At 46.3% G+C, this 121896-nt stretch overlaps 4 protein-coding genes and 1 non-coding gene across 17 annotated transcripts; 3 read left to right on the forward strand and 2 right to left on the reverse strand.

The window, feature by feature from the left end:
• The first annotated feature begins 22571 nt into the window (after window positions 1-22571).
• EIF4H (eukaryotic translation initiation factor 4H) lies at window positions 22572-50912 on the forward strand. Of its 3 annotated transcripts, XM_066274569.1 has the most exons (7): window positions 22744-22899; window positions 40761-40948; window positions 43187-43251; window positions 43336-43432; window positions 43722-43781; window positions 47760-47897; window positions 48990-50912. In XM_066274569.1, the coding sequence occupies exons 1-7, from the start codon at window positions 22841-22843 to the stop codon at window positions 49127-49129; spliced, it is 747 nt and encodes a 248-aa protein (XP_066130666.1). In that variant the 5' UTR covers window positions 22744-22840; the 3' UTR covers window positions 49130-50912. The 3 variants fall into 3 exon arrangements, with proteins under 3 accessions (XP_066130667.1, XP_066130666.1, XP_066130668.1); XM_066274570.1 differs by lacking the exon at window positions 40761-40948 and having other exon boundaries at window positions 22572-22899; XM_066274571.1 differs by lacking the exon at window positions 43722-43781.
• A 7124-nt stretch (window positions 50913-58036) lies between these two features.
• On the forward strand, window positions 58037-75483 carry LAT2 (linker for activation of T cells family member 2). 11 transcript variants are annotated; one of them, XM_066274574.1, is made up of 15 exons: window positions 58037-58193; window positions 58484-58643; window positions 62600-62722; window positions 62980-63100; window positions 63577-63616; window positions 66704-66780; window positions 66961-67021; window positions 67280-67317; window positions 67718-67753; window positions 67835-67865; window positions 68407-68462; window positions 69609-69674; window positions 69994-70065; window positions 70736-70856; window positions 72967-75483. In XM_066274574.1, the coding sequence occupies exons 4-14, from the start codon at window positions 63001-63003 to the stop codon at window positions 70837-70839; spliced, it is 681 nt and encodes a 226-aa protein (XP_066130671.1). In that variant the 5' UTR covers window positions 58037-58193; window positions 58484-58643; window positions 62600-62722; window positions 62980-63000; the 3' UTR covers window positions 70840-70856; window positions 72967-75483. The 11 variants fall into 11 exon arrangements, with proteins under 11 accessions (XP_066130671.1, XP_066130672.1, XP_066130670.1 ...); XM_066274575.1 differs by lacking the exon at window positions 58484-58643; XM_066274576.1 differs by lacking the exons at window positions 58037-58193; window positions 58484-58643 and adding an exon at window positions 59021-59044.
• Window positions 75484-76113: 630 nt separating this feature from the next.
• Window positions 76114-100213, reverse strand: RFC2 (replication factor C subunit 2). The gene is made up of 11 exons (XM_066274572.1): window positions 100081-100213; window positions 97409-97478; window positions 94534-94575; window positions 94102-94208; window positions 89044-89145; window positions 87743-87843; window positions 82180-82337; window positions 81870-81935; window positions 79926-80006; window positions 78285-78398; window positions 76114-76282 (listed from the first exon to the last, which is right to left on the reverse strand). The coding sequence occupies exons 1-11, from the start codon at window positions 100185-100187 to the stop codon at window positions 76172-76174; spliced, it is 1059 nt and encodes a 352-aa protein (XP_066130669.1). The 5' UTR covers window positions 100188-100213; the 3' UTR covers window positions 76114-76171.
• LOC136337004 (U6 spliceosomal RNA) lies at window positions 90739-90844 on the forward strand. The gene has a single exon (XR_010731727.1). It is a non-coding gene; the product is annotated as a U6 spliceosomal RNA (small nuclear RNA).
• A 7247-nt stretch (window positions 100214-107460) lies between the features above and the next one.
• Window positions 107461-107872, reverse strand: LOC136336440 (cytochrome c oxidase subunit 6C). The gene has a single exon (XM_066278117.1). The coding sequence runs from the start codon at window positions 107820-107822 to the stop codon at window positions 107595-107597; it is 228 nt and encodes a 75-aa protein (XP_066134214.1). The 5' UTR covers window positions 107823-107872; the 3' UTR covers window positions 107461-107594.
• Window positions 107873-121896: the final 14024 nt, after the last annotated feature.

A 121896-nucleotide genomic window follows, 5' to 3' on the forward strand; every position in this document is an offset into this window, starting at 1 on the left:
TATATATATATATATAGTGTATGTCTGTTTGTATATTTTATACACACACACACAGTCATCCTGTACTATTCTGTACTTTTTTCTGGCAACCCTAGTGCAGGGCCTCATCTCCTGTCACTCCTGGTTACTGACTCTCATTGACACCTAAGGGAAGACACATTATCAACTCACTGGCTGTCATCTACAATTTTTTATCCCTTGTTTCTTTCTGGACTCCTGAGATTTCCCTTTCTTCCCTTGGCACCAGCTGTGCATTTAAAATAAAAAATTTATATTTTATCACACATCTTAAAGAGTTTTAATAGGAGAAATTTCTGGTTATCTTAGCCTGCCAAATCAGAAACATATGGGGAGGTTTTTTAGAGTATGTTTCAAAGTCCCTCTTCCCCTGCCAAAATTCTAATACAATCCCCTGAGGAGTATACAAAATCTGTGTGGAGTTGGGCCAAAAATGCAATGGACGTGGGGATCATTGCTATGTAATTTGAAAAACAACACATAACCCACTTCCCAGTGTTCTGATTCAGTTTCTGGTGTTTTAGACTTTTGTACACCAAGTGCCTAGTACAGTTCCATGGCCCATTAAAGATACTGAGTAAATGTACACTGAAGGAAGGGATGAATGAATGATTATTGGTACATGCTCTGTGATCAGTGTAAAATAACGAGAACACCTATTGCGCAGGCCTGATATGCGATCAAACCAGACAGTACCTGACACGACCCAACACATAGTAACTGCTCGACAAAGGTCCACTTTTCCTACTTTTCCTTACCCTATAACAGGGAAGAGGAGCTCGCCAGCTTTCCATAGGTTTGGCAGGCTCAGGTCAGACTAATTCCAGGCTATGAACAACCTGCATTCCAGCCTGGGTCCAGGTCTCTGACCACCCTGATGAAGGTCAAGTGGGAAGCGTGTGGGTTGGCCTAGATTCCATTCCATGGATTTGGACCAACAGGTGCTTGAAGAATGGACCAGTCAGCATGGAAGGCAGGCCCGAGGGGGTGTGTCAGGATTCTGTATCAGGCCCCACCTATTCTTCTGTTTGGGGCATGGTAGGGATGTAAAGGACCAGAAACACGTTGAGTCAGCCCCCGGGATGGCCTCTTTTGCCCCATAGTCTTAGCTTTCTTTCTCCATCCCCTCCCCTCTTCTCCATTCTGTCCTCAGCCCCTTCCTACCCCTGACTCTGCAGAGAGCTCCTCGTCTAGCACAGCTGCCTACCCCAGGGGCTCCAGCTCACCCTCTCTCCGGGTCTCCAGGCTGTTGCAGGGGGGCACAAAAGCTCTTCAGAAGGCCACGTGCCAGGTAGAGACTCCCCCTTTCCCCACATTCTGTACTCCGTGATTCTATGTCCAGAGTGTCACCTTGGACTCCACCCTCCCTTTTCCTGCTTAGTCACCAAGTATCTTGGATGGAGTCCATCTCTGGATATCTCCACAGTCAGGCCTCAGCCAGCCACCCTCTCCACCACGGACTGAGGTCAGCTACCAGCACTGCCATCTGGATTATCACACTTCTTAACTCACCTCCGGCCTCTAACCCAGGGATGGAGGCCCCCGAACTTGACCAGGGCCTCAGATCTGCTTTGTCTGCCCTCCAGCAGTGGTTTGCTTTGCTCTTTTTTTTAAAATGGGCCAACACTATAAACTAGAAGATTTCACATTAAAAAAAGAAGAAAAATTCTGGATGCATTTGAGAAATTTGCTAGGCCCAGATACAACCCAGCCCCTTGGAGCTGTCCCCAAGTAGCAGCTGTTCCCTTCCGAGGGGACTCCCTGATGAACACAGACCCAGACCTGTTGGCCTTGCCCCTAAAGACCTTTGAGATTAAGGCTCCTTTCTCTCCAGTTCATTATCATCCTCACTGTTCCCAACTAAAACGCCAAAGTTGACCCTGCCATTCAGCAGTTTGTCTAAGTCCCACGGAGGAAATCAGCCTTTCACCTGGCATTCAAGGCCTTTCCCCACCCCACCCTTGCCCCTCTCTGGCCTCGCCCCAGGACTCTTGCCCCCTGCGAGCACAGTAGCTTACTGCCTCACAAGCCTTCTCACATCTCCAAACACATCCGGTTTTCCCAAACCTTTCTTACATATAAATTGGGCTTTTGATCCTTCTTAGTTTACATAAGAACGATTGTAAGGGAGGGGGTTGGGGGAGGGGAGGGGCACAAAGATCATGGCTTTTCAGCATTTGCCATATTCCCCCCTTAATCTATAGACAGACAGCAAATATTTACGTATGGTGTTCCCACTATAAAGACTGCTGTCTTAGGGACAAAGGCTGATAAACTATTTCAGCAGTTCCTCCTTCTTCAAAGACTTATATGTAAACATAGAGCTCCATGTTTCATAGGACATACTCAAGCTCACTCCATGCTCCCTGGAGCTTTAGCACAAGGGAATGCCCCCCCCCTTTTTTTTCTTTTTTTTTAGTATTTTTTCTTTTATTTATTTATTTTTTGTATATTTCTGAGGATGGGGAAGGGGAGGCAGTCAGACAGACTCCTGCATGCGCCTGACTGGGATCCACCTGGCATGCCTACCGGGGGGAATGCTCTGCCCATCTGGGATGTTGCTCTGTTACAACCGGAGCCATTCTAGCGACTGGGGCGGAGGCCATGGGGCCATCCTTAGTGCCCAGGGTGGATTTGCACCGGTGGAGCCTTGGCTGCGGGCGGGAGGAGAGAGACGAAGAGGAAGGAGAGGGGGAGGAGTGGAGAGGTAGATGGGCGCTTCTCCTGTGTGCTCTGGCCAGGAATCGAACCCGGGAATCCTGCACACCAGGCCAATGACTCCGACGGGTCTACCATATCATGCTTTTTACTTAAAAAAAAAATTTACATTTCTTTTGAATGCTGATGAACAGGAGACACCAAATCTTTTTCGCCTGCAAACTACTACCTTCTTTATTAGATCTAGCTAATAACACTGTTCTGTATTTTTTCCAAATAGCTCCAGATATATGGAAAAGATTTATAGAGGCGGAAGGGGATCCTCAAACCCCTCAGCGAGATCTTCTGAGAATGGCTTTTAAGATCCCTAGAGGCAGAAAAAGCCCAATAGAGATCAGGGGAACTACCAGCTTTTAGGATACACCCTTAAAGGCTCCAACACCCCAAAGGGGTCTCATAGGATGCCATCTGGGTCCTGCTTCAATAGTGGAAAGGAAGGTCATTGAGCTAAAGCCTGCCAGGCTTACACGCCTCTGCTGTGAGGAAACAGGGACACTGGAAGGTGGGCTTCCCCCTCACTCCTCTAAGGGAGGGTTCAGTCTCTTCCAGCCCTGCTCCAGCCACCTATGACCTAACCTTGCCCAGAAAGCTGGGGTTTGCCACTGAAGGCTGAAGGTGCCCAGGGCCGTTGGCCCCATCTACGACACTGTGGACGAGCCTAGGGTATTTCTTCCAAGAAGCAGGTAAACTGATCTCATTCGCACAAGGGCCACTTAACTATGTTTTGCCTGAATAGTCAGGTTTTTTTCTTCCCTCAAAGATCTCTGTTGTGGGTGTTGATAGTCCTATTTTCTGCTGCTTTGCTTAATTTATAGTGTTTCCTTTATCCCTCCTACCTCAATGCCCCACTCATATTTCAGGCTGGGACCTACTCCTAATTTAGAGCTCTCTTTCCTCCTTTTGCCAACTTGTATTATGAATTTACCTTTGCCACCCAGCTTAGTGTATCCCAAGGTTCTCTTTACCAGGCCACAGTCACAGAGCTCCAGGGAAAAGCAACCTGGTCTCAACTCTCCAGGCAGAGGAGAACAGAAGCTCCATTATCCACGCATGCTACAGATGGCTTTTCCAGTCTACCTGAATCATTACCAGCTAGAAGCAGCTGTCATTGGGACTTGGACATGAGCTGCAAAGTATAGAATGGTGACAACAATTCCAGTGCCATGTGGACTTTTCCGGTGGGGAACTTTCCTGGACTCCTGCTCCCTGTGACAGCTCCTAACAGACTGAACTGTGGTTGGGTTGCATTTTTCAGGGATTTGGCATGGTGATGGGGCCAACTTGGACTTGGGGAACATGTTAAGGACACTACTCTTTTAGGGATTCTTGCTGTATTGGCCAAGAGTTTGCTTAAAGGCTTTTAATCACTGTAAAAAAAATAGAGGACTGGATGAAGAAGATGGGGCACATATACACCATGGTATATTATTCAGCTAGGAGAAATGGTGACATCGGATCACTTATAGCAGAATGGTGGAGTCTTGGTAGTATTGTGCGGGGTGAAATAAGCGAATCAGAAAAAAACAGGAACTGCAGGATGCCATACATTGGTGGGACATAAAAGCGAGACTAAGAGGCATGGACAGGAGTGTGGTGGCTATGGGGGGTGGGGGGAGGGAAGGAGGGAGAGGGGGAGGGGGAGGGGTACAGAGAGAACTGGATGGAGGGTGGCGGAGGATGATCTCTCTTCGGGTGATGGGTATGCAACAGAACTAAATGACAAGATAACCTGGAAATGTTTTCTTTGAATGTATGTACCCTGATTTATTGATGTCACCCCATTAAAATAAAAATTTATTTATAAAAAAAAAAGAACGATTGTACAGAGCTATATACACCAAAGTGTGTACACTTATGTACATGTAAGAAACATCCAAGCCTGTAGAGAATTTTTATTAGAGTTTATCTGAAGCAAACAACATATGTCAGGGAGCAAGATTTCAAATGCTCCAGAGAATAACCGTTTTTGCAGTTTCCTTCATGCATTTGAAATTAAGAAGGGCAGTAAGGAAGATTACATGAGGATGGGAGAAAGCAAGGTGGAGGGTAATCACTCTTTAGAAGGAAGGGTGTGTTAACCCAGATGCACAGAAACAACGGGCAGGGCTTGCTCAAGGCAAAGGTAGCCTTTTGCAAAGAAGTTATGTGCCTGGGTGTGACTACCTATCACAACCTGCCCGGTTTAGGAACCCCAGTCAGGACACATACAAGAATCAAACAATGAATGCATAGATAAGAACAGATAGATGATTAATGTTCCTCTCTCTCTGTCTGTCTACAATCAATCAATAAAAGTTGAAATAGTAGGTTAACAAGTCCCTATGCCCACCAACTACATGCAATAATTGTTACCATTTGCTTATGTGTGTACAGGGTTGGTTGGTTGGTTTTGCTGAACCATTTGAAACTAATTTGTAAACATTAAAATATTTCCTTTCTTGAATACATGAATATTTCAGCATGCATCTCCTAAAAGTACATTCTCTTCAAAACCACAATACCATAATCAGACTCAAGGAGATTAACAATTAATGATAATTCCCAGGATTATCTAATATCTAGACATAGTTTCCCCAATTGTCCCAGAAAAGTATTTTATAGCTGTTTCGTTGGTCACCTCAGGATCCAGTCAAGGATGGAGGCTACCCTGCCTGCTGCGTCACTGTCCCCAGCAATCTTTTATCCCTCACTTTTTTAAGCAACCAGTCCAGTTGTCTCATATAAAGTCCCACCTTCTGGATTTGTCTCATTTCCTTGAGTTGTCATTTAACTCGTTCCTCTATCCCCTGTATTTCCTGTAACTGGGAAGAGAAGTTAATGTAAAGATCTGACTGGGGCCTGACCAGGTGGTGGCGCAGTGGATAGAGCATCGGACTGGGATGCGGAAGGACCCAGGTTCGAGACCCTGAGGTCCCAGCTTGAGCGCGGGCTCATCTGGCTTGAGCAAAAAGCTCACCAGCTTGGACCCAAGGTTGCTGGCTCCAGCGAGGGGTTACTCGGTGGACCCGCGGTCAAGGCACATATGAGAAAGCAATCAATGAACAACTAAGAAGTCGCAACGCGCAACGAAAAACTAATGATTGATGCTTCTCATTTCTCTCCATTCCTGTCTGTCCCTGTCTATCTCTGCCTCTGTAAAAAAAAAAAAAAAAAGATCTGACTGGGCTCAGGTTAAATGTTTAGACAGTAGCTCACGGGTGGTACAGTATACATAGGGGAAAGGAGTATGATTTAGTCTCCATGTTTAGGCTGATCATCTGGAACTGGCAGACATCACAGGGAAAAAGAGAAGGCTGCATATAGGGGTCAAAGCTGCTCAATGTGGCATGGGCTACCCTGTGAGATGGTGAGCTCCTCATCGCTAGAGGTGGCTGGAGGACCACCAAGCAAACTCATGAGGTGTCTCTTGCATTGGTTAGTGTCACACTCCCCACACCCACTCCAGCTGGATACTTTAAGGAGTGTTTTTGGTTGTTACAATGACTGCAAATGTTAACGGACAGTGGATACTCATGGCCCTGCAACATATGGGACAGTCCCATAAAAAGAACTAAGAACTTCCAGATGAGCAGCTTGTTTAGAAAATGGCTTTCGATCTTCTTTCAGCAATGAAAATATTTTTCACACAAGAGCTTCACAGACCCAGAATACAGAAGAGAATCACAGTGCTTAAATGCAGGGTGGCTCCCACCATGGCCCCTCTCCAGAACCCTAAGGCACCAAAGAACACGTGTGGCCCAAGATCCAGACACTTCTGAAACTCCCTGCCTCTATCACAGGAGTGGGACATTCATTCCAGTCCCCACAGTTGTCACCCTCAGGCTCTAGTCACCTGCAGGAAAACGCTGACCCTCTCAGGCTCAGGTGAGGGGACAGCAGTGCCCACCTGTCTTACAAGGACTGCAGGAAGTATGACCCAGCCAGTGCCTGGATTATGACAGGGGCTCTATGTTAATTAAAGTCAAATCCAAATTTCATTTAGTCTCTTGAATTAGAAATATTCACATGGTAGAAGATTCAAAAGGTGCAAAGAATTGATACTGCAGCTGTCTCCAGCAGATGGAGGTATATTCTCTGCCAGCACACACTGGTTTTTTTGTTTGTTTGTTTTTTGTTTTTTTGTATCTTTTCGAAGTTGGAAACGGGGAGGCAGTCAGACAGACTCCCTTATGTGCCCAACCAGGATCCACCCAGCATGCCCACCAGGGGGCGATGCTCTGCCCATCTGGGCCATTGCTCTGTTGCAACCAGGGCCATTCTAGTGCCTGAGGCGGAGGCCATGGGACCATCCTCAGCGCCCGGGCCAACCTTGCTCCAATGAAGCCTTGGCTGCAGGAGGGGAAGAGAGAGACAGAGAGGAAGGAGAGGGGGAAGGGTGGAGAAGCAGATGGGCGCTTCTCCTGTGTGCCCTGGCTGGGAATCGAACCCAGGACTTCTGCACACCAGGCTGATGCTCTACCACTGAGCCAACCAGCCAGGGCCCAGCACACACTGGTTTTAAATAGGCACATACTCCTCTGTTCCTTGCTTCTTTCCACCTAGAAATCGCAGAGATCACTTCATCCCAGTAATGTACATGAAAAGGTGTCAGACTCTTCTTTTTGTAACCGCTTTTTATTAATTTTTTAAATAGCCAATCACTTAAAATAATTTTTTTCCATTGATTTGAAAGAGAAGCATCAATTCATTTGACTCAGGTAGGTGTTTCATTTAGTTGTGTATTCATTGATTGCTTCTCCTATGTGCCCTGACCGGACGTTGAACCCACGACCTCAGTGCACAGGGATGAGGCTTTCTCCACTGAGAAAAGAGGTTACAGGCCCACACTCCGCCAGGGCCTGTAACCTCTTTTGAAAGTGTACTACAGATACATTAAAGTGCACATAAGGGAAACACTAATTGAATTCTCACCAAATGAACACACCCATGTGAACAGCACCCAGATGAAGACACAGAAGAATCCAGGCCCCCAACACCAGCATCATGTTACCCCAATAGTAACCACTATCCTGACTTCTAACATTGTTTAGTTTTGCCTGCTTTCGTATTTTTATTATATTTTTAAAAGACTCAGAGCATGTTCTCTTTTGTGTTTGGCTTCTTTTACTCAGCACTGTCTCTGTGAAATTCATCCACATGGTGTATAGTTGTAGCTGATTCATTCTCACTTCTGTGAGCTACTCCAAAGAAAGAATACATGACTATTTATCCATTCTACTGTTGATGGGTGTCTGGACGGGTTCCAAGGTTTAGTTATAATCAATAGTGCTGCTGTGAACATTCTTGTATACATCTTTTTTTGTTTGTTTTTTTGTTTTTGTTTTTGTTTTGTTTTGTTTTTGTTTTTTTACAGAGACAGAGTCAGAGAGAGGGACAGACAGAGAGGAACAGAGAGACGAGAAGCATCAATCATTAGTTTTTCATTGCACATTGCGACTTCTTAGTTGTTCATTGATTGCCTTCTCACACGTGCCTTGACCACAGGCCTTCAGCAGACTGAGTAACCCCTTGTTGGAGCCAGCGACCCCAGGCTCAAGCTGGTGAGCTTTTTGCTCAAGCCAGATGAGCCCGCGCTCAAGCCGGAGACCTCAGGGTCTCGAACCTGGGTCCTTTCACATCCCAGTCCAATGCTCTATCCACTGCGCCACCACCTGGTCAGGCTATACATCTTTTGATGAACAAAATTCTGTTTGGTTTTCTGATAAACAGGTACCTACCAGTACATGCCTCATTTGATTTTAGGGCTGCACAGTTAACTGTTGCATGAATAAAATATAATTTATAGATATTTAAATTGCTTCCAACTTTAACCTTGTACAATCATTTTCCATGAGTATGAATATAGTAAAAGTGGAATTGTTCTGTATAAGATGTGTTCCATTACTAAAGTGAAATTTAAAACTACTCTGCAAACTAACCTTTTCTCCCAGTCTTTGTCAATATAGGCATTCTTAGCTTTTTTTTTTTCTTTTTTCCGAAGCTGGAAAAAGGGAGGCAGTCAGACAGACTCCCGCATGCACCCGACCGGGATCCACCGGCATGCCCACCAGGGGGCGATGTTCTGCCCCTCTGGGGCGTTGCTCTGTTGCATCCAGAGCCATTCTAGCGCCTGAGGCAGAGGCCACAGAGCCATCCCCAGCGCCCGGGCCATCTTTGCTCCAATGGAGCCTCGGCTGCAGGAGGGGAAGAGAGAGACAGAGAGGAAGGAGAGGGGGAGGAGTGGAGAAGCAGATAGGCGCTTCTCCTGTGTGCCCTGGCCGGGAATCGAACCCGGGACTCCTGCACGCCAGGCCGACGCTCTACCACTGAGCCAACCAGCCAGGGCTGGCACTCTTAGCATTTTGGGCAATCTCTACTGTATGAATTAGTCCGAAGAATTGAATCCATTAAATGGCGGTGCAGTCACAGAGAATGTTTGTTTGTTTTTCAGGGACAGAGAGTGAGTCAGAGAGAGGAATAGATAGGGACAGACAGGAATGGAGAGAGATGAGAAGCATTAATCATCAGTTTTTCGTTGCGACACCTCAGTTGTTCACTGACTGCTTTCTCATATGTGCCTTGACCACGGGCCTTCAGCAGACCGAGTAACTCCTTGCTCGAGCCAGCGACCTTGGGTCCAAGCTGGTGAGCTTTTTGCTCAAGCCAGATGAGCCCGCACTCGAGCTGGCAACCTCGGGGTCTCGAACCTGAGTCCTTCGCATTTTAGTCCGACGCTCTATCCACTGCGCCACCGCCTGGTCAGGCACAGAGAATGTATTTTTAAAAGTCCCCACATATTTCCCATTGGGAAGAGCAGTACTTCCCCTATTGGGGATTACTGTTGGAACCAACGCAAGAATTGCCTCATCAGAATTCTTGAGTTACATTACACCTCTGTTGGAATATTTCCAGTGACAGAGATCTCACTCTGCCAGAACTCACAGGCAGCCCCTCCAGTTTCAGGCAGCTTTGATCGCTGTCCAGTCCTTCCTCTTCCTGTATCTTCCAGTTGTTATCCAAGTTCACGTCTCTCAATATGGAAATGGTTAATCTAACCCCCTTTCAGCTTCAGCTTTCTCTTCTGGCTAAAAATCCACAGGTCTTCCTAATTTACATATAGGACATGGTTTCCAGACCTTTCAACATAATGGAAAGAAGCATCACTTTATTTATCTAACTCTAAAACTACTGCTCAGAGCTGATATTTCTCCCTTGTTAGTCCAGGAGCACTCACTATACTTGATTTAGCTTTTATTAGTTAAAACTCTTGTGGTCACTCATGATACAAACCAACCCAAACTGGCTTAAGAAAAACAAAGCAAAACCCAAATCAAATCCAGTGACTTACATAGCAGTCCCAGTTTAGCAATCCCAGCAAGGGAGGGTTTGCCTCCCTACAAATGTGCATCAATCCAGGGAAGGCTGATTGACCTGCTGGGTCATGGGCACACTGCTTAGACCAATCACTATCCCCGGGAAGATGGGTACTATGATTGCCTAAGCCTGAAGCCTATGTCCTTGCATGGTAGATGGGTGAATGTATGAGAAATAGTGATGATGGCAAGATGAAAATCAGTGAGTGTCTACTACTTTACTTTAAAGAGGGATAGCAGTTGCTTTTTGGAAACCAGAACTCACTACATCTCAGAATGGGAGAAAACTTTATGGATAACTACAAATTCCACAGCAGCATAGTTTAAAGCCAGGTTCCACTTATCTTGAAATAATGCTACTAGGTTTTTCAAAATTCCATTTATTTGGCAAACGTGTTGCACACCAATATGCCAGGCTTCAGTCGATGGGTGGGATAGAAATGAGTACCATGTTGCCCTCGGACTGAAGGACCCACAGCACAGTGGGGAGGCAGACATGCCAACAGGCAGTTGTGAAATCAATGCTGTGAGAAGCTTCCCAGAGGAGGTGGCACTTGAAATAAGCGCAGGGAAGGAGTGGGTTTTTGCCTGGTGGATGTGTGAGAGAAGTGAGGAAGGAGAGGGAGAGCATTCTGGGAACACTGAGTGCAAAGACAGATGTGAGCAAGGCCTTGGATTGTCTCAGAACCATCATGAGTCCAGCACCGTAGGAAGATGCAGTGTGGCGGAGGCTGGGGGCGGGGCTGGTAGAATAGGCAGGACCAGATGGTGACTTCCCACAAAGCGTGGTGACACCTATAGCCCAAGTCACCAAGTTCTCTGGTTTCTACAATACAGCCACCATTCCAGCAACTGTTCCACAAGGACTCCTGCCTCTCCCTCCCTCCACCATTGCCCTCCTATGAATGTAGGTCTCCACGACACCTTATCAAAGGAGGCGCCTTCCCGCTGGTATTCCAGAGAAGGTGGGAACATCCCAGCCTGAAACATTTGCACTGTCAGCAATGAAGAAATGTCCAAACCTGTAGGGAATTTTTATGAGTTTAAGCCAAACTGAGACACATGCCTCAGTCTGAGCATATGCAAAACCTCAAATGCTCCCTTAATGGTGATCTGAAAAAGATCATCAGATAGAGAACAGATTGACAACTCTGAGAGGGGGAGGAGGTTGTAGGGCTGGGTCAAAAAGGTGAAGGGATTAAGCAAAAAACAAAACCAAAAACAAGACAAAAAGCCCTCACAGACACAGACAACAGCACGGTGCTGACCACGGGGAAGGGAGGGTGGGGGGAGAAAGAAGAGGGTAGAGGGATAAACGGTGATGGAGGGGACTTGACTTGGGGTGGTGAGCACACAACAGCAATTGTGCATCATAGAGTTGTACACCTGAAACCTATGTAATTGTATTAACCCCAATAAGTTCAATTTGAAAAAAGAGAATTACTCTGGCATTTCAAAGGGAGGTTAACCTAGATGCACAAGAACAACGGACAAGCATTCCTTAAAAACCTTTTACTAAAGGCCCTGGCTGGTTGGCTCAGTGGAAGAATATCGGCCCGGTGTGTGGATGTCCTAGGTTTGATTCCTGGTCCGGGCACACAGGAGAAGCGCCCATCTGCTTCTCCACCCTGCCCCTCTCCCTTCTATCTCTCTCTTCCCTTCCCGCAGCCAAGGCTCCATTGGAGCAAGTTGGCTTGGGCACTGAGGACGGCTCCATGGCCTCTGCCTCAGGCCCTAGAATGGCTCTGGTTGCAACAGAGCAACAGCCCAGAAAGGCAGAGCATCAATCCTTAGTGGGCATGCCAGGTGGATCCCAGTTGGGTGCATGCAGGAGTCTGTCTCTCTACCTCCCTGCTTCTTTCTCACTAAAGAAAAATACAAAAACAAAAAACAGAAGTTACAGGCCTGGGGCAGTGACCACCTACCATGACCTGCCCAGTTTGGAATTTATGATCAGATCACCCTGTGAGGTTACTTTCGGTTAGATTTGACACAGCATCCCTTTGTCCTTTTTTTTTTTTTTTTAAGACAGAGAGAGGAAGGGAGAAACACTGATTTGTTGTTCCACTTATTTGTGTACTCATTGGTTGAATCTTGTATGTGCCCTGACCAGGGATCGGATCTGCAACCTTGGTGTATCAGGATGATGTTTTAACCATCTGAGTTTCCTGGCTAAGAGTATCATAAAAATAACCCCTTTTTCATCCACAGCACTGACGTGTGTCCTTTTATCTAGGATCATATCAGGAGCAATGCCTGATGTTTACGCATAAGATTCTGCCCAGGAGCAAATTCTAGCTCCCACTCCTGGTGCCCTCAGAAAGCTGGTGGATGAGTTTCTTAGTGCTGTCACCCATTCTTCTGTGAGGTTCATGAGTTTAGGGCAGATCCCTCATTGTAGCTCCATTATATTCTCTTTTACTATCCAGACCCCTGTCCTCAGATACTGGTTTCGGTTTGCCCAAACCTCAAACCTTTCCTTAGCGCCCTGCAGCCTGCAGAGAATGAACAAGATTATCCTTGGCCTCCAGGCACTGTCTGGCATGTCAAAAGAAATCCAGGTGGTCTGACCAGTGGTGGTGCAGTGGAGAAAGTGTCAATCCAGAATACTGGGCTCATTGGTTCAAAGCCCTGAAGTTCCCAGCTCTGACCGTGGGCTCGTCAGTGCAGGGTCACTAGCTTGAGTGAGGCATCATCCACAAGATCCCAAAAGCTCGCTCACCAGCTTGAGCCCAAAGGTCGTTGGCATGAAAAGCCCAAGGTCACTGGCTTGAACAAGAGGACACTGGCTCAGCCCTGGTCAAGGCACATACAAGAAGCAATCAGTGAACAACTAAAGTGAAAGCAACTACAAGTTAATGCTTCTCATCCTCTCTCCCTTCCTGTCTCTCTCTCAATAAACAAAGAAGTCCAGGTGGCCCTTGAGGAAGGGTGTTCCACAGCAGTTGCCCTTGGGAAGGAGAACTGGTGGCCTGAAACCCAGGTTGTTTCAATATATACATAGACAATATCTCATATACATATGTATACAGATGCGTTAGAATAAAATATGTTAGAGTGTTTTGAGAGTATAGAAATTGGGCTTTTCAGGAGAGCTTACATCTGAGATTGGTTTTGAAAGAGAATTGTATAAAATGTACCCATCAGGAAAGTGGGTTGGGGTAATAGAGAGGGCTTGCTAGGAAGGGGTTACAGCATGGACAAGGCCCACAGGCTTGGGAAAGCGGGCTGTTTGTGGAATCATGAGATGTTTGAGGCTGTAGCTCAGGTGACTGAGGCACACCAAGGAGCTGTAGCCCCTTGGGTAGGAGCACCCTACTGGAAGGCTTTCCAGGAAGAGTCTGAGGGTCAGGAAAGGGCTGAGGACAGAATGGGGGACAAAGAAAAAGTAAGAATCCCAGGTTTAAAGGGCAAAGAAGCCAGGCCATTGGGCACCTGACTCTCACTCAAGGTGTCGCCAATCCTTCACAACTCTGTGCCACGCCCCTGACAGATGAATAGGTAAGATCTAATATAGACTCCTGAACTCCCACCCCTGTCAGGGCCAGTCCTCCAGGCTGACTGGCCCAATTAATTCATCAAGCACTGGTGGGTCCAAATGCACAGAATGGAATCTAGGCCAGCCCACATGCTTCCCACTTGACCTCCATAAGGTCGTCAGAGACCCGGACCTAGACTGGAATGCAAGTTGTCCACGCCCTGCAATTAGTCTGACCTGGAGCCTGCCAAGACTGCAGGGCTACGGCCAGCTCCTCCTTTCTCTCTAAAGCTGCACTGTCCAACATGGGAGCCGCTAGCCACAGGTGGCTATTTATCAATAAATTTCAGTGTCGATTAATTAAAATTGAATAAAATTTAATAATTAGTTCCACAGCCATATTAGGTAACTTTTTTTTTTTTTTTTTTTCATTTTTCTGAAGCTGGAAACAGGGAGAGACAGTCAGACAGACTCCCGCATGCGCCCGACCGGGATCCACCCGGCACGCCCACCAGGGGCGACGCTCTGCCCACCAGGGGGCGATGCTCTGCCCATCCTGGGCATCGCCATGTTGCGACCAGAGCCACTCTAGCGCCTGGGGCAGAGGCCAAGGAGCCATCCCCAGCGCCCGGGCCATCTTTGCTCCAATGGAGCCTTGGCTGCGGGAGGGGAAGAGAGAGACAGAGAGGAAAGCGCGGCGGAGGGGTGGAGAAGCAAATGGGCGCTTCTCCTGTGTGCCCTGGCTGGGAATCGAACCCGGGTCCTCCGCACGCTATTAGGTAACTTTTAAGTATTAAATAGCTCAGGTATTTCTGACTTGGCAAATTAAATAACCCCCCAATTTTTTCTCATCACACATTCTCTAAAATGGCCAATGGAACAAAACAAATTATTTAAAATGCACAGCTGGGTTCCTATGAAAGAGAAATGAGATGCCAGAAACAAGAGGGGACCGACTCCCACAGATGACAGCTAAGGAGCTCGCCTGCACCTGCCCTGGAAGGAGAATGGGAGAGTAGCAGAAGCTTGTTCTTAAAGCCCAAGTGGGTGCAGGGGATCGCCTTCGGGTACACCTAAGGTCAGAGCAAACTTGAGATCTCTGCATGAAACTGGACCTTTGAAAAAGCCACACTCAGCAAAAGGGCAAACTTGAGAAATTGTGCCCATCTACAAGGAGGTGACAAGCAAACTTGTCTATATCAGCCTGAGAATCCAAAACCTCCAACCCAACACGGTATGATTTGGGATGTCAATTTCCTGGACAGACAGCCGATACATTGGGGCCCAGTCCAGCGGTACTCCAGTGTATGAGCAAAGGGGGGAAACCCTGAAGCCGTGCGCCCAGGATCCAAGGCTGCAGCAGATTCGGGGAGGTAAAAAATAATTAAGAATCAGCCACACTAAGGATGAGCACACGGTAAGAAATGTCCAAATTCCTGAGGGCACAATCCACCAGAATTGAAACTCTGGGAGATGCAGGCAGATCTCCAGAATACACAACAATCTGAAAGAGAACACAAAATCATTTTTAAAAATGAAGGAGTCACGAGAAGCGGGCATTATGGAGGCTTCTGGGGGTACTGCAATATTCTGTGTACTGGTTACAAAGGTTGGTTCAGTTTTTGACAACTGAGGTGTACACCTATAATTTACCAACTTTTCAGGTTGTATGTTGTTAATAAAATAAGTTAATAAATGATTAAATAAAAATATTAGGGATTAGAACTCTACAGAGTAAGACTTTAGAAGGGGAAGGTTTGTAGAATTAAATATAACTTTTAAAAATGAAAAAATCGCCTGACCAGGCAGTGGCACAGTGGATAGAGCGTTGGACTGGGATGTGGAGGACACAGGTTCGAGACGCCAAAGGTCACCAGCTTGAGAACGGGCTCATCTGGCTTGAGCAAAGCTCACCGGCTTGGACCCAAGGTCGCTGGCTCGAGTAAGGGATTACTCAGTCTGCTGTAGCCCCACGGTCAAGGCACATGTGAGAAAGCAATCAATGAACAACTAAGGTGTCGCAACGAAAAACTGATGATTGATGCTTCTCATCTCTCTCCGTTCCTATCTGTCTGTCCCTGTCTGTCCCTCTCTCTGTCTCTGTAAATAATAATAAAAAAATAAAATGAAATGAAAAAATCACTCAATGAAACACATTTTTAAAAAAGAAATGAGTTACTTATCAGGTAAAATATTCCTGAAATTAAAATTAGTGAACTTGGAGACATATCTGAGGAATACATTATCTGTGGCCAGAATGCACAATAAGCTAAAATGATAAGAAAAAATATAGAAGTTAGAAGACATAGAAGTAACTATCAGTCGATACTACTTGCTTCTCCCCTCCTCTCTCTGTAAAATCAATAAATAAAATAAAATAAAATAAAAATTTTAAATGTCCAGAATCAGCCCTGGCTAGTGGCTCAGTGAATAGAACTTCAGCCTGGCATATGGACAGACCTGGTTGGATTCCCGGTCAGAGTACACAGGAGAAGTGACCATCTGCTTCTCTCCCCCTTTGCTCCCCCTCCAATAGCCAATGACTCAATGGTTTGGCCCCAGGCACCAAGGATAGCTCTGTTGGTCCAAGTGCATCAGCCTCAGGTGCTAAAGATAGCTTGATACTCAAGCACTGGCCCAAGATGGGGTTATTGGGTAGATCTGGGTCGAGGTGTGTACATGAGTCTACCTCACTATCTCCCCTCTCTCACCTAAAAAAAAAAAAAGTCCAGAATTGACAAAAGACTCAAGAAGCACAAACCCACCTATGCTTAGAAACAGTAAGTCTACATTTAGAACCATCATAATGAAAGTGCAGAACTAAGGCAAAAATGTTTAAAGCTACCAGAGGAAAAACATGCTGATTATCTAACAATAAGATTGACAATAGTCAGGAACCATAGCAACAACAGAAGACAAAAAAGACAATGAAATAACATCATCAAATTCTATAGGAAAATAATTCTCGACCATAAAATCAATACCCAGCTTAATCATCCTTTAATAATGAAAGTAAAAAAAAAAAATCTTTTCAGAAAAGAATGAGAGAATTTATCTCTCATTAAGCCTTTCCAAAAGAACTGTAAAGTACACACTCCAGGAAGAAAGCACCGGAATTCGGAACGAAGCAGTAGGCTGCAAGATGTGAAGACAGCAAAGACATTAAAATGTATGTGGACAAATCTAACAAGCTTGGACTTTTAAAAAGCTTACTTTTAGTACTGAAAATAAAATAGTGGAGATCAATAACTTGCAAGATGTTGCATTTATTTTTTCAGGTCTGCACTAACAAAGTGCCACAAATGGGGTGGCCTAAAACCACAGAAATTAGTCTCTCAAAGTTCTGGAGGTCAGAAATCAAGGTATCACCAGGGCTGCTTCCTTTGGGAGGTTCTGGGGGAGAATCCATACCGTTCCCCTCTTCTAGCTTCTGGTAGCTGCTGGCGGCACTCCTTGGCTTATAGCGGCATCATGCCCATTTCCGCCTCCATCTATACATATCTTTTGTGGGCCACTATTAGACCTACTACAGATGGCAAGAGAGTTATTGCTTGGGATTAATTTTAAACTTTTTATATCTGCATGCTGAAAACTGAACTACAACTTCTAAATTCTAACATATTTGAAATAGAATTATAAGAAAAGCTGGGGTAAAAATAAAAATTTTGATCAATTTAATAGAAGATAAAAATCAAAGGAAGGCAGTAAAAAAATAGCAAAGTATATAGAAAGCACAGAACAGGATGATATAAATAATCCAAAATTATCAGTAATCACAATAAATGGACTAACTTGCCAATTAAAAGGTAAACATAATAAGATATAATCATATGCTATTAATTATATTTAATCACAGGCTATTCATGCTCATCTAAATACATAGATTCAGAAAAGCTAAATGTAAAGCGATAAGGGTAAAGATACACTAGGCAAAAAAAAGCTGTTGTGCATGTGTGTCCCATACATTATGAACATATTTAGATGAACTTTAAGGTAAAAATAAAAAAACACTAATAGGAATAAAGAGCCTCACTATATAATGTTGAAAGGATCAGCTGACCAAGATAAAATAACTTAAACTTGTATGCATGTAACAACAGATTCTCCAAATATACAATGCAGATATTACAGAATTACAAGGATAAACTGACAAATATAATAAAATGTATTTTATTATATTCTCCCACTAATTGAGAGTTAGATCAAGCAGACAAAAATTAGTGTGACTCCACATTCAACAATTTAGAGAATACACATGGAACATTTTGAAAAAACTCACCATCTACTAAGTCAGAAACAAGCCTTAATCAACACCAAAATCTTAGTATTATACATACCATGTTCTCTGATGACAATACAATAAGAAATCAATAAGAGAACACAAGTCTCCACAGAGTTGCAACTTTAAAATATTTTGAGTTATTTACTGGTCAAAGAAATAAATACACCACAAAACTTGTGGGATGTGCAAAGAAATACTAGGGAAAAATTTATAACCTTCAATGCATATGCTAGAAATAAAAACCAAAAGTCAGTGAACTGGGCAGCCAACTCAGAGTTAGAGGGCAATAAATAAATAAATAAATAAATCCAAAGAAACAATAAAATAGAGAACAAAGAAACAAGAGAGAGGGTCCATAAACCCAAAAGTTTTTTTTTTTTTTTAGTAAACAAAGACAGTCAGAGAGAGGGACAGATAGGGATAGACAGACAGCAAGAGAGACAAATGAGAAGCATCAATTCTTCGTTGTAGCATCTTAGTTGTTCACTGATTGCTTTCTGATATGTGCCTTGATGGTGGGGGAGCTATGGCAGAGCGAGTGACCTCTTGCTCAACCAGTGACCTTGGGCTCAAGCCAGCAACCTTGGGCTTCAAGCCAGTGACCCCCCTGATCAAGCTGGCGACATTGGAGTTTTGAACCTGGGTCCACCGCATCTCAGTCCAATGCTCTATCCACTGTGCCACGCCCTGGTCAGACAAAAAGTTCTTTCCAAAAAAACTTTTATTGATTTTTCGAGAAGAGAGAAACATCAGTTTGTTGCTCCATTTATTTATGCATTCATTGGTTGATTCTTGTATGTGTGCTGACTGGACGGAACCCGCAACTTTTGCGTACTAGGACGACATTCTAACCAATTAAACCACCCAGCCAGAGCTAAAAAGTGGTTCTTTTAAGAACCTAATAAATATTCTGAAAAGAGAGAGAAAATGAGAACAAAAACTAATGGAAAGAAAAAGGACCATATTATAGATATAGATATAATATACTGTGGCATTAAATTTAAAATCTTAGTTGGAACAGCCTGACCAGGCAGTGGTGCAATGGACTGAGCATTGGCCTGGGACGTAAAGGACCCAGGTTCGAAACCCTGAGGTTGTCAACTTGAGCGCGGGTTCATCCGGTTTGAGCGCAGGCTCACCAACTTAAGCATGGGGTCATTGGCTTGAGCGTGAGGTCACAGACATGACCCCATGGTTGCTGGCTTGAGCCCATGGTAGCTGGCTTGAGCAAGGAGTCACTGGCTCAGCTGGAGCCCCTACCCCCATCCAGTCAAGGCACATGAGAAAATGATCAATGAATAACTAAGGTGCTGCAAAGAGCTAATGCTTCTCATCTCTCCCTTCCTATCTGTCTCTCTCTCAAAAACAAACAAACAAAAAAAAACCCACCAAAAATAAAAACCTTTGGTAAGCTATCTTATATAACTTACCAAAATGCATTCAAGAATAGAAAACCTAAATAAACCTATAGCCATTTTTTAAATGGGTAACTTAATATCCAACCACCAATTGGTCATACTGGGGGAATGTATAAATATTGAATAAAACATCTATTCTTTAGTGATTAAAGGGGTGGAATGTAAGTCAATAGGGAGTGGTAAGGGGGCCCTGGAGGTTCAGCACAGCCTGGGGGAATTAATACTCAGCTTTAGTGCCTGGTGCCATGAAGAAATGAAGGTCCGGGGTCACCAGATCCTCCCAATTTGGAAGACAAGAAATCGAGACATTGATGTGAATTATGTTCCAGTTCTTCGAAAGACTAAAAATGGAGACTCTTTTGTAGGAGAGTGAAATTTGATTTGTGTTCCCTCACCCTTTTCCCGTTTGTGACTTTTGCTCAGGCCACAAGGTATAGATTTTCAGCAGGAGCCCTGGGGAATACAGGCTGCTCTTCTGACGTCAGGCCACAATGAGGGCTCCTTCCTACTCAGGAAAATGGAAACGTTTGAGAGAGCAATGGCATGCCCTGGTTTTGATTAGAAGAAACATAATGACTGCTGTGTGGAAAATAGATCAAAGTGGCAGAGTTGAAGCATCCTTCTTCAAATATTTCCTCTTCTTATTTGAGATCTTCTTGAGCAATTTTTTTTAGTTATTTTGCAAAATTTGCACATTTTAGTGTTAGTGTTTTGGTTAGGAAAAAAAAGCATATTCAGTACTTTTTTTTCCTTCTTTATTTTCATCGTGTACAGATGAAGATTACATGTGTCAACTTCAATTATTTTTCACATTCATATTCATTTGGAAAGTCTCTGACCTAGCGTAAATCATGCCTGTAACAGAAGCTTTACAGGAGCTCAATACAGATGCTTATTAAGGTTCACACAGCAGTGAATCTGTCCAGTTTGTAAAGTATCGATGTGTTTTTGCATGTAAATTGAACATTTAAGTCATTTTATCTCAACATAAAAATGATTCATAGTTCAGATTGTTTTAGATAAGTTAACAGTATTATACCAACAAAACACCAACATTTCAGAACTTAAAAATAGCATATATACTGAAAGCTGGTATCACAATGACTATTATTCCTATCTTACAAAGGACTGACAAAAACAACTTGCTGAGGTCACATAGCTATTAAGTGGCTTGGCCAGGATTTAAACACAGGCAGGTTCACCACTACACTAAAGGCTTCTCAGAAAAAGTAGTATCTGAGTAGGGCCTTCAAGGAGGGTTGCTTTCTCTCACATCCAGGACTCATGTGAACTGGTAAAGGGTATCCAACTCTGGGAAGGAGTTAGGGAACAAATTAGAATGAAGGCTCATGAGGACAACATCAACAGAGGTTGGACATCTAACTTTGCCATGGAGGCAGTCATCTCGTTTATGGAACTTTGTAGCGCAAGCCTCAACCCTCTGAATCCAGGGTGGGAAGTGGGCTGTGTGCTGGCGAGCAGCGGAAGGAAAAAGGGCCTATGCTCTAGGTCTAGGAGTATGGCCCAAGAGGTGCTTGCGAGGTAGAAACAGGGATTGAACCAAGAGGAAGGGAATGATCCATGGACGGTCTGGTGCTGAGAACCGTGACCATAGGGCTTCCTTGAATTCTTCCCTCCTTTCATTTCATTAATGATAAATTATCCCTTCTCTTTAAGAGCTCAGTGGGAGATGACACAGGGGACCCTCTCAACATGGTTCCTGTCCTCCAGATCTCACCTAGCGGTGACTTTGAACTGGGACACTTCGAAAAATAATGTAAGGCCACTGAATAATAAGTATTAAGGTCACAATAAAACTGGGATAAATATTAAGGTTTTCATTTAGTCAAATGCATTTAAGTGCACTTTAAAATAATAGAGTTGAGGGAAAGAGATATGGAAGGGGAGGTTCAAATTTAAACTGTGCAGAAAGAAGAAACCATTGATTCTTCTCTGAGCCATGTGCTATATTCAAAGCTCTGGGACCCTGGGCAAGTTATTTTTCTCTTTCTAGGTATTTCACATCTATAAGTTATAGGAGAGATTTGGAAATTATACACACAAAACACCCATAATGCCACCAGACACATAGTAGGTAGGTGCTCAATATAGATTATTGAGGACAGAAATTTTACAAAAATTTTCTCAATCTTTTTTTTTTAGATTCTTTTTATTCACTTTTTTTTTATTAGAGAAAGGAAAGAGATAGAACGGGGGAGGAGCAGGAAGCATCAACTCCCATTTGTGCCTTGACCAGGCAAGCCGGGGGTTTTGAACTGGTGACCTCAGCATTCCAGGTCGATGCTTTATCCACTGTACCACCACAGGTCAGGCTCACTCAATCTTTATAACACTGAGGAGGTATATGATATCCTCCCCTTGAGACCTTATAAAGGTTTAGTAACTTGCTTGAGGTCACACAGCTAGTTTAAAGGCAGAACCCCGTTTACTTTGGGTCTATTTAACAGTAAAGTGGTCTTATTAATTGAAAAAAAAGGAAAAAGAGACAAAAAAAATAGTCAATCCCAGTGCTGGAATAAACAGCAGAAAACGTTTAAGTTTAAAAGCATTTTTAAACTTTTATACCTACTTACTATACTTCAGTACTTATTGGTATACGCAAAAATTCTGAGATTCTTTTAAATTTGCCTAGAAACATTAGGGTTTGGAGTATCTGATATTACCACAATCTCAGAAGTGTGATTCTCAACGCATATCCATCCTTTGCCATTGCTAGATGAATTCACGTGAGGGCTGAACTCTTCTCTAGCATATGCCTTCTACAAAAGCAACACGCATCGACTCTTGCTAGTAAAACGATTACCTACACTCTAATCTCACCACCCGACCCCTATCCCAACCTCAAAACTGAGGCCTAGAGTAGACCCTGGACGGCGATTCATATCTACATCTCCATCGCCTCACAAGCTCGGATCCTAAACCCAATCTCACCCCTTCAAAGCCCTTCGCCCCAGTGAATTCTCTGCGAGTGCCCAGCTCTGGAGTCTCCAACCTGGAGGAGGTGGCTGCTTGGCGTTAGCCGATGACCCTATGGCGGGGAAGAGGTGTCGAAGTGGAGTCAAACTGAGCAGGACTCCGGGTTCCCGCCAATTCTGGAGTACGAAAAAGCTAGGCGAAAACAAAGCACTGCGGGCCTGGCACGGGATCCAAGGGTAGCGGGGAAAGTAGCCATCAGGGCGCGCAGATGGAGCCACCCAGAGGTTCCCGAGTGAGGGCAGAGATCGCACCACGGGCGGGGCGGGACGGGGCGGGGCGGGAGCAGTAGGCTGCTGCGAGTGAAGCCGCAGGGATAGCACACAATGGGCCCGGGGGCGAGGCCAGGCGCGAGGCAAAGGCGCCGCCGCAACACGCGGGCTGCAGAGCACACCAAGCCAGAAGCCGCCCGTCCGCCCAGGCCGGGCGCGACGCGGCGTACGTGCGCGCGCGTGCGCGTGCGTGCATGCGATTTGCGATCAGGCGGCTCTGCGGACAGCCCCGACGGCGGGGCGGGGGGGAGTTATATTGCGGGGTCCTTCTTCGCTCACCCTGGTTCCTCTCGGAGCGGAGACGGCAAATGGCGGATTTCGATACCTACGACGATCGAGCCTACAGCAGCTTCGGCGGCGGCAGAGGGTGAGGGGACCGTGCGCAGACCCTGGCCGGGTGTAGGGGGCGGGCGGAGTCAGGGACTCCAGGGCGGCGGCCTTCCCGTGTTCACCCGGGGCGGTGAGAGGTAGGGTACGTGCTGGGCCGGTGAAGGCCTGGGAGAGGCGCCTGGAGGGTTGGGGCCTGGAAATGGCGCGCTCGGGGAGGGGGCGGTTAAGCTCCCGGGGTCTTGATCGCAGGGCGGGTCCCTAGCTCTGCCGACGACGACGTGTCGTCTTCCCCTTTCCTTGGCCGCAAGGCCACGCTGTAGCTGCACTGGGCACCCGGGAAGAGGGAGCACCGGCTTCCAACCCCATCCCCCAGTACGGCGGAGCCAGCATGGGGCTCTGCTGCAGCGCTGGGCCGGGACCGCAGCCTGCCCCGCTCAGGTCCCGGTCCCCTCCTCGGCCCTCGTGTTTACCTTCGCTGCAGGCGTCCTGACCCCCTTCTTCAGGAGGCCAGCCGACTGGGTAAGGTTCGGAGGCCAAGAATGGGACGATCCCCTTCCCTTACGTGTGAGGCAGGGATTTGGCGACTGGAGCCCGGGAATGGTCTGATTCAAGTCGGGAAGGGGGAGACCAATCAAAACGAACACATCGGAGCATTTTTTATTCTTTCTCGGGCCAGAGTGCCTTATTGACAGGTGCTACGTGGTTGCCGGCAGAAAATACGACTTCTCCCTAGTTTTTCGTTTTGACCTAGAGAAGGATGAATCACATTGAGCCTTGTTCCGATTCTGAACATATACATACAGACTATACAATTGAGACGTCCTGTTTAAAAGAAAAATCCCTGACTAGTGAACAAAAAACTTATGGTGTTTAATTCCAGCAACCCACACTGAATTATTTTTTTAAAAACAAGTTACCCATACAGGATTTAGAAGGTAGACTATAAACATCTTGCTGTTTGTCAAGGACACACTTGGCCTTTGTGTGCTTTTACAGAAAGGATTACTTTCCCAGGATAACACCACAATAGTACCTACTGAGGTGTCCAGTCTCCTGGGTTTCAATCCCAACAGTATCTTTGTTTGGTGAAGAATGATCTTTTAATGCCTTGGTTTGGGAATGGCTCAGAGGTTTGTTTGGGTTTGGGAGTGTACCCAATATCATTCATTACACTATAACGTGGAAGTGGAGCCACCTGTTATTTCAAAGAACATTTTATTTGCTAATAAAAAAGAAATAGATGTTGGGTGACATGTGAAGTTGTTGCCTTCGGGGTAGGTTTTTAGACATCAGATTTGTACTTGAAATTTAATAACTAGGATTTTTTTTTTCTACTTTCATTTAAAAGTACCCAGGGAAACTACTCTTAAACAGAGTGGTATAAGGCAGATCCAAGGAGTTAGTTGCTTTGGCCTGCAATAAGTCATATTTTACTGAGCCTGGGGATTTTTTTTTTTTTAATTCTTTCTGCCTGTTCACAAATGTGCCGACCCCTCTGGCCACTTGAGGTGTTCAAGTTAGACTTTTAGTGGATGTCTATTTTGACAGTTGGAAGTGACTTGAATAATACAAAGTGATCAAAAGTAAAATTCTGTTAAGATATAATTTATATTATGTATCAAAAGACAGATGAAAATGTTAGCCAGTTGCTCAGATGTACTCCAGAAACTGATGAGAGAGAACAGGAGCTAACATTTGTACCTCCCTGTGTTTCAACTGCCAGTCCACACAAAAGAGTTAACCCCTCTGATGTTATAGGTCAGGGGTCCCCAAACTATGGCCTGCGGGCCGCATGCGGCCCCCTGAGGCCATTTATCCGGCCCCGCCGCACTTCCGGAAGGGGCACCTCTTTCATTGGTGGTCAGTGAGAGGAGCATAGTTCCCATTGAAATACTGGTCAGTTTGTTGATTTAAATTTACTTTATTTTAAATATTGTATTTGTTCCTGTTTTGTTTTTTCACTTTAAAATAAGATATGTGCAGTATGCATAGGGATTTGTTCACAGTTTTTTTTATAGTCCGGCCCTCCAACGGTCTGAGGGACAGTGAACTGGCCTCCTGTGTAAAAGGTTTGGGGACCACTGTTATAGGTTATAGACCCAGTCATCTTAGTCGAAGTTGATTATGCTCAGGGTGATTTCTGCCTTAGCGATCCCCAAAATCATTCTCCTATTTTCATTGGTTTCCAAGTATAAAAAGGTTGAAAACCATTGCTCTATACTACCTATGCTTTCTAATAAAAAGTCAGTGTACTGTTAAGTACCTTCTACATTTTTCCTTGACGTCATATTCATGTAAAAGTACATAGGAAATATTGCTCAGATTCTTAAAAATCCATTGGTGAATTTGTATGTTCATTTAGATCGTGTATTGAGTGGACCCAGAAACTTCAAAGACCAGACTTGTAATGTTGTGGTCTGTGCAGAAGCTTTCCTTTTCCCAGAGAGTCAGTGTTATTTAATTTCATCAATGTTAATTCAGTCTTACCTGTTATTGGGATCTCTGAAATTTAGCAAGATGTTAGGATAGTTGACCAGATATTCTTTGATGGAAATTTCAATTGTTTGAAGTATGTTCACACCAACACATGTCTCTGTGCTGTTTGCCTATGTTCAGATAACAGTGCTTAAGCGTTAATAGAAGATTATATCACCTATTAAAAGCTAGTCATAGGCCCTGCCAGTTGGCTCAGTGGTAGAGTGTCGGCCTGGCGTGCAGGAGTCCTGGGTTCGATTCCTGGCCAGGGCACACAGGAGAAGTGACCATCTGCTTCTCCATCCCTCCCCCTCTCCTTCCTCTCTGTCTCTCTCTTCCTCTCCCACAGCCAAGGCTCCATTGGAGCAAAGTTGGCTCGGGTGCTGAGGATAGTTCTGTGGCCTCTGCCTCAGGCGCTAGAACGGCTCTGGTTGCAACAGAACGATGCCCCACATGGGCAGAGCATCGCCCCCTGGTGGGCGTGCCGGGTGGATCCCGGTCGGGCGCATGCGGGAGTCTGTCTGACTGCCTCCCAGTTTCCAACTTCAGAAAAATCCAAAAAAAAAAAAAAAGCTAGTCATATATTGCTTTGGTACTTTTGTAAGGCACCTTCCCTTTAGTCTATAACACCTTGGCTAGATAAGATGCCGCAATTCTAAACCAGTTGGGTCAAGGTGAGAATAATACAAGTTTGAAATGTATGGTTATATTCTAAAAACTTAGTTTTTATAATTATACGTTCCCTGTAAGTTGATTTTATAGTCATAAGTAGTTTTCAGGAAGCAATATTGAACAACTGCTATGTTTTCCCAGCCTATAGAAAGGCATGTCCCCAGCAGCCAAGGAGAGAACCAGAGGCTACCTTGTTGCTCAAAAAGCAAGTCAAAACAAAATTCCAAATTGTCAAGAGTTGATTGTACCAGATCTTGAATGTATTTTGTTTTTGCAGTTTTCTGAACTATGGTTCTGAGGTTATAGTTTTTCATTTGTCATTGGGGAGTAATACCGATTTTACATTTCTGACTGCAGTAAAGCATTCTGAGTTTTTGTAACCTAAAACCATCCATCTTGAGAATTGGGATGAAACTTGGAGTTAGCAAGAATAGAGAGGTTGCTGAAGTAGTAATTGCTAAAAATTGATAAAACTACCAAACCTAAGTAATATTCTTTATTAGGTTTTAGTTAAGGAGGTTAGAATTTGAATCTTGTAGGTAAGCTTAGTATCTCTGTCTAAACTTCAAAGCATATTTAACTTAAAACTGGAAAGAAAGCAGTATATAAAAACAGCTATTTCTACTGATAACAGAATCTATATAGGTATTGAAAAGCTTATTTTAAAATTCTGTTTACCAGCCTTGGCCCAGTAGCTCAATTGGTTAGAGCATCATCCCGACATGCCAAGGTTACAGATTCAATACTCAGTCAGGGCACCTAAAGAATCAACCAATAAATGCATAAATAAGTGGAACAATAAATTGATTTCTCTCTCCCTTCCCCTCCCCCCCCCTCTATTCTATTCTCTAAAAAGTAATAATAAAACATTTTTAAAAATTTGTTTACCTATCAAATGGCAAGTTGTTTGGGTTTATTGACATCCTTCTCTCCATTTTGCAGTCTCCCAATGCCTGATTCCAAGTTATCCATCCCCTATGAAAAGTTTTACCTAAATATTTGGTTTTACCAAGAGGGCTCTAGGAGACACTTCAGGCAAAAGCGCTAGCTTCAGAATCATGCAGACCAGAGCATGAGTGTCAGCTCAACCAGGTATTAGCAGTATGATCTAGAACAAGTCCTTTACTTCTCTGATCCTCATTTTCCCCACGTGTAAGATAAAAACTCCTCTACAGGGCTGTTGGGAGTACTAAATGAGATTTGTCTAAAGTGTGCGGCACAGTATCTAGTTTATAAAAAATGTTTAATAATTGGTAGTTCTTGCTTTATAATTTTTTAATTAAAGTATTTTCCTCTGCAATTAGTAAAGTTAGGGAAAGTTCTGTTAACTGGAGTGAATTTTTACTTAACTGGCTATATTTCTAAATCCAAGTAAAAAATCTGTTCATTTAGGGTACCATAAGTATTATAAATGAGTATTAAGTAATTTGTTATTGGTTACAGAATTTATGCTTGGAATGTTTAATATAAATACCTCTGAGATTTCTAAAAACTTTCTTAGTATATTTTTTAAGTTTATATTTTTTGCCATGACTAGATGGCTGGTTGGTTGGAGCATTGTCCTGATATGCAAAGATTGTAGGTTTGATCCTTGGTCAGAGCACATACAAGAACGGGTCATTGTTTCTGTCTTTCTAAAAAAAAATCAATAAGTTAACAAACAATTTTTTTTAATTGACCTTAGGATCCTGGGCAGACTTGACACGACATAATTCAAGTCTTCCCAGAAGCTTAGAACATCCAAAGCAGTATGTTTGAGGGGATGTGTCAGTCCATGATCAGATTCCATCTTTCAGTTTCCAGCTTCTCCTAAGAAATGGAAGGGAGGAGAGCCTGCCCTGCCTCTTGGTCTTTTCATTCATGTTGTCTTAAAATTGAATGTCCTAGGTTCTTGGAAGTTTTCCCATGTTTCTTCTTGATGTGGCCCTTTGGATGTACTCCAGCATGTTGATATGCCAGTGACAATATGGCGCCTCCAGTTAAGTGTTGTACTCCAGTAGAGGGTGGATGGAGGGAGACTCTGGTCTCCCTTGTTCTGCACATACTCTTCTGTAATTAATCAGTTGCATTTTTGGAACTTTTTGAATATCTGGCTTAATAGAAGACAGTGGTTTCACTTACCTGCTTCTGAGATAGGTTTTAGTTGACATAGGTATATGAACAAAGATATACTCTTCACCCATACACAGATAAGCAGTTGGAAAAGGGAGTATTTTAATACTCAGGTAATTGTGGATATTCTTATTTGGTACTGTACCAAAACTCAACAAGTGGTAGTTCCCACAGAAGTTAGTTGTGTGTATATAACCTGAAATTACTGCTCACAAAAATTAGGGGATATTTTATAGGTTCGTATTCATTTTTGAAATATCCCCTAATTTTTGTGAGCAGTATATATCTATAGATTTTTCATACTGTTACATTAAAAATCATTCAATCAGTCTTGTATGTTTTGAATGACATGATACAAAATGGTCCTTTGGGAAATAATAGTCGACTGAGTATGCAGATCTTCTCAAATGTTGACACATTCCATTATATAGTAATCATGTTTATTATTACTATCAATTTCATCTGAAAGAAATCCAAGTTTTTTGGGAATCTATCACACTTGTATTGATGAATACAGGTTTTCTAAAGTTTGGGGGTTTTCTTGTTTTTTACTTGAAAGCGTGCGTTTTACCATTGGCAACAGGTACCGTTATATGTAGTTGTTTTCCTTGAAATGACAGGTTCTCTTTATTTTCAAGAAAATGTCTGCCAAATACCTAAGTCTGAATAACCAGTTTGTCAATTTTTTAAAGTAAAAATGATGTTGCATACTTGATTGTTGGTGGCACAGTGGCTAGAGTGTCGACCTGGAACACCACCAAAGGCAAGGCTTGAGCCCCAGGGTGCCAGTTTTGTTCCCGCCAGAGCACGTGTGAGAAGCAATCAGTGCGCAACTTAGTAGAACGAGTTGATGCTTCTCATCTCTCTTCTCTTTCTCTCTCTTCCCCTCTTCCTCCTTCTCAAAAAAAAAGATGTTTCATGAAAAGAATAGCTAGTTCAGCTTGTAACTCACATCAGTGGTCCCTAACCTTTTTTGGGCCACGGACCGGTTTAATGTCAGAAAATATTTTCGCCCTAGCCGGTTGGCTCAGCGGTAGAGCGTCGGCCTAGCGTGCGGAGGACCCGGGTTCGATTCCCGGCCAGGGCACACAGGAGAAGCGCCCATTTGCTTCTCCACCCCTCCGCCGCGCTTTCCTCTCTGTCTCTCTCTTCCCCTCCCGCAGCCAAGGCTCCATTGGAGCAAAAGATGGCCCGGGCGCTGGGGATGGCTCTGTGGCCTCTACCTCAGGCGCTAGAGTGGCTCTGGTCGCAACATGGCGATGCCCAGGATGGGCAGAGCATCGCCCCCTGGTGGGCAGAGCGTCGCCCCTGGTGGGCGTGCCGGGTGGATCCCGGTCGGGCGCATGCGGGAGTCTGTCTGACTGTCTCTCCCGTTTCCAGCTTCAGAAAAAGTGAAAAAAAAAAAAAAAGAAAGAAAATATTTTCACAGACCAGCCTTTAGGGTGGGACAGATAAATGTATCACGTGACCGAGACAAGCGTCAAGAGTAAGTCTTAGACGGATGTAACAGAGGGAATCTGGTCATTTTTTAAAAATAAAGCATTGTTCAGACTTAAATATAAATAAAACGGAAATAAGGTGAGTTATTTATTCTTTCTCTAGGGACCAGTACCAAATTGGCCCACGGACTGGGACTGGTACCGGTCCGCGGCCCAGGGGTGGAGACCACTGACTTACATGAATGTGTGCTTTTCCTGGAGCTAACCATCCTGTAAACAACAGGTGCTTTGTCCCCATTTCGTAACATGAGATATTAAAAATTGGTCATAATTTAATAAAATTAATGTTTTACTGCTTGTTTTATCAAGCACATTCTTTATTGAAGCTGGCTTTTCCCCCCTTTAATACTCAAGTGAAGCATGAGTAATCATTCAATTTGTTGCTCCCTTGATTTGTGCTAAGGCCAATTGTAAGATCAGTGTAGGTCTCGGATAAAGAGGGAAGACTTAACAAGGATTCAACAGCTAGTAAGCCTAAGGCACTATTAAATAGGAAGGTGTGGCTCTGGAGGACAGAGCTGGAACCAAAGAAAGTACATTTTCATGCTTTGTAGAGATTGAGGATAATAAAGAATTGCAACCTGAGATAATCCGTTAATGGAAAAACCTCAGTGTGGTCTAGGTTGGGTTGACATTTACTAGTTGCTCATTTTACCTAACAGTTAAAATTAATCTGAACATTTTCAATCATAAACAGAAGTAAAGACTAATACATTGAACCTTCATGCAGCCCTTACCCAGTATGTGTGGTTTTATATACATATAAAGTAAAATTTACCATTTAAGTGTGTTCGTTGTCTCTAATGTTCACAGTGATTACAGTGGTGTGTAATAGTTACCACTCTATTTCTAGAATTTGTACATCATTCCAGACAGAAACTACTTGTTAAGCTAAGCTACTCTCCATTTTTCAGTCAGCTTAATAAACATTTTGGCTATTTCTATTTCATCTGTTTTCACTGTTGGGGGGAGAGGATAGAATATTTTAAAGCCAATCCCAGCCATCCTATTCTATCTTAAAATACTTGGGACATTTGACTATATGTATCTAATTGAGAAGAGTCTTTTTAACTACTAATTTTTCTGTTATCCAGTCCGTGTTTGTTTTTTCCCCTATTTCAAAGATTACTTCATATAGTTACTTTGTTTGAACCTACAAAATACAGTATATTTGATTATAGAGAACTTAAACAAAAGCAGTCTAATCTAATGATCCACTTCATGTATCTATTACCCACTTTTTTAAAAATGACCATTCATTTTAGCTATGCCTCTTCTGGATTATTTTAAAGCAAACATTAGTGATATTTCATTTGGAAGTACTTCAGTATGAGTTTCAAAAGTAAAACCTTTTAAAAATAGGACTACTATATCAACACATCTGAAAACGTAATATAATAGTAAATATTAAGTTTTTAAAATATTAAGTATAATATATTAAAATATTTTAATATTAAATATTAAAAACTATAAATAGTAACCCAGTAAATATTGAGATTTCTCTGATTAGCTCATATATTTTGATGTGCAGCTGATTTAGAGTCAGGACCATACAAAGTTTATACATTGCTTTGGTCGTTCTGCCATTTAAATATCTTAATTAATAGGCTCCTCTCTTTTTCTTGACTATTATAAAGTGGGAGTGTGTATAGCTTTTATCTCAGGTACTTCTTATGCATTTAATTTTTCTAATTATGTGAGAAGTAGGCATAAGTTAAAATAAATTTGGTAATTGTCATACAGAATTGTTAATATTAAGTATTCTTTTTAGTGAGTACATGTTTTAATACAGGTAACTCAGATTTTTGATATTTCAAATGTTGAATGAAGAAAAGCTCTGACTGAATGCCTTTGAACTCTAGATTTTAAATGGTGGTCTTTCTATGACATTTTATAGTTATCTAATAGAAAAAATTTAAAAGTAAATTTTGTAGTTGTAAGGTAGTTGGAGCTGGTTTGTAGAATGTCAAATCAAATAATAAGTATTCGAATTTAGGGGAAAAGAGCTCTTGGCCTGTGAAGTTTAGAACCAATCCACAGAAATAGTTTACACCATAGCTTGAAGACAAATGTTTTTGTTGCAGTATTCTCTGAGGACCAATAAATAGATACAAGATTTAAGACTTCATTTCCTCTGGAAAATCTGGGACTTTTGAGTTGAGTAACCTTTTTCACTTATATGAAGTTACTAAATTAATAACCCTTTCTTGTTTTCATTAATGTGTGGGAATGCAAAGTGTCATTATATTATGATAAATGCCTTTATCCTAGTAAAAAAAAATTCTCTAAAAGAATATGTAAACCATAAAAGTCCCTCGTGTGTTCACTGTTCATCTAAATCAGGCTTACAAACTGCCTATTGTGTGCTGCTAAATGATGAAATCAATTTAGTGGGTCCTGACAAGGATTTTAAAAGGTGAAACAGAATAGAGAATAGTGAATATTTTACTGATTTAATGCTATTGGGCAAGCTTTTATTTGTTAGTTAATGTGCAGGGACATATATATATGTGTGCATATATTAAGTCATGTGTAAAATGTATTTCTAGGTGTTGGTCACAGCCAACAATATAAAATATATTTGGTATTGACACACATAATTGTTAATATTAAATATGTTTAATACGTACATGTTTTAATACAAGTAACTCAGATTTTGGAAAAACATTTAAGTACCTCATTGGGAATGTCATCTAAACACGTAGAACCCTCTGTGTATAAAAATTTTTTTCCAAATAAGAACACTCATATTGGTGAGAAGATATTTGCCATGCTAAAGTAGTTGCTAGGCCTGTGACTTTATTGCTCCTCCCCACCCCCACAAGTACCTGATGATATTATAGTTCTGAAGATAAAGCAGTATACAAGACTGAGTTCCTGCCTTAGAACTACTTAGCATTTCCCTGCAGGCTTTTTCTTATCTTAGAGTGTGATTGAATTATTAAATCTCATTCACAGCAGAAAAGAGCTCCTTGAAATAGGGGCACATTGAAGAATTCACCATAGACCAGGGGTCCCCAAACTATAGCCTGCGGGCCGCATGCGGCCCCCTGAGGCCATTTATCCGGCCTGCTGCACTTCTGGAAGGGGCACCTCTTTCATTGGTGGTCAGTGAGAGGAGCATAGTTCCCATTGAAATACTGGTCAGTTTGTTGATTTAAATTTACTTGTTCTTTATTTTAAATATTGTATTTATTTCAGTTTTGTCTTTTTACTTTAAAATAAGATATGTGCAGTGTGCATAGGGATTTCTTCATAGTTTTTTTTATAGTCCGACCCTCCAACGGTCTGAGGCACAGTGAACTGGCCCCCTGTGAAAAAAGTTTGGGGACCCCTGCCATAGACATTGCCCCACCTCCATTGTTTACCAGAAACTTTCAGAGGCTTCCATTCACTTCCTGTAGCAAATGACAGTTATCAAGATGAAGGGATTTAATTTTGAATGCTGACTGAAGGCCTTGGAAAACGCATATATGTACTTGGAGATCTTAGAAATAAAGTGCCCTAATTCAGGTTACACTGGGCTAGTTTTTAAAAAACGCTACAACTAAAGTTAGTATGGCATCTTGGATGGGATTCTGGAACAGAAAAAAAGGACACTAGGTAAAAACTAAGGAAACCTGAATAAACTGAACTTTAGTTAATAATCTATCTTACTAAGATTTTATGTGGGATCTAACATCGTGCCACATGCCAAATGGTATGTACTAATAAGTGTTTCTGGAGGGCACTTGAAAGACCAGAGTTGTTAATTAGCCCTAATGAAACTGTCTAGTTATCACTTAGAGGTGATAGAAGGAGACCACCTAATACCAAACACCAAAGAGAGAGGTTAATTCTTCTTGGTATCTTGGCATTGGTCTTGAAGGGTTTTTTGTTTTTGTTTGTTTGTTTGTTTGTTTTCATATTTTTCTGAAGTGAGAAGCAGGGGTTGGGGGGGCAGACAGACTCCTGCATGCGTCTGACCAGGATCCACCCGTCATGCCCACTAGGGGGCAGTGCTCTGCCCAACTGGGGTGTTGCTCCGGAGCCATTCTAGTGCCTGAGGCAGAAGCCATGGAGCAATCATCAGTACCGGGGCCAACTTTGCTCCAATGGAGCCTTGGCTGCAGGAGGAGAAGAGAGATAGAAAGGAGAGGGGGAAGGGTGGAGAAGCAGATGGGTGCTTCTCCTCTGTGCCCTGGCTGGGAATCGAACCCAGGACTTCCACACACCGGGCCAACACTCTCCCGCTGAGCCAACTGGCCAGAGCTGGTCTTGAAGTTTTAAGAGTGACAACAACAATGCTTAACTTGTGTACCGTTTCTAATGCACCTAGAAATCTTTGTAAAATTATTTTCCAGAAGTAACTTAGCATGTGTCCATTTTTTTTTTTTTCATTAATTTTTATACTTTGGAAGTAAGTCTTGAATGCTTCATTTTCTCTTTCATCTACTTTCTGGATCTATTCCCAGTCAGCCTTAATAATTTCTAATCCTTATTTTTTTCCTTATGGTCACTGTATAGTTTCCTTTCAGTCCTACATATCTTTGCTTATTCACACATTACCATCTTATTAAGAGTTCTCTGCTATTCCTCTCTACTGTCTGGAAAGTAGAGTCCAAGTTTTTTTTGTTGTTTTTTTTTTTACAGAGACAGAGTCAGAAAGAGGGATAGATAGGGACAGACAGGAACGGAGAGAGATAAGAAACATCAATCATTAGTTTTTTTTCGTTGCAGCACCTTTGTTGTTCGTTGATATCTTTCTCATATGTGCCATGACCGTGGGGCTACAGAAGACCTAGTAACCCCTTGCTCAAGCCAGCGACCTTGGGCTCAGGCTGGGGAGCCTTGCTCAAACCAGATGAGCCCGTGCTCAAGCTGGCAACCACGGGGTCTCGAACTTGGGTCCTCCACATTTCAGTCCAACGCTCTATCCACTGTGCCACCGCCTGGTCAGGAGTCCAAGTTCTTGTTGCTCCACGCTCCACTCTGCAGAGACTGCTCTTATTGCTGTCTCCTGCATTTTCTGCAGTCCTTCGCTTGGAATGGGATTTCTCTGTCCTAGATGCCTGGACCCACCCCCTCAGGTGAATTAGCTCCATGAAGGCAGAAACTTGAGAATTAGGTTTGTGCCCTCTGTACTGTACTCGGTACTTCATAGACATGCAAATATTTAGTTGATCTTAGTAAAGAAAAGTGATTTGTCTGTAAAGGATTTTGGTCATACTTGGAGTTGAAAGTTGGATTTCCAAATTCTGAAGATGTAACTTATTATCTTAAAAACTATCATATAGCCTGACCTGTGGTGGCGCAGTGGATAAAGCGTCGACCTGGAACGCTGAGGTCACCGGTTCAAAACCCTGGGCTTACCTGGTCAAGGTACATATGGGAGTTGATGCTTCCTACTCCTCCCTCCCCCTTCTCTCTCTCTCTCTCTCTCTCTCTCTCTCTCATTCTCTCTCGTCTCTAAAAATTAATAAAAGAAAAATTAAAAATTAAAGCAAAGAATTAAAAAAAATCCTTAAAAACAAAACAAAACTATCATATATTTTTAAAATCAGTAGACTGTTCCTAAGGGACAGTAAGGAACAATAATGAGTAGGGAAAACATTGCTCAGTGGCAGGATGGTATGGCCTGAGAGTTTGCAGCACAGACCAGACCTTCAGGTGTCTATTCTGAGTGGGGAGAGGGGCCAGCACTTACATCATCAAACATGTTTCCCGTTTTATAACCACTGCTGCTAGTCCACCCGCTTCTGGGTGAACAGTGTAGCCTCGAGCGGGTTTAGTCTTCCTATAACACTTTAGCATTGTTATTAAACTTTTATAAAGCAATTAGTATTTATGAAGTATTTTTATGGTCAATTTTTAACTTCTCTATAAAATAAAGATTTGAAATGTAACAGGCAAGGAAACTTGAGGTACAGAGGTGATTTGGAGGAGCTCCTACACCAAGCTAACATCTCAAGTGAGTCTTCCCTGTGTTATTTTTAATGTTTTAAAAAATGCTTTCATCTAACATAACTTACTTTTAGGTAATAGTCCCCTCTAAACTTAAATTAGTGTCAAAAGTATCTTAGAAATTTTAGCTCAAAGAATTTTTTGACATTTGAAATTTTTTATTTGATAACAGAATGTGTATTATATTACATACATATGCACTCTCTGGGATTTGTCTCAAGTTAATAGTACACTGTAAATGCTTCATAAATGTTAGAGTGGATAAATTGAAATCTACCTAGATGGCCCCAATCCCACCATCCTGTAGTATCTTCAGTGAACTGCCCAATGAACAGCTGAAAAATTCTTAAGTCCTGTAGAACTGACTACATCAGAAAGGGTAGTATTTAGGACAGCTTCAGTAATTCTTGAAAGTGTCTAGAGTATTAAGCCACTGATGGTTTTGTGAGGCTAGGATGAAATGAGTTGTTGGATTTGGGTTAGTTTAGCTATTTCCATCTATGTAGCTCTTAAAATATCGCTTCCCTGAAATTCTATCTTCCCAGTACTACATTTTTTTAATTGATTAATTTTAGAGAGAGATAAAAGGAAGGGGGAGAGAGACGTACCAATTTGTTGTTCCACTTATTGATGAATTTATTGGTTGATCCCCCCCCCCCCCCAGCAAGAAAAGGAGGCCTTGGAGAAAAGGTAAAAGGGATAGCCCGGGGCAAGCTGTCACTGCCCACTGCTCCCCTGGTTGCAAGTGTCCTGGGGTCCCTTAGAGCAGTGGTCCCCAGCCTTTTTTGGGCCACAGACCGGTTTAATGTCAGAAAATATTTTCACAGACCAGCCTTTAGGGTAGGACGAATAAATGTATCACGTGACCAAGACAAGCATCAAGATTGAGTCTTAGACGAATGTAACAGGGAATCTGGTCATTTTTTAAAAATAAAACATAGTTCAGACTTAAATATAAATAAAACGGAAATAAGGTAAGTTATTTATCTTTCTCTGTGGACCGGTACCAAATGGCCCACAGACCAGTACCGGTCTGCGGTCCGGGTTTGGGGATCACTGCTTTACAGCTTAGGAGAAAGAAAGGCAAGAGAAAAGCACCCAGGAGGAAAAAAAGGAGGAGGAGGAGAGAAAGATGCAGGTGTGCTCCCATGAGGGAACCTGCGCATTGGTTTATCTTGTTTGTGCCCTGTCTGGGGATCAAATCCTCAACCTTGTGCCTGACCAGGTGGTGGCGCAGTGGATAGAGCATCGGACTGGGATGCGGAAGGACCCAGGTTCGAGACCCCGAGGTTGCCAGCTTGAGCGCGGGCTCATCTGGCTTGAGCAAAGAGCTCACCAGCTTGGACCCAAGGTCGCTGGCTCCAGCAGGGGGTTACTCGGTCTGCTGAAGGCCCGCAGTTAAGGCACATGTGAGAAAGCAATCAATGAACAACTAAGAAGTCGCAACGCACAAGAAACTGATGATTGATGCTTCTCATCTCTCTCCATTCCTGTCTGTCTGTCCTTGTCTATCTCTGTCTCTGTAAAAAAAAATCCTCAACCTTGTAAAATCTGGATGATTCCCAACCAACTGATCTACCTGACCAGGGTTCCTACTACATTCTTACTAGTGCCTCCATCGCCTAATATTACCATTCACCAAGGCGACGGTGGCCCTTATTGAAGCTTTCCTAGATCTCTGTACTCAATCAGAGCTCATTTGACCCTGTCTTCAGTTCTACATGAGAACCCTCCATAAGTTCTCATGTAAACATTTAATGTGCCTTTTTGGCAGGCCTTCCTACCTCCATTTTCCTGACTTATCAGACAGACATGGTAGAATTTATAATGTTGATGTGATGCTGTAGTAACTTAACTCTTGGTTTATATTAGTTAGCCTATGATAAAATTGGTTTTGTTGTAAGTTGCTTTGCTTAAAGTTGCAGAATCAATCAACGGTGAGTGAGAATTTACTATAGATGGACCTATATACACAAACACATGCGTGTATGCATATAATTATTTGTGTTTTATATGTGCTCTACTCAGTTGTGAGCTGCTTGAAGGCCAGGGATTGTTTTCCGTCAGATATTTAATAAATGTTACATACATGAATTTAAAATGTTTTTTAATCATTCTCTATTTTGACATTTTCCCATATGTTTATACTATATCTTATTTCAGTATCCAGTTCCAAAGAGTATCTTAATGAAAATACCTTAGATTTTATGGTCATTGAAATAATAGCAGTAGTGTCTTGTGCTGCTATCAGTAATGTTAAAAATGCAAAATAAGTCACATTTGCATAGCTTTGGGAAAGGGAAAAGTGGGATAAACCTGTTTTTCTGGTTTTCTTAGAAAAGAGTGCAGAACAATACCTAATACTTCCTATTGGGAAGTAGCAGAGTTCTGAGTTATTAAAATTAATATTTTTAGCCATCTAAGAATGATATGATGGCTTGGTTCTTATGCCTCTGAAAAAAGTTTTCTTGAATGATATTTATTACCAAGTATTAACCTGGAATTTATCTCAAGGAAGAGATGGAATTTCTTTCGTGATATTTCTAGCAATATGTATATGGAGGTCAGGTTGCTTTCCAAGACTAACATATTTCCCCTACAGAAAGGATGACTTTGAGGAGAACTTTGTGAGATTGATTTGTTTTAAATATTTTTTTATTTTATTTTTTTTACAGAGACAGAGAGTCAGAGTGAGGGATAGACAGGGACAGACAGACAGGAACGGAGAGATGAGAAGCATCAGTCATTAGTTGTTTGTTGTGAATTGCGACATCTTAGTTGTTCACTGATTGCTTTCTCATTTGTGCCTTGACCACGGGCCTTCAGCAGACCGAATAACCCCTTGCTTGAGCCAGAGACCTTGGGTTCAAGCTGGTGAGCTTTTTTTTTTTTTTTTTTTGCTCAAACCAGATGAGCCCGTGCTCAAGCTGGCGACCTCGGGGTCTCGAACCTGGGTCCTTAGCATCCCAGTCCGACTCTCTATCCATTGTGCCACCGCCTGGTCAGGCTTAAATATTTCTTTTAAAAGAAACAATGCCTCCCCCCTTTAATTTTTTCCTCCTATGTTCTGCAAACATTTTATTTTGAAATTTTTTCAAATCTACAGTAAAGTTGAAGAAATAACAACAGTGGACTCTGATATATTATTAAGTCTTACATTTGCTTTATATACATATATGTACAAGCTCACATATCCTTTATGCTTGAACCCTTTGAAAGTAACTGTTGGTTGTCTCAACACTTCATCCCTGAATACTTTTAAGTCTCTTGAAAACGGGGGCATTCTACTGACTGCAACACCAATTGTCACTCATAAGAAATTTAACATTGATAAAATAATATCTATAAACATGCCATATTCAGATTTCTACATCTGTCTTTTTTTAATAGCTGTTCATTTCAGGATCCAAAGATCACACTTAGCATTGGTTGTCATATTTCATTAGTCCCCTTGCCTTTTTTGTCTTTTCTGACTGACATATTTGAAGAATTCATGCCATTATGGAAGGCATATAATGTGGGCTTGTCCATTATTAGCAGAACACTGCCTGATTAAGGTGTTGACTGCCAGATTTTCCCATTTGAAAAGGAAGTTTTTTCCCCCCTTGAGATAAGTAATTTACACAGGGTGATCATTTGAGATCATGTGAATATCTTGTTCCCCAAAACCCAGTTTTTCAATGGTTTTAGCATCCATTAATAACCCTGGCCTGAATCAGTTATTACAATTATTTTGCAGAGTAGTGATTTTCTAATAATATCACTCCTACATTTATTATATAGCATTCTTATTGATTTAAAGAGTAGTTCCCTTCCCTTCCATTAATTTGTTTTAATAGACTACTTTTTAGACAGTTTTGGGTTCATGTTCATGGCAAATTGAACAAATTATAAGGTTCTTATATGCCGCCTGCCCTTGTACATGCACAGCATCCCCTGCTTGCAGAGTACTAGTACATTTGTTACAGTCAGTGAACCTCTACGTTGATAATGTCGTTATCACCCAAAGTCCAGTTATATTAGGGTTCGCTCTTGGTGTAGTACGTTCTATGGGTTTGAACAAATGGCCCTACTCATTTTTTAATTATCTATTAAACATTTTTAACTTCAAGTTGTAGGTGGTGGTGGCGATGGTACTTGTTATTCTATACATACATACTGTGTATTAGTGTTTGAAGTGCCTTGTATTTGTTATTTCTCAATAGCTCGAGGTCTTTATTAGTATTAACCCAATTTCACAAATAAATAAAGCTTAGAGAAGTTGAGCTTAAATCATATGGCTAGTAAGTGGCAGAGCTGGGGTTTAAATTATCTCTGCAAATTAGCAGTGATGAGGCACAATCAAGCCCTGCCTTTGCCACTTTCTAGCTTTGTAACTAAACCACTTGTTACATCTAAAGAAATGGCAGTAAGATTCAAATGGACGAGTGATGACGCACCATAGATTTGATGGCCCAGTGCAGTAAGTAATACCTGGAAAGTGGAGAGTAGTATGTACACAGTACTTGCACAAAATCTCAAGTTTTTGTTAGAGTAGTAGTACCCAGAACCAGACAGTAGCAAGAAGAAATTGTATTCTGAATGCATTAAACTTCAGTTTTAGTAATCCCTCCTAGTGCAACACAGTGACGCTGGAGAGTCCGTTTCTGTATGTACTGTATTAGTATTACTGGGTTTGAGGAAGGGCATTTGCTTAGGTTTGAGGAGATAAACACTTGGTAGATGCTAATTCTAAGTGAATATAAGAGAGCCATAGGAGCATATGTTATATTTGGATTTGATTTTTCAGAGCAATGTATGCTTACATAGATTCTGTGGATATTTCTAGCCATCTGACCTTTGGTGCCGCTGTAGATTCAAGTCTTGACCTGGAATGCTGAGGTTGCCAGTTCAAAACGGCAGACTGCTTGCCTGGTCAAGGCACATGAGAAGCAACTACTATGAGTTGATGATTTCCCCCTTTCTCTCTCTCTGTCTCCTTTCTCTAAAATCAATAAAATCTAAAAAACAAAACAAAAATAGGCACCTTTTTCATAAATAATATTTGGAAAACTCTTATAATTCCCAGGCGATGTTATTGTACGTTAGAGTGAAGTGTTTCACCAGGGTAGTGTAGCTGGCTGGATGGCATTTTTATTGTTCTGATCTGGGACAGGAACACATGGCCGACTTGAATCCTGTCTATTTCCCCACCTAGGTCCCGCGGCAGTGCTGGTGGCCATGGTTCCCGTAGCCAGAAGGAGCTGCCCACAGAGCCCCCCTACACAGCATACGTAGGAAATCTACCTTTTAATACGGTTCAGGGCGACATAGATGCTATCTTTAAAGATCTCAGCATAAGGAGTGTACGGCTAGTCAGAGACAAAGACACAGACAAATTCAAAGGTGAGTTTGGGGGACATTCTGGTACATGATTGTAAGGGGGGAGGGGCTAAGCCAAAATGTGTTAGTGAACCAGAGAGCTCTAATAATGAAAGTGTTTTAAATGTTTGCTTTATCGAGGTAGCTAAAGTAAACACAGCACTTTAACTCAGAGGCCTCTAGTTCTACTTGGAGGAAAATGTTTCACACATCATCTAGTTTGTAAAAATATGTGGCATATACTCTGGCAAACCACTCTAGCAGTCCTGTTTGACAGTAAAGGAGTTAACCTGGGAGAGAAAAGAACAGGTAAATCTGAGGATTTTTAGGTTTATTTTACCTTAGCCAACTTGTGAGTTTTTCTTGTTAGTTTTTCTATAGTTCAGTTATTTATTATAAAATCCAAAAGAGAACCTAGTGTTATCACTATACATTTGTAACTTTCACATATGTGTTTGGGAGAGGGTTGGCCCAAATTTTAGATAAAGCTAGTGTCTATGGATTAGTATCTTTTTTGTTTGTTTGTTTGTTTTTGTATTTTTTCTGAAGTTGGAAGTGGGGAGGCAGAGAGACAGACTCCCTCATGTGCCTGACTGCAATCCAACCGGCATGCCCACCAGGGGCCAATGCTTTGCCCGTCTGGGGCGTTGCTCCTTGGCAACCGGAGCCATTCTAGCACCTGAGGCAGAGACCATGGAGCCATCCTCAGCTCCCAGTCCAACTTGCTTCAGTGGAGCCTTGACCGCAGGAGGGGAAGAGAGAGACAGAGAGGAAGGAGAGGGGGAGGGGTGGAGAAGCAGATGGGTGCCTCTCCTGTGTACCCTGGCCAAGAATTGAACCTGAGACTTCCACACACTGGGCTGATGCTCTACTGTTGAGCCAACCAGCCAGGGCAGATTAGTATCTTAAGGGCACTTGAACAGAGAAAAGGAGTAAGAGTGAAGAATCAAATGACATCATCATCTAGCTTTCAAGGTTGCTTGAAAAAGGCAATGTGCCTTGTAGTTAAGTGCATGATGCAAGGTACCAGGGCACTTGGTTTGCACTATTTATCAGTAAGTATATCCACGAAAAGTAGAGAGTGACTAAGGTGACTTATAGTGGGGAGCTGCACAAGAAGCAGAGGTGTTGCCCATCTGGGTGGTTCTGTTTATAGTGGTATTTTAACTTTTTGAAGGTTTTTTTACTTTAGAACCTGAAGTCTTGTTATCAGGTAATCAAACAATGAAAACAAATATCAATTAAACTTCTATAAGTTAGTCTTACCCAATTTTCTTGCTAACAAGTATTATGAATTCAAACTTACGGTAAAAATGTGTAGGTGCAGGCCAACCATTGGGCTAAGTCAGTAGCAGCAGTAGGTTTTGTTTAGACTTTGTCTCACAGAAGGTCACCCTCAGTTTCAGCAGCTGTGAGATGTGAGATGTGTGACTGGGCTGTTATTGCCTCTTTGAACTTCAGAGTGGTTTTCTCAATTTCTCTAAACATTGATCATTTAGGGAAGAAGTCAGGGGACAAGGGACACTCTCCAGCCAAGTAGTACATTTTCTTGTGTAAGTACTTACTGAACTGAGCACATGGTGAACAGGAAAGGTTTGGACGCAGGCCTTCAAAGTACTTGCAGTCTAGTGGGCTTTGAAGGTGAAGTGTGGTCATTGCCTAGGATACGGATCCTGTGGCGGGGTGGGGCTGTGCACGGTGCAGTGTGAGGGTATTAGGGCCGGGAGAGTACTTCCGCCAGATGTGGACTCCAGGTGGCAAGGAGAGGAAATGGACAAGAGTGCTGCGCATAAAGGGAAAACTTACTCAGAGGCTTTATATCGACTACCTAAGAAGTAATAGTCTTCACCCTCTCCTTCAGGGCATAGCAGTATCGACCTTGAAATCTGTCTTAAAACCCCAGTGTTAGGTTATATTGAAGTCATTCAGAAGTCAGAACCAACAACTCTGCAGTGATTCAAGAAAGGCTTTAATATTATGAGTAATACATATAAGAAGAAAGCTTTATAAAAACACAGCTGCTATTTTAGTGCCTTTTTGGTTAGCATTTTCTGATAAAATATAACAGAAGGAGGAGTACCAATCAAGTTCTATTTATTGAAAAGTAAAATATGTTCTTTCAGGCTCTACTAATCTGCATTCATCTAGATGCAGCCAAACTGGTAGTTCTGATGTGGGCAAGTTGTACAAATAGGGATCCCACCTTAATTTTAACCCATAATTTCTTGAGGAAATGGAGTTTGTTTGTTTGTTTGTTTACAGGATTCTGCTATGTAGAATTTGACGAGGTGGATTCCCTTAAGGAAGCCTTGACATACGATGGTGCAGTAAGTATGTTCATGTTTCCTTTGTCATGTTAGTAGTTGAGTGTTTTCTTGCTAATACTTACACTGTTTTCCCCTTATCGTTAGCTGTTGGGTGATCGGTCACTTCGTGTGGACATTGCAGAAGGCAGAAAACAAGATAAAGGTGGATTTGGATTCAGGAAAGGTGGACCAGATGACAGAGGTGATTGGTTCTTCTAAAACTGAACGTAAAACTTATAACTGGTTCCAGCTCTGGAAGGTTACTGGTGGAACTCTGCCTTGTAGGTCTGATAAGCTTTTGTGAGCTTTTAAACTCTTAGATGGATGATGCTTCTGCAAGCCTGGGGTTGTTTTTTTCTGTTGACAGCAAAAACTCTAATTTTATTGAACTTCCCATCACATGAATTGTACATCATCCCAGTGAGTTTTTCCATGTTTGTGCAGCAAGGTAATGATCCTACCTCAACTTTATCTTTTTTGTGTATCCTCAGGAATGGGTGGCTCTCGAGAATCTAGAGGTGGATGGGAGTCCCGGGATGACTTCAATTCCGGTATCAGTATTTAAAGTATCAATCACCCTTAACCTTTTTCAATGGCCTTGCTGCTGTTGTACATTTCTTGTGAGTAGCTGGCAGCTGACCAGACTACTTCTCTAGTTCATTCTACAAATGAAACTTTCCCAAAAGGTACCCAGGCATGCAATAAGCCTCTATTAAAATCTAAATATTGGGTAGGGCCTGAAAGGTTCTACGCAGTGGGCGAGTGAGACGGATTCACCTTGTTTTGTTACCTTTCCTTAGCCTTCTATTCATTGTCATGTGCCTTTGTCGTGTGCTGTAGTCTTTCTTAGGTTCTAGCCCAAGGAAACTCCGTGGTGGCTGTTGAGTATACAGCACAAATAAACATACTTCTAGAAATAGTACGGCAATTCTAGAAACATACAGAAAGCCTTATAACTGTTGTTCCTGGTGGCTCCCTCAGAGAGGGTAAAAGAGTCCTAGTGACCTATTTTTTTTCCTGAAGAAAGCAGAGCTCATCCCTGAATGATGGGCACGATCCACTGTACCATTCCTTCCTTAACTTACCGAGGGCGGCCAGTTTGCATGCCAGGCCTGTGCTTTGAAAGAGCTCTTAAACATTTATCTCTTCACTTTTTTTTTTTTAATTTTAAAAGGAATTCATACGTGGAGTAAAAGTGTCCATTATAATAGAAAGGTAGAAAGTTAAAAATAAATATTTTCTTGTCTTTAAACTTGAGGTTATTTCTGTACTCCAATATATGAGAACAACACATCCACCCACCCTGTTACCTTTCCCCCATCAAAACAAAACTCAATATAAACTAATGGGTAAGTATCGGGAAACTGGTACAAGGTGTCTTGTGAGTCTAAAAAGTTTTTAAATTTATTTCCAGTACTGCTTTAACTAAACAAATGACTGTTTATATCTTTTGAGTAATTTAATTTTTAAAAGTCCTAAAGGCAATCAGAAATGAGCTTATTCATAAAAGTACAGTATAATCCGGTAAACCTGTAATTTTATGTATAAGCTAGTCTCTGATTGAAACATGCAACAAATGTCTTCTCAGAGCCAATCCAGACGCAACAGTTAGTGGCTCTGTGAGTGCTGGTCTCTGAACTGCTCCTGTGCATTTCCTGGTCCCGTGGAAATGGCACGGTGAGCTTTAGCTCTGGGTCTGTGAAAGTTAAGTAATTAATGCCTTTCTGCTACTGGCTTAGCTTGGGCTTTTACTCTGAAGCAGAACATGTAGTAAACAAAGCCAGAGAAACAACCTTGCCACCTACCAGTTTCAGTGTGAACTGCAGTGTTTTGGTAAAGTACCCACATGATAGAGTAATGCCTATATACACTATGAATATAGACCTTTTTTACCCTTTAAAAGAATGATGTTATTTCTTACTGATATGTGCTCATACAAAAAAGAAAAAAAAAACCATCAGGCATTACCAGAAAGCAAATAAAAATTTACACGTCCCAACTCCAGAAATAGCCAGTGTGTTAAACTAAACTTGGGAGAGAAGACTCAGAAGATTCTCGCAAACAGTGGCGTCCTAGAAATCTCATCAAATTGATGGAAAGATACTTGTTAATGTCAGCTTGCTTTTCTTTCATATCTTCCCACTGCTCATATTATAAGATATTTTGAAATGAAGCTGTCTCTGGTAGTGTATACTGGGTTTTTCTTCTATTATACTGTGTCTCATACACCTGGACAAAGTAGTAGTTGTGTTTATCTGCCTTGCTGATGTAGGCAGAGCTGATTTGATTTTTGCCTGAAAGTGACTTTGCTTCCATACTCATGGAAAGGACGCTTCACAGTTTAGGTTGGTTTGTGGAAAATGTTAGATTAAAAGACTGAAGAATCTTATACTTGATTATATGCATCCCAATGTGTTTTCTCTCAATGCTCCTATTTTGGTATAAATCTTTTAAAATTGTTTTTATTGCTTGTTTTGTTAAAGTTGGTATTGTTCAACTCAGTCTCTAACCTGGGTTTTAAATAACTTGATCTATTTCCAAAATCCTTGCCACCCTTGAAGAACAGGAAAAGTACCACCATTGCAGATAGGGTTGATTCTCCATATATGCAGTAGTTAGGTTCTATAGAATCACCAAGAAGACCGAATCAACAAATACTGATCCACTGCTCCCAGGGGAAATAACAAGGTCAGGATCCTTTGAGCCTCTGATCACAGCATTTTGCCAACTGATCAACACATAAACTTCGTTGTATGTGTGTTTCTGTTTAAAGACACTTTATTTCGTATGTATTATTGATTCATTAACATTGAACCCACAGCCAGTAGCACTGTAACTCTCCCTGAATGAAACTTATTAACATGTATTTTCTCCCTAACACATCACAGCCTTCTTATTTTAGAAACACTAGACAGCTCTTCAGCACTGTTGGGGGCCATTTAAAACGGAAATCACAGAAAACACAAGAGCAAAAAAAAACCCTGCACTAACTAGGTTGTGAAAAGGATCTATTTACAGTATGCGCTGAAACAAGGCAAAGTATTGCACTGAGAACACGTTGCAGGTCAGGCGACTCGATCTTTCCTGAGTGTACATGTTTGAATGGCAGCAAAAGCACCACAAGTATTGATTTGGGGTTACAAGTAAGATTTTAGTAAGCAGATAAATTTGCAAATATGAAATCTGTGAATAATAGGAATAATAATTCTCTGTATAGAAGAACATGTGTTGCGCTCAGAATCCTTAAACCTACATTTCTATAAAACTTTGAGCCATGGCACCATCCTTAGAGTGAGTAAAAGTCACCATGGGAACTTAAAGAAGGCAAGCGCATTCATTTAATTACGGTCTTATTTCCTATATTTTTACTGGAAGTTAACGCTAATTTCAATAGGCTGTTAAAAAGTTAATGAGCTTAAACCCCTGTAACTGAAGGACTTTCACTTATATACAAAACTAAAGGGGTTTTTTTGTTTTGTTTTAATTGATTTTGATTTTGAGAGGGAGGAGAGAGGGAGAGACATCAACTCGTAGTTGTGGCACTTTACTTTTTCATTGATTGCTGCTTATATGTGCCTTGACTGAGGGGCTCAAGCCAAGCCTGTGACCTTTGGGCTCAATCCAGTGATCTTGGGATCATGTCAGTCCTGCACTCAAGCCAGCAATGTTGGTGTTTTGAACTTGGGATCTCAATGTTCCAGGTTGACAGTATCCACTGCAGCACCACAAGTCAGGCTTAAAGCCTAAACTTTTTAAAGTCCATTGAGAAAATACTCTTTCTTCTACATACTGATGAGAATTGTAACCTACTCTTAACATTTCTGAATGAGGTACATTTATTTTATTCCTGTTGGTAATTATAGCAGATACAGAAATGAAGGGGGAAACCTCTTTGCTAGCAGAGGAGGTGAGGTTGGGTGTGAGGTGCTCTGCTCTCTGGCATGTCTCCTAGGGAGCGAGCACGTCCCCCAGGAAGCGGCTGTACTCAGATCACTGCTTTGTTTACCACACAGGTGCTTTGCTTTTAGAGTGACCCACTGAAACGCAGCGGGAGCAGGATAATGGGGAGTGTCACCCAGAGGTGACTTCGTATTTTTACTTTGTCTTTGTCTCTAGTTTTTTCTTGTGGTTGTGCATTCTGAATTGTAACTTCTAAATTTCAGGTTTATCTTTTTTATAACTATAAATTTATATTAGAAAACAATGAAATATGTTTTGAGGATTTTCATATTGTTTTAAGCCATATTAGAATATAGCTTCATATAGTGTTCTCCACTTTTCCTGTAAGCTAAAAATTTAAACATTTTTTTTCTCCTAAGATTCTTTTTTCTTTAAGAAGTCTGTTAGCATTGAAATTACCGAGCAGATTCGCATTTGGGCTCATTTTCAATGCACGCACTGTATTTTGGAAAAACTTCAGATGCTGGACAACTAAAGAACTTTAAAGTCAGAGACAATTTACTCAAGCTATGTGATCAACTTTGAGACTGTAGTTTAAAAAGTAATTAAGTGTCATCTTCCTTCTTCAGGCTTCAGGGACGACTTCTTAGGAGGCAGGGGAGGGAGTCGCCCAGGTGACCGGCGAACGGGCCCCCCAATGGGGAGTCGTTTCAGAGATGGCCCTCCGCTTCGAGGGTCCAATATGGATTTCAGAGAACCAACAGAAGGTATGGCGACAGCTTATAAATGGAAGGTACCTTTTCATGATGCACCATGTGGACATTTGCCACCTTAGGCCATGCATAGTTGTTAAGACCAAGTAACCTTAGTTTTTAAGTTTATCTTTAATAGTGTATCTAGGGAAGCCTGACATGTGGCGGCGCAGTGGATAAAGTGCCGACCTGGAAATGCTGAGGTCGCTGGTTTGAAACCCTGGGCTTGCCTGGTCAAGGCACATATGGGAGTTGATGCTTCCTGCTCCTCCCCCCTTCTCTCTCTCTGTCTCTCTCTCTCCCTCTCTCTCTCCTCTCTAAAATGAATAAAAAATTAAAAAAAAAAATTTTAAATAGTGTATCTAGGGAAAAACTAGTTTTTCAAAGCTGTTAATTTTTAGAAATTGGACTGGGCTGTAGAGATCATCAGTTTGGTCATTTTGTCCAGTGGGGAATGGGGTCCTTTTTAACTTTTTCATTCATTTGAGAGAGAAAGGGAGGGGGAGAGAGAGAGGCATCACTCATTGTTTTCTTAGTCATTCCATTTATTTATTTATTTATTTTTTGTATTTTTCTGAAGCTGGAAATGGGGAGAGACAGACAGACTCCCGCATGTGCCTGACCGGGATCCACCCGGCACGCGCACCAGGAGTGACGCTCTGCCCACCAGGGGGCAATGCTCTGCCCCTCTGGGGCGTCGCTCTGCCACGACCAGAGCCACTCTAGCGCCTGGGGCAGAGGCCAAGGAGCCATTCCCAGCGCCCGGGCCATCTTTGCTCCAATGGAGCCTTGGCTGCGGGAGGGGAAGAGAGAGACAGAGAGGAAGGAGGTGGGGGGGGTGGAGAAGCAAATGGGCGCTTCTCCTATGTGCCCTGGCCGGGAATCGAACCCGGGTCCCCCGCACGCCAGGCCGACGCTCTACCGCTGAGCCAACCGGCCAGGGCCTTAGTCATTCCATTTAGTTGGGCGCTCGTTGGCTGCATCTCATTTGTGCCCTGCCTAGGGACCAAACCTGCAATCTCAGCATGCCAGGACAACGCTCTATCCACTGAGCACCCCAGCCAGGGTGGATCCATTCTTAATAAACCTTGTTTTTCCCCCCCGCAGAGGAAAGAGCACAGAGACCACGGCTCCAGCTTAAACCTCGAACAGTTGCAACACCCCTCAATCAAGTAGCCAATCCTAACTCTGCTATCTTCGGGGGAGCCCGGCCCAGAGAGGAAGTTGTTCAAAAGGAGCAAGAATGATCTTGCAGTTGGGAGGGAATGGGGTTTGGGGGGAGTTACAGCGAGACCGCAGCCTGGCTAGCCCCCTGGACCAGCAGTCTTGCAGTTACCATTCCTGCGCCTGACCTTTGTCCTTTCTCACAAAGGAAACAGAGCTTGTGAGTGCATGTCAGCAGTTAACAAGTGGTTTTTAGTACATTCTTGGCTTTGCTGTATCTAGTGCCCGTTTTGTGCTTTTTTTTTTCCTGCCACACCTTCCCCCATTTTCCTTCTGTCCCTTTCCTCCTTGCTCCTTGTTTCCTTCCAGCACAGGAGTTTGTCCGGAGGGACAAAGGCACCATGTGGGAGCTCTTTGGATTGAGGTGCTGCTTCATTTTTCTCTGCTTTCTCTTTTTACTTGAAACAACCTGGCCAGACTCAGTCACTTCCTTTGATTTTTTTCAGTGTTTTTCTTCTGACCTGCATGTTGAGTTCTGTATTTCTGTGGCTTTCACCAAAACACCCAAAGTCATGAATTGGATAGCATCTTGTTTTTATTCAGCTTTGATCAACATACAGATTTTTGAGGCACCTTGTTTTCAAAACAAGGATAAAATATCTATTGCTCCTTGAAAATTCCTTCCCATCCCTATTTATAGGTAGTCCTGTCTCTATTGCCCTCTCCCCAAATGGATTATTTGAGCAAAACAGGCTCAAGTTTCAAACAGTGAAACCTAAAGAGAAACAAATGTTGGGATGGAGTTTACATGGACCATCAGCTGAGTGCACTGCTGGATTCACAGGTTTTATTACTGCTGTTTCAACACTGTGTCCAAACTGGTTCCCTCCTTTCACCGGCAGTATCAGGTCCCTCCGTCTGCTGGGGGTGGTGCACTGCCTGCTGCTGGTGTCCTTTCCGCTGGGCACAGGTGCTTGGGGAACTGATGGCCAATGGGGGCTAGAGGGGTGCTGGGCTAACTGTGTAGTGTGGACACTGCTTTTTCCAGATCCCTGTTATCTGTGTATTCTGCATCCCTGCCTAACAAGGAGATACTGTGCTTCCCACCATCCCTTAATTTTATAATGAAAATGGGCCTGGAATCTGGCACTTTATTCTGTTTCACTTGATAAATTGAGAATTTTACTATGCAGAGCTATCAAGAACTTTAAAATAATTGGTTAGGTGGCTATAAATTACTAGGTCTCATCTTTGGGACAAAGTTTATTGTTCCCACATCGTGTTCAGCATTTACCCAGGGATGGGGCTAGGCAATGGCTTTTTGAGCTTGAACACCCGTGTGTGAACAAATTAAATTCTTTAGCACCTGAATCCCAGTCTTTCATTGGGAGCAATTCAGGGTCAGCCAGCAGCTAGAGCCCTAGAGATAAGAGACCCTCGCCAGCATGCCTGGCCTCCGCAGAGCAGCGTGCTTAGAGAGTAGTCCATCACTAGCTGGCATCCTTGGCTTCTCTTTGTCTTTGTTACAAGGTCTCAGCAATTTACAGAACTCTCTTTCCTTCTACCTGTCCTCTCTGCTTCTGAAATAAGAACCATTTGTGTAACACCAATACTTAACTTAAGAAAGACATGCATTATGTGGTTGTAACCAAACCTGATGCTTTCAGATGACCTACTTATATCTTCAATGTGGAAAAGATTAAGAACAAAACAAATTCATCTAAACTTCTGGGCAATCCAGTTGACTTTTAAATGTAAGAATGAAATTCCAAACACTTAACACATTCAGCTATATGACAGAAAGTAAATCTATGGATATGGTATTTTGTGAATGATCTTTTAAATAAAAGAAAACCTTACATAATATTTAATGCTTGTCTTTATTTTGAGTTATCTTTAGCTGATCATGAAATTAGCCATTTTAAAATTGGGAAGCAGTATCCAAATTTGTAGAGTGCTCTGAGAAAAGCATCTTGATTTTGAAAGTTACAGGATTAGTGAAATTATCTTAAAAAGAGTGATGATTAGGAATAGGTTACCAATTCTCCCCACCACCACCACCACTACCATTTCTTTAAAATGTAACTTTCCTAACACATTCACGTGGTTTGATTGTATAGTTTTTGGTTGGGTAAAGAGACTTCTTTTTTCCCAATATGGAAGAAATCAAATATTTGCACAATGTGCACCTGCTTCTCTTTAACTGCTTGTTTGTAGAAGAAATTCTAGATACTTTTCATGACAGTGATGGGTGCTACTCCATGGCAAGCAGATCATGTTTGGGGAGGTACTGCTGTGTAGGCTGGTGGTTTTGTCACTCAGTGGGCACGGTGCAGAGCTGTGAGCTGTTTGGGAGAGGCCTGGCTGGCGTGGGAGGTGGTGCTGTAGGACCTGACACGGTGCAGAATTGGCTTACCTTAAGGTGAGAGCCTAGATTCCAGCTTGATCAGGAGAAATCAGGTGTGGAGACTAGGTGCTGTCTGACGAGTGTATAAGTGACTGTTTACTTCACCTGATCCCCAGCCTGGAGTGTGGAGGAAAGGACCGGTGCCTCCTGGTATTTTCTATAAAGGAGTACTCCCTGAGGCTGCACGCTCTGCCTAGTCTGGAGGGATTCCCTGGTGTCTGGAGGGATTCCCTGGTGGCCAGAGGCTTGCAATCCAACTCCGTGGGGCTTCTTTCCAAAGGTCCTTTGAGGTTCTGGCTCCAAAGGCTTGTGGAATGTTTAGACCCTCAGGTCAGCTAGGTTTCCCAGGAATTCAGAGGTTTCTTTTTACTTGAAGTGGAACTCCTGTGCAGCTAGCTGTCTTCCTGCCTCCCCCAGAGGTGGTTATAACTTCACAATGGTTGCTCCTCACAAGCACCTGTTCTCTTGGTGTGTAATATTTCTGTAACATTAAATATTACAGAAGGTATTTTAGTATCTGTCTCCCATCCATAAGTCCATTAAGAGAGGAGGGTACATCTTTCCCCAAAGAAGCATGTAAATTGGGTCATTTTCATAAACATTTGTACCTGCTATGTGAATATTCCAGAGATAAGTTTCAAATGATAGTTGATGCCTGATTTCTCTCTGCTACTGAGCTGGCTTCATAGAAACAATGAAGTAACAAATGAGGCCCCTTTATTATTAATAAGGGACTCAGGTTTCTAAGAATGTCCTTATCTCGGAATCCATTTTGTCAGAGGCCAGACCTTCTCCAGGCCCTGGGAAAGGAATTGTTTCCACAGCAGACAGAAGCCTAGGTTTCCCATCATGACTCAAGTGTCATGTTTCTTTAGGGAGAAGGCAGAACAACGGAAGAAGTCGGGAGGTGTTGGGATTATTACCTAGTGTCCAATTTGTGATTTTTAAGTAATAGCCTGGTTTTCTCAGTGAAGGAGATTACTTGGTTAAAATTAAGTCTAGAACAAGAAGAGCCATTTAACTTCAACTCGTAAAGCCACTCTGGCTTAGACTCAACTAGAACCAGCCTTTTTTCACCATGTGATGACACTGTGCTCTGCAGCCTCTAGAGGGCCCTGTGCCTATTTGGCTTTTAAACAGCCTTATAATCTGCTCTTTTCACAAATTGTACTTTAAATACACTTTTGTTCATTCCCCTCAGTCCTCAATTTCCAAATGGCTGTTGAGGTCATGCAGGGTCACTGCCACTGTGACAGGGTTCACTCTGGAATGTCGCAGGGCCCAATGTCAATCATGGGGCTTTTGATCTGGTGGACAAGGGGGTAGGCAGCCATTGTCTGTTCAGCTGCTTTCTACTGTCTACCCAATGGGACTCTTCACCAGAGCTCTTTCAAGGAGCTGGGAGAGGAGAAGGGCAGGGTGTCACGTCTCAGACTTTCTAAAGCAGAGGTCGGGAACCTATGGCTTGCGAGCCAGATGTGGCTCTTTTGATGGCTGCATCTGGCTCACAGACAAATCTTTAATAAAAAAAAATAATGTTAAAAATATAAAACATTCTCATGTATGACAATCCATTCGTTTCCTACCGCTCATGTTCATGGTTGCGGGTGGCTGGAGCCAATCACAGCTGTCCTCCGGGACACCAAATTTTTATTGGATAATGCTCAACGTACACGGGTCGTTGTATGGCTCCCATGGAATTACATTTTAAAATATGTGGTGTTCATGGCTCTCTCAGCCAAAAAGGTTCCTGACCCCTGTTCTAAAGGATCTTTTTAGTACAGGACAGCAGTCCGTGGTGTGTGTGTATCACAGGTGTCTGTTGCCTGGGCTACCCTAACCTCCCCCTGGAGGGGGGCTGCACAGGGGCAGGCTGCTTGCTTAGCTGGGCTCCTCATGCTTAAAAGAATGGCTGGTCTGGGCCTGGCCACATGTGTCCTTTTTTGGTGAGGAGCTTTGCTCTTTCATGTTTTCTTGGCTGATGTTTTACAACGTTGAGATGTTTGAGTTTCTTATTTGTATGAGATTAACAGGCTAATAAACATATCTGGTATCTTAAAGTCTTCCTTTTGCAGTTTTTTTGTCATGAAAATGAATTAAAATAATGAAGACTGTGTACTTAATTATAATCTACTAATCTCTTTTCCCACCTGTAACCACCCTCTAATTGTAAAATAAAGTACACAAATAAAAAGGAACAAACTATTTCACAGCAGGAGGCTCTTTGGTATTCAGTTTGGACACTAGAGAGGATGTGTTTCCCGTAACTGCTTTTCTGTTCAATGTCAGTAAATGTTAAAATCACTGTTGGCCTAGAGTTTCTTTCTGAAGATTGGGAGGGAGGGGAATCAGAGGAACTTTAGGTAGCCCAGAGTTTCTATAAATAGCACAAGGGCCCTTGGAGTTGGTAGAATTCTTTTTCACATGCATTATACCCTTGAAATTAAGATACACATTAAAACAATTTTTTAAAGTATCAAAACAAAAACGGAAAAGACCCATGAAAACTTTTTTAAAAAAAGGTGAAGGATATATGAAGAGTTTTTGCAAATTGGTAAAATAAAAGCCCAATGGAAAACTAAGCAAACAGGTATTTCACAGAAGAGGAAATACGGCCCCCAAATTATGTTCTGCTTCATTGGCAATCAAGGAATTGTAAATCAAGACAAAATACTATTTTACTCCCATTCAAATGGCAAGTCGGGAAACTTGACAAACCAGTTGCTTGTGATTGTGGGTCTCATGTCTCAGGAGAGTGTAAATGGGTGCTGGAGGTTTTGTGAGTCTCATTACAGATGAGTGTAAATGGGTGCAGCCGCTTTGGAAATGAACTTGAAAACGAATGTTCCCACACTATGCCCAGTGGTTCCCCTCCCAGGTGTGTGTGTGTGTGTATCCAAGAACATTCACAGTGGCAAAACCTATATTCAGATGATGGAATGTTGTAAAGTCCAAAGGAATCAACTACATCCACTTGCAACAATATGGGTGGGTTATGGTAATAGGAAGTCCCAAATGCTTACAGTTGGCATATTTTATTTCATTTTATTGAGTGACTTTAGAAAAATTGATCTGTTCTTGTGTGTGCCCTGACCAAGGATTGAATCTGCAACTTTTACATATCAGGATGACACCAACCGAGCTATCCAGCCAGGGCAATGTTTTATTTATATATATTTTATATATATATATATATATATATATATATATATATATATATATATATATATATATATATATATATATATAAACTTGAGAAATAACAGAGGACAAAACCAGTGGGGTTTGTTTGTTTTTGTATTTTTCCAAAGTTAGAAGCAGGGTGGCAGTCAGACAGACTGGCACATGTGCCCTACTGGGATCCACCCGGCATGCCCACCAGGGGGCGATGCTCTGCCCACCTGGAGCATTGCTCTGTTGCAACCAGAGCCATTCTAGTGCCTGAGGTAGAGGCCACAGAGCCATCCTCAGCACCCTGGCCAACTTGGCTTCAATGGAACCTTGGCTGCGGGAGGGGAAGAGAGAGAGGAAGGAGAGGGGGAAGGGTAGAGAAGCAGATGGGCGCTTCTCCTTTGTACCCTGACCGGGAATCAAACCAGGGACTTCCACACACCGGGCTGACACTCTACTACTGAGCCAACCAGCCAGGGCCAACAAAACCAGTGTTTTAAAAAGCAATTACTGCCTGACCAGGCAGTGGCACAGTGGATAGAGCGTCGGACTGGGATGCAGAGGACCCAGGTTCGAGACCCTGAAATCACCAGCTTGAGCGCAGGCTCATCTGGTTTGAGCAAAGCTCACCAATTTGGACCCAAGATCGTTGGCTTGAGCAAGGGGTTACTCGGTCTGCTGTAGCCCCACGGTCAAGGCACATATGAGAAAGCAATCAATGAACAACTAAGGTGTCACAATGTGCAACAAAAAACTAATGATTGATGCTTCCCATCTCTCCGTTCCTGTCTGTCTGTCCCTGTCTATCCCTCTCTCTGACTCTCTGTCTCTGTAAAAAAATAAAAATAAAATTCATTAAAAAAGCAATTACTTAGGGTGAGGCAGAAGAATGGAATATTCTAGGTCCATTGGATAGTGAGTTGATTACCAGAGAAACGCCATAAACGCTGGGGATGAGGAGTGGGAGTAATAATGCTCCTTTGCACCTTGAGAGTTGAGAGTGGCAGTCAGACAACTCCGTCAGTCAGTGGGCTCCAGGGGCTTCTAGAATGTTGTATGCACTTCTTAAGGTGCATTTTTCTGAAGAAAATCCATAGCTTTTCATTAGCCTATAAAGTATATGTGACCCCAGGAGATTTGTCTTGCCTTGCTATCTGACATTTTGCTTCTATGACAAGCCCTATTTGGAGTGATGAAAAAGTTGTGGAAATAGTTGTGGTTGTACAACATTGTAAGTATAATTAATACCCCTGAATTGCACAGTTAAAATGGTAAATTTTATGTTATACATAATGTAATATGCCAAAGTCCATTGAATTATAAAAAAAATGCACTAGAATTTATACAACTGGACATGAACTGTTTAGTTTTTTAAAGCTAATTTTCTAATTCATAAGTGAATGGCTTATAAATAAAGTAGAACTTGGAAGAATTTGAGAAGTGCCTAGAAAGGAAGCAAGATCCTCCCACTCAGGTCCAGAAAGGGTCCAGTAGGGCTCCTGGTCACACTGGTTGGACCTGGAGACCTTGTCAGTGGTCAGAGGTCACTTCTCCAGCACCTGCCATTGCTAAGAAGCCAGAAATGTAGAACAGAACTCTGTTCCCATTAGATGTGTTGGAGCTTCTGATCGTCTCTGCAGGCAGGACGCTCCTAGGAGGCACGTGGTCCAGGGATAGATGGAAACCTACTCAGGTTTGTCCCAGTTTCTGAGGAGGGGCCAGACAGGCAGCCCAGTGAGGTGGACTGCTGGCTTTCACCCACTGATGTCCCTGTGCTCGGGTGATGAGCAGACAACAGGCTTTGGACGTTTTGGGGGTCTGGGTTCAAATCCAGTTAGCCTCTGAGCCCGTATGTTCTCGCCTGTGTGAGAAACGAACATATAACCAGCAAGAGTGCCCATGGGATTAAAGGTAGTCTCACCCATATGAAATAAGGGAGCGTGGCAGTGGTGACTGCACTGGCACAAGTTTGGGAGTCAAGTGAGGTTCATTTTAGTCCCAGTCCCACCACATACACAGATGGGGACAAGCTCCTGTCGCTGAGGGCCTACCATCTCCCAAAATGAGCTCTAGTCCATGCACCGCCCTGCTTCCCCACGGGGAGGCAGCAGCGGGCCCAGCCCTAGGTTTCTGTTTCAGTTCTGGCTGAGACTCCTGTCTGCACTTGGCCCTTCGCCAGCCCTGGCTGGGCCTGGGCTGCAGGAGGTCTTGGGCACCCCCGCTGGGGCCACAAGCAATACCTAGTGTCAGACCTAGAGCTGGGAAGACAGGCTCTGAAGTGCCAGGCTTGATGGGATGTCAGGGGACCCTTGGGGGCTTCCCTGGGATCTCTGGCAGTTGAGGTGCCACCAATAGTTCCATGGCCTTGGACAAGTTCCTAATGACCAGCAACATGAACACAGTTGTTACTGATCTCTCCCAGTGAGCTGATTCCTTCCAGACCTCACCTCACACCTTTCACGGCTGAAGAAGGGACTGGCGCAGGGCAAGCAGCCAGTCTGAGTGGGGCTGTGGTCACACTGCCAGGGCTCTCCCCCACCGCTGCACCTCCAGGAGCCTCATCTGGGAAATGGGGGTGATGAGATGTGACTCCCAGAACAACATGACTATCCTTCCTTCTCCTGTCCTTCAGCTTGGCTGCCTCTAATGCTTCTATGGCTGTCCGTTTCTCTTTCACTCTTTCAGCTATCCTTGTCTCCAGCTGTTCTGTCTTCTCCATTCACCATGTTCCATGGCGTGTGTGCGTGTGCATGTGCGTGTGCATGTGTGTGTGTGTGTGTGTGCTGTGTGCCTCATTCTTGGGACTCCTGCTGTCTGAGTACCTGGCTCTGGCTCTCTGGCTCTGGCTCTTGCTCTGCGTCTCTGACAGTCTGGGTCTCTGTCTCTCTCTCTCTGTCTTCTTGTGTCTCCCTCTCCCTCTGAGTCTCTGGGCTGACCTCAGGCTCAGTCTCTGCCTGTCTCTCTCCGACCCTCTCTGGGTCTCTGTGTATGTTGTGTGTGTGCTTCTCTTTCTCATCTCTTTCTGCCTGTTTGTCTCTGTCTCTCTCTCACTGATTCTCGGTGTCTCTGGCTTTCTGAGTGTATGGGTGTTTTCAGTGTGGGTGTGTATGTGTGTTGTTTAGTGTGTGCTTCTCTGTGTCTTCTTACTGTCTCACTGCCTGTGTATGTGTCCATGTGAGCACTCCCATTTCATTCTCTCTCCCTGTCCTCTGTGTGTCTCTTACTCTTTGTATGGCTTGTGTTTGTGTGTATGTGTTTAGTATGTGTGTGTCCACGTCTTTCTCTTCTCTGTCTCGTTCTTTCTCTGTCTCTCAATCTCCTTCTCTCTGTCTCTGTTTCTTGTGTGTGGGCGTGCGCGCGCATGTGTGTGTGTGTGTGTTTCTGTTCACAGCACACAGCAGAGCCTGTCCGGCAGGGCAGCGGATGTGTGAGGGATGATTCAGTGGCTGACAGGAAGCCTGCTGCCTTCCCCGCTGCCCTTCAGTATCCGTGGCGTTGCTGTCAGCTCGTGCAGGTGTACGGGCTCAGGATGAGGTGGCCGCAGTGAAGAGCCCCCAACTCTCAGCCAGGTAAGCCTTCCCCAGGAGTGCTTGGAGCCTGGCCCTGAAGACAGGGCTCCTGAGGCCGCCCCCGCTCCCCCGACACCCCCTAGGATTGGAGCGACCCCTCTGGCCAGGTGGGAGCACTTGGCAGCCCACTGGGTGAGGTGGAAAGATGTCAGACAGTCAGCACCCCTGCTGTGGCCCCAGTCCTTCCCTGGCACCCCTGCTTAGGGAGTCCTCACCTTGGACCCTGTGACATTCAGGGGAGCAGACTGTTTCCGGCACTACCGCCACTTTCTTGCCCTCACCTTCCCCAGCCCAGCCTGCCATCCTGGGAAGCCCCTACAGTGGTCCCATCACTTCCAGAGACTGGTGAGGGGCCAGGACAGTGGTTCCCAGGGTCAGGCCACGAGCCAAGGTTTCTTCATCTGTAAAATGGAACTGTAACATCCCAGACACAGGGGTACTGGAGAATGGGTGAGAGTCCGCAGGCAAGTGTGCCCAGGTCCTGCCCTAGGCCAGAGGGAAGCACCTGTCCCTGCCGCCCCCACCCAGTCCCCGACCTGGCCGGCCAGCTCTCTGGGGGGGCTCTGAGAGGCTGGGGCCCTGGGGAGCACACTGTGCCCAGCTCTCTCAACAGGTGGCCCTGGCCTTCGCCTCCCCCCACCTCTGCTCTGGGAGGGCTGCCCGGGCCCTGCACCACTCACCTGAGCACCGAGAGCCTCCACTGGAAGCCTCTCGGCCGGCCTCATCTGAAGGCCAAGGTTATTTGGAAGAACGAAACAGACCCCAGAGCAGAGCCCAGTGGATAAACCCTCCCTGGGCTCAGACTGGGACCTCTCACTCCACCTCCAACCCCGGCCTGCCCTGCAGCCCTGGTGGGTGTCAGTTTCCCCATCTACAGAATGACAAATGCTGGGGCAGTGGGCAGTATCATCTCCAAGGACCTTTCCGGGTGGGAGGCTCGGACGCAGAGGCCCACGCGGCCCAGCACCAAGGGCGCTCCCACAGCCAGCTTGTTGCAAACCTTGTTCATATGAAAACTGCCCACTTCCCCTTGTGCTATTTTGACCTGCAGAGCCACAGACTGTGGCAGCCTCCGTCCCTACCCCACCCAGCCCTGCTTGTCTTCTTGGGGCCTCCTGGAGCTCTTGGGTCTGCCTCTCCTGGGGCCCAGTCTTCTGTGCTCTCAGAACATGGGTGGAAAGTAATGAGAGAGGGCAGATTTACTCAGAGTGGGGGGGGGGGGGCACAGGAGTTTTCCTCAAACTAGTGTAGGGTGGGCACGTACGGTTGGCTGTGACTCCCACGCCTGGCCACCATCGCTGTACACTAGTTTAGGTTCTTTTAAAAAATAGTTCATGATTCTTAAAAATGTAATACAGGTATAAGAAAAAGATAAAGGAGTGCAGCCTTTGAAGGCAGCCTGCCGTGGCTTTTTTTAAGTCCTATGTAAGTTTATTTTATTTTACTTTATTTTTTTTCCTTTTCCAAGTGAGAGGAGGAGAGATAGACTCCCACATGCGCCCCAACCAGGGTCTACCCAGCAACCCCTGTCTAGGACTGACACTCTGCCCATCTGGGGCCATGCTCATAACCAAGCTATTTTTAGCACCTAAGGTGGAGGCTCCACGGAGCCATCCTCAGTGCCTGGGGCCAATGTGCTTGAACCAATCGAGCCATGGCTGTGGGAGGAGTAGAGAGAGAGAGAAGGAGGGTGAGGGGTGGAAAAGCAGATGGTCGCTTCTCCTGTGTGCCCTGACTGGGAATCGAACCCAGGACATCCACAATGCCAGCTGATGCTCTACCACTGAGCCAACTGGCCAGGGCCTGCCCTGGCTTTTTTTTTTTTTTTTTTTAGGTTCTTTTTTTTTTTTTTTCATTTTTCTGAAGCTGGAAACGGGGAGAGACAGTCAGACAGACTCCTGCATGCGCCCAACCGGGATCCACCCGGCACGCCCACCAGGGGCGACGCTCTGCCCAGCAGGGGGCGATGCTCTGCCCATCCTGGGCGTCACCATGTTGCGACCAGAGCCACTCTAGCGCCTGAGGTAGAGGCCACAGAGCCATCCCCAGCGCCCGGGCCATCTTTGCTCCAATGGAGCCTTGGCTGCGGGAGGGGAAGAGAGAGACAGAGAGGAAAGCGCGGCGGAGGGGTGGAGAAGCAAATGGGCGCTTCTCCTGTGTGCCCTGGCCGGGAATCGAACCCGGGTCCTCCGCACGCTAGGCCGACGCTCTACCGCTGAGCCAACCGGCCAGGGCCTGCCCTGGCTTTTGATCCTGGCTCCGTGACTGGTCAGCTGTGTGACCTTGGGCGGAGCACTCACCTCTCTGGGCCTGGTGTCTCCCACATGATGCCAAGAGTGTCTGTGGCAACTAACTGAGGCAAGGGCCATGCTTTCCTGTGACCCCTGCCCCTCTCAGGGTCCCAGCGCACGCCCACGAGGCAGTGGGGGGAAGGTCAGGCCCGCCTGTCTGGAGGCCAGGCGGGGACGGCTCCTGGTAACGTTGCCCCACATGGCTCACTGCAGCTGCCCAGTCAGCCCTGGCCCCGACAAGCTGCGGCTGCCTCTTCCACTGGGACAGCGGCGGTGGCCAGGCATGGGAGTCACAGCCAACCGTACGTGCCCGCCCTACACTAGCATCTTACATGCATCATCTCAATGCCAGGCCTCATGTGACAAACCCACAAGCACAGTGTCATTATTTCCCCAGTGTAACAAAGGGCAAGCACAGGCCCTTGACTCTGGGATTCAGTTTTGCTTCCTGAGCAGAATTTGCCTTCTCATGCTCCAGGTGGGTGGAGATGGACCAGGGCTGGGGCCACTCTTGAGTGTGCTGTTCACCACAGGAAGCAAGAGGGCTCTCTGACAAGCCAGGGTCCTCTGGGCCGGAGGGCTGCCTCTCCCCAGAGGTCAGCAGGCCATGACCCAAGGCTTCAAGTGCCAGGTCAAGAGCATGGACTTGCTTCTGGGTCTTAAGCAGCCCCTAGGGATAGCTGGTAGTGGACTCGTGTTCCGGCTTTCAGAGGGTGCATGTGTGTGACCCATCCCATGTATCTGTGCCCAAATCTCCTTTGAGAACAGAAAAAGTCACTGTCCTAATCAGAGGACAAAGTTGTCAAGGTTCAGGAGCCTGGAGAAACTCCCAACCAGCCAGCCAGGCCTCAACAGGCCACTCTTCTGACAGCCCCAGCGTGAGCCTGGCTGGACACGATTGGCCCCCATTTTACAGATGAGAAAGCTGAGGCCTACAGATGCTGAAGCGCAGGCAAGATTTGACCCACGGAGTCCTTCCTCTAAAGCAGGTCCCCAACTTCCAGCAGCCTGAGATGGACTTGAGCCGTGCCTGGGGACTCGGGAGGGCGTCTGCCCTGGGACTGCCCCTTGAGGCCGAGCAAGGTGTGCAGGCCAGAAGGACAGTGCCCAGCCTCCGAGAGGTGGGGGAGCAGATTCCCCTTCAAACAAGAGCCTGTGTGACGGGGTCACTCCTCACATGAAGGCTGCTCTGTCACGAGATTTGAGAACTCCCCTGTTCCCACTGACTCACTGGTGTTTTGGGGAAGGAGAAGTAGCTTCTCTGTGACAGGTCCCTGACCGAGGCTCCACGCCACACAGACACTCCTCATTGTCTTTGCCACAGAGATTTGTGAAGCTCAAAGAGGCGAGGGAACAGGCCTCAGGGATGGCAGTACAAAGTTCATTTTCTCCCCAAGCCTCACCCTTCTAGCTGTAAGGTGGGGAGAAGCCCTCCTCCCAGGTGCCCGATGCAAGATGCACAGGTGTGCAGAGTGGATGCCCAGTGCCGGGGTTCCGTGTGCCCGCCCTGCTGTCCTCAGCTGTGTCCTGGCTACTTTGAGGGTCTGAATCCCTTTGCAGTTTCAATGATTCTCCTTAGAAGCCCCCTCAAGAAGGTTGTACTCACCTTCACCAGACCCGGGTGCATGGTTGTAATCGCCAAGGCCCGAGGCCATGGCTAAGACCAGCCCGCTAAGACAGCAGCCGGCAGTCAGGGACCCAGGGCCTCCTCGTCCTGCAGCCTCTCTCTTCCAGCCCCACATCCCACCACCAGCCGCCATGGGCAGCACGCAAGGTCCCCCTGCCCTGGGCTCACTTCTCCCTTGCTCTCAAACCTACCTCCTCCAAGAAGCCTTCCTTGATCTCCCTCCTTCCAGCTCCTACAACAGGAGGCATCTGGGTGCACAGGTGTTTAATGAATGGAACTCTCCCTCCCAGCTTCCCCAGGAAGCCATGGATGGGGTGGAGAAGTGCCCTAGGTTGCGTAAGGGCTGCCTGGGGCTCTCATGCAGGATGGTCCACAGACTCCAAGCTTGGGGGTTAAATCTGGATTTACAGGAGGAAGGGGATGCCATGGGCAAAGCCATAGTTAGGGTCTGGAGGAGGCTGGATCTTGAACCCTGTCTTTCCACTTAGCAACTGTGAGATCTCCAACCTCAGTTTATCTGTCAAATGGAGCAACCCTTTCCCTCAAAGGACGATTGTGTGGATTAAGCAACGACATATGTAGGAGTGTGCACATACTTGTGGTGCTGTCAGGTGGGTCCCCAGAACCTTCCAGCACTTATCAAGTGTTGTTGGTCCTGGGAGTCCAAGAGTATGGGTGGCGGGTCAGGTGGAGGAATAGGTCTGGTCCTGCCCTGGTCCTCCAGCAGGATAGGAAGGGCATTCCCACAGCCTAGATCCAGCTGTGGGGCTGGCAGGAAACAGTGGGGTAACCCGAGAGTGTGGGCCAGGCAGCTTCCTGGAGGGGTAGTCGTGCCGCCCTCCCACCCTGGCTCACTGTACTGTTGCAGGATAAGTGGCCAGGAGCGGACATGAGTGCAGAGACTGGGCTGCTGTGGCCCGGGGTGGCCCTTCTGCTGCTGCTGGGGGTGGTGGCCAGCCTGTGTGCGCGCTGCTCCCGCCCAGGTAAAGGTAGGCTTACGGCGGAGGTGGGGTGGTAGTGGCGCGATGGAGGAGAAGATGGTGTTCCCAGAAACCCTTGCAAGCCCAGGCCTGGCTGTGGTTGGAAGGGGCAGTCAGATAAGCCTCACAAGACGGGGGTGATTCCCTCAAGGGTTGGCCCCCAACTGCCCCTGAACTCAATGGTTCTGGCTCACTGTAGGGCTTTCGTTTTGCCTGATCAAGGGCTTATATCTGGGGCAGAGGGCTGCTCTGGATAAGGGAAGGGCGGCTGGGCTGCCTGGATGTCCCCCTTCCCTAAGTTCTGCTGTCCTAAATAAACGGCGAGAAACAGTCTGTCAATGTCAGGTGGCCCACAGTGATTGGCAGGTCCCCATGTGCTGTCCTAAGCCTGCACAGGGCACAGGAGAGACAGGATAAGGGAGGCCTTGGATCTCAGTTTCCACCCTGGCTCTGGATACTTGGCTATTTTGGTCTTGTTCTTGCAGGTGTGAAGCGGTCCGAGAGAATCTTTGAGCGGAGGAGCATGTGAGTGCCTCAGTGTCCTCAGACTTAGTGTGCCTTGGGTGTGAGCATCCCCTCAGGGGTCCCTGCATGCTGTCCTCTTCCTTTCACTCACACCTCCTCCATGCTGGACTCCGATGGGTCCTGAGCAGCCAAGGGAGGCAGAGGGAGGCACCCAGGGGCTGCCCTGCCCTAGCCTGATCAGCAAGGGCTTCAGGAGGAGGGGATGCCACTCCGCAGCTGGCCCACAGCGTCTCCAGAGAGCCTCCCTGTGGACCCAGCCCAGGGCGGCCTGCTGTGCTGGGGTGTGTGGCCAGGAATCCGCCCTCTTCCTGCAGTGGGAGGTAGGGTGTGGAGCAGAGACTGGGCACAAAGCATAATGTGGGCGCTGGGTCTCCCTGGAAAATGCTGAAGGAGCTCAGGGGAGCAGGGGGCATGGCCCTTGGGGGATTTTTTTTTTAATTTTTATTTATTCATTTTTTTTAGAGAGGAGAGAGAGTTAGAATGAGAGAGAGAGAGAGAGAGAGAGAAAGGGGGGAGGAGCAGCAAGCATCAACTCCCACATATGCCTTGACCAGGCAAGCCCAGGGTTCCGAACCGGCAACCTCAGTGTTCCAGGTCAACGCTCTATCCACTGCGCCACCGCAGGTCAGGCCCCTTGGGGGATTAAGAAGGCCTGATAGAGGAGGTGGGGGAGATTTTAAGAGAGAAGGGGGCAAAAGGGGACATTCCAGAGAGAAAGAGAACAGTGTGGGCAGTCACTGATGTAGGACCGGGGTGGACACTGTGTTCCGGGGATGAGGTGGCAGGTACCGTGTGTCTTGGGGGAGATGAACTGGATGAGAGCCTCGACTGTGGGGAGAGGCCTTGGCCTTGGTTCTGAGGGCTCAGGGGGAGGGGGCAGAAGAGGTGGAAGCAGGGGTCACGTGCAGCAGGAAGGAGGGAGGCGGGCTCAGTGACCCCAGCAGAGTTCCGGGCCCGGGCAATGGAACTCCAGGCACTTTGAGGGCAGGTGGTCCGCTCTTTGAGTCCTGGGAGGGTCAGCCGTGCAGACCAGGGGGTGACCCGAGGACAACCCCAGGCAGAGGGCAGCAGTCATTGAGTAGGAGCGTGACCGATGGAGTGCCGGGGGACCTCTGAGGATTGCGTGTGCACACGTGCAGAGGCCCGCCCGCCCACTCACACCCACACGCTCCCTGCACACTTGTCCATGCGTGCACTTCTCACACACGCAGCACTGTATGCACATCCGGGTGGCTACTCACATACAAACCCCCACACACACCCTTTCTCATTTCCTTTTGCAACTGAAAAACCACAATGAGATTTGAAAACAGAAATTTCCCACCCAGGCCCACCCCTGAGGCCAGGACTGGATCTTTCCAGGCATCTTTGGTTACTTGGCCATCTGGATTGCCAACCTACAACTTCCACCAGGGGTGGGCTGTGCTCCCCTGGTGCCCCCCACTCTCCTGCCCACGCCAGCCCTCCTCAGCCCCTCCCCTGCCCTCCTCACTCAGGCCCTGCCCACTCAGGGCCCCTGACTGATCTTAGAACTGTAGACTAACCCTCCTCTGTCGGAGGTGGACAAATGGGGCCAGGGTGAGAGGAGAAGGGAGGGGCGGCCTGGGTTTCTCCCCACCTCACTGGGGCTCACTCCGGCCAGCCTGTATGAAACAGCTGCTGTGTGCCAGGCCCAGCTCCTGCACCGCCCCCTCTGGAAGCCATGCCTGACTCCTGTAGATTTAGAGCAGAGGTCCCCAAACTACGGCCCACGGGCCACATGCGGCCCCCTGAGGCCATTTATCCGGCCCCCGCCGCACTTCCGGAAGGGGCACCTCTTTCATTGGTGGTCAGTGAGAGGAGCACATTGATCATCTCATTAGCCAAAAGCAGGCCCATAGTTCCCATTGAAATACTAGTCAGTTTGTTGATTTAAATTTACTTGTTCTTTATTTTAAATATTGTATTTGTTCCCATTTTGTTTTTTTACTTTAAAATAAGATAGGTGCAGTGTGCATAGGGATTTGTTCATAGTTTTTTCATAGTCCGGCCCTCCAACAGTCTGAGGGACAGTGAACTAGCCCCCTGTGTAAAAAGTTTGGGGACCCCTGATTTAGAGCATCCTTCCTACATCCGATCACCCTGACCCCCAGCACCCCAGGAGCTCCTGGAAGCCTGGGCCAGGTACCCATATTAGTTCAGGGGAGGAGCCCAAAGTGTTTTAATGATTAACTAATCTCCTCCACCATCCTCAGTGGTGGTTTCCATTCTCAAGGGCACTTCGTGGCCCAAAATAGCAGCTAAGGCTCCAGCCCTCATCTCTGCATTTCAGGCAGTAGTAAGAATGGAGAAGAACAAAACTGCTCTCTCCAGTTGTCAGTAACTCCTTTAAGGAGCTTTTTGCTGGAATTCCCAACAACTTTGGCTTGCATTTCATTGACAAGACCTTAATCACATGACCACATCACAGGGAGGTGCATTTAGGTGCAAGGGAGGCTGGGAAATACAGTCTTTTGGATGTGCATGTTGCTGATTAAACAAATCAGGGTTATGTTTCACAGGAAGACAGGGACACTGGGAAATGGCTAGATACCTGGCTGTTGTCTGCTAACCGTGAAGAAGTCCCACCAGTTATTTGGAAGTAGATGGTGTGTTTGTGTTTGAGGAGTGTGCTCTTTTAGGAATGTTAGACACTCCTGGGGCTATAGGTGGGTGGGGGCAGCCTTCTTGTTGCTCCTGGTTGAAGTCACCGCTGGGTCCCTGAGCAGTCGTCCTAACCTCACACCTCAGAATCTCAGGGCTGCCTCTAAGCCCTGCCCACAGACTTTCTTGTATCTCTGGGGATTCCTGGTTGGGCATGTGGAGGATGGGTCTCTCTGGCACACGGCTCCAGCCCAACACCATGTGAGAAGTGTGGGCATCCAGTGGGTAGGATGGGGGAGCCGTCCAGAGAACGAGGGCATCAGGCAACAGGGCTCTGGCTCTGAGACGCATAGGGGTGGCAGCTCCTTCTCCTTACTCTTGTCATGATGTGTCCCTCCTTTCTGTTCCTTGTCCCCATCTGTCCATGTCTCTTGTCTCTCTGTCCCTTGGGCTGCGGGAGGCCAGGCCCTCGCTCAGAATAGTCCCATGTGTTTCCAGGCAAGAGACTCAGCGGAACTTTGCAGTAGGCCGGACCTATTCCTGTGAGTCCCCAAACAGAGGGTCTAGGGGCGGGGCTCGGGGCGGGGAATTCATATCAAAGTCCCTTTTGTCTTCATCATCCTGAGGTTGTGCCCACGCCTGATCTGGGGGGGTGAGATGGTGAGGGGGTTACACTGGCAAGCTGGCCTGGGGGTCCAGACAAACCCCCTTGTCATTTGCAGTAGCTGGGCAGGCCTGGCCAGGGCCCCTGATGGACACGGCCTCTGACGTGGCAGCAGCAAGGTAGGAATGAGCCCTTTGTCCTGGGCCCAGAGGGGTTGCAGCCCCCACAGGAGGCAATGAGGAGGACCCTGGGGTCCCCACCTGGCGGATCCCAGAACAAGACCTTCCTCCCTCCTCAAACCTCAGAGTTCCGGTGCTGGATTCTAGAGCCCCACCAGGAGACCGGAGGGCAGGCGGTGGCTTTCAAACCCCCCACACCCTAGGGCCATTCCTCACCCCTCTGCCCCTTCTCAGCCCCTCCTTCCCCTTCCCCTGCAGGAAGGATAAGCTACTGCGCTTCTCCCCCAGCCTTGAGGGTGAGTGACCTGGCACACAGGAGGGGGGTGGGGTGAAGCAGGACTGAGGCAGGTGAATACCGGGTGGGACCAGCACTGTGCATCCTCAGAGCCTGCAGGGCTCAGCATCCATCAGTAAGTCTGCCATCCGGGGCCTTCCTCCGGGGTCCCGTATGTGCCCCGCCCTGCATGGGGCTTGGGTGACAAAGAGCCCAGCTTTTCTCCTGTCCCCAGATCCCTCTCTTGCTCCCTCATCCCTGTGGAGGGAGGCGCAGGGGAGGTTAGCTGGGCGTGCCAGGGAGGCCTGTGCAGTGGACACATTCAGCAGGCGGGGAGGCCAGACGGGGCTGGCCTGGTGGGGGAGAAGGCAGAGAGCACGTACAAAAGTGTGTAGGCTGGAAACCTTTGGCTTTTCTTCCAGATTCTGCATCCTCAAGGTACCAGAACTTCAGCAAAAGTAGGTGGGCTCCAGGGATGTGGGGGCTGCGGTGGGGGGCCACCTCCCAAAGCATGGGCCTAATTCTGCCTCCTCCTGCAGGAAGCAGACACGGATCAGATGCCGCCTACATGTGAGTGGGCTTCTCCCAGCCCTGACACCTTCTGCCCACACCTGCCCACCCTGCCCCGAACTTCCTTATTTATGAAGGGCTCCTGCCTGAGCACCCACCAGCCCAGGCTACTGAGTAGCAGTGTTTCCTTTCAGGAGGCTTTGTGGGGATGGGAGAGCAGGGACATAGACTGACTTTGGGGAGTGGCTGGGTGGGAGGACTTATCCTGCATCACCCAGTCAGAGACAAGTTACAGGAGCACCTGGGACCCCAGAGAGGAAGGCCCTCCGATACCTCATCTCACAGATGGGCAAACTGAGGCCCGGGGCAGGCGGGGACTTACCTAGGGTCACATGGCAAGGTGGCTAGTGCCAGGCTGCCACCCCATCAGCCTCAAGGTGGCTCAGGTGTCCAAGGAAGTAGGGTGGAGGGATCAGGGGAGACCCCCCAGGGGAGTGATGGATGGAGCGGCCCTGGCCTCCCTGCCCCCATCCCTGCCATGAAGCCCCCAGCCCAGCCATGAGCCTGCCCAGCAACTGGTGTGTTTTTGTTTTCTTTCCAGAAACCCCATCACCACAGACTATTACAACTGGGAGAAGTTCCAGAAGCCTCAGGAAGGTGAGGCAGAGGGGGACAGTAGGGAGAAGATCAGAGCTCAGCTTCACTGGTGGGACCAGAGGCATTTAGGAGCCAGGGGTAGGAGTTAGGACCACAGGGATGAGGGAGCAGGAGAGGGATCTGGGGACAGGAGGAAAGCTGGGCTCTTTGTCATCCAAGCCCCATGCAGGGCGGGGCACATATCGGACCCCGGAGGAAGGCCCTGGATGGCAGACTTACTGATGGATGCTGAGCCCTGCAGGCTCTGAGGATGCTGGCACTCTAGGCCCTAACAGCTTTGCTTTATAGAAAGAGAAACTGAGGGCTGAGGCTAGGCAGTGCCTGAAGAGAGATGCACAGACCCGGGCTCCTGCCTGGGCCATGCTGGGGTGGGGGGTGAGACACCAGGGGGGCAGGGAGTGGGGTCCTTTTCTTCCTACCGCTGCTTCCAAATTGGGGTGGGGCCCTCAGAACCCTTTTGATGTAGATGGACACTGGGTGGGGCAGTGGTTAGAGCTCACTTCCCCATTGGAGTGGGAGGTGATGCCAGGGTGCCAGGTTCTGATATGCCACACCCAGCCTAAGCCCCTGGGCAAAGGCTTCCAGGCCACCTAGCCCTGCCTAAAGGGTTCTGCTTCTAGATAAGCTTAGATTTGGTACCTCTCTCTTGGGCCCCCCAGTGATTCTCCCTGCCCCTCACTGTCTGAGAGAGATGGGTCTCCCTCCATTTAACTATCCATCCTGGGCCTGAAGGCAGCCTGTCCCCTAACCTCCCCTCCCCAGTGCACTCGGGGGTGGCCTTGGAGGACACAGAAGGAGCCTGGGGTGGCAGCTGCTGAGCCAGGCCAATACCCATTAAGAAGGTTGTCCAGGAAAATGTTCAAGGCTCTGCGGAACCCAAAGGGCTGGGGGTTGGCAGGACAGGTCACCTGCCAAACGAAGACTGGGCAGAGGGAGGGAGGAAGAGCAAGCCTTGATGGCAGGGCCCACCGTAACCAGAGTCCTCTCCCCTCTCCCCTCTCCCCTCTCCCCTCTCCCCTCTCCCCTCTCCCCTCTCCCTTCTCCCCTCTCCCCTCTCCCCTTTCCCCTCTCTCCTCTCCCCTCTTCACTCTCCCCTCTCCCCTCTCCCTTCTCCCCTCTCCCCTCTCCCCTCTTCTCTCTCCCCAGCAGATGATGACGATGCTAATTCCTATGAGAACGTGCTCATCTGCAAGCAGAAGCAGCCTGACTCAGGTGAGGCTGCCAGCCTGGAGCTGGACAGGGACTGGTGAGATCTGAAGTCTCCCTGGCCCAAGGGCATCATCCGCCTTGAAGCATAAAAGTTCACTGATCCGCCAGTGCTTTGGGTCAGGCACTGACTCCTGTCCCGGGAGGAGGCACCCTCATCCTGGGCCTCAGTGGGACTGCTCTGTGGGATCCTTTCCTCCCCTGAGGGCTGCCCAGCTCGAGGGCACGGCATGCCTCGCTGAAGGGCCCATGGTGCCTCGCTGGCCAGTGGACTAGCCGTGGAGGCTTCCCCCTGCAGCCCTTCTCTCGGTTTCTCTCCCGGCAGGGGATGAAGACTCCGAGGATTATCAGAACTCAGCCTCCATCCAGCAGTGGCGGGAGTCCGTAAGGGTCGTGGGTATGTGGCCGGAGCAGGGGCTCCTGAGTGGTCAGCCTCAGCAGGCTCAGAGGACCCTGGCCCAGGAGGGTGGCAGGGAAGGGAGGCAGGAGTTGGGGAGGAGGACTGGGAAGGCCAGGCCGGGGTGAGCTCCCTGCAGCCAGGTCGGCTCATTTCACAGTGAGGCCTTCAGCACGTCAGCAGTGGCGCTGGCCAGGAACCGTGCCGGGAGGTATCCGGCAGCCATGGCCTCCTGAGGTCAGGTCCTGCTGGCCAGGAACCGTGCCGGGAGGTATTCGGCAGCCATGGCCTCCTGAGGTCAGGTCCTGCTGGCCAGGAACCGTGCCGGGAGGTATTCGGCAGCCATGGCCTCCTGAGGTCAGGTCCTGCTGGCCAGGAACCGTGCCGGGAGGTATTCGGCAGCCATGGCCTCCTGAGGTCAGGTCCTGCTGGCCAGGCTGCTCACCAGCTGCACGGATGGAGTCCCGCTCTCTCTGCTTCCCGGGCAGCATAAATCTCTGGCAACTCCCAGAACAGGGACAGACAAACCGTCCACAGCAGCCTTTTCCTTCAGGCTGTTCTGTGACACCTGAGGGTTTGAGCCCCAGGTGGGAGCTCTGGTGGGAGCCCCAGGGAACAGGTCTGGCTGTGTCCATGCGAACCAACTGAGAATTTGCCTGCTGGTCCACAGGGCAAGTTCCGAAAGAAGCACCTCCGCCCCCTGCAGGAAGCCCAGAAGAGGATGACAGCGAGCCCGATTATGTGAACGAGGACGTGGCAGCCAGGGAAGCCTAGGGCACACCTGGGAGAAGGTACACCTGCCTCCGTGCAGGGTGGTGGCCTCACTGGCCGGAGGGGCCCATTCCAAGGGAGAAGATGAGCTCTTGGGCTGGAGGAGCATGGTGGGGGCCAAGGGGCAGCACCCATGGGTGCTGAAAGGGGATGATGGCTCTGCAGGGTGCCGGGCCTCCAATGCAGTGTCTGCCCATCCTGCACCCAACTCCCTGGCAGACTTGGTGAGGGGACAGGTTCACAGCAAGCACAAGGGTCTCAGCCCCGCTGTCAGGCGGAGATGGCTGGTGAAGTCGTTGGGTGAAGGTGGGCTTTGGGTGGGACCCTGCGACCTTGGGGGAGTGACTTAATCTCCTCGGGCCTATTTCCTCACTTGCAAAATGGAGCTCATGGGATCTGTGTCTTAGATAAGACACTGTACCTAAACCATGGGCCCAGCAGGACTGGGCCAGTGTTGGACTCAGAAACAGGAAGCAGGACAGGGAGAAGATGGTACTGCTGACAATAGTGGCTGTACGATTAAGCAGCCACTTTTCTGGCCAGCATAACATGGTGCTAAGTGCTCACACACACCATCTTCTGCCGCCACAAAGGCACCTAACACTAAGCCATCTGCCCAAGGTCACACTCAGAATAAGTGGAGGGGAAGTCGGAGTGGCAGGATCCACCCCAGAGCCCTTGTAGGCTGTCTAAGGTCCCCACCTGAGGAGCACAGGCAGCCCTCTCAGTGGGTGGCCGTCCCGGCTGGTCGGGAGTCAGCCACAGAAGGTGGAGCTCAGAAGTACAGAGACCCACTTTTCTTTCATTCACCCAATATTTACCACACCTGTCAGGGGCAAGACCTGCCTTGGGTGCCGGGGACATAGTAATGAACACAATACACAAAATGCCTGGCATTGTGGGGGGAGGGAGACAACAGATACCCACAGGCTAAGAGAGAGCAGAGAGGAAATACTGCATTCTAGATGGTGGGAAGTCCTGCAGAGACCAACACGGCAGCAGGGAAGGGACAGGGAGGAAGGGGGACCATGAAGTAGGGGGGCCAGGGAAGCCTTCTGGAGGCCCCCTCTCGCCCTCTGGGGCAGGGCACCCAGGCAGAGGGACAGCAGAGGCATGCTCAGAGGCTCTGACAACAGCAGGAGGTGGGACGGTGGGGGTGGAGGTCAGTCATGCAGGGCCAGCACCTGAGTTCTGTCTGAGGTTTGGGGGTGGGAAGGGGGAACATGGGAAGGTTTGAAACACAAGAGTGACTTGATATGTCTAAAGAATCAATGGCTACTGAGTAGAGCAATGACTATAGTCAGCCCTCCAAAGCCATACATTCAACAAACCTCATATGCAAAATATTTGAGGGGGAAAAAAATCTCAGAAAGTTCCCAAAAGCAAAACTGGAATTTGCTGCATGCTGAGCACTATACTGAATTCACACAAGTGATGTGTAGCCTATACGCAAATACATCATTTTTACATAAGGACTTAAACACCCTCAGGTTTTGATATCTGGTGGGGTGAGTGTGTGGTTGGGGGGTGACAATCCTGGAATCAATCCCCTGAGGATACCAAGGGACAGTTACACAGGGGGGCAGCAAGGGCAGCAGGGAGACCAGTGAGTTGAGTCCAGACAAAAGGTGCCACGTTGGCCCAGGGAGGCAGTGGGAGAGGAAGATACTGAATGTTTTTGCAGTAACCCTGACGCCCTGCACGTGGTGTGAGGCGGAGGAACTGGGAAGGACCGCAGGTTTTTGCCTGAGCAATAGAGGTTTTCTCTGTCGACCGAGGTCTGGGAGGCTCCAGGCGCAGCGAGTTTTGGGGGCAAAGCCAGTTTATTTCCGGGCCTGTTCTTTGCAGAGGCCCGTGCGGGGGAAAATATAGAATGGGCGGACATTGGCGCCTGGAGTCAGGGAGAAGTCGGGCTGGAGACTGACGTTGAGGACAGGCTGGGATGAGCCAGGACCAGAGCGCAGTCAGGATTTCACACGAAAAGTGGAAGTTCCAGGAAGAAACTCAGCTTGATGGGGCTGTGGGAGTGAGCTGAACATCGGCCACCACTGGGCATCCCTCCCCTTACTGAGCCAGTCACTCCCGCACGAGGGGACAGGGTGCTAGCCAAAACAAACCTCTTCCTTTTAGCCAACCATTTCCATCTTCACTGAAGGAGCCAAGGAACCCAAAGCTTATAGGAATGTTTACCGTCTCTCAACCATCACTTCTTCAGTTGCTCGACCTCTGGACCCCACCAGTTATTCACGGGAGGTGCACCAACAGGTCCCGAGGACCACCCCTCTGGCCTCGCGGGCCCGGCCTGAGGAAGGCAGCTACACGTGGAATCAGCTTCTCCGCGGCTGGGCAGGAGCCTGGCGCCGAGGGCAGTGCAGCTCCTGTGGCAACTGAATGCCCAGCACCGAGGACAAGCCGCGCCCCCACCCCGTACCTAAAACATCACTGGATACTGGTCTTTACGTCCTTTTTTGCTTTGGATTTGGGTCCCAAATTGCTTCCCAAGGTCGGTTGCCGGGATTGTCTTGTGATCGATAGGCTTGTACAATTAATTTATATAGATGGAGCCCTATTTAATATTCTACACTCCAGGGTAGATTTTGTCTGTCTTGTCTCCTGTAAGCATTACACATTCTCACCTCAGCAGGCATGCAGGGGGGAGCCCTGGGGCGTCTTTCTCTGGGCCTCAGTTCCCTGGAGGAGAGATGAGGTTACAGCCACCCGCATGCCTCTTCAGTGGACATATCCGGCGGACAAAGTGCAGAAGGGGCAAGCTGGGCAGAGCAGTGGTGCCCCTGTTGCCCTGAACCCCTCTGCTCCACGGATGGCCTCAGCTCAGCTGACTGGACAGTGTGACTGTCTCATGGGAATGGCGGAGGTCCAAAGGGACCTTGAGCCAGAAAAGCCAGTCAGGGGAAAATGCCTCCCCCAGTTGAAGCATCTCAATAAACCTTTTCAGTTTAAGAGCAGTTCTCCAGTATCTGCTTTCCCTGCTTCGTGTACAGCCAAGGGAGCGAGCCAGCCTCGTTCCACAGAGAGGAACCGAGGCCTGGAGATGCCTGGGACAGGGCTTTGGGCCTCGAGTCCAGCTCTTTTCCAGGATGCCACACCAATTCTTTCCATGAGAAATTAATGCCCCAAGTTAGGAAATTTGAAAAAAAAAAAATTTAGAACACAACTGTTGGCCGCTTGTCACTTTAAACCCCGAAGCCCTGACCTCACAAGCACAGGGGCGAGCTTAGACCTGAGCAGGGAGGGTGGTAGGGCTTCCAGGAGGCTCCAGGCAGGGGGTGGGCCCTTTCTCCATTACAGGTGTGGAAACCTTGTCTCAACTGGGCCCCCCACTTACAAACTGGACACAATCACTCTTTCACCTCACTGGGATCCCGAGTCAACAAAAAATGAAGATCGAGAAATTGTGTATTTTGTAAAACACCTTGCAGTTTTTGAGAACATTTTTTCCCTCTTAACTAAAACCCAAACCCGAAGAGCCAATAATCTCAGAGCCCGTGTCCCCATCCAACAGTGTGGCTTGGGTAGGTGACTTAACCAGCCCAGGAGGGAGGGCACTACGAAGTGTCAAGTGTTGGCAGGCCCTTCCCCTCCCGCTTCCTCCTATCTCAGAGGTTCAGGCTAGAGCACCAGAGCCGCTGCTGGCCAGGCTTGGGCAGGGGGAAAAGCAAACGGGCCCCCGCAGTGGTTCCAGGACTGTGGGCAGCTTGGGCACACATGGCCACACAGCGGAGGCCCTTGGTCCAGGGGCCCACAGGGCAGGAAGAGCCAGCACCTCACGTAAGTGTTCCCAAAGCTTTTCAGTATACCACTAATCACAGAAGCTGAGGCACTCCCAACCCTCTCCCCCCGAAACACCACTCTAAAATGACCTCTGGGATCTGCTTCAGATCAGTTCCTGAGTGGGCGGCTGGCAGGAATAGAGGAAACAAGGTTGGCCATGTGTTGGTATAATTAAGTTGGATGAGTATGTGAAAGGTATCCTGTATCGTTGCTTCATGTACAAATGATATTTTTCATAATTAAAAAAAAGATACAGTGCCTTGCAATTCTACAAGTTAATATAAAACCCATGGGGGCCTGTCCTGTGGTGGGTGGTGCAGTGAATAATGCGTCAACCTGGAACACTGAGGTCACCAGTTCGAAACCTTGGACTTGCCTCATCAAGGCACATATGGGAGTTGATGCTTCCTGCTCTTCACCCCGCTCTTCTCTCTCTCTTCCTCCCTCCCTGCTCTCTAAAATGAATAAATAAAATCTTAAAAATAAAATACCCATTGGGAAATTCTAAAGCGACAAGTACTGCACAGCAGAGGCCGCATGGCGGGAGCCTCGCTGTGCTGATTGCACCACTTTCCTCGGTGACCCCTGCAAGTCCTTTCTGAAGGGTTCATGGCCTCAGCTTGTTCTGATTTTTTTCTCCCTCTTCTATTTAGAAATTAAATTTAATGGGGTGACTTTGATCAATAAGAGTACATACGTTTCAGGTAAACATCTCTATAGCATTTGAACTGTTGATTGTGTGGTGTGCCGACCACCCAAGATCAAATCATTTTCTTTTTTCTTTTTTTATTTATTCATTTTATTAGAGAGAGAGAAGAGAGAGAGAGAAAGAGATAGAGAGAACAGAGGGAGGAGAAGGAAGCATCAACTCCCATATGTGCCTTGACCGGGCAAGCCCAGGGTTTCAAAAAAGCAACCTCAGCATTCCAGGTCAATGCTTTACCCAGTGTGCCACCACAGGTCAGGCTCAAATCATTTTCCTTCACTGTATATTTGTCTCTCTTTACTTCCCCCCCCCATAACCACTTCACTTTTATCTATGTCCATGAGTCTCAGTTTTATACCCCCTCTGGTTTAGAAAACCAGAAGTTTTCTAAATAGTAAATTACAACATACCCTGCCCTCAACCCATGGAACTGTTCACTAGGCACCTAAAAAAACAGATTAGCTTGTCTAGTCTATTATATCCTTATCTACTTGTAGGGTGCAAGGGGCATGCAGACAGGAAGCTGGCTTTCTTTGTGGCCTTGCGTTGCCACATTATTGCTGACAAAACTGTACGGTTTTATTAGCTAAAATGCCAACACATGCCCAGACTGGGTGCCATGCCCTGGAGGTTCTCTGGGGCCTTCCCCTGTCACCACTCCCGAGCCTGGGGCTGAATGCAGATGCTCCTGGAGACGTGCAGAAGCACCAGGAAGACAGGACATGTTAAAGAAAGGCGGGTTCCAATGCCCGTCGGGGCAGCATTTTTTCCCAGAGCGGAAGGCTATGACTCCTGTCTCTCTGGGCTCCCTGTAACCCGGGGAGTGACTCCTGCACGCTAGCTGGCCACCGGGGCCATTGTCTTCTGACACAGCCTGGCCAGCAGCCCTGCCATCTGCAGGAGGGAGTTCACACCTTCTGCTATCTTCATGTGAGTGTATCCAATTTCCTGAAAAAACAAAAAAACAAAACAAAAACAATCAAATTTAAAGATGGTTAATTAGCGGGGGAGGAATTTATTTTTTAAAATCTGTACTAATGGTTTACTCAAAATTGAGGCAATGACCTCAGAATCCAACTAGAAAATGAACTCTAAGTTGTCATGGATTATGTTTAACTGAAGTCCAATGTATTTCTTAAAAGGATGTTGATTTTTCTTTGTAAGATACTGTTAAGAAAATACAAAAAAAATATAAAAAGTGAGGCAATATTAAGATGTTTATAAAACACACATCTGATAAAAGACTCGCATCCAGAATATATAAAGAACTCTTAAAACTCAATAATAAGAAAACAACCCAGCCTCGCTAGGCGGTGGCGCAGTGGATAGAGTGTCGGAATAGGATGCAGAGGACCCAGGTTCAAAACCCCAAGGTTGACAGCTTGAGCGCGGGCTCATCTGGTTTGAGCAAGGCTCACCAGCTTGAGCCCAAAGTCACTGGCTTGAGCACGGGGTCACTCACTCTGCTGTAGCCCCCAGGTCAAAGCACATATGAGAAAGCAATCAATGAACAACTAAGGTGCCGCAACAAAAGAGTTGATGTTTCTCATCTCTCTCTCCCTTCCTGTCTGTCTGTCCCTATCTGTCCCTCTGTCTCTGTCACAAAAAAACAAAACAAAAAACAAACAAACAAAAAACTGGGTAGATTTCAACAGATGTTTCATCAAAGAAGATTTTGGATGGCAAATAAGCACATGAAAAAGTGCTCATTAGTTACTGGGAAATGCAAATTAAAGCCATTAGGTACCACTACATACCTATTAGATTGGCTCTGGAAAGCCAACTGAGTGTTCCAAGTGCTGGCTGGGACGTGGGTCAGCTGAAATGCTCACACCCTGCTGCTGGCATACAGAATGCTCCAGCCACTTTAGAAAAGTTTGGCAGTTTCTTATAAAGTTAAACTTACACTTACCTTTCAACCAAGCAATCTCACCTCCACACAGTGGGATATTACTGAGCAATAAAAAGGAATGATCCACTGACACTCGCAGCAAAAACAAGAACAAATCCAAAATGCATTCAGCTAAGTGAAAAAAGCCAGACTCAAAAGCCTACATTCCTGCACGATTCCATTTGTATGACATTCTGGAAAATTCTGTCCCCCAAACAGAAGTAGATCAGTGGTTTCCAGGTTCTAGAGGGAAGAACTGACTACATACAGGCACATAAATTTGAGGGGATTAGAGAGTTGTGTTTACATGACTGAATGATTTTGTTAACAGAATGCATCTAAGAGGCTAAATTTTACTCTGTATAAATTATACCTCAATTAATCTGACCTTAAAGATGAATAAACAAACAAATCTCTAATGAAGGTCATCCTAGCCCTGGCCGGGTAGCTCAGTTCGTTATAGCACTCTCCCATATGCCAAGGTTGTGGGTTCAATCCCCAGTCAGGGCACACACAAGAATCAACCAGTGAATGCATAAATAAGTAGAACAATAAATCGATGTTTCTCTCTCTCTTTAAAATCAATAATTTTTTTTTAATATATAAAAAAAAGAGCCTGACCTGTGGTAGCGCAGTGGATAAAGCATCGACCTGGAAATGCTGAGGTCGCTGGTTCAAAACCCTGGGCTTGCCTGGTCAAGGCGCATATGGGAGTTGATGCTTCCAGCTCCTCCCCCCCTGTCTCTGTCTCTCTCTGTCCCTCTCTGTCTCCTCTCTAAAATGAATAAATAAAATAAAATAATTTAAATAAATAAATAAAAAAAATATAAAAAAAAAAAAAAAAAAAAAAAAAAGAGAGAGTCATCCTAAGGAACAGTAGGTCACTGAGCAGAACTGGCTTAAATAAACTTCTGGCCCCCAAGGCAAGCAGCCAGCGCCTCCAGCGATGTTGGGGACACTCACCGAGCATCTTCTTGGTGTCAGGCCTGTGAGTAAAACAAAGAAAACCACAGCGTGGCCCGCATTCTTGAGGACAGAGGCATGGCCATATTCACTGACCTTAATAAACTCCAGTTTCAAGTACTCTGCCATTTGGAAAGTTTTACACACTCGAAAAATGTTTCCAATGATGTCTTCTGGTGAATAGCCAAGATGCCACAGGTGAGCAAGAATCTAGACAAGAGAGGACACGACGAGGCTGCTGAATTCTAAAAATGACAAGGGTACTCAGGGGAAATGAGGTTAAGGCCACACCAGTCTTGGGCCTGTCACACTGCTGGGAGTGGACAGAGCACCTTAGAAAACTCAGGTGATTCTGAGAATCAGCTGAACACCATGGAGCTGGTGGGCCATGCCCTATATCAGTGGTCCCCAATCTTTTTTGGGCCATGGACCAGTTTAATGTCAGAAAATATTTTCACAGACCAGCCTTTAGGGTGGGACAGATAAATTTATCACGTGACCGAGACAAGCGTCAAGAGTGAGTCTTAAACAGATGTAACAGAGAGAATCTGGTCATTTTTAAAAAATAAAACATCGTTCAGACTTAAATATAAATAAAACGGGAATAATGTAAGTTATTTATTCTTCCTCTGTGGACCGGTACCAAATGGCCCACAGACCGGTACCGGTCCGCAGCCCGGGGGTTGAGGACCACTGCCCTATATCATGTGGGGACAATTTAATTTTTCCAGCACGCAGAAATATAATACTGCAAATATTTTTAAATGTATTGCAAAGTCTACTATCAACCCCAAGGGACCTTAAACACTTTATTAATCATCCCCGTAGACCTCAGGGTGGAAGCAGCGGACCCTGTATCCGCCATGCTTTCCCCAGCTTTCTGCCTGGGTTCAACCGCACCGCAGTGGGGCAGGCTGAACACATCCTGGCCAGGGCAGACACTGCAGCAGTGGTCTGGGCCTCCTGCTCCTCACTCCCCACTCCCCCCCTTTTTTTTAAATCAACAGGGACTGCAGGGGCCGCAGTCAGCTGTTTCTCCCTTTGCTTCGGCATCTGGGGTACATTCCGGGGCTGGGGCAGCTCTGTGTGCCCAAATCTGAAGGCTTCCTTCAGGCCCCACAGTGAACCAGTCTGGATGCCTGGGGCCCTGCCTCAGTCTCCCTGCCTTGCACTCATTTCACATGAGATCTAGCCCTGCCCTCCACTCAGTCAACTTTTAGCCTAACTTGGTGGTGGCAGGGAAACCCACTGTGTCAGACCAGTGGCCTCGGGTCACACCATTGCCACCCCTGTGGCTTGAGGGTCACTTGAACCCCAATGGTGCCCGCTGGAACCTACTCCCAGGACCAGACTATACTTAGGCCAGAAAGCCCTCCTGGCTGACTGGGACCCAGGATGCCTACCCCCAAGTTCCTGGGAGGATGAAGCGGAAATCTCCCCTTAACAGAGAAAGATGGCTTCCCTGCAAAGTAAGGAGTTCGGCTGGTCTTCCTCAGGTGCTAGGTGGACAAACTCCTGTTTCAGAGAATATCAGTGTAGTGCAAACACATGATTTTAAACTTCAGGTCTACTATTTTAAACAGCGTGATGCCGAGAGGGGAATGTAGCCTCTCGTGGTTTTCTCTTGTGCAGGGTGCACAGCTCCTAGCAGCGTTTGAAGAGTGAGCGGGAGCGATGCACTGAGTCCCAGCACAGGACGGGAAGGCCCCCGGCAGGCATCGGGGGCTGGGAGCACACCTTGTAGGCTTCGTCGATGTTGGCGTTCACGCAGTGCTGGATCATCTCCTTCACCAGCAGCGGGTGTGGCTCGTCGCAGACCTGACCAAACCGAGGAGACGCGTCAACAGCTGAGCAGCCACCTGAGGGGCGCAGCTGACACATCACCTTCCGCACAATCCATGCAACCAACCCTCAACTTTTTTTTAAATCAAATTCTCCAGCAAACAGAAACAGTTTGGAGAAAGCCTCTCAGCACCAAACAAGTCACTAAATAATAGGAGGAACAGATGTGGACCGACTGTAGTGAGGAAGGCTTTTACAGCATGTTACCAATTTTTCAACAGAAGATGAATGAACAAGGGCCACTGAGGAATCTCTGCTGGGCGGGGCGGGGGTGCAGCTCTGAAGCCATTGTAAGTCACATCTCAGAGCCCAGAACCACTTAGAAGCCACTTGAGCCTTGGGAGGGCCCTGCCCGGATAGCACAGTTGGTGAGAGCATCATCCCAAAGCGCAGAGGTTGCTGGTTCGATCCTGATCAAGGCCCATACAGGAACAAACTGATGTTCCTGTCTCTCTCTCTGGCCCTCCCTTCCTCTCTCTAAAATCAATAAAATAAACATGAAAAAAAGACTTGTGAGGTCTTTGGGACTGGTCCCACGGGAACCACTGTTGGCTTTCCCCCGCCTCAGCCACCCTGAAGAGCAGCCTCCGCTGGGGGCTAGGGAAGCTCTCCCCGAGCCCACAGGCTGCCCCCTGCCACGCCCCCCTTCCGCCTTAGAGCCCACCTTCTAGTGCAGTCTCAGCACCTGAATCTAAATGAAAGCTTTCTGATACCTCAAGATAGTGCCTACACCGGCCCTTGGCCTTCTCTTCCCAGTTCAGCTAACTTCCCTCAGAAGTCCTGATTTCCAGAACCCTCAAGGCTGTGCTCCAGGAGGAAACAAGCCCTTAACTGTCACTATGGGTGACTAAACAAGTTCCCTTCGTGTCCTTGAATATACATCACTGCCAAGGTCTAAGCAGAGGGCGTCAGCACAGCTTTCTTTACTAAAAACTTGGTAAGAAAGAGCTACAGATGGAACACACAGATAGCCCTACCCAATTCTTACCCCCAAATAAGGGGAACAGCAAACACCAAGCTGCTGGATGTGGAAGTTTTCAAAAGTATTCCCAAAACAGTGGTGCAGTGGATAGAGCGTCTACCAGGGACGCTAAGGGCCCAGGTTCGAAACCCCGAGTTTGCCGGTTTGAGCACGGCAATCATCAACATGATCCCAAAGTCACTGGCTGAGGAAGGGGTCACTGGCTTGGCTGGAGCTCCCTCTTCCCCAGCCAGGGCACAAACGAGAATTCAATCAATGAATAACTGAAAGTGCCACAACTGAGTTGATGCTTCTCATCTTTCTCCCTTCCTGCCTGTCTCTCTCTCAGCAAAAAAAAAAAAAAAAAAAAGTATTCCCCAAATAAAAATCCTTTGCCAATATGGAAGTGAGATTTCTGCCTTGGCTTTGCAGAGCTCTGAAATCCTCCGGGCACAGGAAGTGCTGAAGGAAAGTCCCAGGCGGGGGCCAGAGCCTGAGCAGGGAAGTGCTGTGCTCCCTCCTGGCCTCCAGCAGCCATGGTCTCGCCTGAGCTTGTCTCCTCAGCCACAGATGCTGACGAGAACACCCGGGAGAGGGGCGCTGAGAGCACCAGGGCCCACAGGGGAGAGCGCCAGGGCCCGGCCGGACATCATGGGGCAGCACTTGCACTCACTGCACACTGGGGAATCCCAGAGGCCCTCCCAACTCTGCGGTGTGGGTGGAGGCTGGGCAGGCCCCCGCCCGCCGAGGGCAAGCCCCACACAGCAGTGGCACCGTGTCTGGCCCCTTCCATCCAGCGCTGTCCCACCTCCACTCCACTAGCGCCTGCCAGTCAACACTACTTTTGCAGACTGTGATGCCCAAGCCAGCTTTTGTACCTTGAACACGTTCTCACTGTTAATGAAGCCAAATCCCGAGAAAGTCGACTGCAGGTTGTTCAAGGCCTGTGGAGGAACAGACACACGTCCAGGGAGGTGTTCAGTCTCGGCCCTTCCCCATCTCCCTTAGCTGAGCGCCCTCCTGGCAAGGCTGCTCTCAATCAGCCCAAGGCCCCAACAGCGTGTGGGTCAACGTTCCCCACTCTGGCTCTGCTCGGCTCTGTGCAGCGGTCGCTCCTCTCCTCCCCCTGAAGTAAGGGGCACAGCAGGCCAAGGTGGCCTGCGCCTCAGTGGCAGTGAGCGCACACACCTGCCTCATGTCTCCCTGGGCGGTGAAGATAATGGCTTCCAGACCATCGTCCGTGTACTGCACCTTCTCCTTCTCGATCACGTTCATTAACCTTGCCAGGATCTGGGCGTCAGTCAGCTTTGTGTAGCGGAGAACTGCGCACCGGGACTGAATGGGCTCTGAAGGAGACAGGAGGAGAGTGAGGCTCCCCTGGCCAATGGTGGCGCTGCCCTGCTGGTTCTTCAGTTACTCAGAAGCAGCTGTACAGCCCAGCCATGCTCTCTACCCAGCAGTTGCTCACCAGTGACTGAGTCATTGAGGCTAAATTTCAAAATAACAACTGATAAGCAACAAGTTGAAGCCTCAGCCAGCACTGTCTGGGACAGCCTTGGCTGGCCACAGCTTCCAGAATGGAAAGATTCTCCAAGATGGAGGCATCCACGTGCTGCCGCCCACATCCATGTTCCTGTCTCTCTCCTGCTCTCTCCTTTCCTCTCTTTAAAATCAATAAAATCAATCAATAATAAAAAGGAAGGAAGGGAGGGAGGGAGGGAGGGAGGGAGGGAGGGAGGGAGGGAGGGAGGGAGGGAGGGAGGAAGGAAGGAAGGAAGGAAGGAAGGAAGGAAGGAAGGAAGGAAGGAAGGAAGGAAGGGCCAGTGTGGGCCCAGGCAGATGCCAGGTCACTGTGTGTGCTGAACATCAGAGCCCTTCTGGGCAGGTCACATCCCAGCCAGTCAGGTAAGCACAAGACATCTGTGTGGTTTCTTTAAAGAGCCACAGGAGCCTGACCCAGTGGTGGCGCAGTGGATAGAGCACTGCACTGAGATGCAGAGGACCCAGGTTAGAAATCCCGAGGTCGCCGGCTTGAGTGCAGGCTCATCCAGCTTGAACGTGGGCTCACCAACTTGAGCATGGGATCATAGACATGACCCCATGATCACTGGACTGAGCCCAAAGGTCGCTGGCTTGAGCAAGGGGTCACTCGCTCTGCTGTAGTCCCCCACCCCTCATCAAGGCACATGTGAGAAAGCAAATCAATGAACAACTAAGGTGCCACAACAAAGACTTGATGCTTCTCATCTCTCTCCCTTCCTGTCTGTCCCTAGCTGTCTCTCTCGCTGACTCTCTGTCTCTGTCCAAAAAAAAAAAAAAAAAGAAGAGCCACAGGAAGTTCTGACCACAGGCAGGGCTGAGAATCACTAGACTGCTAGACTGATGAATCCAGAACTCCGGAAGCTATCCTTGACCCTCGGCATAGATTATGACAACAGCTTATTCAGGCCCCAGTTTGGTCTCTCTGCTGCCACACTGGCCTTTCTCGGAATGTTTTGCTCTGTCACCCCTCCCTGCTAAGGCAGACCCTTTGACCACCCCCTAATGCTACAGTGTACTTCGTCACTCACCCTTTTGTGCCTCACCTGTCTGTACCCTCCTAATTCCACGCCTGCTACCTCGTCTCTCCTGGAACAGAGACCCTGCATTTCCTGAAGGGCTCCTGCCTCCCAGGATGTCCTTTCCTCCGGTGTTTTTCCCATTAAATCCCAACCATCACTGAAAGCTCTTCTCAAACCCCTCCTCATGGAGCCACCCAGATCTCCCCAGCCTGCAGCGGCCTCTCCTTTGTTCATACAGTGTTCAAGGAATGTGTTCCTGATAGCTGATTTGCATTAAAGAAACCAGGTACACGCTGGATGGCTCGGTTGGTTGGAGCATCCTCCCAAAGCCCAGAGGTCGCCAGTTTGATCCCTGGTCAGGGCACATACAGGAACGGCTTGATGTTCCTGTCTCTCTCCTGCTCTCTCCTTTCCTCTCTTTAAAATCAATAAATCAATCAATAATAAAAAGGAAGGGAGGGAGGGAGGGAGGGAGGGAGGGAGGGAGGGAGGGAGGGAGGAAGGAAGGAAGGAAGGAAGGAAGGAAGGAAGGAAGGAAGGAAGGAAGGAAGGAAGGAAGAGAAGGAAGGGACCAATTACCTCCCCAGGTTGGGGGATGCAATGGATAAATATTATGATAAAGTAGTGGCTCTTCAGAGCCTCTGTTTACCAGGATATGAGGAGATATAAACAAGAAAGTTACAACACAATAAAGCAGGGCCTTGACAGAGGTTTCTAGGAACAGGTCTGGGAACCCCGACCACAGTGATCATCAACTCAGCCTGGTGAAGGACAGCTTCTCACTGGAGATGAGTTCTGAGCTGGGTTTTTAGGCTGGAAAGGCAGAAGGAACAGCACACTCAAAGGCAAGAGTGATGAAAGGGGCCGGGGATTCGCGGAAGGGTGAGACGTCGAGGCTGCAGTGCACGGAGTGAAAGGAGACAACAGCACACAGGGAAGGGGAGACAGTGAGGACACACCTGGAGCAAGGGAAAGGGGTCGGAGTTTGAGACACTGGGGAGGGACCACGGTGAATTTGATTTTGGGGAGGGGCTGGCTTGGTGGTCAGCAGACAGAGAAGGACCTGGTGGGTCAGGGCTTGCTGTTTGGGAGCCCCTCTCCTATCTGCTAAGCTCCTGGAGGGCAGGGACAGAGCCTCACACAGATCTGTAGCCTCCGCTGTGCCCGGTGCCGAGCAGATGCTGCATATGTTTCGGGCCTAGTGGATGAGACTTTTCCAACAGCAGCTTTCCTAAGAGTTAGTCCATCTCAAGTTACCTGAAAGCAGGAAGCCTCAAAGCTGAGCCTTATTTGCATATATGGTTAATCAGTACAGACAAGAGAAAGATCAATTAGAAACTGAAGTCTGTATTTTTTTTTTTTACAGAGACAGAGAGAGAGAGAGTCAGAGAGAGGGATAGACAGGGACAGACAGGAACAGAGAGATGAGAAGCATCAATCATTAGTTTTTCGTTGCGCATTGCGACACATTAGTTGTTCATTGATTGCTTTCTCATACGTGCCTTGACCACGGGCCTTCAGCAGCCTGAGTAACTCCTTGCTCGAGCCAGCAACCTTGGGTGTCCAAGCCGGTGGGCTTTTAGCTCAAACCAGATGAACCCGCGCTCAAGCTGGTGACCTTGGGATCTCGAACCTGGGTCCTTGGCATCCCAGTCCGACACTCTATCCACTGCGCCACCGCCTGGTCAGGCTGGAGTCTGTATTTTAAAGCAGGGTGGTTAACTCTTTGTGGAAAATATCTGGCAGACTGACATCTGAAAAACACTGTTTTAATGCAATTAATATTCCAACTACACTAGAAGTTTCCTTTAGTCGATTTTTATCTTTTGAGAACTTCCAAAAGCTGAATTCACAGAACTTAAATACATATCAAAATAAGGCAACCATGGCCTTCCTCAAAGAAAGTATATCTGCCTCTACCTGTATGAATCCAGGAACCAGTGAGATTAGGCTACTAAGTTTTAAAAATCAACTCTGCAGCAATTTGATCTTCCTCTAATGTTAAGAAATAAATTCCTTTAGGCCCTGGCTGGTTGGCTCAGTGGTAGAGCGTTGGCCTGGCATGCAGAAGTCCCGGGTTCGATTCCCGGCCAGGGCACACAGGAGAAGCGCCCATCTGCTTCTCCACCCCTCCCCCTCTCCTTTCTCTCGCTCTCTTCCCCTCCCGCAGCGAGGCTCCATTGGAGCAAGGATGGCCTGGGCGCTAGGGATGGCTCCTTGGCCTCTGCCCCAGGCGCTAGAGTGGCTCTGGTCGCGACAGAGCAACGCCCCGAGGGGCAGAGCATCGCCCCCTGGTGGGCAGAGCGTCACCCCCTGGTGGGTGTTCCAGGTGGATCCCAGTCGGGCGCATGCGGGAGTCTGACTGTCTATCCCCGTTTCCAGCTTCGGAAAAATACAAAAAAAGAAAGAAAGAAAGAAAGAAAGAAAGAAAGAAAGAAAGAAAGAAAGAAAGAAAGAAAGAAAGAAAGAAAGAAAGAAAGAAAGAAAGAAATTCCTTTAGAGATTTCACTTACATTTGCTATTTCCCTTTAGAAATTAAAAAATAACCCCAGCCTGACCAGGCGGTGGCGCAGTGGATAGAGCGTTGGACTGGGATGCAGAGGACCCAGATTCGAGACCCTGAGGTTGCCAGCTTGAGTGTGGGCTTATCTGGTTTGAGCAAAGCTTACCAGCTTGGACTCAAGGTCGCTGGCTTGATCAAGGGGTTACTTGGTCTGCTGTAGCCCTATGGTCAAGGCACATATGAGAAAGCAATCAATGAACAACTAAGGTGTCACAACAAAAAACTAATGATTGATGCTTCTCATCTCTCTCCGGTCCTGTCTGTCTGTCCCTACCTATCCCTCTCTCTGATTCTCTGTCTCTGTAAAAAAAAAAAAAAAAAGACTCATTTCTACATTACAAGGGGCCACATTACTTGAAATAAACCAAATAACTTTAAAAAAAAAATAACTCCAATGCTGTGTGCATCACAATTACTTTCATAAAAAGGGAGGGCCAGAGCTTTCTCCACCTAGTGTCATTTCAAATCAGTGCAACTCATTAACACACAGCCCTATGCAAAATGCACTGGGGAGGGGTTTCTAAATGTAATATCGCCCCTGCCCTCAGATTTGTCTCACCTCTGGCTAAGAAGACAAGCTACATACACATCCATCAATCAAGAACTTTTAGCAGTTTCCCCCACCACACCTCTGATGTCTTGAAGATAAAGAATATTTCTCATTAAACTTTGTATGCTCTGTACTAATGGTACCCGACACCAGCTGAGAACAGAGTAAATGCTTGTTGAATGAATGGCTGAATAAATCAATGAACAAACAATGACTATCTAGGGAAGGTAAAAGGACATAGAGGATTTCTGGTACCACGAAGAGCCCGCCAACTTTCTAGGGGTATCTCGGTTGGTAACCTGCTTGTCTGCAGCAGCGCACAGCAGCCTGGGCGGAGAATGGGGAGTCAGAGGGCTGAGTTCACACAGACTGCGGTTTAGCAGGGCAGATGCGAGGCCAGGACAGCGGGACAAGAGAGCTGTGAGGAACGGTGAGAGAGAGAAAGCTGGACTGTGCCGCAGTCTGTATCAGAAGGGGAAGGATGTGAAACCACCAGGAAGTTGAGATGCTGAGACGGGATGGCTCAAAGCACTGAGGAAACAGATTGAAGGGAAGGGGCGGGACGGAAGGAGAGAGGGAGTTGAGGGAAGGAGGGAACTAAAAGGACATATGCCAGGTCAGAAAGAAGATTCACATATACAGTTTCAAAGGTGAGGCAATTCCTGGTAATAACCAAGTCTGGCGTGCAGACACAGTGCATGCCAAGAACTCAGACACACAGAAAGTGCAGGAGCACGTCTGGAGACAGGCAGTGACTATGACACTGTGCACAGGATATCAACATGTCACATGTGCCTGTGATGGTGCAAGAGTCAGAAAGATGTGGGTTCCAGTCCCAGCTCTTCTACTTGCTGCATGACTTCGGGCAAATTACTCAACCTCTGAGCTCCAGTTTTCTCATCTCTAATGTGGAGCTAATAATACTTCTGCAAATAATTCTATAAGATTAAATGAAAAAGTTGATTATACAGTATAGTGCTTGGCTCACAACCGGCAACCACAAAGCCCCTACTCTTCTGCTGCTAGAAGCCAAATGAGCACCATGTGGACCCCAAGCTACCCAGAGCTGCCCCTCACCTATGATTTTATCCGAAGCATTACAAGCCAGAGCAAAGCGAGTCGTTTTGGAATAGATTTCCATGGTTCTCCTCAAGGCTTGCTGGGCTCCATCAGTCATGCTGAGAAGAAAAACATAAAAGTGCAGGTTACAACTGTGACCCAGGGCCCCGTGGACACAAATCCCTCCCTACAGAGCCTGGGAACCCTGGCTCCTCAGTAAGCATGCTCAGACTCTCTGCAGGACCCCGTCTGGGTCTTACACGGGCACGGAGCAGAGACTCTGGGGCCAGGCTGCCTGGGTTCACCCCGCAGCTCCTTCACCTGCTAGTTTTGGGGCCACAGGCCAATTATCTGAGCTTCAATGTCATCACCTATAAGGAGATAATGATACTGCCTGCTTCAGAGGTTTGTGATGAGAACTGAATGAGACAATAACATAGAGAGTGTTCAGCAGTGTGCTGGGATAATGTAAATGCTTACATATAAGTGCTCAATGAAGGTTAGCTGCTATTATTGCTGTGCTACAGTAAGACAGGTTAAGGGGCATCGAACTACGGACTATATTACGGCAATTACAAACTATGTTCCCAGTAAGATTATAACAACATGGAACACTGCTTTAACATAAAAGGAGCCTGACCTGCGTGACACAGTGGATAGAGCATTGACCTAGAATGCAGAGGTCGCTGGTTGGAAACCCCAGACCTGCTCGATCAAGGCACATATGAGAAGCAACTACTATGAGTTGATGCTTCCTGCTCCTCCCCCCTTTCTCTCTCTCTCCTGTCTCTGAAATCAACAAATAAAATCTTCACGAAAAAAATTAAAAGGAAAAGCCAGGATATAAAAATTATATAATCTCAACAACGTAAATATACACAGTACAGAAAAAGAAAATAAAGCAAGACATTAACATTTTCTAAATTTTCTTCAAAGAATGAGTTACTGGTTTCCTTTAAAACTTTTCATTTATACCGGTAATGGCTGTATACCATTGTGAATGCACTAAATGTCACTGAATTATACACTAAAATGGATAAAAATTTGTTATGTGTATTTTACCACAATAAAACAAAGTGACATCTAAATCATTCTTACTATAAGTGATGCTGGAAAAAACACATTAATGTTTGTCTTAGACAAACGTTTTAAGTTACTTAATTAAAATAGGGTTAGGGCTCTGGCTCCCTATTCAATTGCTTTTGAAGATAAGCAAATATACCACAAAAGTACAAAGGTTGGAGCTTTTTCTCTGGATTTAATAAAGCTCAGTAAGAGATTTAGAGATCAAGGTCAACATGTTTGGCAAAGCACCCTACCTGTCTGCTTCATCCAGGATGATGATCTTGTGTCGCCCTTTGGGAAGGGTGACTTTCTGTTGGGCAAACATTTTGATTTTGTTCCTCACAACATCAATGCCCCTGAAACAATGAGCCAGAATTTAACTGCCACCCTTCTGAGACAAATTCAGTTACCTTCACAGGAACTTTTAACCCTCATACATCATCACTGACCCAATTTTAGTTTTTCAGTTTCCTTTTTTAGCAATTTTAACTATAAGAACTGAAATTTCGGCCCTGGCCGGTTGGCTCAGTGGTAGAGCGTCAGCCTGGCGTACAGGAGTCCCAGGTTCGATTCCTGGCCAGGGCACACAGAAGCGTCCATCTGCTTCTCCAACCCTCCCCCTCTCCTATCTCTCTGTCTCTCTCTTCCCCTCCCGCAGCCAAGGCTCCACTGGAGCAAAGTCTGCCCGGGTGCTGAGGATGGCTCTGTGGCCTCTGCCTCAGGCGCTAGAATGGCTCTGATTGTGGCAGAGCATCGCCCCCTGGTGGGCATGCCGGGTGGATCCTGGTCAGGCGCATGCGGGAGTCTGTCTGACTGCCTCCCTGTTTCCAGCTTCAGAAAAATACAAAAAAAAAAAAAAAGAACTGAAATTTCATTACTTTTATTCCTTCTTTGAGGTCTTCAGAAAAACAAAAAAAAACTTACTATTTAAAATATTATGGGCCCTGGCCGGTTGGCTCAGCGGTAGAGCGTCGGCCTGGTGTGCGGGGGACCCGGGTTCGATTCCTGGCCAGGGCACATAGGAGAGGCACCCATTTGCTTCTCCAACCCCCCCATCCCCCCATCCCTCCTTCCTCTCTGTCTCTCTCTTCCCCTCCCGCAGCCGGGGCTCCATTGGAGCAGAGATGGCCCGGGTGCTGGGGATGGCTCCTTGGCCTCTGCCCCAGGTGCTAGAGTGGCTCTGGTTGCGGCAGAGCGACGCCCCGGAGGGGCAGAGCATCGCCCCATGGTGGGCAGAGCGTGGTCCCTGGTGGGCGTGCCGGGTGGATCCCGGTCGGGCGCATGCGGGAGTCTGTCTGACTGTTTCTCCCCGTTTCCAGCTTCAAAAAATACAAAAAAAAAATAAAAAAAAAATTATGAAACTCATTTTATCGTGTAATTACATGAGTCCACTGAATCACTTTATAATCAGATATATTTTAAGGTCTAAGTGATCTTATTCTTTCTATATCTTGAAAGTGTTTGGTGTTTCATTGTCTTAGTAATTATTTCATTGTTACTCATCAATTAATCCCAACTATGCTAAAAATAACTGAAATAATAAAACAGAAGGAAGGAATTGCCTAGAAGAATAATGCAATAATGGAGGGAAAATACTGTTACTATTGTCTTATCCTTCATTTTTTTTGTGTTGTTTGAGGTACCGCATTGTCTTTTTAGAAGACATAAAAAGAAGTTCAGATACACCGTCTTTGCTCTCTTTTTTAAAGTTTTCATTGACCACAACTAAAAAAATCAGAGCTGTTCATTTTCCACCCACAATGTCAAAGAGAAAAAAAATGACAGGAAGATGCTTCACAATTAGACAAATCAGAAAATGACTACAGTGAAACACATAGCACTCGAGACTTCAATGATGGTGAAGTGATCAGACAGGCAACACAGCCGACCATGTTTCCTCAGATGCCAAAATCCTAGATGCATTTTCTCAAACATAAGAATTAAGAAGTGTGCTCGCTTTGACAGCATATCTATGAAAACTGGATGACACAGAGAAGATTAGCATTGCTCCTGCACAGGATTAACATGCAAATTCATGAAATATTCCATATTTTTAAAATCATTAAGTTCTGGGGATGTAATACACAGCAGAATGAATACAGTCAATAATACTGAATAACCTTGTACAGTGCCAGATGGTTACCAGACTTACTATGGGGGTCACTTCATTAGGTATATAAATGTTGAATAACTTACTGTACACCTGAAACTAATATAATATTGTATATTAACTGTTATTTTAATAAAAAGTGAATTTAAAAAAAGAATCAAAGAGTGAACAATATATTTCTTTCTTTCTTTTTTTTTTGTATTTTTCTGAAGCTGGAAACGGGGAGAGACAGTCAGACAGACTCCCGCATGCGCCCGCTGGGATCCACCCGGCACGCCCACCAGGGGCGACCGCTCTGCCCACCAGGGGGCGATGCTCTGCCCCTCTGGGGCGTTGCTCTGCCACGACCAGAGCCACTCTAGCGCCTGGGGCAGAGGCCAAGGAGCCATCCCCAGCGCCCGGGGCCATCTTTGCTCCAATGGAGCCTTGGCTGCGGGAGGAGAAGAGAGAGACAGAGAGGAAGGGGGGGGGGTGGAGAAGCAAATAGGCGCTTCTCCTATGTGCCCTGGCCGGGAATCGAACCCGGGTCCCCCGCACACCAGGCCGACGCTCTACCGCTGAGCCAACCGGCCAGGGCCTGAACAATATATTTCTAAGGACAAAAACTAAATATATTTTCATCCAGTTTGTCACTCAACAAGAAGGACTTCATTCCCCAATATCCTATGATAAGAACTTGGACATTCTGTTTTGATAAAAAACTATGTGACAGTATTCTTTCATTTTTTACGACATGTGTAGACCAACACTTATACAGTACCGGTTGTAAGTGATCAAAAGCTGAAGGTGGCCCTGGCCGGTTGGCTCAGCGGTAGAGCATCGGCCTGGCGTGTGGGGGACCCGGGTTCGATTCCCGGCCAGGGCACATAGGAGAAGCGCCCATTTGCTTCTCCACCCCCACCCCCTCCTTCCTCTCTGTCTCTCTCTTCCCCTCCCACAGCGAGGCTCCATTGGAGCAAAGATGGCCCGGGCGCTGGGGATGGCTCCTTGGCCTCTGCCCCAGGCGCTAGAGTGGCTCTGGTCACGGCAGAGCGACGCCCCGGAGGGGCAGAGCATCGCCCCCTGGTGGGCAGAGCGTCGCCCCCTGGTGGGCGTGCCGGGTGGATCCTGGTCGGGCGCATGCGGGAGTCTGTCTGACTGTCTCTCCCCGTTTCCAGCTTCAGAAAAATACAAAAAAAAAAAAAAAAAAAAAGCTGAAGGCAGGTTTGTACATAAACTTGATTGGAAGGAAACAAATGATATGGAAATGAAAAATAGTTATTGTATTGAGCATTCAAATAGGTGTTTATAAATCTAAAATTGAAAATATTTTGCAATGATGAGCCATTCTTTCTTCAACAAAATTATGAGCCATCAGTTTTCAAAAATAATAGTTTGATGATGCAAGTGCAAGAAGAACAGAGGTAATGAAAAGAATCAGCATTAATAAAATGGATTGATTATAGGCTTATTCCTGACAGCTGGTGAGAAGTTAGTTGCATTCCAAGGAGACTGCCTATATCAAGTACTGTATACATGGAATCTTCCACAGCGCCACCACCTGGTCAAATATACATAGATCTTCAACACTAAGACAATGCCAAAGAGTAGAGAACTATATCCTCAAGGAATAATGAAAGACAGACTTTGAAGACCTTTTATTTAACATGTGCTCATTTTACAATCCTCTACTATTTCATAGCTAGAAAGTAAACTGGTGCCCTGACCGGGTAGCTCAGTTGGTTAGAGCATCATCCCGATATGCCAACATCCCCGGTCAGGGCACACACAAGAATCAACCAATGAATACATAAATAAGTAGAACAACAAATTGATGTTTCTTCCTCTCTCTCTCTCTCTCTCTCTCTAAAAATCAATAAATTAATTTTTAAAATATTAAAAGTAATAAATAAATAAGTAAACAAGCCACTAGGATGGCTACTGACAACCACAAACCAGAAAATAACAAGTGTCTGAGAGGCTGTGAAGAAACTGGAACTATTGCCTGACCAGGTGGTGGCGCAGTGGATAGAGCGTCGGACTGGGATGCGGAAGGACCCAGGTTCGAGACCCCGAGCTCACCAGCTTGAGCGCGGGCTCATCTGGCTTGAACAAAGAGCTCACCAGCTTGGACCCAAGGTCGCTGGCTCCAGCAGGGGGTTACTCAGTCTGCTGAAGGCCCACAGTCAAGGCACATGTGAGAAAGCAATCAATGAACAACTAAGAAGTCGCAACGCGCAACGAGAAACTGATGATTGATGCTTCTCATCTCTCTCCGTTCCTGTCTGTCTGTCCCTGTCTATCTCTGCCTCTGTAAAAAAAAAAAAAAAAAAGAAACTGGAACTCTTGAGCACTGCTGAGGGGAACGTAAAAAGATGTGGCCACTATGGAAATCAGCATGTTCCCTAAAAATTAAACACAGGATTACCAGATGTAACCCAGCAATTCTAAGTACATATCCGAAAGAATTAAAAGGAGGGTTTTGAAAACATAACTGTGCAGCCGTGTTTATACAATAGTAGCATTTTCACAATTCACAATATCCAGAAGATGAGAGCGGCAGCATATATACAAAAGATGAAAGCAACCAAGTATCTGTCGATGGATGAATGAACAAGCAAAATGTGAGGTGGGCTAGCCTTAGCAAGGGATATAATCCAGGCTTAAAAAGGAAAGAGTCTGACAGGTGCTACAATGTGGATGAACCTTGGGGACACTGTGCTAAGTGAAATAAGCCAGTCACAGAAAGACAACTACTGGATGAAACCACTTATGTGAGGCCTCTATAAGAGTTAAGTTCATAGACACAGAAGGTAGAATGGTGGTTGCCAGAGGCAGGGGGAGGGGGAGTGAGTAGTTTCAGTTCTGCAAGGTGAAAAAGTTCCAGAGATTGGCAGCACAACGTGAATATACTTAACACTACTGAACTGTACACTTAAAAATGAGATGGCCAATTTTACGTCATGTGTATTTTACCACAGTTAAAAATAATACATTAAATTTCCATTATAAACTCTAAGCCGTCAAGTCAAGTACCTATGATGCATCCGCGATGAGCAAGCAATTCTCATTCTCTTTCACAGGGAAGGTAATGATTAAAAGAAAATGCAAGGCTGGCCAGGCAAGCTCCGTGTACAACACAGAGCGGGGGGAAAAGGCTGCTTCTATAACAATTCAAAATGTAAAACATGCCTGGTCCTTCAGTCCTAACTCCCAGACGTACCTGTCATTTGAGGCATTGAGCTCCAAAACGGCATCCTTGAGAGCGGGGCCCAGAAGGGCTCGTGCCAAACACAGGATGCTGGTAGTTTTGCCAGTTCCAGGGGGGCCCTAGGAATGAGAGCTCCAGTCAGTGCTTCGAGCCATAGAATGAACTTAACAGAGCTCCTGATCTGCTGTCCACCACTTCCTGTACTTGCCTCCCCCTCGAATCCTTGACCCTAACCCACGGCACACACAACAAATCAACACAGCAACCAACGCACAGGCCGCCTGACCAACACAGGTGAAATGTTTTCCTTTGCAGAGGGGTAGGTAAGAGCTCTGGTAGTAACAGGCCTCTCTGAAGAGGAAGCTCTGTGCACAAGAAAGCACTTCAGAGAGAAGCAAAAATGAGACTTCAAGATGTCCACCAGGGCCAGGACTGAGTACTTACAGCAATGATAATATTGGGCACATTCCCTTCTCGTGCAAAGACCTGAAGGAAGAAATGTTCATTAAAACTGGTTAACCTGTAAACCTTAAGGAGCCAAACCTCCCCAAGCCACACAGGCCTGGGTAATAAACGTGGCCACAAACTTCTCCTTATGGATGCCCCACGGACCTCCCATCTCAGCATATTCACAAGTGAATTCATTTTTGTCTACAAACCTGAGGCCCCATCCACATTTCCCCTTCCACGGACGATCAACGCCATCAACCCTATCACCCAAGCCAGGAACAAGGAGGTCACTGTCATCCTTGACTTGACCTTCCTCCTCACCCCACACAGCCCCTTAATTACACCGGTTTAGTCATTCCTAGTCTCCCTGCCTCTAATCTAGCCCCACCTCAATCCACTTCCCTTACTGTAACCAAAACCAATTTTCTCAAACACATATCTAATTAAAACAGTGTTACCTGCCTGAAACCCTTAGATGACTCCTCACTCCCCTCGTCACAAAACCCAAACTCTTAAACATGGCTCATGAGGCCCTGCCCAGTCTAAATCCTGCCAACCTCACCAGCTCATTTCTCCACCCCACAACACACGTCCTGCACTATTCCGATCAGATGGCATTCCCTCCCACCCCCTAAGAACAAGCCAAGCTTTTTCACCTCCGGGCCTTTGCACATGCTATTCCTGCTACCTCTATTTTCTCCTATTTTCTCCACCCCTCCCTTCCAAGTCTGGCTAACTCCCACTCAAGCTTTGGTATCACTTCTTGCACTTGGGAATGAAGATACTGTCAGGTTAGCTCCTCCCTAAACTCTTCCCATGTGCTCCCACAGCCCCCCATACCTCCTCTAGCAGAGTGCTTAGCACATTGCCTGATGGCTCTAATGCTGCCCATCAGACTAATAATTTTACTCAGGCAGGAATCATGTCTATTCTGTTCACCTTCATATCAATAGGTTCTAACACTGCACCATATCTGGCTCAGAGAACATACTTAAATGTTGTAAAATAAATTAATTTGTAAAATAAACAAATACCTCATTAGCTATTAAAGTCTACGCCCCAATTACTACAGAGACTGTCTCTGTCATGTCTCGAATAGTTGGGCTTCTTGATTCTGCCTAGAGACCTTTATGGCTAGAAATTCAAAGCTTGCTGTAGTGCTAAACATTTCTGCCTGCCCGTTTTGAAGCCAGCTGCCTTGTCACCTAGTCCCTCTAGATGGGGTTGGCAAACTGGTGAAAGGGGCATGGAGCAAGTGGGGGTAATCCAGTCTGAGGTCCATTTTTATAAGAACCTTAGCTAAAAATGGCTTTCACTTTTTCTTTTTTTTTTTGGTGACAGAGACAGAGAGAGACAGATAGGGACAGACAGACAGGAAGGGAGAGAGAAGAGAAGCATCAATTCTTTGTTGCGGCTCCTTAGTTGTTCAATGATTGATTTCTCATATGTGCCTTGACTGGGGGCTACAGCAGAATGAGTGACCCCTTGCTCGAGCCAGCGACCTTGGGCTTCAAGCCAGCAACCTTTGGGCTTAAGCTAAAGACCATGGGGTCATGTCTCTGATCCTACACTCAAGTCAGAGATCCTGCACTCAAGCCGGTGACCTTGGGGTTTCAAACCTGGGTCCTCTGCATCCCAGTCTGATGTTCTATCCACTGTGCCACCGCCTAGTCAGGCTCACATTTTTTTTTAAAGCAAGAGAGAGACAGAGAGAAAGAGAGAGAGAGAGAGAAGGACAGACAGCAAGGGAGACTAGAAGCATCAACTCATATATGTGGCTCCTTAGCTGTTCATTGATTGCTTCTCATGTGTGCCTTGACAGGGTGGGGTGGGCTCCTGCCGACCTAGTGACCCCTTGCTCAAGCTAGCAACCTTGGGCTCAAGCCAGAGACCATGGGGTCATGTTTATGATCCCATGCTCAAGCTGTTGACTTCACGCTCAAGCTGGTGAGCTCAAGCTGGCAAGCCCATACTCAAGCTAGATGAGCCTGCACTCAAGCCAGTGACTTCAGGGTTTTGAACCTGGGTCCTCAGCATCCCAGGCCAACGCTCTATCCACTCCGTCACCATGTGGTCAGGCACTTCCACATTTTTAAAAGATTGTTTAAAAAATGAACAAAGGGTCCTGGCCGGTTGGCTCAGTGATAGAGCGTCGGCCTGGCGTGTAGAAGTCCCGGGTTCGATTCCTGGCCAGGGCACACAGGAGAAGCGCCCATCTGCTTCTCCACCCCTCCCCCTCTCCTTCCTCTCTGTCTCTCTCTTCCCCTCCCGCAGCCGCAGCCGAGACTCCATTGGCCCGGGCGCTGGGGATGGCTCCTTGGCCTCTGCCCCAGGCGCTAGAGTGGCTCTAGTCGCAACAGAGAGACGCCCCGGAGGGGCAGAGCATCGCCCCCTGGTGGGCAGAGCATCGCCCCCTGGTGGGCGTGCTGGGTGGATCCCGGTCGGGCGCATGCGGGAGTCTGTCTGACTGTCTCTCCCCGTTTCTAGCTTCGGAAAAATACAAAAAAAATAAAAAATAAAAAAATTTAAAAAATTAAAAATTAAAAAAAAATGAACAAAGAATATTTGTCAGTAGATACCTATTGCAAAAAGTCTAAGGTATCTATTAACTGGCCTTTACAGAAAGGGTCTGCCACCCTTGCTCTTGAAGAATATAAGTCTGATAACCCCTCTCCAATAAGCCAGCCCTTTAAACATCTGAAGTTACCCCCACTTCTAGTCATCTCCAAACTGAATGCCTCCCATTCCCTCAACTCTTCTGGATCTGTGGCTCACCCATCCCCCACCTTAGCTGTCTTCCTCCAAATGCTTTGAGCTTATCAAGACACAATAATGTGATACAAGTTTATCGATAAAAAAAATCACCCACCTCCAGCCTGCTCACAGTGTCTTCATTCCCAACAACCTCACTCAACTTTACCGGTCTATATTTCTCAACCCTGTTTTTAAGAAAAAGCATAAAGATGTTGACAGCTATTTTCATTCTACACAAAAGGGTAGCAATCTTGAGAGCTTTGTCAGGTGATATATTCAATAAAAATACACCAAATGGCTGCAGGTTTTCAATTTAAGGGGGTGCGCAACTGCCATTTGAAAGTTATAGGCATGAAAATTACACACCAGAGGCTTCAAACCCACCACAGCAAAGAAATACCTGTTGTTGCTGGAGAAGGGCCAGAGCAGGCCATCTGGACCAATGTGACACTGTGCAGCAACACAGTCTGCCTGTCACAACAGAGGTCCAGCACACACAGCACTGACATCATTTGATCTGACAGACACTGGTACATCCAAGTCCCCTTCTCATCTCTTACCTACCAGTTTCTGCAGACCTGGCGAGATGCACAGCAGGGCTGGCTAGACAGAAATCATAGGACTAACCTGTGACCCTATTATGCTCTGTGGAATGGACAGGCTAGTGGCCTAGTCAGACCACTACTATGATACTCCTCTCTTTTAAATAAATAAGCAGGCTATGCTATGCAAGAAGATGACTTTCTTCAGTGAGAATAGAAGTGGCAGTAAATTTGAAATGATTTGACAGTCAGGACTTCCTCTGTCCTTTACAATACGTCTTAATTTATTTATTTTAAAAATATTTTATTTATTGATTTTAGAGAGAGGAAAGGGGGAAGAGAGAGAGAGACGGGAACATTGAACTGTTCCTGTATGTCCCTTGACCAGGGATCAAACCAGCAACCTCTGCACTTCAGGACAGTGCTCTAATCAACTGAGCTACCCAGCCAGGGCTACTCCTTGATTTATTATGCAGGTACTGGCTGTGCTCCAGAAGCAACAGCATGTAGAGAAGCTTGTTTCTCATATACTACAGGAAATAAAGAGAAAGCTCTCCTCCTAGACCAGCAGATGGAGCATGCTTATTCCTACTTGTTTATTCTTCATATCCAGTCCCTTCCAGATGCTAAACACTGTGAAAGGAGTTAGAAATCTCAAGGGTAGGAAAGCAGAAGATACAGAGATAAGTAAGACATAGTTATTGCTCTGAAGGGCTTTCCCAATGGCAGGGAGGTAGAGCTTAGCAAGTCCTACTACAATGCTAAACTTGTTATAGAAATCAAGGACTAGAAGGCCCTGGCTGGGTTGCTCAGTTGGTTAGCATCATCCAGAAACACCAAGGTTCCAGGCTCGGTCCCCGATCAAGGTACATACAAGAATCAACCAATAAATGCATAAATAAGTGGGACAACAAATCAGTATTTCTCTCTTTCTCTCCTTTCCCCTTTCTAAAACAAACAAACCAACCAAGAGTTGTGGAAGCCCAGAGGAGGAAGAGAATCACCACCTGGGAATATTAGGAGCTTAAATTTGAGCCGGACTTTGAACAAGGCAAAGACACTCCTCTTCAGGATCTTCATAGCTTCCTTTATCTGAAAGTTTTCTCCACAGTCCTATGTCTTACTCCCTGAGTTCAGGTCTTTGTTCAAATGTCATCTCATCAAAGGCCTTCCCTGAACACCATAGCTATTTACTCCACAGCACTTTTCACCATCAAATATACATCTACTTATTATTTTACTTTGTCTTTCCCTATCAAATGGAAGCTCCATGACAGCAGAGTTTGTTTTGTAGTGTTGTGCATGAAAAATATAATGCCAGCCACATAGGTAATTTTAAACTGAGAGCCACACTGAAAAAGATAAAATGAACAAAAAGCAGATGAGTAGTTAATTTTTATAATATAATTTACTGAACCTCACATATTCAAAATATTGTCATTCTAAACATGTAATCAATATAAAAGTCACTAAGTTTTTCTGAATATTAAGTTCTCAAAATCCAGGTGTATATTGTACACTTAAAGCCCATCTCAATTCAGACTGGCCTCATTTCGAGGGCTTAACAGACTCGTGTGGCTAGTGGCTGGGGACTGCATAGTGCAGCTGTAGATATTCCAATAAACTATACTGGCTCCATTTAGGTGTCTGTTCTCATCAAGAAGAGGGGTGGGCTACAGAAATAGGAACACACAGAGGACAGCGTGTAAACTGTTACACGCACCCTGGAGAGTTCTGAGAGGTGCTCACAGGTGGTGGGACCCAAGGGGAGAGTCCGCCCCACACCTGTGCCAGGGGCAGGTGACTTCCCAAGTCACCACTTCCTCTCAGCTATCCAGGATGCTGCTATTTAACAGGAGCAAGCCACGGAAAGGAAGCGGGTGCCTTCCACAGCCCGTAATTCCGAACCTGCATCCGACGCTTCCCGCCAAGTGACCATCAGAGTCGCCCCCATACTAGCGCAGAGCGGGTGATCACAGTGGACTGCTAGGATCATATTTAGCAATGTACAGATCGACAGTCCGCTTCCAGATGTCAAATCAGCCACTCTCGACCCCAGGTGAGCTCAGCGACCCACGTCCCTCGCCCTCTTCAAATAATAATCTCCTGGACGCCTCCCTGAAGGCTACAGCTCCGCTCAGGTGCCTGGGACCGAGCTCCCGACCCTGGGTTCCCCTGGGACACGACCCACCCCTTGCCCATCTACCACCCCAGAGCACCCATCACTTATGGCCTGGGCCCTCACCACGGCAGCTCGTAGTGGCCAGCGCTGCTGGGGGCCTTGCTGGGGGCCCGGCCAGGGTCCTGGGCCCCGAGCTCTTCCGCGCCACCTCGGATCTCCTGAACCTCCATTCTCCCGCTGCCCCTTCCCGCCGCCCGAGGCCCCGCCCCATTGTGTCATGACGCAAGTCCCGCCCCGGGGACGCTAGGGATGCGGAATCCGAGCGGAAGCCGGGCGGCTCCCCTTTTCTGCGCCTGCGCAGAGGACACTAGCGTGGCGAGAAGCCTGTTGCTAGAGACCGCGGTTGCTATGGGAGAGCTGGCGTTGGGCTTGGGAGAGGAAGGCCAGTCCCGACTGCGTTACCTTCGGAGAAGGCAGGTAGCTCCCTCCAAGAAGGGACGTTCGCAGTTTTCGTCTTTGTGTGACTTGTTGGAAGGCCCTCTCCTCGTGTCCCGTAGAACAGTTGAGCCGGATGGGTCGTGCTGCCCGGTGCGTAGAGGAGCCTATGGATGGTCCGTCCAAACGCATTACCCGGCGGCGGATACGAACAAGGACTGAGTGAGGTCCAGACGTGCTGGGTGGCAGAAAGCCGACGTCTGGAACCTACCGGTGCCAGGTTTTCCCCGATTGCTCAGAATGTTCCCATGCAATACCAGCTTCCTGCTGATGGGCTCCTGCGTGCGCCCTGGAACTTGACTTCTATTAACAGGAAATTTCTCACGATGCTGCAAGATGGGAATTGCTCCCATTTTGCAGAGGAGACAACTATCCACTCTGTAAGATGTGACTCAGTTACATTTCAGAGAAATACGTACTTCATATTCAAGGTGATTTGAGCATTCTTTTGGCTGGTTTTCTACCTGTTTACTAATCTTTTCTCCCATAACTCAAATGTTATAATAATGAATAATAAATAAAAATATGAATAATGATTATCATTTACTATTACCTGAAATCTTTTGGTAGATTAAGGGGGCAGGAGAAAGCAAAGCGGAGAAATCTCTAGAATTGGATAAAAAGGCAAAAATAAAGAAACACTTCTTTTAATTGGTGGATACAGGATAGTTAATAATTAATATTTACAGTACACAGAGGTGGTATTGGGGCAACAAGATAACAGTGAGGGGTTGTGTGGTCTTGAGCTCTGGTCCAGCAGCTGTGCCTTGAGAGATCTGGAAATGAAGATTAACATTTCAAAGATACGTTACCTTAGGTGCAGAAGGACAGTAGACAGGCTTACTTAAAGTAAAGATTGATCTTTGGCAAGGAAGCTACAGGCCTTGGACATGACTACCTAGCATGACCAGCTTTAAGTTAGGAATTTTTATGTTTGTAAAGCCTGCCATGCAGGCCTCCCCTGACTTCTTTAGGTTTAGTATGTGGCCCCTTTTTCATCCACAATGTATAACAGGTAGAGGACCTTGTCTTCTAGGTGATTGACTAGTCGTTCAAATAAATATAGGCTCCAGACTCAACGTTGTAGGTGATTGCTTTTCCTATTTTTATCCTTATCTTTTAGTTTTCCTTTCCCCAAAAAGCCCTGTGCATTATGGAAATTTATTGGAGAAGACAATATTGCTGTTACGTTTATTTTTCATGTGTAAATTCTGTACTTCATCTTTGCAACCTGAGCGTTTAGCTCCTCAAGGACATGGTACTTACCCCCGGATTCCTAGTTTCATCCCTTATATGTAGTAGGCGTGGAGCTGATGTCTGCCTGACATCAGCTCATTCCAGTTCTGTAGCCAGGCCAGCAAGGTCCCAGCAGCAGGCACAATTCACAATTGTGTTCTATGAGATGGGACGAGAACATGTGCTTCCTCATTCTTTTCAAGTTATTGTGCATTGGCAGGAACCTCAAATGACTCAAATTCTGAAGCATTTTGTTTTAATGATGTTAATTATTAAAGTTTCCAGGTTCAAAACTTACTTGGTGTTTTTCTTCTTCCTTTTAGACGATTTGTAAGAATGTTTGAGGTTGGCTGCCTCTCTTTCATTCCCCTTTAAACTGATGGAGCCATCTTGCATATTTTTAAAATCACTCTTCACCAGCCCTTCATTTCTCTGAAGGAGAAAATATAAACTTTTCTTGAAATAATAAACTTTTCTTGAAATGTCTCTTTGTAGTTTTCCCTTGGGATTGTTCCCATGTGGTAATAATATTCATATTCTCCTTACAGTCAGCTATGACACACACACATAGCTCCCACCACAAACCCTGGATGTTTGTGATTAGAAACCAAACATCTTCAATAGATGTAGAAAACAGTGCACAATTCTTTCCCCTTTCACGGTTCTTTTCCAGAAACCCCTCTCTACAAGAGGCCTGTTGGCATTCCCAGGACAGTGCTTGGAATGCCAGGAGGATCAGAGAAGGAGGTGACCTTTGGGGGGCTGAACTGCACTATCAGGACATTTTTCTTTGCCCTAGACTGAGCCTTCTGTGACTTATTGGACTTGAGCCCAGATAGCTAAGAGTTTAAGAAGTCCAGCCCTCCCCTAGGGCCACAAAGCAGCCAGGGGGTATTGGGGAAACCGCAGGCTCCTGTGAAAGAGCAAAGATGAACATAAGAGAATTCCTACACTTCCCACCAAACAAATCTGTGAAATCCCAGAATATTGAATTCACCACTGGGCTAAACGTCCAGATTATTTTCTCACAAGAGAGCAATTAGTTATAGAAAAGAGCCTGACCTGTGGTGGCGCAGTGGATGGGGCGTCGACCTGGAAGTGCTGAGGTCGCTGGTTCAAAACCCTGGACTTGCCTGGTCAAGGCACATATGGGAGTTGATGCTTCCAGCTCCTCCCCCCTGTCTCTCTCTCTCCCTCTCTCTCTCCTCTCTAAAATGAATAAATAAATAAATAAAAAGAAAAAAAAAAAGAGGGAAGACTGGAAAGGAGATAAAATTTGAAATTCTTTATCTAAAGCCAGAGCCTTCCAATCAAATTATCACATGGGACAGACGGCACATCTTGGTTAAAATGACAGTTTGACTTTTACCATTAGATTATAGTCCACTTTTCCCTGTTGCTGGATGGGATTGAAAATCTAGTGGCATCTCAAGACCAGGACTACTGGATACGTCTGCTTTCTACCCACCCACCCATTGGCCCAGAATGTCGAACCTGCTTGATGCCGTTTGCCTTGTTTACAGTGAATTTTTAAAAATTCACTTATTTTCCAGTGGATTTTAAAAATTAATTTTAGCTATTTTAAAAAGGGTGGTGCTATTAATGAAATAATTGTTTTCTCTGAGACACTGTAGTGTTCTACCACTGTTAAGAGTTTTTCTGACATTCTTATTAGCATTTTCAATATTAAAAGGCTCATTATGGCCTGACCAGGCAGTGGCGCAGTGGATAGAGCGTCGGACTGGGATGCGGAAGGACCCAGGTTCGAGACCCCGGGGTTGCCAGCTTGAGTGCGGGCTCATCTGGCTTGAGCAAAAAGCTCACTGGCATGGACCCAAGGTCACTGGCTCGAGCGGGGGATTACTCAGTCTGCTGAAGGCCCGTGGTCATGGCACATATGAGAAAGCAATCAGGCCCTGGCTGGTTGGCTCAGCGGTAGAGCGTCGGCCTGGCGTGCGGGGGACACGGGTTCGATTCCCGGCCAGGGCACATAGGAGAAGCGCCCATTTGCTTCTCCACCCCCACCCCACCTCCTTCCTCTCTGTCTCTCTCTTCCCCTCCCGCAGCCAAGGCTCCATTGGAGCAAAGATGGCCCGGGCGCTGGGGATGGCTCCTTGGCCTCTGCCCCAGGCGCTAGAGTGGCTCTGGTCTCAGCAGAGCGACGCCCCAGAGGGGCAGAGCATCGCCCCCTGGTGGGCAGAGCATTGCCCCTGGTGGGCGTGCCGGGTGGATCCCGGTCGGGCGCATGCGGGAGTCTGTCTGACTGTCTCTCCCTGTTTCCAGCTTCAGAAAAATACAAAAAAAAAAAAAAAAGAAAGCAATCAATGAACAACTACGGTGTCGCAACGAAAACCTGATGATTGATGCTTCTCATCTCTCTCCGTTCCTGTCTGTCTATCCCTCTATCTGACTCTCTCTCTGTGCCTGTAAAAAAAAAAAAAAAAAAAGGCTCATTATGTAGTAAAAAAGCATATTTTCTAATTACATCTATGGTAGTAGAGACCTTCTTCTCATCTGAGTAACGTTTGTCCTTGGAAATCATTCTTAATAGGTTTGTAAAATTTCAAAGCTGGTAATCATTTAGCCTGACTCTTGGTTTCTGTCATTAACAAATTTCAATTAATTGCCTACAGCTTCTATGTATGATAGACACAGGATGCAAGAACAGGGCAAGCTTCTGGCCCTCAAGGAGCTTACACTAAAGGGAGGGAAACCAACACTACGCAGCCAATCATATGCATAATTATAATTAAGACATGTTAGAAAATGCACTGATTGGTTGTTAGGATATCATCAATTGGGTGCCACCCTATCTGAGAGATCAGAAAGGGCTTTGCTGGGGACAGGCATTTATTTTATTTTATTTATTCATTTTAGAGAGGAGGGAAAGAGAGAAAGAGAGAGAGGAGGAGCAGGAAGCATCAACTCCCATATGTGCCTTGACCAGGCAAGCTCAGGGTTTCAAACCAGCGACCTCAGCGTTTCCAGGTTGACGCTTTATCCACTGCGCCACCACAGGTCAGGCACAGGACAGGCATTTGACCCATGATCTAAGCCCTGAATCTGAGATATGAACACCTCCTAACACCCTCCCTGTCTCTCACTACTCTCTCCCCTATTGTGTTGTTTATTTCTTTATTGTACTTATTCACAATTTATAATTATCTGGGTTTATTGCCTTGTTTATTGTCCCCCCACCCCCAAATGGCAGCCCTTCAAGAACAGGAACTCTCTCTGTCCTGGTCACCATGGTACCCTGTTGCTTATATGGCTGGCCCAGAGTAGATGTACCATATGTCCTGAAGGGATGAACAACTAAATGACAGTGACAGTGGAGTACACAGTGTCCACATCGATCTGGGATGAGTGGGAGTTGGCTTGGAGAGAGAGGAGTCTAGTGCAGGACAAAAGCAACGAGCCCCTGGAGGAGGCTAGGTAAAACTACACACCTAGGCCCTGGCCAGTTGGCTCAGTGGTAGAGCATCGGCCTGGCGTGAGCGAGTCCCGGGTTCAATTCCCGGCCAGGGCACACAGGAGAGGCGCCCATCTGCTTCTCCACCCCTCCCCCCTCTCCTTCCTCTCTGTCTCTCTCTTCCCCTCCCGCAGCCAAGGCTCCATTGGAGCAAAGTTGACCCGGGTGCTGAGGATGGCTCTGTGGCCTCTGCCTCAGGCGCTAGAATGGCTCTGGTTGCGGCAGAGCGACGCCCCAGATGGGCAGAGCATCACCCCCTGGTGGGCATGCCAGGTGGATCCCGGTCGGGCGCATGCAGGAGTCTGTCTGACTGCCTCCCCATTTCCAACTTCAGAAAAATTTTTAAAAAAAATTTAAAAACTACACACCTAGTTTACATTTTAGATGACTGGTTGCCCCGCGGCAAGTGGTCTGGAGAAAGGCAAGGGCACGTGTGGAGGAAAGGTGTGTAGAGGTGTTTGTTTTTGTTTTATGATCTTTTAATCTAAATTTTAAATTATAAAACATTTCAAACATACTGAACATAGCAACATTCATGTACTCTCTGTCAAGATGGCTGTTCAAATCTTGCCCTTTTTTTTTTGTATTTTTCTGAAGCTAGAAACGAGGAGAGACAGTCAGACAGACTCCCGCATGCGCCCGACCGGGATCCACCCGGCACGCCCACCACGGGGAGACGCTCTGCCCACCAGGGGGCGATGCTCTGCCCCTCCGGGGCGTCACTCTGCCGCGACCAGAGCCACTTTAGCGCCTGGGGCAGAGGCCAAGGAGCCATCCCCAGCGCCTGGGCCATCTTTGCTCCAATGGAGCCTTGGCTGTGGGAGGGGAAGAGAGAGATAGAGAGGAAGGAGAGGGGGAGGGGTGAGAAGCAGATGGGCGCTTCTGTGTGCCCTGGCCGGGAATCGAACCCGGGACTTCTGCACGCCAGGCCGACGCTCTACCACTGAGCCAACCGGCCAGGGCCTTGCCTCCTTTTTAAAAAAAGAGAAATAAAACTATGGATATTGCTAAAGTTCTCCTGTGCGTTCTTTCTCCTTCCTTTTCCACTCCTTTCCCGAAGAGGAAACAGGCACAAAGAGATCAAGCTGGTCCCCAGGGTCTCTTGGTGAGTAGGGGACATTCTGGATCAAGACTAGGTGGTCTGAGCCCAGAGCCTATATGTTTTATGTACTTTTGTACTTCAATGAGATATAGATTCATTGGGGAACAAAATTTTTGTTGCATCCACAAAAACACTTGTTCTTACCTAATTCGAGTGTGCTGATCTCAAATCTGACATTAGTTTTTCTCTGTAAGTGTTTATGCAATTCAAGATTTCAGGTTTTCATATTATTGTAAAATTTTCAACATTTAGTTTAACATAATGAAGTAGAATGTCTTCTTGGGCATCATCCTTGTGAAAATATAATAATTTATATAATGAAGTAAATACACTAATACACTAAAAGATAGGATTGCATCAGAATTTGTCTACAATTTCAAAATAGAACATATTAAAACACTTATTTTAATCATAAAATTTGCGCAAAACTTACTTAAATTCTATTCAGGCAAAAATTTGCATTTGTAGCTCTTGCGTTTGTGTACTTGTTGAGGACAATCTTGTTTGATGCTCCAGCAGTAGTCTGCTCATCACTAACAGCTCCAAGATTTTCAGGAAACTTATCTAGGTGACTGTTCAGGAAGTGAATCTTAACGCTCATGTTACATCCAATGTCGCGGAAAGCCAACAGCATCCTTTGAACCAGAAGTTCATAGTTTTCTGCTTTTTTGTTGCCAAGGAAGTTCTTTGTAACTGCCACAAAAGACTGCCATGCTGCTTTCTCCTCTTTATTCATCTTCCTGGCAAATTCTTCATCACATATGAGGGTTCAAATTTGAGGTCCATCGAATACATCTGCTTTTATCTTCTCGAAAGACAGGGCAGGAAAAGCAGAAATAATATGTTGAAAGCATTCATTTTCTCTATTCAAAGCCTGAACAAACTGCTTCATTAAGCCAAGTTTGATGTGAAGTGGGGCAAAAATGATCCTGCCTCGATTAACTACAGGTTCATTCACAATATTTTGCATCCCTACTTCCAGAGCTTCACGTTTCGGCCACTCCTCCTGTGTCCAGTGTTTCTCCTGAGCTGGGCTGTCCCACAAACGCAGAAAGCAAGGATACTTCGTGAAACTTCTATGTTGTCCTAGCAGGAAATTTACCATTTTAAGATCCACACAAATGATCCAATTATGCTCCTCATACTTCAGAAAGTCGAGGACAATTTTTACGTCATTCTTTTTTTTTTTTTCCCCAGAGAATTTCTTAATTGTTTATTTATCAAGAGACGTTACTCCTTAGCTCAAATTATTTATTTTTCATAGTTCAGGAACACATGTCAGCAACAAACTTCCATGGAATTCAACCCAAAGAAATTCTTTACATTCCAAGATCACTTTGTACTCTGAAAGATACCAGCCTTCCTCATTTCCTCAAAATCTTTCATGGAATCATAATTTCTGTAGAAATCTGCGTATGCCTTCTTTCTTGGCTCAGCCACACCAAACTTATAGAAAGTTGCCACCCCCAGGGATACAATGATGGCTCCAACAAGATGCATTCGCAGACGCTTGGCCAAAAGGCCACGCATCTGAGGCTTTGTCAAAGCACTGGAAGACATGGTCGTTATATTCTCCTCCACACCAACGTCCTTCCCGGTGAAGAAACGGACTACCTATGTCATTCTTACTAAGTCATTCAACTCAGGTTGGCTAAACTGCTGAGGGGTTAATGACTGCTTGGCATCAGAAGAAGACCCTTCAGATTCTACAGTCATTTCTTCGTGCATCTTATCAAAATACACTTGATCACTATGTTCACTTTCTTTGTCCTTAGAAGAAATAAAACCATTAAAAACTGGAACCGGGAGTGTCTCAGAGTGTGGGATAGGTTGTATTGCTGAAGGAGTATAGAATATGGGATCCTGTGCCGTTTTTTCTTGCCGATGCCCTTTGTATGGATCAAACAGAAATAACAGTCACTGCTGTGGTCCTTAGGTTCACGCCAAACCATGGGAATACCAAAAGGCATTTCTTGGCCCTGGCTGGTTGGCTCAGTGGTAGAGCATTGGCCTGGTGTGGAGGAGTCCCAGGTTCGATTCCCAGCCAGGGCACAAAGGAGAGGCACCTATCTGCTTTCCACCCCTCCTCCTCTCCTTCCTCTCTGTCTCTCTCTTCCCCTCCTGCAGCTAAGGCTCCATTGGAGCAAAGTTGGCCCAGGCGCTGAGGATGCCTCCATGGCCTCTGCCTCAGGTACTAGAATGGCTCTGGTTGCAACAGAGCAACACCCCAGATGGGCAGAGCATCGCCCCCTGGTGGGCATGCCGGGTGGATCCCAGTCGGGCGCATGCGGGAGCCTGTCTGACTGGCTCCCGGTTTCCAACTTCAGAAAAAACAAAAAAAAGAATAAAGAAAAAAAAAGAAAAATACCAAAAAAAGGCATTTCTTTGCATTTTCCTTTTGTCCAGTCACGAAGCATCTCCTCACAATTATAACACACAATATGAGAAGCCTAATTCTTGTCTCGATTGCCAAGGGGAACTTGAAAATAGGCAATATATGCACGTGTCACAAATGATGAAATATTGCGCCTTTGACATTGAAGTGTGTAACAGCCACATATATAACAGAAGGTGTCAGGACTATTCTTACATTACTCAAAGAAGCCATGATTCAATCTTAAAACAAAATAAGAGGGTGTTTTTATCAGATAATAATTTTTTACATTTAAAAACAACTACAATTATGTAAAAGTGATGTTTGTAAAACATTAATTGCCTTGTGGTTATTCAATCCAAGAGTCGTTGCCCTTTAACTCCAATTTAAAAACCAATGGAGCCCTGGCCGGTTGGCTCAGCGGTAGAGCGTCGGCCTAGAGTGTGGAGGACCCGGGTTCGATTTCCGGCCAGGGCACACAGGAGAAGCGCCCATTTGCTTCTCCACCCCTCCGCCACGCCTTCCTCTCTGTCTCTCTCTTCCCCTCCCGCAGCCAAGGCTCCATTGGAGCAAAGATGGCCTGGGCGCTGGGGATGGCTCTGTGCCCTTTGCCTCAGGCGCTAGAGTGGCTCTGGTCGCAACATGGCGACGCCCAGGATGGGCAGAGCATCGCCCCCTGGTGGGCAGAGCATCGCCCCCTGGTGGGCGTGCCGGGTGGATCCCGGTCGGGCGCATGCGGGAGTCTGTCTGACTGTCTCTCCCTGTTTCCAGCTTCAGAAAAATGCAAAAAAACAAAACAAAACAAAAAAAAACAATGGATGCCGGCCCTGGGCGGTTTGCTCAGTGGTAGAGCGTCGGCCTGGCGTGCAGAAGTCCCGGGTTCGATTCCCGGCCAGGGCACACAGGAGAAGCGCCCATCTACTTCTCCACCCCCCCCCCTCCTTCCTCTCTGTCTCTCTCTTCCCCTCCCGCAGCGAGGCTCCATTGGAGCAAAGATGGCCCGGGCGCTGGGGATGGCTCCTTGGCCTCTGCCCCAGGCGCTAGAGTGGCTCTGGTCGTGACAGAGCGACGCCCCGAGGGGCAGAGCATCGCCCCCTGGTGGGCAGAGCGTCGCCACCTGGTGGGCATCAGTCAGGCGTATGCGGGAGTCTGTCTGACTGTCTATCCCTGTTTCCAGCTTCAGAAAAATACAAAAAAAACAAACAAAAAACAATGGATGCCATTAACTGTAACAAAAAGAAATTAAAATTGCATAAAAACTAGAGCATGCACCAAAAAATAGATTTCAGATTTGGAGTCAGCAATGCAGAAATATATAGAAACAGTTCTAAAACCTCATGCAACAGAAAATGAAAGAAAAAAATGTTCCCCAGTGTATCTGTTAACATGATGTACTATTGTTTGGTGGGCTTTAAAACTTTCCATAAATTCAATCATTCTTTGGGTAACTTAATTTTTTTTCACTTAGCATTATGTTTTGGAGGTTTATCTATATCAGTCTATTTCATCTTGTAGAATGTAAAATTATGTATCTCTTTTAGTCACTGCCTGCCACAAAGTTAAAACTCAATAAAAACTTGCCAAATGAATGAATTTGTTTTCTGCCATACAGCATGTTTCTGAGACAGTTTCTCTAGAGCAGATACTAGAAATGGAACTGTCGAGTCCCAGGTAAGGGCATTTTCAGCTTAATAAGGATCATTAGAATGACTTTTTTAAAAAAGAATACTTCTTTCTTTTTAAAAAAATTTTTTAGATTTTTTTATTTATTAATTTTTAGAGAGAGGAGATAGGGAGAGAGAGAGAGAGAGAGAGAGAGAGAGAGAAAGGGGAAGGAGCAGGAAGCATTATTTCCCATATGTGCCTTGACCAGGCAAGCCCAGGGTTTTGAACTGGTGACCTCAGCGTTCCAGGTCAACGCTTTATCCACTGCGCCACCACAGGTCAGGCCCTTCTTTCTTTCTTTTTTTTTTTTTAATTTATTTTTAGAGAGGAGAGAGAGAGAGGAGAGAGAGACAGAGAGAGAGAAGGGGGGAAGAGCTGGAAGCATCAACTCCCATATGTGCCTTGACCAGGTAAGCCCAGGGTTTCGAACCAGTGACCTCAGCACTTCCAGGTCGATACTTTATTCACTGCACCACCACAGGTCAGGCCCTTCTTTCTTTCTTAAAAAGATTTTATTTATTGATTTTAGAGAGAGGATAGAGGAAAAGGCAGGGGGGCGGAGCAGGAAGCATCAATTCCTAGTTGTTGCTTCTCATGTGTGCATTGATTGGGCAAGCCTGGGGTTTCAAACAGGCGACCTCAGCATTCCAGGTCGATACTTTATCCACTGCGCCACCACAGGTCAGGCTAGAATGACTTTCTGTAGAAGATTCAACTTTCCAGACGAATCCTCACAGAATATTCAAGGTCAAGGCAGAATAAACACCCAAGCCCTACAAGAGCCTGTGTGTCGTACCTACACACAGGTGTTTTCCTGACCTCCCTTTCCACCACTCTCACCCTCATACACTTAACTCCAGTCACCTGGGTCTCCTTGCTCCAAATGAGAAGGTCCAAGAACATCCTCACTCCGGGCCCTCTGTACTCACACTTCCCTTGGATGTCCACGTGGTTTGCCCCTTGCCTTATCCTGGTCTCTGCTCAGTGTCATCTGCTCAGTGAGTCTTCCCTGCTTTCCTCCTCCTACCAAGTCCTTTCCAACCTACCCTGCTTTCCCTTTTCTATAACATATAACTCCTGCTGAAAACGTCTTATGTATGTATTGAGTGTGTCCTCCATTGGAATAGGTTTCATGATGGCAAGGATTTTCTCTATCTCAGCCACGGCTGTGGTGAGTGCCTTGAATTGTGAGTGCTTGGCACTTTACAGACATTGATAAATATTTTTTGAGTGAATGAATAACCTCAGGGAGTTTCAGAATTACAGATATGATGAAAAAGTAAAAATTTTATGTTAGTAATTTTTGTAGCACTCATACATAATTGTTATATATTTGATATGTTAAGGATTTGAAATGCTTACGAAAACTTGGCCTGCTAGTGTCTAACAGGGGAAATGTATGATTCTAATTTATTTGTTTGTTTGTTTTATTTTATTTTTTACAGAGACAGAGAGAGTCAGAGAGAGGGATAGATAGGGACAGACAGATGGGAATGGAGAGAGATGAGAAGCATCAATTATCAGTTTTTCGTTGTGACACCTTAGTTGTTCATTGATTGCTTTCTCATATGTGCCTTGACCGTGGGCCTTCAGCAGACCGAGTAACCCCTTGCTCGAGCCAGTGACCCCACATTCAAGCTGGTAAGCTTTTGCTCAAACCAGATGAGCCGGCGCTCAAGCTGGCAACCTCGGGGTCTCGAACCTGGGTCTTCCACATCCCAGTCCAATGCTCTATCCACTGCACCACCACCTGGTCAGGCTGTATGATTCTAATTTAAATGTAAAATTGAATTAAGTGTTATTTTAGATTGAAATTTACCAAATTTATAAATAGTGTTAGGATGTTTAAAAAAAACTTGAAATCCAACATATTACAAGTTTAATTTACTAGGTTTATAAGATATAAACTAAGTACTTGGAAGATTTAAGTACTTGGAAGATTTGTCAGATAACTAAGATACTTAAAAAGGAAATAAAATATATTAAATTTGTGAGTGTAGTTTAAAATGTTTCAGAGAATTTAATTATATTGTACCTAAATGACCTTTAAAAGTTGTCAAAATTTGCCAGAGTTATAAAAAGAAAAATAGTTTTGTAAAGTGAACTTGAAAGCTTGAGGAAAAAAGAGATTTTTTAAATTTGTAGGTTTCACAAGGCAAAGCAAAAATAATTTTTTAAAACTGATTTTAGCAAGAGAGGAAGGGAGAGACAGGGATATCAATCTGTTCCTGTATGTGCCCTGACCAGGGATCAAACCAGCAACCTCTGGGCTTCCAGACAATGCTCTAACCAACCAAGCTATCCGGACAGGGCACAAAACAAAAATTTTAAGCAACTTTCCAAATAAGCTTTTTAATACACAAAAGTTGTCATAAGCCCTGGCCGGTTGGCTCAGCGGTAGAGCATCGGCCCAGCGTGCAGGAGCCCCGGGTTCAATTCCCGGCCAGGGCACACAGGAGAGGCACCCATTTGCTTCTCCACCCTTCCCCCTCTCCTTCCTATCTGTCTCTCTCTTCCCCTCTCGCAGCCAAGGCTCCATTGGAGCAAAGATGGCCCGGGCGCTGAGGATGGCTCTGTGGCCTCTGCCTCATGTGCTGGAATGGCTCTGGTTGCAACAGAGCGACGCCCCAGAGGGTCAAAGCATCGCTCCCTGGTGAGCATGCCGGGTGGATCCGGTCAGGCGCATGTGGGAGTCTGTCTGACTGCCTCCCCGTTTCCAGCTTCGGAAAAATGAAAAAAAAAAAAAGTTGTCATAGGGCCCACGAGAAAACCCATATTCCCATGGGGTGAGTGTTGCTACTTGTGTCCTGAAGGGTTGTGCTAGCGCATGCTCTTACAAGCAGTATCGGGAGGTATGGTAATTTTTTACAGTGCTATTCAATGGCCAAGTACTACAATTGCTACAGATAGAAAAGTGAGGGCTGCTGAGGACCAGTGAGACCCGCCGCAAATGCATGCTGGATCAGTGTGTACCAGGCCCCCAGCCGCTCCCTACGGCCTCCCCTTCCACCTTGGACAGCTGCCTCTCAGCCTGCTCTACCTGGCGTCCCCTCGGGGAGTCTCCGGCTCGTGACAGTCTTCAGGCATTGCTGAGGATCAGTAATAATAACTAACAATAATAACAAAGGGCTTTCACTTTTCCTCGAAACCCCTCTGTGAGGTTGTTACTATCTCCATTACAGATTTGGAAACTGAGGCACACAGGACCCCAGGTTTCTCCGTGAGAAGATGGAGCCTGGATCCATCCTCAGGGCCCCACCCTGAGCTGTGCCCCTCAGCCGTTTCTGAGCAGCTGCTCGCCTCTCTGAGGACATTCAGACTCTCCAGGGGCTTCCTGGGGGCCTTAGCAGCTTGGGGACCCGACACCTGAAAGGTTCTCCCTCCATGCCTGTCTCTGCCTATCTGAGCCTCTCCCTGAATCCAGTGTGTGTCTCTGCATGTGTGTGTGTGTGTCTCTTGCTCCTGTCACACCTGCTAGCGACCTCCTGCTGGGCTGCCTCCACAGGCGTCCATCCTGGAGAAGGCAGCCCTTTGGACAAGGACAGGCCGTGCTATGGAGTATGGATGTGACTCCGACATGGTCAGTCCACAAAGGAACAGCCCCCTGTGAGCACTGTTCTGGGAGCATTGTTCTGACCATGATGGGAGAAGCAAAAATGAGTTTGATGACAAGTTCATCGTCTAAGACAGGGGTCTCAAACTCAACTCAGCATGTGGGCCGCAGAGCAAGATCACAGCCATTTGGCGGGCCGCACTAGGTCTACAAAAGGCAACTGTTATGCAACACTTTTCTCACTGCAGTTGAAAACAAAAAAAAATCAGTACAACAAGCACAATCGTACATGCAGTTTACTCAGTGTCACAAAACGACCAGAAACTGTAGTTCGCATCACAACTACTGTTAACTAAGCTAATATCTAGCTAGGATGCTAGAGAAATGAAAAATACAAGTAGGCCCCTAGGCTTAATTTTATCCAAAATATTTTGAACTTCGTGGATTAGTCTGCGGGCCACACAAAATTGTTCGGCGGGCCGCCAGTTTGAGATCCCTGGTCTAAGATGTTCAGGCATCCCACACACCACTGGTGACACCTGAGGAGCTCAGGGAGGGAAAGGTCATTTGTGGCTAGAATGGCCCAGGCTCTATGGGGACATGATCTGTGAGCTAGGCCTCAATGGGAAGCACAGCTCAAGTTTAAATTCAGTGCTCCTGAGCCAGTGTGTCCAAGAGGACTCTTGTGGGTTTTTTTTTTTTTTTACATGTTTACACCTCTTAGCAGAAAAGCTCTGTTCCTTGATACCTCTATTTTGAGGGGTAGAGAAGGTGTCTCCAAAATACCCTAAGACACGTCTTTTAAAAGACATTTACTTTTTCTCACAAAGTGGCATTTTAGAGTGGAGGAGGCTGGTGATTCCATTTGATTTTAGCCAAAAGGCCAAGAAGCAGTGAGGCTGGTGATTTCAAAGAGAATCTATCCTGCTTTAAGTAAATCCTGAATAGGAATACTTTAATATCCCTCCCAGAGAATTCTACATAAAGACCTGTTCCGGGAAAGTGCCCTCTGTGTCCAAAGTTGTTCATTTTCAGTGTTCTGTTACATTTTAATAATTGGGAAACTTTGAAAACTGCTTAACACGCTTCCTTGCCCCCTTAAAACCAAGGGTACAGAATATTTCCTGATGCTTTAGGGTTATTATCTCAGAGTGCTTAGTGATTTGTATGCTGTGACGTGAGGCTGACCCCAGGATACAGGCGTGTAGGGAGCTCATTGCTCCCACACTCTGGAGCATGGATCATTAGGCTGTTGGGTTCTTTACTTCTAATTTTGTTCTGTTTATTCCTCCAGACTCTCCCTGCTTCCTGTTCTCTGTCAGCATGTCCACCCTGGTCCCCATGTGGCCTCATGTAAATCTGCTGAGGGACCGGAATCAGAGCACCGAGCTCATTCTATTATAGTTAGGGCCAGTTATCATTCCATCAACAGCAGATGAGAGATAGGAGTGCATATTTTTCTTTTTTTGCCAATCTGGCATGCATTTTTGTTTACTGCATGAAACATACGTGTTACATGTGACATAGAATATATGTGTATATATAATTGCTGTGTTTTCATTTTCTTTTCTTTTTTTTTTATTTTTCTGAAGCTGGAAACGGGGAGAGACAGTCAGACAGACTCCCGCATGCGCCCGACTGGGATCCACCCGGTACGCCCACCAGGGGCGACGCTCTGCCCACCAGGGGGTGATGCTCTGCCCCTCCAGGGCTTCGCTCTGCCGCGACCAGAGCCACTCTAGCGCCTGGGGCAGAGGCCAAGGAGCCATCCCCAGCGCCCAGGCCATCCTTGCTCCAATGGAGCCTTGGCTGCGGGAGGGGAAGAGAGAGACAGAGAGGAAGGAGGGGGTGGGGGGTGGAGAAGCAAATGGGCGCTTCTCCTGTGTGCCCTGGCCGGGAATTGAATCCGGGTCCCCCGCACGCCAGGCCGACGCTCTACCGCTGAGCCAACCGGCCAGGGCCTGTTTTCATTTTCTTGATAAGCACATTTTAACATGTGTTGACCTTTTACACTTAATGTGTGATGTCTTTTGTGACTTGTTCATTTGCTCATTTTTCTGTTCTGTATAAATTATAAAGCTCTTTGGAGAGCAATTTGTCTGTTTCTAGAAATGCTTTAGAAGAATGCATTCTTTGACCCAGAATTTGTTTCTAGAAACCTCTTACAGGAATGTTTACACACTAGCCTTGCCGGGTAGCTTAGTTGGTTGGAGCATCATCCCAATACCCCACGGTTGTGGGTTCAATCCCTGGTCAGGGCACATATAAGAGTCAACCAATGACCTGACCAAGCTGTGGCTCAGTGGATGGAGCATTGGCCTAGGATGCTGAGAACCCTGGTTTGAAACCCCGAGGTCACCGGCTTAAGCATGGGCTCATCAGCTTGAGCGCAGGGTTGCCAGCTTGAGTGTGGGATCATAGACATGACCCCATGGCCACTGGCTTGAACCCAAGGTTGCTGGCTTGAGCAAGGGGTCACTGACTCGGCTATCATGCCCCCCGTCAAGGCACATATGAGAAAGCAATCAATGAACAGCTAAGGTGCCACAACTATGAGTTGATGTTTCTTGTCTCTCTCCCTTCCTGTCTGTTCCTCTCTCTCAAAAAAAAAAAAAAAAAGAAAAAAAAAGAAAAAAGAAGTCAGCCAATGAATACATAGATAAGTGGAACAACAAATCAATGTTTTTTCTCTCTCTCTCTAAAATCAGTCAATAAATTAAAATATTTTTTAAATTAAAAAAATTTTAAATGCAATGTTTACCCATGTGCTCAAAGACATCTGTATTAGGATATTCACTGCAGCCAGTTAGAATGGGAGAAAACAGGAAATGATAGAAATGTCCATTAGTACTGTAATGGTTAGGTAATAATGGTGTATTCATACTACACAGTTACTAAAATAGGAAGGTCATCTATGTATTCTGACTCCGCCCCCCCCCCAAAGTATCGGAAAAATCATAACCTAATGTATCTAAAAAGAAACTATATCTCTGCCCGAAGCAAGCAACCTTAGCTGTCCTCTTGGGAGGACAGTGCTGGTAAAGGGGACTAGGTGAACTTCCCCTGTGGTTCATGCCATGCATTTCTGTTAGCTTTAGTCTTCCACCCTAAGAATTACTTGTGAACCACTTGTGTCCTAAAAATTTTATTTCAAGTAAAAGTTATTCTGCCTGAAGTCTTGCCACTTCAGGTGTGGTCCAGGGACCAGCAGCTGTGGCTTCAGCTGGGAGCAGGTTAGAAATGCAGTCTCATGAGGCTCTGGTCCGGTTCTAAAGCCTGGCTGCCCAGAATCGCCCAGAGTTTTACACCAATGCTGAGGCCCGGGCGCACTGCACAGGTTCTGACGCAGTAAGTCTGGGGACCTGAGCACAGAGCAGGGCTGAACCGCGGCTGAGACATCTGGAAAATTCAAGGACAGCAGCATGAGTGGCAGAGGGCCAGGGGGCCTGCTAGGTGTCTGGGCAGGTCCCTTTTATTCTTCTTGGGCTCTGTTGTGTAGGATTGGGCTGCTAGATCACAGGGCCCCCTTTAAGTTAAAGACATCTTAAGTGTACTGGGAAAAAAATCTACATGTTCACAAAGGATCAATTAAAGGTTGATGAACCGCACTTAAAAAAAAACACACCTCACCTCTGTGGTTTGACTTTTTTTTTTTTTTTTTTTACAGAGACAGAGTCAGAGGGATAGATAGGGACAGACAGACAGGAATGGAGAGAGATGAGAAGCATCAATCATCAGTTTTTGTTGCGACACCTTAGTTGTTCATTGATTGCTTTCTCACATGTGCCTTGACTGTGGGCCTCCAGCAGACTGAGTAACCCCTTGCTCAAGTCAGCGATCTTGGGTCCAAGCTGGTGAACTTTGCTCAAACCAGATGAGCCCGCGCTCAAGCTGGCGATCTCAGGGTCTCGAACCTGGGTTCTCCGCATCCCAGTCCGACGCTCTATCCCAGGGGTCCCCAAGCTTTTTACACAGGGGGCCAGTTCACTGTCCCTCAGACCATTAAAGGGCCGGACTATAAAAAAAACTATGAACAAATCCCTATGCACACTGCACATATCTTATTTTAAAGTAAAAAAACAAAACAGGAACAAATACAATATTTAAAATAAAGAACAAGTAAATTTAAATCAACAAACTGACTAGTATTTCAATGAGAACTATGCTCCTCTCACTGACCACCAATGAAAGAGGTGCCCCTTCCGGAAGTGCAGCAGGGGCTGGATAAATGGCCTCAGGGGGCCGCATGTGGCCCGCGGGCCGTAGTTTGGGGACCCTTGCTCTATCCACTGCACCACCGCCTGGTCAGGCTGACACTTCTTTCAAGAGCAAGCTCCTCAGGACATTATTTTTCAGAGTGAGGTCACACCTACCATGTCAATACCACCTCCACTGTGGATGCCGTAGTTCAGTGGGAGCCAATCTGGCCTGCAGGGGCTCCAATTTGGGGGTGTGTTTAATGTTTTTCCCAATCTCAGAAGTAGCCAAGCATGGTCTCGTTATCTGAAGAGAGTCATGGACATTTTACAGGGAGCTCTGTCCCAGCATGCCCACTCCTGCCCACACACTCACCACGTTCTCTGGGAATCCCCAGAGGCTGTCATTTCCAAGAAGGTTGAGTCTCACAGAAATGTTTTCCTCATACCTGAGGCTGTTGGGTGCAGGGTGCACTTTGAAAATCCTCCTTACCCTGTGAGATTCCATCAGGACAGCCACTTCTGAAGCTCCAAAAAATGTCCTAGGTGCACAGGCTGTGAGGGGGCGGGTATCAGGGAGACACAAATGACTAGTGCAGGGCGAATGTAAGGCACCGGAAGACTGTGGTCTGACTTCCATGGAGCAGATACGTGGGAGTGAAGAGTTCCATCTGGGAGTGGTGACAAGTCAAAGATGGCCACAGACACAAGCGATAATTGAACTATAACTTGATCCATCCATCCATCCATCCATCCATTCGTCTGTCCATCCATCCATCCATTCAACAACTATTTACTTAGTGAACAGGACCAAAGAGTGGCCCTATCAGAGTGTAGGATAAGGAGGAAGAAGTGCTTCAGCTCAGCATTGCAGATGTTAAAAATAGGAGAAATCTCAGGCAGTGGGGAGGAGGAGCAGGGACTTTCAGCCCAGATTTGGAAGGGAAGCTTCAGGGACAGTTTCTTGGAGGAAGTGGCACTCAGGCCAGGCCCTGATAGCCGCTCAGAGTTATTCCCCGAAGGGAGCCCAAGAGAAGGGGAGGCCCTGAGTCCCAGGAAAGGGTGCACGGTATCCATGCAAACATCTGGAGGGGATCTTAGAGACCAGTGGAACCCCACAAAGGAAAGTTCACAACAGGTGGAGAAACTGGAATAAGCAAAGGGACAGCACCATGAGAAAGTACAATTTGGGGAATGGTAGGGGACTCTACAATGCTGAAACAAGAGGTGCCCAGATGTAGGAAGGGCAGGTGAGGGGCTAGAAAAGAGGTCTGGCTCTTCTGCAAGGGGATCCTTGCAAGAAAGCCAATCCTAGATCTCAAACTGAGGAAGGGACACCTGTGATTAGGGAAGTGGGATGCAGAAGAAGGTGAAGCAGCATTCTCACTCACTTGGAGGGAACTGGAGTCCCATACCGGGTCTCCAATCAACGGTACTGCCTGCACAAGCCCCCGCACCCCACCTATAGAGGGTACAGAGGTGGGCGGGTCCCAAACAAGCATTGTCCTGAAGGTCTCTACTTTGGACAGTCCCTGCTCAAATACCACCTCTCCGCCACCACCCGCAAATATTTACATCCTGTTTATGCCTTGGCCTCCCAGGGCCTCGATTTTCATGAATAAAATATGAGTTTCTAGGCCGAGCCAAGAAGAGAAGAAACCCCGCCAGCTGGTAGAGACCAGAAGCAATTTAGTGTTTCGGTTGCTGTCGCCGCCCGTGTGGTATTTGGGGAAATTTGAATTGGTTGGTCAAGGTGATGAGGCAAGAGAATTGGCATTTATATACTACTACCTGGGGGTTCCTGGAACTAACTACTTGCAGCACACATTCCTTGATCTTTAATCACGGGGCTGTTTCCTGAGAAACTCAGACTTTCACTCTTTATCCTTCTGAAGTATCAATAGTAAAGTCAGAGCATTTCATAGACAGAAGGGATGTTTAGAGATATTCAAGTACAATGCCTAACTTTAAAGATTAGGAAAGTAGGCTCAGAGGGCACGGGCTTGCCCGGGACCACACAGCTAATCAATCGGGTTCTCTGTGTCCTGGTTCCATGTTTTTTCCACCACATCAGACTTCTTGCAAGTACACAAGTTTAAAAATAATAATTATTATTATTTTAAGTTTAAAAATAATTTTTAAAATTTATTAATTATTTAAGGGGAAGGGAGGAAGGGGAAGGGAGAGAGAAAGCTAGGCAGAAAATTGATCTGTATGAGCACTAACCAAGCATCAAACCCACACCTTTCCATATCCAGAGGGCGCTCTCACCAACTGAGCTACCCAGCCAGGGCACAACTTTTAAATTAATAGACTGCATTTTCCAGGACAGTTTTAGATTTTCATAAAATTAAACGGACAGTACAGAAAATTTCCATATATCCCTTTTTCAGGCACACAGTTTCTCCAATTATTAGCATCTTGAATTAATGTGAAACATTTATTACAAATAATGAACCAGTAGCAACAAATTATTATTATTAACTAAAGCCCTTAGTTTACATTAAGGTTCACTTATCTATTTATTTATTAATTTTTTAAATAAAGATTTTATTTATTCATTATAGAGAGGGGAGAGAGAGAGAGAGAGAGAGAGAGAGAAGTGGGGAGGAGCAGAAAGTATCAACTCCCATATGTGCCTTGACCAGGCAAGCCATGGTTTTGAACCAGCAACTCAGCATTTCCAGGTTGACACTTTATCCACTGTGCCACCACAGGTCAGGCACATTAAGGTTCACTTTTTATGTTCATCAGTATTCTGGGTTTTGACAAATGCATAAGGTCATGTATCCACTATTACAGTAACATACAGAAAGTCTCGCTGCCCTAAAATTCATCTGTGCTCTACCCATTTAATCCTCCTCCCTCCCCGCCCCCAGCCCCATGGCAACCACTGATCTTTTAACTGTCTTCATAGTTTAGCCTTTTCCAGAATGTCTTCGAGCTGGATTCATACAAGTGTATAGTCTCTTCAGACTGGCTTTTTTCACTTGGCAATACACATTATATATATCTTAGTGCCCACAGAAACTTCTTCATGAGTAATGGAGATCTTATAGGTTGGTTGTGTATTTTACATTCTTTGTCCAAGCTCTGCTTCTTCCAAAGGTGTGGAAATTCTTAGAAAATTACACAAAATTATTTTAAAATCATAATTAGAGAAGGATTCCCACTGGTGCCTTGAGTTGCTTCTCTGAGCATCAAGAGTTTTTTCTCCCTTGCCTTTCTGATGCCTTCTATTAAAATGTTTCTTTTCAATGTGAATTTCTTCTCGTGAATTTTTACCTCTCACGTTGTCTTGTTCTCTGTTCTGACTACTCCATAAAATCTCAATTGGGAGTAGGTTAGGGAGAAGTATCGTTTCTTTGGCCATTGAATGTTTTTCCTATGCCAGGCTCTGTGCCAGAGGAGCCATGCACTGTGACATTTTTGTTTGTTTATTTGTTTGTTTTATATATAATTTACATAACACAAAAGTTACCCATTTATTTTTGTATTAAAGATTTTATTTATTGATTTTAGAGCAGGGTTGGGAGAGAGACAGAGGGAGTGAGATCATAGTTGCTTCACTTTAGTTGTTCATTGATTGCTTCTCATATGTGCCTTGACCAGGCAAACCCAAGTTTTCAAACCGGCAACCTCAGCATTCCAGGTTGATGCTCTATCCACTGTGCCACCACAGGTCAGGCTACTGTGACATTTTATTTAATTTCTACAAGTCTATAGTGAAGAAATTCTTTCTATTTTTATATACAGGTCCAGGAGAGGACTGAGCAAGGCCCTGAGTGATTTGTCCAAAATCAGGCCATGGGCAAGTGCTTCATGGGGGTTTCGAACCCAAGTAAC

This window comes from Saccopteryx bilineata, chromosome 4, assembly GCF_036850765.1.
Source record: "Saccopteryx bilineata isolate mSacBil1 chromosome 4, mSacBil1_pri_phased_curated, whole genome shotgun sequence".
Lineage (NCBI taxonomy): Eukaryota > Metazoa > Chordata > Mammalia > Chiroptera > Emballonuridae > Saccopteryx > Saccopteryx bilineata.

Excerpts from the sequence above, each read along its gene's own strand:
- EIF4H (XM_066274570.1), top strand. The coding sequence starts at position 22,587 with ATGGGCCCGGGGGCGAGGCCAGGCGCGAGGCAAAGGCGCCGCCGCAAC. Across the intron at positions 43,252-43,335 it reads CCTTGACATACGATGGTGCA|CTGTTGGGTGATCGGTCACT; the intron begins GTAAGTATGTTC and ends CCTTATCGTTAG. Across the intron at positions 43,782-47,759 it reads CCGGGATGACTTCAATTCCG|GCTTCAGGGACGACTTCTTA; the intron begins GTATCAGTATTT and ends TTCCTTCTTCAG.
- LAT2 (XM_066274574.1), top strand. The coding sequence starts at position 63,001 with ATGAGTGCAGAGACTGGGCTGCTGTGGCCCGGGGTGGCCCTTCTGCTG. Across the intron at positions 63,101-63,576 it reads CTGCTCCCGCCCAGGTAAAG|GTGTGAAGCGGTCCGAGAGA; the intron begins GTAGGCTTACGG and ends TTGTTCTTGCAG. Across the intron at positions 67,866-68,406 it reads GGATCAGATGCCGCCTACAT|AAACCCCATCACCACAGACT; the intron begins GTGAGTGGGCTT and ends TTTTCTTTCCAG.
- RFC2 (XM_066274572.1), bottom strand. The coding sequence starts at position 100,187 with ATGGAGGTTCAGGAGATCCGAGGTGGCGCGGAAGAGCTCGGGGCCCAG. Across the intron at positions 94,209-94,533 it reads TGCCCAATATTATCATTGCT|GGCCCCCCTGGAACTGGCAA; the intron begins GTAAGTACTCAG and ends TCTCATTCCTAG. Across the intron at positions 81,936-82,179 it reads CCCAGGGAGACATGAGGCAG|GCCTTGAACAACCTGCAGTC; the intron begins GTGTGTGCGCTC and ends GTTCCTCCACAG.
- LOC136336440 (XM_066278117.1), bottom strand. The coding sequence starts at position 107,822 with ATGTCTTCCAGTGCTTTGACAAAGCCTCAGATGCGTGGCCTTTTGGCC.